The following is a 144179-nucleotide window of genomic DNA, read 5'->3' as shown; positions in this document are numbered from 1 at the left end:
GGTACCACTAAATTAATTTTTTATTTTATTTTCTAAGTGTAATATTATTTATTTTTAATGGACATTTAGGTCAAAAGACAATTCGGGATGTCGATTGACCATAATGCCCCTATTCGGGTTACATTCTCGATTTTTCAGTAACACCGGGTTTTGTCTGTTTTTCGATTTCTCACTTTTCTTTGTACTAATTATTTAATTTTTCTTTGATCTTCCTAATGATATTTATTCTTCAATAAGGGTCTATTTAAGTCCTAAAAATGTTTTCCAGGGTTTCCCGCAGTCCAGGGCTAGTCAACGGCCCACGCCGTGACTTCCCGGTGCGGCCACCCATCGTTAGGGTTTTCGGCTCGCTTAACTTGGTTACATTTCTTTGCTATTATTTTTCCTTTGTTTTTCTTATATTTTCTTTTCTTGTATTTCATTATTTTATGTCTCCTCACACATAACGAAGCGTAGTTCTAGGCATCCTAGCTGTCCGGACAGCACTGGTCACCGGAACAATAGAACGCACTACCGAACTTAGGGGTGTTACATAAATACTTTAAATATAAATTTAATTTATACTATGCATCCAAGAACCTAGATTTGATTTCAAGCCATGCTAGGGACTTTGCAATCTCATTGCAAATCAAACCTATTTAATTAATTATTAATTAAACTCTTTAATTAATCAATTAAATCACATTTTACTTGGTGATTATCTTATGTATGTGTGTGTGACTCACTAGGCTCATCACTAATTGGCAATGAGATATGATATTAACTCTTAATATCATCAGAACTCTTTCTTACCATAAATGATTTCTCTAAATCATCTTAGGCATCTCATAGACCATGGTTGACACCTAGCATAGTATGCCATGGCCACCCAATCAGTAATAAGGAATACCTTAAATAAACCTATAATCATATGTTACCATGCACTAGAATCTCTCTATTACAAAATCCCAATTCGAGCTAGAGTCATGGTTAATGTCAAACCCCATTTGCTATGAACATTATGTTCTCTTTTAATTTCAATTCTTAATTAATTAGATTTTCTTGTAAAAAGCTCTTTTCTGACTAATTCTGTCTGTCCTGGCCAGGAACTTGAAACATCAAGAACAATTAAATGAACATAGGATTTTATCCTTATTTACTTGGGGTAACAGATTCTATCTTGATTAACACCTATCTCCATATATAACTAGTCGGAGCTAACACATGCCCATATACCCATACACAGTACAAATATGAAAGCAGTATCAAACTCAAACCGCCTATATACAAGATAACTGTGTTATCTCAGGTCTAAAGATTATATGCACTGATATGATATATGACAATGCATTGACAAGAGTAAACTCCATGTACTTGTCATATGCGTCACTAGTTTGGCCTACATATCATGTATAAGTGCCTATCATGTTTATTATATGGCATGAGACTCACCATTCCATCTTTTTTATATCTCATATAAATACCTTGGGAATAAGCCTGAATACAATCTTTCTGGATAAGTCATGTCCTCTGTGAAGTATCCTTGATTGTGAGCCAATTTATGATACTTTGTGCTAAAAATACTGTCACTCATATTCTTAACAACTTAAGAATAGAATTTTTAACAAAATATCAATGGACCTTTTCTATTACACATAAATATATTATGTAAACGAAAAAGTGAAATTACCTTTTATTAATAAAATATGTACAAGATACATATTAAATGATATGCTCTAGGGCATAATACTAACAATCTCCCATTAGCACTAGAGCCATTCATTACAATATCTTATACCCATCTTCTCAAGATGTTGGTCTAACTGAGCTTATGACAATGGCTTTGTGAATGGATCAGCTAGATTTTCAGCTGATGCTATTTTCTACATGGCTACATCGCCTCACCCAATTATCTCTCTGATAATGTGATAGCACCTTTCTATGTGTTTGGATTTCTGGTGAGACCAGGATTCCTTAGCTTGTATGACCGCTCCATTGTTATCACAGTAGAGAGGAACTGCCGACTCAATGGAAGGATCTACTGTAAGTTTTGACACGAACTTCTTTATCCAAATAGCCTTTTTTGCAGCATCTGATGCAACAATATACTCAGCCTCTGTAGTGGAATCAGCAGTCTTACTCTGTTTGGATCTCTTCCAACTGACTACATCTCCATTACAAATGAACACAATCCCAGATGTAGACTTTCTATCATCGATATCTAATTGGAAATTAGAATCAGTATAACCATCCAATTGTAAGTCACCACCTCCATAAATCAAGAATAAATCCTTAGTTCTTCTCAAGTACTTAAGGATATTCTTGACAGCTATCCAGTGTTCCAAACCTGGATTGGATTGAAATCTGTTAGTCAAACTAATAACATATGCGATATCTGGCCTAGTACACATCATTGCATACATCTAATTTCTAATAGCCGAAGAATATGGAATCCTGACCATTTTATCTTTTTCTTCAAGTGTCTTTGGAGATATCTCTTTAGAAAGGTGGATACCATGTATTACTGGTAACAATCCTCTCTTGGAATCAAGCATGTTAAACCTCTTTAACACCTTTTCCAAGTATAGACTTTGGGATAAAACAATTATTCTTTTCGCTTAATCTCTATAGATGCGAGTTCCAAAAATATAGGTTGCCTTCCCTAAGTCTTTCAAGGAGAATGTATTTGATAACCATACCTTGACAGTTGTCAACATACCTATGTCATTACCTATTAACAGAATGTTATCCACATATAAGACAAGGAAAGTGATAGCACTATCACTAACCTTCTTATTTACACATGGTTCATCCACATTTTTTATAAAACCAAATGACTTAATGGCTTCATCAAAACGGATGTTCCAACTCCTCGAAGCTTGTTTCAACCCATAAATGGATCGCTTTAGCTTGCATACCTTGGAACTATCTTGGGATTCAAAACCCCTAAGTTGTTCCATGAAAATGTTTTCTTCAATGTATCCATTGAGAAAAGTTGTTTTGACATCCATCTGCCAAATCTCATAATCATAGTATGCAGCTATTGCTAAGCATGGCAACAGGCAAGAAAGTCTTATCATAGTCGATTCCTTGCCTTTAGTGAAGCCCTTTCACTACTAGCCGTGCTTTATAGGTCTCTACCTTTCCATCAGAACCAATTTTCTTCTTGAAAACCCATTTATTCCCTATAGATATAATACCTACAGGTGGATCAACAAGGTCCCAAACTTGATTCTTATACATGGAATCAATTTCAGATTTCAAAGCTTCAATCTATTTTGAAGAGTCTATATCTGATATAGCCTCTTCATAGGTAAGTGGATCATCTCCATGATCTATTTCTTCATGAGTAAACAACTCTTGTTCATCTTCATGAAGAAGACCATACCTTACTAGTGGGTGAGATATCCTAGTTGATCTATGAGGAATTATTGTAGATGTTTCATCAATAGGTGTAGGTTAAATAGATGGATCTATATCCATTTGATCTATTGGTTGGTCAGAATTCTCCAATTCTAATTTTATTTACCTTCCTTTGCCTCCTTCTTGAATAAACTGTTGTTCAAGAAATATGGCATCTCTGCTTACCATAACCTTTTGTGATATAGGCAAATAAAAATAATATCCAAAACTCTCTTTTGGATATCTAACAAATCGACCTTTTTCTAATCTGGTTTCCAATTTATCAGTGTTCAGCTTTTTGATATAAGCTGGACAACCCCAAATCTTAACATGCATAAGACTTGGTTTTCTTCCATGCCATATCTGATAAGGTGTGGAAGAAACTGATTTTGATGGAATCCTATTCAGAATATGCAAAGCTGATTCTAATGCAAATCCCCAAAAGGAGATTGGCATATCAGTATATCTCATCATACTATGTACCATATCTAATAAGGTACGATTTCTCCTTTCAGATACACCATTCAGCTGTGGCGTTCCTGGAGGAGTCAGCTGGAAAACAATGCCATGCTCTTCTTTCAAGTATTCATCAAATTCAGTACTTAAGTATTCACCTCCATGATCTGATCTAAGAGTTTTAATACTTTTTCCTATTTGATTTTCTACTTCAGATTTAAATTTTTTGAACTTTTCAAAGGATTCATGTTTGTATTTCATCAAATACAAATACCCAAACCTTGATTTATCATCAGTAAAGATAATAAAGTAATGAAAACTGCCTCTAACCATTTCCTTAAATGGACCACATACATCACTATGTGTCAGCTATAAAATATTTTTAGCTCTTAGTCCTTGTCCAACAAAGGATGATCTAGTCATTTTTCCTTGAAAGCAGGATTCACAAGTTGGAGTAGGTTCAAAACCCAATAAGGATAAAATCCCCATTTTCTCCAGTTTTGCAATCCTATCTTCTGCAACATGGCCTAATCTTAAGTGCAAAATATATTTTAAACTTGAGTTGATTTTCATCATGGCATTACATTCATTTAGATTGCTTGCATTCAATTTGTGTTTATTATTATTATCCAAATAATAAAGACTATCATGCATATAACCCCAGCCAACATATTTATTTCTAAAATAAATATTGCAAACTTTATTTGTGAACTTAAATTCATAACCATTTCTAGTCAAACTAGATATAAAAATGATGTTCTTAAAAGAATCAGGCACATAAAAAATATTATTCAAACACAAAACATGTCCACACATGTAAAAAGATTTACATCCTATGGCTAAAGCTTCAACAGTTGAGCCATCGCCAATCCGGAGTCTAACATCTCTAGCATGCAAGCTACTATTGTTTGCTAGTTCCTGCATATCATAAGAAATGTGAGAACTGGCACCAGTATCTAAAACCCAAGTTGTAAATAAACTATGAGTATCATCAGAATCTAAATCATCAGAATCTAAATAACAAGACACAGATATACCTTCTGAAGGTCTATCCTTTTTGTCCTTCAGAGAAGCAAGCTACTCTAAGCAGTTCTTTTTCCAGTGCCCATCCTTCTGGAAGTGGAAACACTTTCCTTTGCCTTCATCGGCTTTGGTCTTCCCTTTCTGTTTGGCTATTTTCTTGGAAGGTCTTGGAACTTGAGGTTTCTTATTCTTATTGCCCTTCTTCTTTTTGGACTTTCCAACATAAGAAGAAGATGCAATCAAAGCCACCTCTTTTCCTTTTTTGCTCGGCATATTCTTTTGGGCAATAACCAGCATGTTAAGTAAACCAGCCAAGGTGTATTCCTGCTTAGTCATATGGAAATTTGTCACAAAATTCCTAAATGACTCAGGTTAGGGACTGATGGATCAAATCCATCTGCAGTTGGAAATCCATGTGAAAGTCATGATGTTCCAGCTGCTCAGTAAGCTGAATTATCTTGTGGACATGATCTCTTACATTTTGTCTCTCAGACATCCTCATGCGGAATAGTTGTCTAGATATCTCATACCTAGCATTCCTGCTGTGTTCACTATACAACTCTTGCAGGTGAAGGAGGATATCACTTGCATTTTGCAAGTTCTTATGCTGCTTCTGTAACTCATTACTCATGGAAGCAAGCATGTAACATTTGGCTCTTATATCATGCTCCTTCCATTTGTCCAAAGTATCATGTTCCTCTTAAGTGGCCTTTGGAGGTAAGGGACTAGGAACCTTTGAGTCTAGAACATATCCAATATGTTCTAGGTTCAGGACAAGTTTTAAATTTCTTAGCCAATCAGAAAAATTAGGTCCCATCAACCTATTGTGATCAAGTATGCTCGCAAGTATATTGGATGGTGGTAGTTGTTGTGTGCTCATTATTATCAGAAGAATAATTGAAGAAAATAACTAGATTAATTAGTAAATGTATCAAGTAATTAACCAAAATGATTATAGTCTTTTAATCAAATTGGTCCTCCCACTAACTTGGCGAATCCTACACTTCCAAAGTAGGAAACGAAAATCTTAGTTGGATGGATTTCTAGTGGGTGATTGAATTCTTATAGTCTTATTGATCATCCTCAGGCACATCTATTATTGGAATTACAATAAACTATAAGTGAGCAACTCCTTACCCATCACATCTCATGTGAGGTTCAATCATTTATCTAGCCCCTAATGCTCAAAATCTCAGGCACATCCATTATTGATTTATCTTGCATTAGTTAAGTTGATCCATTAAGCCAGTAAACATGCAAATAATTTAAATGTCTTCAGGCACATCCATTATTGGCCATCAACTTATTTACATATTTAAACATCTCATGCTTAACAATTATTCTTAAGAAAATCTCTTAAACTAAATGCATCACATGCAAGTATTTAAAATTTCTTAAAATAATTACCTCAATGGAGGGCCCATGATATAATTACTTTAATTATACCATTTCCAACTTAATTATTTGTTTGGAAGATTTAGTGGTCGGCTTAATTACTATTATGGTCTCACTTTGCACATTATCCATTTGGCATGCATATATCATATACTTGCATACATTCCCATACATCTCAAGCATACATGGATAAACAAATAATATGGTATGATCATGGACTTTCTAAGGGATTCAATTCTGAGCCACCAAGAATTGAATCAGGGCATTCTTAAGTGTATTTCATTCATTCATTTTATAAGAGTTGCTGAAGGAGTACACAATCAACACTTGATCATGATTTCCTCCCACTGGTCCCACCAATGCTCTTGACCTCCTTGATCTTCTTGCAATCCAATTACATTGTAATCCTTGGCATACCAAGGCGAATTTACAACAATATAGACTTTAAAGTCCTCAAATAAATGAAATTACAACCAAATTATTACAACACATATAATACATGCCACCAAAATAAAATTAATTATTTTACAACCCAAAGAAAATAAAAGAAATAAATCCAATCACATTGGTCTTTTATTGTCCATGATCATCCATCATGCATATTTAAATTTAACAATTAAATAAAACGTACATACTAAAATTAAATTGAATATCACATATTCAACCAAAAAATTCAGATTTGCATCTCATTCAAACAAATTTGAATTTAGAAACCCTTTCCAAATTTAATACCTTGAAAACATTTTTCAAACATTAATTGTGTGATTAAAATTCTTAATTAAACAATTTAATTAGGTATGAGCCTAATTATTGGCCTTAAGATATACAATAATTGCATAAAGAAGCCCAAAAACCAAGCCCAAAACCAAATCACACCCTTGGGGTGTGTCTCATATTCAAGCTGCCACACATATGGCACAATCTCATTACTGCCGCCACCTTTGATGCATCCAAACAGCTTTAGATCAATCAAAATTTGATCAAATCACACAATTAAATCTCATATTCAATCCTGATGGCAAATATAGTGGCTCTGATACCAATTGAAGGAGCGAAAGCATGTTGATTAGTTTATTGGAGCATTTGAAGGAACGGAAGAGTGAAAAACACAAGTTTATACCATTGAAGTCAAAAATTTTCACCCAGGGTCACATGCATCATGCAAGATTTATTTTTATCTATTTGATTTCAATGATAAACAACATATTAAAACTCTTTTAATATGTTTTTGGATCTGTATTTGCCATTTAAGATTTTAAAATTAATCAGATTAATTTTAGAACCCTAGATTAAATCAAGAACGATTACACTAACCCCTTGATGTACTGCTGCGTGTCTGCGCCTTTGAGATTCGTCTTCAGGACACTAGATGTTGTCCCTTTAGCTTGTCCACACCAAAAACACCTATGACAGCCCTTGAACAGCTTCTAAAGCCTTTTCTATTAATTAGAAATTCAAGTTCTGCCTTTTAAGAGATTAGAGATGTAAACAGGACACTAGAAACAATTTCTAGTGTTCTTAATTCAAGAGATTGATGGCTAATCTCTTTGAATTGAGGAGAGATGAAGAAGAATAGATGAAAAGCCTCAAAGTGGCGTGACAAAGGAGAGGAGTGGCTGCTGGTTATTTTTTTTCTTTTCATAACCACACTTAAATAGCTAGGTTAACACATTAAACCCTTGCCACATGTCACCCTTTGATTAGCTTTAGGTTTAAGTGACCCAATCACATTGTGCCAAGTGTCAAACCTATATTTAATCTTGATTTTAATCATCTTACATGATTAAAAAAAAACATTTGGCAAGCTTATGTGTAATCCCATGTGTCACCATCTCATGGTGCCACGTGTCACACTGTGAAATGACCAAAATGCCCCTGTGTCTTAATTTTGATTTCTTAACCCAAAATAATTATTTTTCTTCTTCTAATTAATTTATATCAAATATAAATTAATTAATTAATCTCTATTAATTAATTTCTCATTAATTAAATTCATATTTAAATACTTTAAATATAAATTTAATTTATACTACACATCTAATAATTTAGATTTGGTTTCAAGTCATGCTAGGGACTTTGCAATTTAATTGCAAACCAAACCTATTTAATTAATCAATTAAACTCTTTAATTAATTAATTAAATCATATTTAAATAGGTGATAACTTGTGTGTGTGTGTGACTTACTAGGCTCATCACTAATTGGCAATGAGACATGATATCAACTCTTAATATCATCAGAACTCTTTCTTACCATAAATGATTTCTCTAAATCATTTTATGAACCTCATAGACCATGGTTAGCACCTAGCATAGCATGCCATGGCCACCCAATTAGTAATAAGGTTTACCTTAAATGAACCTATAATCATATGTTACCATGCACTAGAATCTCTCTGTTACAAAATCCCAACTCAATTTGAGTCATGGTTTATGTCAAACTCCATTTGCTATGAATATTATGTTCTCTTTTAATTCCAGTTCTTGATTAAAAGATTTTCTCATCGAAACTCTTTTACGAATAAATCTATCTGTCTGGCAGAACTTGAAACATCAAGAACAATTAACTGAACATAGGATTTTATCTCTATTTACTTAGAGGAACAGAGTCCATCTTGATCAACACCTACCTCCATATATAACTAGTAGGAGCCAACATATGCCCATATACCAATACATAGTACAAGTATGAAAGCAGTTATCAAACTCAAACTACCTATATACAAGATAAGCGTGCTATCTCGGGTCTAAAGATTATATGCAATGATATGATTTATGACAAAACATTGACAAGAGTAAACTCCATGTGCTTGTCATAAGTGTCACGGTTCGCCTACTTATCATTTATAAGTGCCTATCATGTTTGTTATATGGCATGAGACTCACCATTCCATCTTATTTATATCTCATATAAATAACTTGGGAACAAACATGAATACAATCTTTCTGGATAAGTCATGTCCTTATTATGAAGTATCCTCGATTGTGAACCTATTTATGATACTTTGTGCTAGAAATATTGTCACTCATATTCTTAACAACTTAAGAATAATATTTCTGACAAAATATCAATGGACCTTTTCTATTACACATAAATATATTATGTAAACGGAAAAGTGGAAATGCCTTTTATTAATAAAAATATGTACAAGATACATACTAAATGATATGCTCTAGGGCATACTACTAACAATCTCCCACTAGCACTAGAGCCATTCATTACAATATCTTAGACCTATCTTCTCAAGATGTCAGTCTAACTGAGTCTGTGACATAGGCTTCGTGAATGGATCAGCTGGATTTTCAGCTGATACTATTTTTTGCATGGCTACATCGCCTCGCCCAACTATTTCTCTGATAATGTGGTAGCGCCTTTTTATGTGTTTGGATTTCTAGTGAGACCTTAGTTCCTTAGCCTGCATGACTGCTCCATTATTGTCACAGTGTAGTGGAACTGCTGACTCAATGGAAGGAACTACTATAAGTTCTGTCACGAACTTCTTTATCCAAGCGACCGTTTGCGACATCGATGCGACAATATACTCAGCCTCTATAGTGAAATCTGCAGTCGTGCTCTGTTTGGAACTCTTCCAACTGACTACACCTCCATTACAAATGAACACATATCCAAAGGTAGACTTTCTATCATCGATATCTGATTGGAAATTAGAATCAGTATAACCATCCAATTGCAAGTCTCCACCTCCATAAATCAAGAATAAATCCTTAGTTCTTCTCAAGTACTTAAGGATATTCTTGACAGCTATCCAGTGTTCCAAACATGGATTGGATTGATACCTGCTAGTCAAACTAACAGCATATGCGATATCTGGCCTAGTACACAACATTGCATACATTAAACTTCCAATAGCCGAAGCATATGGAATCCTGGCCATCTTATCTCTTTCTTCAGGTGTCTTTGGAGACATCTCTTTAGAAAGATGGATACCATGTCTCACTGGTAACAATCCTCTCTTGGAATCAAGCATGTTAAACCTCTTTAACACCTTTTCCAAGTATAGACTTTGAGATAAACCAATTATTCTTTTTGCTCTATCTCTATAGATGCAAATCCCAAGAATATAGGTTGCTTCCCCTAAGTCTTTCATGGAGAATGTATTTGACAACCATACCTTTATAGTCGTCAACATACCTGTGTCATTACCTATCAACAATATGTCATCCACATATAAGATAAGGAAAGTGATAGCACTGTCACTAACCTTCTTATATACATATGGCTCATCCTTATTTTTGATAAAACCAAAGGATTTAATGGCTTCATCAAAACGAATGTTCCAACTCCTCGAAGCTTGTTTCAACCCATAAATGGATCGCTTTAGCTTGCATACCTTGGAACCATCTTGGGATTCAAAACCCCTAGGTTGTTCCATGAAAATGTTTTCTTCAATGTATCCATTGAGAAAAGCTGTTTTGACATCCATCTGCCAAATCTCATAATCATAGTATGCAGCTATTGCTAATAAAATCCTAATTGATTTAATCATGGCAACAGGCGAGAAAGTCTCCTCATAGTCGATTCCTTGCCTTTGGCGAAACCCTTTCGCTATTAGCCTTGCCTTATAGGTCTCTACTTTTCCATCAGAACCAATTTTCTTCTTGAAAACCCATTTGTTCCCTATAGGTATAACACCTTCAGGTGGGTCAACAAGATCCCAAAATTGATTCTTATACATGGAATCAATCTCGGATTTCATAGCACCAATCCATTTTGAAGAGTCTATATCTGATATAGCTTCTTCATAAGTAAGTGGATCATCTCCATGATCTACTTCTTCATGAGTAGACAACTCTTGTTCTTCTTCATGAAGAAAACCATATCTCACTGGTGGGTGAGATACCCTGGTTGTTCTACGAGGAACAGCTGTAGATGTTTCATCAACGGATATAGGTTGACTAGATGGATCTATATCCATCTGATTTGTTGGTTGGTCAGAATTCTCCAATTCTAACTCTATTTGCCTTCCTTTGCCTCCTTCTTGAACAAACTGTTGTTCAAGAAATGTGGCATCTCTACTTATCACAACCTTTTGTGAAGTAGGTAAATAAAAATAATATCCAAAACTATCTTTTGGATATCCAAAAAATCAACCTTTTTCTGATATGGTCTCCAATTTATCAGTGTTCAGCTTTTTGATATAAGCTGGACAACCCCAAATCTTAACATGCTTAAGACTTGGTTTTCTTCCATGCCATATCTCATAAGGTGTGAAAGAAACTGATTTTGATGGAATCCTATTCAGAATATACAAAGCTAATTCTAATGCAAATCCTCAAAAGAAGATTGGCATATCAGTATAGCTCATCATACTACGTACCATATCCAATAGGGTACGATTTCTCCTTTCAGATACACCATTCAGTTGTGGCGTTCCTGGAGGAGTCAGCTAAGAAACAATGCCATGCTCTCTCAAGTATTCATCAAATTCAGTGCTCAAATATTCACCTCCACGATTTGATCGAAGAGCTTTAATACTCTTTCCTGTTTGATTTTCTACTTCAGATTTAAATTCTTTCATGTTTGTATTTCATCAAATACAAATACCCAAACCTTGATTTATCATCAGTAAAGGTAATGAAATAATAAAAACCCCCTCTAGCCATTTCTTTAAATGGACCACATACATCACTATGTATTAGCTCCAAAATATTTTCAGCTCTTAGCCCTTATCCAACAAAGGGTGATCTAGTCATTTTGCTCTGAAGGCAAGATTCACAAGTTGGAGTAGGCTCAGAGCCCAATGAGGATAAAATCCCCATTTTCTCCAGTTTTACAATCCTATCTTCTGCAACATAACATAACCTTAAGTGCCAAATATATTTTGAACTTGAGTTGGTTTTCACCATGGCATTACATTCTTTTAGATCACTTGCATTCAATTTGTGTTTGTCATTATTATGCAAATAATAAAGACCATCATTCATATAACCCGAACCAACATATTTATTTCCAAAATAAATATTGCAAACATCATCTGTGAACTGAAATTTATGGCCATTTCTAGTCAAACTAGATATAGAAATGATGTTCTTAAAAGCATCAGGTACATATAAAATATTATACAAACACAAAACATGTCCAAACATGTAAAAGGATTTAGATCCTATGGCTAAAGCTTCAACAGTTGAACCATTGCCAATTCGGACTCTAATATCTTGAGAACGCAAGCTGCTACTGTTTGCTAGTTCCTGCATATCATTAGAAATGTGAGAACTGGCACCAGTATCTAAAACCCAAGCTGTAGATGAACTATGAGTATCATCAGAATCTAAATAACAAAATATGGACATACCTTCCGAAGGAGTATCCTTCTTTTCCTTCAGAAAGCAAGATACTCTGGGCAGTTCCTTTTCTAGTGCCCATCCTTTTGGCAGTGGAAACACTTTCCTTTGCCTCCATCAGCTTTAGTCTTCCTTTTCTATTTAGCTATTTTCTTGGAAGGACCAGGAATCTGAGGTTTCTTTTTCTTATTGCCCTTCTTCTTGTTGGACTTTCCAGCAGAAGAAAATGCAACCAAAGCTACCTCTTTTCCTTTATTGCCTGGCATATTCTTTTGGGCAATAACCAGCATGTTGAATAAACCAGCTAAGGCGCATTCCTGTTTAGTCATATGGAAATTTGTCTCAAAATTCCCAAAAGACTTAGTAAGGGACTGAAGGATCAAATCTGTCTGTAGTTGGAAATCCATGTTGAAGTCAAGATGTTCCAACTGCTCAATCAGCCGAATCATCTTATGGACATGATCCCCAACATTCTGTCCCTCAGACATCCTCATACGGAATAGCTGTCTAGATATCTCATACCTAGCATTCTCTTTGTGCTCACCATACAACTCTTGTAGGTGAAGGAGGATCTCACTCGCACTCTGCATGTTCTCATGTTGCTTCTGTAACTCATTACTCATGGAAGCAAGCATGTAACACTTAGCTCTCATATCATGCTCCTTCCACTTGTCCAAAGTTTCATGTTCCTCTTGTGTGGCCTCTGGAGGTAAGGGACCAGGAACATTTAAATCTAGAACATATCCTATAAGTTCAAGGTTCAGGACAAGTTTCAAATTTCTTAGCCAATCAGACAGATTCGGTCCTGTCAACCTATTGTGATCAAGTATGCTTGCAAGGATATTGGATGGTGGTGGTTGTTTTGTGCTCATTTTTATCAGAAAATTAACTGCAGAAAATAACCAGATTAATTAGTAAATGTATCATATAATTAACCAAAATGATTATGGTCTTTTAATCAAATTGGTCCTCCCACTAACTTAGCGAATCCTACACTTTCAAAGTAGAAAACGGAAATCCTAGTTGGATGGATTTCTAGTGGGTGATTAAATTCTTATAATTCTATTGATCATCCTCAGGTACATCCATTATTGGAATTACAATAAACTATAAGTGAGCAACTCCTTGCCCATCACATCTTATGTGAGGTTCAATCCTTTACCTAGCCCCTAATGCTCAAAATCTTAGGTACATCCATTATTGACTTATATTGCATTAGTTAAGTTGATCCCATTGAGCCAGTAATTATGCAAATAATTTTAATGTCCTCAGGTACATCCAATATTGGCCACCAAACCATTTACATATTTACAACATCTCATGCTTAACAATTATTCTTAAGAAAATCTCTTAAATTAATTGCATCTCATGCAACTATTTAAAATTTCTTAAAATAATTGCCCCAATGGAGGGCCTATGTTATAATTACTTTAATTATAGCATTTCCAACTTAATCATTTGTTTGGAAGATTTTATGGTCATTCTAATTACTATTAAGGTCTCACTTTGCACATTATCCATTTAGCATGCATATATCATATAATTGCATACATTCCCATACATCTCATGCATTCATGGATAAGCAGTAAATATGGTATGATCATGGACTTTCTAAGGGATTCAATTCTTAGCCACCAAGAATTGAATCAGGGCATTCCTAGGTGCATTTCATTCATTCATTTTACAAGAGTTGCTGAAGGAGTACATAATCAACACTTGATCTTGAATTCCTCCCATTGGTCCCACCAATGCTCTTGACCTCCTTGAACTTCTTGCAATCCAATATTACATAGTAATCCTTGGCATACCAAGGCGAATTTACAAGAACTTAAATAAATGAAATTACAACCCAAAAATTATTACAAACTTAATAATACATGCCCAAAATAAATTAAAATTAATTAATTAATTTACAATCCCAAAGAAACATAAAAGAAATAAATCCAATCACATTGGTCTTTTATAGTCCATGATCATCCATCATGCATATCACTATTTAACAATTAAATAAAACATACATACTTAAATTAAATTGAATATCTCATATTCAACTTAAAAATCCATATTTGAATATGATTCAAATAAATTTAAAAATTCAGATTTGAATCTCATTTAAACAAATTAAAAAATTCAGATTTGAATCACATTCAAACAACTTTAAAAATTCAGATTTGAAACACTTTCAAACATTTTTAAAATTCTGATTTGAATCATAATTTAATTGTGGGATTAAAATTCTAATTAAACAATTTAATTAGACATAGGATGAGCTTTTAGATCATACAACAATTGTAAATTAAAAAGCAAACCTTGCGCTACCTTGAAGAACCATTGTTGCCGCCACCAATGGTGCTTCACCTTGTGTGCCGCCACACATCCATTGCAACCAGCAATGGATCAATCATCTCATGATCAAATCACACAATTAAATCATATAATCAACAATCTAAATGACAAATATAGTGGCTCTGATACCAATTGAAGGAACGGAAGCGTAAAAACACAAGTTTATACCATTGAATTCAAAAATTTTCACCTAGGGTCACATGCATCATGCAAGATTTATTTTTATCTATTTGATTTCAATGATAAACAACATATTAAAACTCTTTTAACATGTTTTTGGATCTGTATTTTCCATTTAAGATTTTAAAATTAATCAGATTAATTTTAGAACCCTAGATTAAATCAAGAACGATTACACTAACCTCTTGATGCACTGCAGCGTGTCTGCGCCTTTGAGATTGATCTCCAGGACACTAGATGTTGCCCCTCTAGCTTGTCCACACCAAGAATACCTATGGAAGCCCTTGAACAGCTTCTAAAGCCTTTTCTATTAATTAGAAATTCAAGTTCTGCCTTTTAAGAGATTAGAGATGTAAACAGGACACTAGAAACAATTTATAGTGCTCTTAATTCAAGAGATTGATGGCTAATCTCTTTGAATTGATGAGAGATGAAGAAGAATAGATGAAAAGCCTCAAAGTGGCGTGACAAAGGAGAGGAGTGGCTGCTGGTTATTTTTTCTTTTCATAACCACACTTAAATAGCTAGGTTAACACATTAAACCCTTGCCACATGCCACCGTTGATTAGCTCTAGGTTTAAGTGACCCAATCACATTGTGCCAAGTGTCAAACCTATATTTAATCTTGATTTTAATCATCTTACATGATTAAAAAACATTTTGCAAGCATATGTGTAATCCCATGTGTCACCATCTCATGGTGCCACGTGTCACACTGTGAAATGACAAAAATGCCCCTGTGTCTTAATTTTGAGTTCTTAACCCAAAATAATTATTTTTCTTCTTCTAATTAATTTATATCAAATATTAATTAATTAATTAATCTCTATTAGTTAATTTCTCATTAATTAAATTCATATTTAAACACATTAAATATAAATTTAATTTATACTACACATCTAATAATCTAGATTTGGTTTCAAGTCATGCTAGGGACTTTGCAATTTAATTGCAAACCAAACCTATTTAATTAATCAATTAAACTCTTTAATTAATTAATTAAATCATATTTAAATAGGTGATAACTTGTGTATGTGTGTGACTGTTAGTAGTATGCCCTAGAGCATATCACTTAGTATGTATCTTGTACATATTTTTATTAATAAAAGGCATTTTCACTTTTCCATTTACATAATATATTTATGTGTAGTAGAAAAGGTCCATTGATATTTTGTTAGAAATATTATTCTTAAGTTGTTAAGAATATGAGTGACAATATTTCTAGCACGAAGTATCATAAATAGGTTCACAATCGAGGATACTTCATAATAAGGACATGACTTATCCATAAAGATTGTATTCATGTTTGTTCCCAAGTTATTTATATGAGATATAAATAAGATGGAATGGTGAGTCTCATGCCATATAACAAACATGATAGGCACTTATAAATGATAAGTAGGCCGAACCAGTGACACTTATGACAAGCACATGGAGTTTACTCTTGTCAATGTTTTGTCATAAATCATATCAGTGCATATAATCTTTAGACCTGAGATAGCACAGTTATCTTGTATATAGGTAGTTTGAGTTTGATACTGCTTTCATACTTGTACTGTGTATGGGTATATGGGCATTTGCTGGCTCCTACTAGTTATATATGGAGGTAGGTGTTGATCAAGATGGAATCTGTTCCTCTAAGTAAATAGAGATAAAATCCTATGTTCATTTAATTGTTCTTGATGTTTCAAGTTCCTGGCCAGGACAGATAGATTTATTCAGAAAAGAGTTTCTGATGAGAAAATCTTTTTAATCAAGAACTAGAATTAAAAGAGAACATAATATTCATAGCAAATGGAGTTTGACATAAACCATGACTCCAGCTTGAGTTGGGATTTTGTAACAGAGAGATTCTAGTGCATGGTAACATATGATTATAGGTTCATTTAAGGTAAACCTTCTTACTAATTGGGTGGCCATGGCATGCTATGCTAGGTGTTAACCATGGTCAATGAGGTTCATAAAATGATTTAGAGAATTCATTTATGGTAAGAAAGAGTTCTGATGATATTAAGAGTTGATATCATGTCTCATTGCCAATTAGTGATGAGCCTAGTAAGTCACACACATACACAAGTTATCCCCTATTTAAATATGATTTAATTAATTAATTAAAGAGTTTAATTGATTAATTAAATAGGTTTGGTTTGCAATTAAATTGCAAAGTCCCTAACATGACTTGAAACCAAATCTAGATTATTGGATGTATAATATAAGTTAAATTTATATTTAAAGTGTTTAAATATGAATTTAATTAATGAGAAATTAATTAAGTAATTTATATTTGATATAAATTAATTAGAAGAAGAAAAATAATTATTTTGGGTTGAAAACTCAAAATTAAGACACAGGGGCATTTTGGTCATTTTGCAGTGTGACACGTGGCACCATGAGATGGTGACACATGGGATTACACATAAGCTTGCCAAATGTTTTTTAATCATGTAAGATGATTAAAATCAAGATTAAATATAGGTTTGACACTTGGCACAATGTGATTGGGTCACTTAAACCTAGAGCTAATCAAAGGGTGACATGTGGCAAGGGTTTAATGTGTTAACCTAGCTATTTAAGTGTTGTTATGAGAAAATAAAATACAACCAGCAGCCACACTCCTTTGTCACGCCACTTTGAGGGTTTTCATCTCTTCTTCTTCATCTCTTATCAATTCAAAGAGATTAGCCATCAATCTTTTGAATTAAGAACACTAGAAATTGTTTCTAGTGTCCTGTTTACATCTCTAATCTCTTAAAAGGCAGAACTTGAATTTCTAATTAATAGAAAAGGCTTTAGAAGCTGTTCAAGGGCTGCCATAGGTGTTCTTGGCGTGGACAAGCTAGAGGGACAACATCAGGTGTCCTGAAGACGAATCTCAAAGGCGCAGACACGCTGCAGTGCATCAAGAGGTTAGTGTAATCGTTCTTGATTTAATCTAGGGTTCTAAAATTAATCTGATTAATTTTAAAAAATTAAATGGCAAATACAGATCCAAAAAAATATTAAAAGAGTTTTAATATGTTGTTTATCATTGAAATCAAATAGATAAAAATAAATCTTGCATGATGCATGTGACCCTAGGTGAAAATTTTTGAATTCAATAGTATAAACTTGTGTTTTTCATGATTCCGTTCCTTCAATTGGTATCAAAGCCGCTATATTTGCCATTTAGATTGATGTTTATATGATTTAATGGTGTGTTTGATCATGAGATCAAGAGTTTATTGCTGGTTGCAAAGTCAAAGTGGCGGCACAAATGATGAACACCATGGTGCGCATGGTTGATGCATCACAATGGTGTGCAAAGGTAAATGGATGGTGAATGTGCAATTGTTGTATGATTTAAGATCCATTTTATGTCTAATTAAATTGTTTAATTAGAATTTTTATCACACAATTAAATTATGATTCAAATCAGAATTTTAAAAATTGTTTGAATGTGATTCAAATCTGAATTTTAAAAGTTGTTTGAATGTGATTCAAATCTGAATTTTTAAAATTGTTTGAATCATATTTAAATCTGATTTTTTAAAACTGATTGAATAAAATTCAGATCTGATTTTTTTAAAAATATTTGAATGTGATTCAAATCTGATTTTTTAAAAAATGTTTGAATGTGATTCAAATCTGAATTTTTAAAGTTGTTTGAATGTGATTCAAATCTGAATTTTTAAATTTATTTGAATCATATTCAAATCTGAATTTTTAAGTTGAATATGAGATATTCAATTTAATTTAAGTATGTATGTTTTATTTAATTGTTAAATAGTGATATGCATGATGGATGATTATGGACTATAAAAGACCAATGTGATTGGATTTATTTCTTTTATGTTTCTTTGGGATTGTAAATTAATTAATTTATTTTAATTTATTTTGGGCATGTATTATTAAGTTTGTAATAATTTTTGGGTTTTAATTTCATTTATTTAAGTTCTTGTAAATTCGCCTTGGTATGCCAAGGATTACCATGTAATATTGGATTGCAAGAAGTTCAAGGAGGTCAAGAGCATTGGTGGGACCAGTGGGAGGAATTCAAGATCAAGTGTTGATTATGTTGTTAGTAGTATGCCCTAGAGCATATCATTTAGTATGTATCTTGTACATAATTTTATTAATAAAAGGCATTTCCACTTTTCCGTTTACATAATATATTTATGTGTAATAGAAAAGGTCCATTGATATTTTGTTAGAAATATTATTCTTAAGTTGTTAAGAATATGAGTGACAAGATTTCTAGCACAAAGTATCATAAATAGGTTCACAATCGAGGATACTTCATAATAAGGACATGACTTATCCAGAAAGATTGTATTCATGTTTGTTCCCAAGTTATTTATATGAGATATAAATAAGATGGAATGGTGAGTCTCATGCCATATAACAAACATGATAGGCACTTATACATGATAAGTAGGCCGAACCAGTGACACTTATGACAAGCACATGGAGTTTACTCTTGTCAATGTTTTGTCATAAATCATATCAGTGCATATAATCTTTAGACCTGAGATAGCACAGTTATCTTGTATATAGGTAGTTTGAGTTTGATACCGCTTTCATACTTGTACTATGTATGGGTATATGGGCATGTGTTGGCTCCTACTAGTTATATATGGAGGTAGGTGTTGATCAAGATGGAATCTGTTCTGCTAAGTAAATATAGATAAAATCCTATGTTCATTTAATTGTTCTTGATGTTTCAAGTTCTGGCCAGACAGATAGATTTATTCAGAAAAGAGTTTCTGATGAGAAAATCTTTTTAATCAAGAACTGGAATTAAAAGAGAACATAATATTCATAGCAAATGGAGTTTGACATAAACCATGACTCCAGCTTGAGTTGGGATTTTGTAAGAGAGATTCTAGTGCATGGTAACATATGATTATAGGTTCATTTAAGGTAAATCTTATTACTAATTGGGTGGCCATGGCATGCTATGCTAGGTGTTAACCATGGTCTATGAGGTTCATAAAATGATTTAGAGAAATCATTTATGGTAAGAAAGAGTTCTGATGATATTAAGAGTTGATATCATGTCTCATTGCCAATTAGTGATGAGCCTAGTAAGTCACACACATACACAAGTTATCACCTATTTAAATATGATTTAATTAATTAATTAAAGAGTTTAATTGATTAATTAAATAGATTTGGTTTGCAATTAAATTGCAAAGTCCCTAGCATGACTTGAAACCAAATCTAGATTATTGGATGTGTAGTATAAATTAAATTTATATTTAAAGTGTTTAAATATGAATTTAATTGATGAGAAATTAATTAATAGAGATTAATTAATTAATTTATATTTGATATAAATTAATTAGAAGAAGAAAATAATTATTTTGGGTTAAGAACTCAAAATTAAGACACAGGGCATTTTGGTCATTTCACGATTGTGACACGTGGCACCATGAGATGGTGACACATGGCATAACACATAAGCTTGCAAATATTTTTAATCATGTAAGATGATTAAAATCAAGATTAAATATAGGTTTGACACTTGGCACAATGTGATTGGGTCACTTAAACCTAGAGCTAATCAAAAGGTGACATGTGGCTAGGGTTTAATGTGTTAACCTAGCTATTTAAGTGGGGTTATGAAAAGAAAACACAACCAGCAGCCTCTCCTCTCATATGTCACGCCACTTTGAGCCTCTCCAGCTATTTCTCTTCATCTCTCATCAATTCAAAGAGATTAGCCATCAATCTCTTGAATTAAGAACACTAGAAATTGTTTCTAGTGTCCTGTTTGCATCTCTAATCTCTTAAAAGGCAGAACTTGAATTTCTAATTAATAGAAAAGGCTTTAGAAGCTGTTCAAGGGCTGCCATAGGTGTTCTTGGTGTGGACAAGCTAGAGGGACAACATCCGTGTCCTCAAGACGAATCTCAAAGGCGCAGACACGCTGCAAAGACATCAAGAGGTTAGTGTAATCGTTCTTGATTTAATCTAGGTTCTAAAATTAATCTGATTAATTTTAAAATCTTAAATGGCAAATACAGATCCAAAAACATATTAAAAGAGTTTTAATATGTTGTTTATCATTGAAATCAAATAGATAAAAATAAATCTTGCATGGTGCATGTGACCCTAGGTGAAAATTTTTGAATTCAATAGTATAATATTGTGTTTTTCACGCTTCCGTTCCTTCAATTGGTATCAGAGCCACTATATTTGCCATTTAGATTGTTGATTATATAATTTAATTGTGTGTTTGATCATGAGATCAAGAGATTCATTGCTGGTTGGATCATGAGATGTGGCGTCACACATGGTGAAGCCACCAATGGTGGCGGCAACAATGGTTCCATGGGTGATTCAAGGTTTGGCTTTTAATTCTGCAATTGTTGTATGATCTAAGGCCTATTCTTTGACTAATTAAAGTGTTTAATTAGTTGTTTTAATCACACAATTAAATTATGATTCAAATCTGATTTTTTAAAAAATGTTTGAATGTGATTCAAATCTGAATTTTAAAAGTTGTTTGAATGTGATTCAAATCTGAATTTTTAAAGTTGTTTGAATCATATTTAAATCTGATTTTTTAAAATTGATTCAATAAAATTCAGATCTGATTTTTTAAAAAATATTTGAATGTGATTCAAATCTGATTTTTTAAAAAATATTTGAATGTGATTCAAATCTGAATTTTTGAAGTTGTTTGAATGTGATTCAAATCTGAATTTTTAAATTTGTTTGAATGAGATTCAAATCTGAATTTTTAAATTTATTTGAATCATATTCAAATCTGGATTTTTAAGTTGAATATGAGATATTCAATTTAATATAAGTATGTATGTTTTATTTAATTGTTAAATAGTGATATGCATGATGGATGATCATGGACTATAAAAGACCAATGTGATTGGATTTATTTCTTTTATGTTTCTTTGGGATTGTAAATTAATTAATATATTTTAATTTATTTTAGGCATGTATTATTAAGTTTGTAATATTTTTGGGTTGTAATTTCATTTATTTAAGTTCTTGTAAATTAAACTTGGTATGCCAAGGATTACTATGTAATATTGGATTGCAAGAAGTTCAAGGAGGTCAAGAGCATTGGTGGGACCAGTGGGAGGAATTCAATATCAAGTGTTGATTATGTACTCCTTCAGCAACTCTTGTAAAATGAATGAATGAAATGCACCTAGGAATGCCCTGATTCAATTCTTGGTGGCTCAATTGAATCCCTTAGAAAGTCCATGATCATACCATATTTACTACCTATCCATGAATGCATGAGATGTATGGGAATGTATGCAATTATATGATATATGCATGCTAAATGGATAATGTGCAAAGTGAGACCTTAATAGTAATTAGGATGGCTATAAAATCTTCCAAACAAATGATTAAGTTGGAAATGCTATAATTAAAGTAATTATAACATAAGCCCTCCATTGGGGCAATTATTTTAAGAAATTTTAAATAGTTGCATGAGATGCAATTAATTTAAGAGATTTTCTTAAGAATAATTGTTAAGCATGAGATGTTGTAAATATGTAAATGGTTTGGTGGCCAATATTGGATGTACTGAGGACATTAAAATTATTTGCATAATTATCGCTCAATGGGATCAACTTAACTAATGCAAGATAAGTCAATATTGGATGTACCTGAGATTTTGAGCATTAGGGGCTAGTAAAAGGATTGAACCTCACATGAGATGTGATGGGCAAGGAGTTGCTCACTTATAGTTTATTGTAATTCCAATAATGGATGTACCTGAGGATGATCAATAGAATTATAAGAATTCAATCACCCACTAGAAATCCATCCAACTAGGATTTCCGTTTTCTACTTTGGAAGTGTAGGATTCGCTAAGTTAGTGGGAGGACCAATTTGATTAAAAGACCATAATCATTTTGGTTAATTACATGATACATTTACTAATTAATCTGGTTATTTTCTGCAGTTAATTTTCTGATAAAAATGAGCACAAAACAACCACCACCATCCAATATCCTTGCAAGCATACTTGATCACAACAGGTTGACAGGACCTAATATGTCTGATTGGCTAAGAAATTTGAAACTTGTCCTGAACTTTGAACATATAGGATATGTTCTATATTCAAATGTTCCTGGTCCCTTACCTCCAGAGGCCACACAAGAGGAACATGATACTTTGGACAAGTGGAAGGAGTATGATATGAGAGCTAAGTGTTACATGCTTGCTTCCATGAGTAATGAGTTACAGAAGCAACATGAGAACATGCAGAGTGCTAGTGAGATCCTCCTTCACCTACAAGAGTTGTATGGTGAGCACAGCAGGAATGCTAGGTATGAGATATCTAAACAGTTATTCCGTATGAGGATGTCGAGGGATGAATGTTGGGGATCATGTCCACAAGATGATTCGGTGATTGAGCAGCTTGGAACATCTTGACTTCAACATGGATTTCCAACTACAAACGGATTTGATCCTTGATCCCTTCACGAGTCTTTTGGGAATTTTGTGACAAATTTCCATATGACTAAACAGAATGCACCTTAGCTGAATTACTCAACATGCTGGTTATTGCCCAAAAGAATATGCTGTGCAATAAAGAAAAAGAGGTAGCTTTGTTGCATCTTCTTCTCACTGGAAAGTCCAACAAGAAGAAAGGCAATAAGAAAAAGAAACCTCGATTCTGGTCCTTCCAAGAAAATAGCTAAAGAAAAGTAAGACTAAAGTCGATGGAGGCAAAGGAAAGTGTTTCCACCGCCAACAGAGTGTTTCCATTGCCAGTAAGAAAGTGTTTCCACTGGCCAGAGTGTAGCAATCTAAATGAAAGCAATGCCATGGTGAAAAACAACTCAAGTTCAAAATATACTTGGCACTTAAGGTTAGGTCATGTTGCAGAAGATAGGATTGCAAAATTGGAGAAAATGGGGATTCTATCCTCATTGGGCTCTGAGCCTACTCCAACTTGTGAATCTTGCCTTGGGCAAAATGACTAGATCACCCTTTGTTGGACAAGGGCTAAGAGTCAAAAATATTTTGGAGCTAATACATAGTGATGTATGTGGTCCATTTAAAGAAATGGCTAGTGGGGGCTTTCATTATTTTATTACCTTTACTGATGATAAATCAAGGTTTGGGTATTTGTATTTGATGAAATACAAACATGAATCCTTTGAAAAGTTTAAGGAATTTAAATCTGAAGTAGTAAATCAAACAGGAAAAAATATTAAAGCTCTTCGATCGATCGTGGAGGTGAATATTTGAGTAATCGAATTTGATGAATACTTGAGAGAGCATGGCATTGTTTCTCACCGACTCTCCAGAACGCCACAACCGAATGGTGTATCTAAAAGGAGAAATCGTACCCTATTGGATATGGTACGTAGTATGATGAGCTATACTGATATGCCAATCTCCTTTTGGGGATTTGCATTAGAATCAGCTTTGTATATTCTGAATAGGATTCCATCAAAATCAGTTTCTTCCACACCTTATGAGATATGGCATGAAAGAAAACCAAGTCTTAAGCATGTTAGGATTTGGGGTTGTCCAAATTTATATCAAAAAGTCAACACCGATAAATTGGAGACCAGATCGTAAAAGGTCGATTTGTTGGATATCCAAAAGATAGTTTTGGATATTATTTTTATTTGCCTACTTCACAAAAGGTTGTGATAAGTAGAGATGCCACATTTCTTGAACAACGTTTGTTCAAGAAGGAGGCAAAGGAAGGCAAATAGAGTTAGAATTGGAGAATTCGACCAACCAATGCAGATCGATGGATATAGATCCATCTAGTCAACCTATACCCATTGATGAAACATCTACATCTGTTCCTCGTAGAACAACCATGGTATCTCACCCACCGGTGAGATATGGTTTTCTTCATGAAGAAGAACAAGAGTTGTCTACTCATGAAGAAGTAGATCATGGAGATGATCCACTTACCTATGAAGAAGCTATATCAGATATAGACTCTTCAAAATGGATTGATGCTATGAAATCCGAGATTGATTCCATGTATAAGAATCAAGTTTGGGATCTTGTTGACCCACCTAAAGGTATTGTACCTATAGGGAACAAATGGGTTTTTAAGAAGAAAATTGGTTCTGATGGAAAGGTAGAGACCTATAAGGCAAGGCTAGTAGCGAAAGGGTTTCGCCAAAGGCAAGGAATAGACTATGAGGAGACTTTCTCGCCTGTTGCCATGCTTAAATCAATTAGGATTTTATTAGCAATAGATGCATACTATGATTATGAGATTTGGCAGATGGATGTCAAAACAGCTTTTCTTAATGGATACATTGAAGAAAACATTTTCATGGAACAACCTAAGGGATTTGAATCCCAAGATGGTTCCAAGGTATGCAAGCTAAAGCGATCCATTTATGGGTTGAAACAAGCTTCGAGGAGTTGGAACATCCGTTTTGATGAAGCCATTAAATCTTTTGGTTTTATCAAAAATGAGGATGAGCCATGTGTATATAAGAAGGTTAGTGATAGTGCTATCACTTTCCTTGTCTTATATGTGGATGACATACTGTTGATGGGTAATGATACAGGTATGTTGACGACTATAAAGGTATGGTTGTCAAATACATTCTCCATGAAAGACTTAGGGGAGGCAACCTATATTCTTGGGATTCGCATCTATAGAGATAGAGCGAAAAGAATAATTGGTTTATCCCAAAGTCTATACTTGGAAAAGGTGTTAAAGAGGTTTAACATGCTTGATTCCAAGAGAGGATTGTTACCAGTGAGACATGGTATCCACCTTTCTAAAGAGATGTCTCCAAAGACACCTGAAGAAAGAGATAAGATGGCCAGGATTCCATATGCTTCGGCTATTGGAAGTTTAATGTATGCAATGTTGTGTACTAGGCCGGATATCGCATATGCTGTTAGTTTGACTAGCAGGTATCAATCCAATCCAGGTTTGGAACACTGGATAGCTGTCAAGAATATCCTTAAGTACTTGAGAAGAACTAAGGATTTATTCTTGATTTATGGAGGTGGAGACTTGCAATTGGATGGTTATACTGATTCTGATTTCCAATCAGATATCGATGATAGAAAGTCTACCTCTAGATATGTGTTCATTTGTAATGGAGGTGCGATCGGTTGGAAGAGTTCCAAACAGAGCACGATCGCAGATTCCACTCATCGAGGTGAGTATATTCTCGCATCGATGTCGCAAAGGAAGTCGCTTGGATAAAGAAGTTCGTGATGTAACTTATAGTAGTTCCTTCCATTGAGTCGCAGTTCCACTACATCGTGACAATAATGGAGCAATCATACAAAGCTAAGGAACTAAGGTCTCACCAAAATCCAAACACATAGAAAGGCACTACCACATTATCGACATATAGTTGGGCAAAGGCGATATAGCCATGCAGAAATAACATCACCTGAAAAATTCAGTGATCCATTCACTAAGCCTTTGTCACAAGCTCGCTTAGACCGACATCTTGAGAAGATGGGTCTAAGGTATTGTAATGAATGGCTCTAGTGCTAGTGGGAGATTGTTAGTAGTATGCCCTAGAGCATATCATTTAGTATGTATCTTGTACATAATTTTATTAATAAAAGGCATTTCCACTTTTCCGTTTACATAATATATTTATGTGTAATAGAAAAGGTCCATTGATATTTTGTTAGAAATATTATTCTTAAGTTGTTAAGAATATGAGTGACAATATTTCTAGCACAAAGTATCATAAATAGGTTCACAATCGAGGATACTTCATAATAAGGACATGACTTATCCGTAAAGATTGTATTCATGTTTGTTCCCAAGTTATTTATATGAGATATAAATAAGATGGAATGGTGAGTCTCATGCCATATAACAAACATGATAGGCACTTATACATGATAAGTAGGCGAACAAAGTTGACACTTATGACAAGCACATGGAGTTTACTCTTGTCAATGTTTTGTCATAAATCATATCGATGCATATAATCTTTAGACACGAGATAGCACAGTTATCTTGTATATAGGTAGTTTGAGTTTGATCTCGCTTTCATACTTGTACTATGTATGGGTATATGGGCATGTGTTGGCTCCTCGCTAGTTATATATGGAGGTAGGTGTTGATCAAGATGGAATCTGTTCTCTAAGTAAATAGAGATAAAATCCTATGTTCATTTAATTGTTCTTGATGTTTCAAGTTCTGGCCAGACAGATAGATTTATTCGTAAAAGAGTTTCGATGAGAAAAATCTTTTAATCAAGAACTGGAATTAAAAGAGAACATAATATTCATAGCAAATGGAGTTTGACATAAACCATGACTCACTTGAGTTGGGATTTTGTAATGCAGAGATTCTAGTGCATGGTAACATATGATTATAGGTTCATTTAAGGTAAATCTTATTACTAATTGGGTGGCCATGGCATGCTATGCTAGGTGTTAACCATGGTCTATGAGGTTCATAAAATGATTTAGAGAAATCATTTATGGTAAGAAAGAGTTCGATGATATTAAGAGTTGATATCATGTCTCATTGCCAATTAGTGATGAGCCTAGTAAGTCACACACATACACAAGTTATCACCTATTTAAATATGATTTAATTAATTAATTAAAGAGTTTAATTGATTAATTAAATAGATTTGGTTTGCAATTAAATTGCAAAGTCCCTAGCATGACTTGAAACCAAATCTAGATTATTGGATGTGTAGTATAAATTAAATTTATATTTAAAGTGTTTAAATATGAATTTAATTGATGAGAAATTAATTAATAGAGATTAATTAATTAATTTATATTTGATATAAATTAATTAGAAGAAGAAAATAATTATTTTGGGTTAAGAACTCAAAATTAAGACACAGGGCATTTTGGTCATTCCATTGTGACACGTGGCACCATGAGATGGTGACACATGGCATAACACATAAGCTTGCCAAATATTTTTAATCATGTAAGATGATTAAAATCAAGATTAAATATAGGTTTGACACTTGGCACAATGTGATTGGGTCACTTAAACCTAGAGCTAATCAAAAGGTGACATGTGGCTAGGGTTTAATGTGTTAACCTAGCTATTTAAGTGGGGTTATGAAAAGAAAACACAACCAGCAGCCTCTCCTCTCATATGTCACGCCACTTTGAGCCTCTCCAGCTATTTCTCTTCATCTCTCATCAATTCAAAGAGATTAGCCATCAATCTCTTGAATTAAGAACACTAGAAATTGTTTCTAGTGTCCTGTTTGCATCTCTAATCTCTTAAAAGGCAGAACTTGAATTTCTAATTAATAGAAAAGGCTTTAGAAGCTGTTCAAGGGCTGCCATAGGTGTTCTTGGTGTGGACAAGCTAGAGGGACAACATCTGGTGTCCTGAAGACGAATCTCAAAGGCGCATTGCGGCAAAGACATCAAGAGGTTAGTGTAATCGTTCTTGATTTAATCTAGGGTTCTAAAATTAATCTGATTAATTTTAAAATCTTAAATGGCAAATACAGATCCAAAAACATATTAAAAGAGTTTTAATATGTTGTTTATCATTGAAATCAAATAGATAAAAATAAATCTTGCATGGTGCATGTGACCCTAGGTGAAAATTTTTGAATTCAATGGTATAATATTGTGTTTTTCACGCTTCCGTTCCTTCATATGTACTCCTTCGGCAAGTCTTGTAAAATGAATGAATGAATGAAATGCACTTAGGAATGCCCTGATTCAATTCTTGGTGGCTCAGAATTGAATCCCTTAGAAAGTCCATGATCATACCATATTTACTGCTTATCCATGAATGCATGAGATATATGGGAATGTATGCAATTATATGATATATGCATGCTAAATGGATAATGTGCAAAGTGAGACCTTAATAGTAATTAGAATGACCATAAAATCTTCCAAACAAATGATTAAGTTGGAAATGCTATAATTAAAGTAATTATAACATAGGCCCTCCATTGGGGCAATTATTTTAAGAAATTTTAAATAGTTGCATAAGATGCAATTTATTTAAGAGATTTTCTTAAGAATAATTGTTAAGCACGAGATGTTGTAAATATGTAAATGGTTTAGTGGCCAATATTAGATGTACCTGAGGACATTAAAATTATTTGCATAATTGCTCGCTCAATTGGATCAACTTAACTAATGCAAGATAAGTCAATAATGGATGTACCTGAGATTTTGAGCATTAGGGACTAGGTAAATGATTGAACCTCACATGAGATGTGATGGGCAAAGAGTTGCTCACTTATAGTTTATCGTAATTCCAATAATGGATGTACCTGAGGATGATCAATAGAATTATAAGAATTCAATCACCCACTAGAAATCCATCCAACTAGGATTTTTGTTTTCTACTTTGGAAGTGTAGGATGCGCTAAGTTAGTGGGAGGACCAATTTGATTAAAAGACCATAATCATATTTGGTTAATTACATGATACATTTACTAATTAATCTGGTTATTTCTGCAATTAATTTTCTGATAACAATGAGCACAGAACAACCACCACCATCCAATATCCTTGCAAGCATACTTGATCACAATAGGTTGACAGGACCTAATCTATCTGATTGGCTAAGAAATTTGAAACTTGTCCTGAACCTTGAACATATAGGATATGTTCTAGATTCAAATGTTCCTGGTCCCTTACCTCCAGAGGCCACACAAGAGGAACATGAAACTTTGGACAAGTGGAAGGAGCATGATATGAGAGCTAAGTGTTACATGCTTGTTTCCATGAGTAATGAGTTACAGAAGCAACATGAGAACATGCAGAGTGCGAGTGAGATCCTCCTTCACCTACAAGAGTTGTATTGTGAGCACAGCAGGAATGCTAGGTATGAGATATCTAGACAGCTATTCCGTATGAGGATGTCTGAGGGACAGAATATTAGGGATCATGTCCACAAGATGATTCGGCTAATTGAGCAGTTGGAACATCTTAACTTCAATATGGATTTCCAACTACAGACAGATTTAATCCTTCAGTCCCTTCCTGAGTCTTTTGGGAATTTTGTGACAAATTTCCATATGACTAAATAGGAATGCACCTTAGCTGGTTTACTCAACATGCTGGTTATTACCCAAAAGAATATGCCAGGCAATAAAGGAAAAGAGGTAGCTTTGGTTGCATCTTCTTCTGCTGGAAAGTCCAACAAGAAGAAGGGCAATAAGAAAAAGAAACCTCAGATTCCTGGTCCTTCTAAGAAAATAGCTAAACAGAAAAGGAAGACTAAAGCTGATGAAGGCAAAGGAAAGTGTTTCCACTGCCAACAAGAAAGTGTTTCCATTGCCAATAGGAAAGTGTTTCCATTGCCAGTAAGAAAGTGTTTCCACTGGCCAGAGTATAGCAATCTAAATGAATGCGCCGTGGTGAAAACCAACTCAAGTTCAAAATATATTTGGCACTTAAGGTTATGTCATGTTGCAGAAGATAGGATTACAAAATTGGAGAAAATGGGGATTCTATCCTTATTGGACTCTGAGCCTACTCCAACTTGTGAATCTTGCCTTCAAGGCAAAATGACTAGATCACCCTTTGTTGGACAGGGGTTAAGAGCTGAAAATATTTTGGAGCTAATACATAGTGATGTATGTGGCCCATTTAAAGAAATGGCTAGAGGGGGTTTTCATTATTTTATTACCTTTACTGATGATAAATCAAGGTTTGGGTATTTGTATTTGATGAAATACAAACATGAATCTTTTGAAAGTTCAAAGAATTTAAATCTGAAGTAGAAAATTAAACAGGAAAGAATATTAAAGCTCTTCGATCAGATCGTGGAGGTGAATATTTGAGTACTGCATTTGATGAATACTTGAGAGAGCATGGCATTGTTTCTCAGCTGACTCCTCCAGAACGCATACGGTGAATGGTGTATCTGAAAGGAGAAATCGTATCCTATTGGATATGGTACGTAGTATGATGAGCTATACTGATATGCCAATCTCCTTTTGGGGATTTGCATTAGAATCAGCTTTGTATATTCTGAATAGGATTCCATCAAAATCAGTTTCTTCCACACCTTATGAGATATGGCATGGAAGAAAACCAAGTCTTAAGCATGTTAAGATTTGGGGTTGTCCAGCTTATATCAAAAAGCTGAACACTGATAAATTGGAGACCAGATCAGAAAAAGGTCGATTTGTTGGATATCCAAAAGATAGTTTTGGATATTATTTTTATTTGCCTACTTCACAAAATGTTGTGATAAGTAGAGATGCCACATTTCTTGAACAACAGTTTGTTCAAGAAGGAGGCAAAGGAAGGCAAATATAGTTAGAATTGGAGAATTTTGACCAACCAACAGATCAGATGGATATAGATCCATCTAGTCAACCAATACCCGTTGATGAAACATCTACAGCTGTTTCTCGTAGAACAACCAGGGTATCTCACCCACCAGTGAGATATGGTTTTCTTCATGAAGAAGAACAAGAGTTGTCTACTCATGAAGAAGTAGATCATGGAGATGATCCACTTACCTATGAAGAAGCTATATTAGGTATAGACTCTTCAAAATGGATTGATGCTATGAAATCCGAGATTGATTCCATGTATAAGAATCAAGTTTGGGATCTTGTTGACCCACCTGAAGGTATTATACCTATAGGGAACAAATGGGTTTTCAAGAAGAAAATTGGTTCTGATGGAAAGGTAGAGACCTATAAGGCAAGGCTAGTAGCGAAAGGGTTTCGCCAAAGGCAAGGAATCGACTATGAGGAGACTTTCTCGCCTGTTGCCATGCTTAAATCAATTAGGATTTTATTAACAATAGCTGCATACTATGATTATGAGATTTGGCAAATGGATGTCAAAACAGCTTTTCTCAATGGCTACATTGAGGAAAACATTTTCATGGAACAACCTAGGGGATTTGAATCCCAAAATGGTTCCAAGGTATGCAAGCTAAAGCAATCCATTTATGGGTTGAAACAAGCTTCGAGGAGTTGGAACATCCGTTTTGATGAAGCCATTAAATCCTTTGGTTTTATCAAAAATGAGGATGAACCATGTGTATATAAGAAGGTTAGTGACGGTGCTATCACTTTCCTTGTCTTATATATGGATGACATACTTTTGACGGGTAATAACATAGGTATGTTGACGACTATAATGGTATGGTTGTCAAATACATTCTCCATGAAAGACTTAGGGGAGGCAACCTATATTCTTGGGATTCGCATCTATAGAGATAGAGCGAAAAGAATAATTGGTTTATCCCAAAGTCTATACTTGGAAAAAGGTGTTAAAGAGGTTTAACATGCTTGATTCCAAGAGAGGATTGTTACCAGTGAGACATGGTATCCATCTTTCTAATGAGATGTCTCCAAAGACACCTGAAGAAAGAGATAAGATGGCTAGGATTCCATATGCTTCGGCTATTGGAAGTTTAATGTATGCAATGTTGTGTACTAGGCCGGATATCGCATATGCTGTTAGTTTGACTAGCAGGTATCAATCCAATCCAGGTTTGGAACATCGATAGTATCAAGAATATCCTTAAGTACTTGAGAAGAACTAAGGATTTATTCTTGATTTATAGAGTGGAGACTTGCAATTGGATGGTTATCACGATTCGATTTCCAATCGGATATCGATGATAGAAAGTCTACCTCTGAGTATGTGTTCATTTGTACTGGAGGTGCTGTCATTTGGAAGAGTTCCAAATAGAGCACGACTACTGATTCCACTCCAGAGGTCGAGTATATTCTGCATCGAGATCGCAAAGGAAGTTGTTTGGATAAAGAAGTTCGTGACAGAACTTACGATAGTTCCTTCCATTGAGTCAGCGGTTCCACTACCTTTGTGACAACAATGGAGCGATCATCTGAGCTAAGGAACTAAGGTCTCACCCAAAATCCAAACACATAGAAAGCGCTACCACATTATCGTGAGAAATAGTTGGGCGAGGCGATGTAGCCATGCAGAAAATAGCATCGGTGAAAATCCGGTGATCCATTCACTAAGCCTATGTCACAGACTCAGTTAGACCGACATCTTGAGAAGATAGGTCTAAGATATTGTAATTAATGGCTCTAGTGCTAGTGGGAGATTGTTAGTAGTATGCCCTAGAGCATATCATTTAGTATGTATCTTGTACATATTTTTATTAATAAAAGGCATTTTCACTTTTCCATTTACATAATATATTTATGTGTAATAGAAAAGGTCCATTGATATTTTGTTAGAAATATTATTCTTAAGTTGTTAAGAATATGAGTGACAATATTTCTAGCACGAAGTATCATAAATAGGTTCACAATCGAGGATACTTCATAATAAGGACATGACTTATCCAGAAAGATTGTATTCATATTTGTTCCCAAGTTATTTATATGAGATATAAATAAGATGGAATGGTGAGTCTCATGCCATATAACAAACATGATAGGCACTTATAAATGATAAGTAGGTCGAACGGTGACACTTATGACAAGCACATGGAGTTTACTCTTGTCAATGTTTTGTCATAAATCATATCAGTGCATATAATCTTTAGACCTGAGATAGCACAGTTATCTTGTATATAGGTAGTTTGAGTTTGATACTGCTTTCATACTTGTATTGTGTATGGGTATATGGGCATGTGATGGCTCCTACTAGTTATATATGGAGGTAGGTGTTGATCAAGATGGAATCTGTTCCTCTAAGTAAATAGAGATAAAATCCTATGTTCATTTAATTGTTCTTGATGTTTTAAGTTCCTGGCCAGGACAGACAGATTTATTCGAGAAAGAGTTTCGATGAGAAAATCTTTTTATCAAGAACTAGAATTAAAAGAGAACATAATATTCATAGCAAATGGAGTTTGACATAAACCATGACTCCAGCTTGAGTTGGGATTTTGTAACAGAGAGATTCTAGTGCATGGTAACATATGATTATAGGGTCATTTAAGGTAAACCTTATTACTAATTGGGTGGCCATGGCATGCTATGCTAGGTGTTAACCATGGTCTATGAGGTTCATAAAATGATTTAGAGAAATCATTTATGGTAAGAAAGAGTTCTGATGATATTAAGAGTTGATATCATCTCTCATTGCCAATTAGTGATGAGCCTAGTAAGTCACACACATACACAAGTTATCACCTATTTAAATATGATTTAATTAATTAATTAAAGAGTTTAATTGATTAATTAAATAGGTTTGGTTTGCAATTAAATTGCAAAGTCCCTAGCATGACTTGAAACCAAATCTAGATTATTGGATGTATAATATAAGTTAAATTTATATTTAAAGTGTTTAAATATGAATTTAATTAATGAGAAATTAATTAATTAATTTATATTTGATATAAATTAATTAGAAGAAAAAAAATAATTATTTTGGATTGAGAACTCAAAATTAAGACACAGGGGCATTTTGGTCATTTTGCAGTGTGACACGTGGCACCATGAGATGGTGACACATGGGATTACACATAAGCTTGCCAAATGTTTTTTAATCATGTAAGATGATTAAAATCGAGATTAAATATAGGTTTGACACTTGGCACAATGTGATTGGGCCACTTAAACCTAGAGCTAATCAAAGGGTGACATGTGGCAAGGGTTTAATGTGTTAACCTAGCTATTTAAGTGTTGTTATGAGAAAATAAAATACAACCAGCAGCCACACTCCTTTGTCACGCCACTTTGAGGGTTTTCATCTCTTCTTCTTCATCTCTTATCAATTCAAAGAGATTAGCCATCAATCTCTTGTATTAAGAACACTAGAAATTGTTTATAGTGTCCTGTTTACATCTCTAATCTCTTAAAAGGCAGAACTTGAATTTCTAATTAATATAATAGGCTTTAGAAGCTGTTCAAGGGCTGCCATAGGTGTTCTTGGCGTGGACAAGCTAGAGGTACAACATCTGGTGTCCTGAAGACGAATCTCAAAGGCGCAGACACGCTGCAGTGCATCAAGAGGTTAGTGTAATCGTTCTTGATTTAATCTAGGGTTCTAAAATTAATCTGATTAATTTTAAAATATTAAATGGCAAATACAGATCCAAAAACATATTAAAAGAGTTTTAATATGTTGTTTATCATTGAAATCAAATAGATAAAAATAAATCTTGCATGATGCATGTGACCCTAGGTGAAAATTTTTGAATTCAATGGTATAAACTTGTGTTTTTCATGCTTCCGTTCCTTCAATTGGTATCAGAGCCACTATATTTGCCATTTAGATTGATGTTTATATGATTTAATGGTGTGTTTGATCATGAGATCAAGAGTTTATTGCTGGTTGCAAAGTCAAAGTGGCGGCACAAATGATGAACACCATGGTGCGCATGGTTGATGCATCACAATGGTGTGCAAAGGTAAATAGATGGTGAATGTGCAATTGTTGTATGATTTAAGATCCATTTTATGTCTAATTAAATTGTTTAATTAGAATTTTTATCACACAATTAAATTATGATTCAAATCAGAATTTTAAAAATTGTTTGAATGTGATTCAAATCTGAATTTTAAAAGTTGTTTGAATGTGATTCAAATCTGAATTTTTAAAGTTGTTTGAATCATATTTAAATCTGATTTTTTAAAATTGATTGAATAAAATTCAGATCTGATTTTTTTAAAAATATTTGAATGTGATTCAAATCTGATTTTTTAAAAATTGTTTGAATGTGATTCAAATCTGAATTTTTAAAGTTGTTTGAATGTGATTCAAATCTGAATTTTTAAATTTGTTTGAATGAGATTCAAATCTGAATTTTTAAATTTATTTGAATCATATTCAAATCTGAATTTTTAAGTTGAATATGAGATATTCAATTTAATTTAAGTATGTATGTTTTATTTAATTGTTAAATAGTGATATGCATGATGGATGATCATGGACTATAAAAGACCAATGTGATTGGATTTATTTCTTTTATGTTTCTTTGGGATTGTAAATTAATTAATTTATTTTAATTTATTTTGGGCATGTATTATTAAGTTTGTAATAATTTTTGGGTTTTAATTTCATTTATTTAAGTTCTTGTAAATTCGCATTGGTATGCCAAGGATTACCATGTAATATTGGATTGCAAGAAGTTCAAGGAGGTCAAGAGCATTGGTGGGACCAGTGGGAGGAATTCAAGATCAAGTGTTGATTATGTACTCCTTCGGCAACTCTTGTAAAATAAATGAATGAATGAAATGCACCTAGGAATGCCCTAATTCAATTCTTGGTGGCTCAGAATTGAATCCCTTAGAAAGTCCATGATCATACCATATTTACTGCTTATCCATGAATGCATGAGATATATGGGAATGTATGCAATTATATGATATATGCATGCTAAATGGATAATGTGCAAAGTGAGACCTTAATAGTAATTAGAATGACCATAAAATCTTTCAAACAAATGATTAAGTTGGAAATGCTATAATTAAAGTAATTATAACATAGGCCCTCCATTGGGGCAATTATTTTAAGAAATTTTAAATAGTTGCATAAGATGCAATTTATTTAAGAGATTTTCTTAAGAATAATTGTTAAGCATGAGATGTTGTAAATATGTAAATGGTTTAGTGGCCAATATTGGATGTACCTGAGGACATTAAAATTATTTGCATAATTATTGGCTCAATGGGATCAACTTAACTAATGCAAGATAAGTCAATAATGGATGTACCTGAGATTTTGAGCATTAGGGGCTAGGTAAAGGATTGAACCTCACATGAGATGTGATGGGCAAAGAGTTGCTCACTTATAGTTTATTGTAATTCCAATAATGGATGTACCTGAGGATGATCAATAGAATTATAAGAATTCAATCACCCACTAGAAATCCATCCAACTAGGATTTCCGTTTTCTACTTTGGAAGTGTAGGATGCGCTAAGTTAGTGGGAGGACCAATTTGATTAAAAGACCATAATCATATTTGGTTAGTTACATGATACATTTACTAATTAATCTGGTTATTTCTGCAATTAATTTTCTGATAATAATGAGCACAGAACAACCACCACCATCCAATATCCTTGCAAGCATACTTGATCACAATAGGTTGACAGGACCTAATCTGTTTGATTGGCTAAGAAATTTGAAACTTGTCCTGAACCTTGAACATATAGGATATGTTCTAGATTCAAATGTTCCTGGTCCCTTACCTCCAGAGGCCACACAAGAGGAACATGAAACTTTGGACAAGTGGAAGGAGCATGATATGAGAGCTAAGTGTTACATGCTTGCTTCCATGAGTAATGAGTTACAGAAGCAAAATGAGAACATGCAGAGTGCGAGTGAGATCCTCCTTCACCTACAAGAGTTGTATGGTGAGCACAGCAGGAATGCTAGGTATGAGATATCTAGACAGCTATTCCGTATGAGGATGTCTGAGGGATAGAATATTGGGGATCATGTCCACAAGATGATTCGGCTAATTGAGCAGTTGGAACATCTTGACTTCAACATGGATTTCCAACTACAGACGGATTTAATCCTTCAGTCCCTTCCTGAGTCTTTTGGGAATTTTGTGACAAATTTCCTTATGACTAAACAGGAATGCACCTTAGCTGGTTTACTCAACATGCTGGTTATTGCCCAAAAGAATATGCCAGGCAATAAAGGAAAAGAGGTAGCTTTGGTTGCATCTTCTTCTGCTGGAAAGTCCAACAAGAAGAAGGGCAATAAGAAAAAGAAACCTCAGATTCCTGGTCCTTCTAAGAAAATAGCTAAACAGAAAAGGAAGACTAAAGCTGATGAAGGCAAAGGAAAGTGTTTCCACTGCCAACAAGAAAGTGTTTCCATTGCCAATAGGAGAGTGTTTCCATTGCCAGTAAGAAAGTGTTTCCACTGGCCAGAGTATAGCAATCTAAATGAATGCAATGCCGTGGTGAAAACCAATTCAAGTTCAAAATATATTTGGCACTTAAAGTTATGTCATGTTGCAGAAGATAGGATTACAAAATTGGAGAAAATGGGGATTCTATCCTTATTGGACTCTGAGCCTTCTCCAACTTGTGAATCTTGCCTTCAGGGCAAAATGACTAGATCACCCTCTGTTGGACAGGGGCTAAGAGCTGAAAATATTTTGGAGCTAATACATAGTGATAATACATAGTGATGTATGTGGCCCATTTAAAGAAATGGCTAGAGGGGGTTTTCATTATTTTATTACCTTTACTGATGATAAATCAAGGTTTGGGTATTTGTATTTGATGAAATACAAACATGAATCTTTTAAAAAGTTCAAAGAATTTAAATCTGAAGTAGAAAATTAAACAGGAAAGAATATTAAAGCTCTTCGATCAGATTGTTGAGGTGAATATTTGAGTACTGCATTTGATGAATACTTGAGAGAGCATGGCATTGTTTCTCAGCTGACTCCTCCAGGAACGCCACAGCTGAATGGTGTATCTGAAAGGAGAAATCGTATCCTATTGGATATGGTACGTAGTATGATGAGCTATACTGATATGCCAATCTCCTTTTGGGGATTTGCATTAGAATCAGCTTTGTATATTCTGAATAGGATTCCATCAAAATCAGTTTCTTCCACACCTTATGAGATATGGCATGGAAGAAAACCAAGTCTTAAGCATCTTAAGATTTGGGGTTGTCCAGCTTATATCAAAAAGCTGAACACTGATAAATTGGAGACGGATCGAGAAAAGGTCGATTTGTTGGATATCCAAAAGATAGTTTTGGATATTATTTTTATTTGCCTACTTCACAAAAGGTTGTGATAAGTAGAGATGCCACATTTCTTGAACAACAGTTTGTTCAAGAAGGAGGCAAAGGAAGGCAAATAGAGTTCGAATTGGAGAAGTCGACCAACCAATGCATCGGATGGATATAGATCCATCTAGTCAACCAATACCCGTTGATGAAACATCTACAATTTGTTCCTCGTAGAACAACCAGGGTATCTCACCCACCCGTGAGATATGGTTTTCTTCATGAAGAAGAACAAGAGTTGTCTACTCATGAAGAAGTAGATCATGGAGATGATCCACTTACCTATGAAGAAGCTATGTCAGATATAGACTCTTCAAAATGGATTGATGCTATGAAATCCGAGATTGATTCCATGTATAAGAATCAAATTTTGGATCTTGTTGACCCACCTGAAGGTATTATACCTATAGGGAACAAATGGGTTTTCAAGAAGAAAATTGGTTCTGATGGAAAGGTAGAGACCTATAAGGCAAGGCTAGTAGCGAAAGGGTTTCGCCAAAGGCAAGGAATCGACTATGAGGAGACTTTCTCGCCTGTTGCCATGCTTAAATCAATTAGGATTTTATTAGCAATAGCTGCATACTATGATTATGAGATTTGGCAAATGGATGTCAAAACAGCTTTTCTCAATGGATACATTGAGGAAAACATTTTCATGGAACAACCTAGGGGATTTGAATCCCAAAATGGTTCCAAGGTATGCAAGCTAAAGCGATCCATTTATGGGTTGAAACAAGCTTCGAGGAGTTGGAACATCCGTTTTGATGAAGCCATTAAATCCTTTGGTTTTATCAAAAATGAGGATGAACCATGTGTATATAAGAAGGTTAGTGACGGTGCTATCACTTTCCTTGTCTTATATGTGGATGACATACTTTTGACGGGTAATGACATAGGTATGTTGACGACTATAAAGGTATGGTTGTCAAATACATTCTCCATGAAAGACTTAGGGGAGGCAACCTATATTCTTGGGATTCGCATCTATAGAGATAGAGCGAAAAGAATAATTGGTTTATCCCAAAGTCTATACTTGGAAAAAGGTGTTAAAGAGGTTTAACATGCTTGATTCCAAGAGAGGATTGTTACCAGTGAGACATGGTATCCATCTTTCTAAAGAGATGTCTCCAAAGATACCTGAAGAAAGAGATAAGATGGCTAGGATTCCATATGCTTCGGCTATTGGAAGTTTAATGTATGCAATGTTGTGTACTAGGCCGGATATCGCATATGCTGTTAGTTTGACTAGCAGGTATCAATCCAATCCAGGTTTGGAACACTGGATAGCTGTCAAGAATATCCTCAAGTACTTGAGAAGAACTAAGGATTTATTCTTGATTTATCGAGGTGGAGACTTGCAATTGGATGGTTATACTGATTCTGATTTCCAATCAGATATCGATGATAGAAAGTCTACCTCTGGATATGTGTTCATTTGTAATGGAGGTGCAGTCAATTGGAAGAGTTCCAAGCGAGCGACTACTGATTCCACTACTGGTCGAGTATATTGCTGCATCAGATGCTGCAAAGGAAGTTGTTTGGATAAAGAAGTTCGTGACAGAACTTACAGTAGTTCCTTCCATTGAGTCATCGGCTCCACTACACTGTGACAACAATGGAGCAGTCATACAGGCTAAGGAACTAAGGTCTCACCCAAAATCCAAACACATAGAAAGGCGCTACCACATTATCAGAGAAATAGTTGGGCGAGGCGATGTAGCCATGCAGAAAATAGCATCAGCTGAAAATCCAGCTGATCCATTCACTAAGCCTATGTCACAGACTCAGTTAGACCGACATCTTGAGAAGATAGGTCTAAGATATTGTAATTAATGGCTCTAGTGCTAGTGGGAGATTGTTAGTAGTATGCCCTAGAGCATATCATTTAGTATGTATCTTGTACATATTTTTATTAATAAAAGGCATTTTCACTTTTCTATTTACATAATATATTTATGTGTAATAGAAAAGGTCCATTGATATTTTGTTAGAAATATTATTCTTAAGTTGTTAAGAATATGAGTGACAATATTTCTAGCACGAAGTATCATAAATAGGTTCACAATCGAGGATACTTCATAATAAGGACATGACTTATCCAGAAAGATTGTATTCATGTTTGTTCCCAAGTTATTTATATGAGATATAAATAAGATGGAATGGTGAGTCTCATGCCATATAACAAACATGATAGGCACTTATAAATGATAAGTAGGCCGAACCAGTGACACTTACGACAAGCACATGGAGTTTACTCTTGTCAATGTTTTGTCATAAATCATATCAGTGCATATAATCTTTAGACCTGAGATAGCACAGTTATCTTGTATATAGGTAGTTTGAGTTTGATACTGCTTTCATACTTGTACTATGTATGGGTATATGGGCATGTGTTGGCTCCTACTAGTTATATATGGAGGTAGGTGTTGATCAAGATGGAATCTGTTCCTCTAAGTAAATAGAGATAAAATCCTATGTTCATTTAATTGTTCTTGATGTTTCAAGTTCTGGCGGAGACAGATAGATTTATTCAGAAAAGAGTTTCTGATGAGAAAATCTTTTTAATCAAGAACTAGAATTAAAAGAGAATATAATATTCATAGCAAATGGAGTTTGACATAAACCATGACTCCAGCTTGAGTTGGGATTTTGTAACAGAGAGATTCTAGTGCATGGTAACATATGATTATAGGTTCATTTAAGGTAAAGCTTATTACTAATTAGGTGGCCATGGCATGCTATGCTAGGTGTTAACCATGGTCTATGAGGTTCATAAAATGATTTAGAGAAATCATTTATGGTAAGAAAGAGTTCTGATGATATTAAGAGTTGATATCATGTCTCATTGCCAATTAGTGATGAGCCCAGTAAGTCACACACATACACAAGTTATCACCTATTTAAATATGATTTAATTAATTAATTAAAGAGTTTAATTGATTAATTAAATAGGTTTGGTTTGCAATTAAATTGCAAAGTCCCTAGCATGACTTGAAACCAAATCTAGATTATTGGATGTATAATATAAGTTAAATTTATATTTAAAGTGTTTAAATATGAATTTAATTAATGAGAAATTAATTAATAGAGATTAATTAATTAATTTATATTTGATATAAATTAATTAGAAGAAGAAAAATAATTATTTTGGGTTGAGAACTCAAAATTAAGACACAGGGGCATTTTGGTCATTTTGCAGTGTGACACGTGGCACCATGAGATGGTGACACATGGGATTACACATAAGCTTGCCAAATGTTTTTTAATCATGTAAGATGATTAAAATCAATATTAAATATAGGTCTGACACTTGGCACAATGTGATTGGGTCACTTAAACCTAGAGCTACTCAAAGGGTGACATGTGGCAAGGGTTTAATGTGTTAACCTAGCTATTTAAGTGTTGTTATGAGAAAATAAAGTACAACCAGCAGCCACACTCCTTTGTCACGCCACTTTGAGGGTTTTCATCTCTTCTTCTTCATCTCTTATCAATTCAAAGAGATTAGCCATCAATCTCTTGAATTAAGAACACTAGAAATTGTTTCTAGTGTCCTGTTTACATCTCTAATCTCTTAAAAGGAAGAACTTGAATTTCTAATTAATAGAAAAGGCTTTAGAAGCTGTTTAAGGGCTGCCATAGGTGTTGTTGGTGTGGACAAGCTAGAGGGACAATATCTGGTGTCCTGAAGATGAATCTCAAAGGCAGACATTTGCGATTGCATCAAGAGGTTAGTGTAATCGTTCTTGATTTAATCTAGGGTTCTAAAATTAATCTGATTAATTTTAAAATATTAAATGGCAAATACAGATCCAAAAACATATTAAAAGAGCTTTAATATGTTGTTTATCATTGAAATCAAATAGATAAAAATAAATCTTGCATGATGCATGTGACCCTAGGTGAAAATTTTTGAATTCAATGATATAAACTTGTGTTTTTCACACTTCCGTTCCTTCAGTGACTTACTAGGCTCATCACTAATTGGCAATGAGACATGATATCAACTCTTAATATCATCAGAACTCTTTCTTACCATAAATGATTTCTCTAAATCATTTTATGAACCTCATAGACCATGGTTAACACCTAGCATAGCATGCCATGGCCACCCAATTAGCAATAAGGTTTACCTTAAATGAACCTATAATCATATGTTACCATGCACTAGAATCTCTCTGTTACAAAATCCCAACTCAAGCTGGAGTCATGGTTTATGTCAAACTCCATTTGCTATGAATATTATGTTCTCTTTTATTTCCGGTTCTTGATTAAAAAGATTTTCTCATCAGAAACTCTTTTCTGAATAAATCTATCTGTCCTGGCCAGGAACTTGAAACATTAAGAACAATTAAATGAACATAGGATTTTATCTCTATTTACTTAGAGGAACAGATTCCATCTTGATCAACACCTACCTCCATATATAACTAGTAGGAGCCAACACATGCCCATATACCCATACATAGTACAAGTATGAAAGCAGTATCAAACTCAAACTACCTATATACAAGATAAATGTGCTATCTCAGGTCTAAAGATTTTATGCACTGATATGATTTATGACAAAACATTGACAAGAGTAAACTCCATGTGCTTGTCATAAGAGTCACTGGTTCGGCCTACTTATCATTTATAAGTGCCTATCATGTTTGTTATATGGCATGAGACTCACCATTCCATCTTATTTATATCTCATATAAATAACTTGGGAACAAACATGAATACAATCTTTCTGGATAAGTCATGTCCTTATTATGAAGTATCCTCGATTGTGAACCTATTTATGATACTTTGTGCTAGAAATATTATCACTCATATTCTTAACAACTTAAGAATAATATTTCTAACAAAATATCAATGGACATTTTCTATTACACATAAATACATTATGTAAATGGAAAAGTAGAAATGCCTTTTATTAATAAAAATATGTACAAGATACATACTAAATGATATGCTCTAGGGCATACTACTAATAGCACGGACATTGAGCAGTTTGTATTTAAAAGCACTGCATTGCTATCACATTTTGAGTTTGTAACTATTTTGTATTTCACTTTGAGACTTATGAAAATGTAACTTCTGCAGTATTTATTCTATTACTATTTCCAATGAATGTTTACATGGAATTTTAACTATTCTCATGCAATTTTCTGCAACAGAATTGATAAGACGAAGAGCTATAATTTGTTTCAAAACCCCTTGTAGCATAACTAATGGGTTATCGGTAGGTATAGTTTGGTAATTCATTAGGTATGCTACAGGAACATGTCATGCCTTACCAGGGATAAGGTGTGACAAGGCACTTATACATGATAAGTAGGCTGAACTAGTGACACTTATGACAAGCACATAGAGTTTACTCTTGTCAATGTTTTGTCATAAATAATATCAGTGCATATAATCTTTAGACCTGAGATAGCACAGTTATCTTGTATTTAGGTAGTTTGAGTTTGATACTGCTTTCATACTTGTACTGTGTATGGGTATATGGGCATGTGTTGGCTCCTACTAGTTATATATGGAGGTAGGTGTTGATCAAGATGGAATCTGTTCCTCTAAGTAAATAGAGATAAAATCCTATGTTCATTTAATTGTTCTTGATGTTTCAAGTTCCTGGACAGGACATATAGATTTAATCAGAAAAGAGTTTCTGATGAGAAAATCTTTTTAATCAAGAACTGGAATTAAAAGAGAACATAATATTCATAGCAAATGGAGTTTGACATAAACCATGACTCCAGCTTGAGTTGGGATTTCGTAACAGAGAGATTCTAGTGCATGGTAACATATGATTATAGGTTCATTTAAGGTAAACCTTATTACTAATTGAGTGTCCATGGCATGCTATGCTAGGTGTTAACCATGGTCTATGAGGTGCATAAAATGATTTAGAGAAATCATTTATGGTAAGAAAGAGTTCTGATGATATTAAGAGTTGATATCATGTCTCATTGCTAATTAGTGATGAGCCCAGTAAGTCGCACACATACACAAGTAATCACCTAATTAAATATGATTTAATTAATTAATTAAAGAGTTTAATTGATTAATTAAATAGGTTTGTTTTGCAATTAGATTGCAAAGTCCCTAGCATGACTTGAAACCAAATCTAGATTATTGGATATATAATATAAGTTAAATTTATATTTAAAGTGTTTAAATATGAATTTAATTAATGAGAAATTAATTAATAGAGATTAATTAATTAATTTATATTTGATATAAATTAATTAGAAGAAGAGAAATAATTATTTTGGGTTAAGAACTCAAAATTAAGACACAAGGGCATTTTGGTCATTTCGCAGTGTGACATGTGACACCATGAGATGGTGACACATGGCATTACACATAAGCTTGCCAAATGTCTTTTAATCATCTAAGATGATTAAAATTAAGATTAAATATAGGTTTGACAATTGGCACAATGTGATTGGGTCAATTAAACCTAGAACCAATCAGGGGGTGACATGTGGCAAGGGTTTAATGTGTTGACCTAGCTATATAAGTGTTGTTATGAATTAGAAATAAAACAACCAGCAGCCACACCTCCTTGGTCACGCCATTTTGAGGCTCTCCATCTATTCTTCTTCATCTCTCATCAATTCAAAGAGATTAGCCATCAATCTCTTGAATTAAGAACACTAGAAATTGTTTCTAGTGTCCTGTTTACATCTCTAATCTCTTAAAAGGCAGAACTTGAATTTATAATCAATAGAATGTGACACCCCTTACCCGTGTACAGTATACCCGAGTAAGTAATGCCACACGGTGTACCGGCACATTCTAATATACCTTAATTAATTTATACCATGCTTGTGACTATAATTTATGAAATATAATGTATTTTAGCCATTTATCAAAAGTATTATTTATTTGAGGTTCCGAAGATTTTAAAGAAAATCCGGCGGAGTACCGGCTAAAAATGGAGAAAACAGTTCTTCGGAACCTGTTAAAAACACTTCCAATATTTGTATTCCATCATTTCAAACTCCAATATCCAAAATCTCAACAATATTTCTCAATTTCAGTTCTCAACAAACTTTTCATTTCTCAAACATCCATCACATGTGATAATCAAATATAAATCACAAATAAACATTTACTTTTCCATTCACAAATACAATTTTCATAATTTACATAAACATCAATATACATTACACAAGTTTAATTTCATATGAGAAAATCCAAATTTAGTTACAAAATGTCAAAATGACACCTAGTGTCCTACCAATGCACTGCAGAAGTTGAGGTGACACGGACATCGGCGAAGCTGCAGGATAGACTCACCCGATCTGCGGTCTCACGGGCTCACGATCTGTATCTCCAGTACCTACGCGTGGCAAAAGCAACGCGCTAAGCAATAATGCTTAGTGGTGCAATAATAAAATAAAAGAAAATAGCAAGAAAACAAATATGTAGTGAATGTGTATGATTCATTTGTTTAGTATGGGTATATACATTAATTCATTAACTTTGTTCACTTTCATTCATTTGGTTGCCCAAGTAACCTACACTAGACGACTGGACTGGATAAACGGGTAAACTGGCACTGGGTACCTAGTACCTCGGGCCGTCACACCATCGGTCACATATGCATCTCGGTGTACCTTGAGCGGCTAATAAGTCAGTAATAACATCGAGCACAAGGCCAAGTCTCAATACAAAGTCGAATGGCTAAAAGCCATAAAATCACGAGAATGGCATCTTGCCATGTGCGATCTTAATCGAACCCTATTGGCATGCCAAACTATCCAAACCAATCATGTTAGGTATACTAGGGCATTTGAAACTCTTAAGTTCTTCAATTTGTGCATTTCAAGTTTTGATGTCATTATTCACCTCATTGGTCAACAAAAATGTTGACTTTTGGATAGAAAATAGGTGTATTGGTTTTAACACCCCAAACATACCATATTTTGTATTTAAAACTTGTTGGAATTGATTGCCATTTCCATTTCTCAACTTAATTCTAAGAGGGCAGAAATTTCAGTTTTTGAGACCCAACTTTACTATTCCATTGGGCCCTATTGCAGTGGGAATTTGAAGAAATGACAAACATGAAAGTTGTTCCTTATTTTGTCTATTTGAATTTCTTTTTTTGAATCACTCCATTTGGAGTTTTTTAGCTCTAGATATGGTCCAAAAACCACAGCTGGCCGGATTACCAATCTGCAGAATTGACCATATCTACAGTAACATAAACAGTAACTAGAGTCACTTGGTTGGATGGGTTCTGGCCATAATTTGGGGTAGGTTCCTTCATGAAAGTTGTTTGTCTATGTCTTAACTTGTTACTGTAAAACTTTCAGGTCAATTGACCAAATCTACAGTGAGTTATGGCCAAATGATCAGTTACTGTTCATTTGGTCATTCTGCAGAATCAGTTGCAGGGTATCCGGATTGGGGCCAAGTTTTGGTCCTCTTGCTTTGGTCTTTTGGGCATGGTTTCTTCAGTAAAAATGTGTCATTATAAGCCTAGTTTCACGTCCGATTGGCCAAACACCAATTGGACCAACACAGCCCAAGTTATGGCAGTCCAAGTGGACTAAATTTTCAGTCCCTCTGCTGCTGTCCTAGGGCAGCCTACATCTTCACTTTGCAATCCTATTTTTCAGTCCAAATTGTGCTCAACTTACCTAAAATAGTCACTAATTGACCATTAAAATGTTCTCTAACAATTTCTTAAGCCAAGTCAATCTTTCACTTCTCAAAACCCTAATGTCCAATTCAAATTACACATAAACCTTAATTAGCATACTAGTTCAACATTCATGCATATTCATAACTTAAACATCATTTCTAGCCACTCTAAGTTCATTAAAACAATCAAAATAATTCCTTCACAAGGGCTGCCAAAAATTCATAGTATGTATACACATAATTCTTGTTCATTTTAGTTACAATTCTTACTCAATTCAAGTTACAAATCATAAAAATAAAGAGTTTTAAGTATTTAATGCACTAACCTTGAATAGGGCAGATTTTTCCCAATTCAAAACTTCACTTTCTTTCCTCTTGTTGGCTGCCAAAAGCTTGTTTAAGGTGTGGGGTAAAATTTTAATGAAGAGAGGTTAGGGTTTAGTGGTGGAAACAAAGGAGAAAGGAAGCTTTTGATTGCACATCAATGGAGGGAGGAAAGGAGGAGGTTTCGGCTGCATGAGGAAGAGGGTGATGGCTGCTGAAATTTTTGGTTATTTGGTCTTCATTTAGTCTCTTTATTAGTTAGTCAAATGATGGCTTAATTGTGATTGGTCATAGTTTTCTTAATGACATCACCATGATGTCATAAATGAGCTTTTTCCTCACTTTCTTTTCTTTCCTCCACTACTCATTTTCAATTTAATTTCTAGTAATGTTTATTCATATTTTATGTCATATTAATTATTTACTCAACTGGACAAGTCGGCCAAAAATCACCTCTGAAGGCGAAATGACCAAAATGCCCTCCGTTTGGCTGAACGGGTCAAAATTGTCTGTACCGATTGAAAAATTTTTCTAGGTATTTTCTTGGCATTCTAATGCCATAGGAACCTCAGTAACCCTTCTCTGGAGTCCCAAAATTTATTTTATAATTTTTCCCTCGGGTCTAGGGCTCCTAGTTGCGAGAACCGCAACTTCCCTCCGGTTACCCATCGCTTGGGCACCAGCTCGTTTGACTTGGTTGTATTTTATTTCTAAAATTTTTACTAAGTATTTCTTATTAATATTTGAGTTAATTATGGTCCCTCACTTAAGTTTAATTATTTTTTTCCGGACGTTCTAGCTTTCCGGACCGACACCGGTCACCGGAACAGTAGAATGTACGGAGTGGTTACCGGGAGGGTGTTACATAGAAAAAGCTTTAGAAGCTGTTCAAGGGCTGCCATAGGTGTTCTTGGTGTGGACAAGCTAGATGGACAACATTTGGTGTCCTAAAGACGAATCTCAAAGGCACAGGCACGCTGCAGTGCATTAAGAGGTTAGTGTAATCGTTCTTGATTTAATCTAGGGTTCTAAAATTAATCTGATTAATTTAAAAATCTTAAATGGCAAATACAGATCCAAAAACATATTAAAAGAGTTTTAATATGTTGTTTATCATTGAAATCAAATAGATAAAAATAAATCTTGCATGATGCATGTGACCCTAGGTGAAAATTTTTGAATTCAATGGTATAAACTTGTGTTTTTCACGATTCCGTTCCTTCAAAGTCATGTCCTGTGTGAAGTATCCTCGATTGTGAAGCAATTTATGATACTTTGCGCTAGAAATACTGTCACTCATAATCTTAACAACTTAAGAATAAAATTTCTAACAAAATATTAATGGACCTTTTCTATTACACATAACTATATTATGTAAACGGAAAAGTGAAATTGCCTTTTATTAGTAAAATATATATAAGATACATACCAAATGATATGCTCTAGGGCATATTACTAACACCCAGTGCCAGTTTAGCCATTTATCCAGTCTAGTCGACTAGTATAGGTTACTTGGGCAACTGAAATAAGACTTAATAAATTATAACCAAATAATGAACACATAATGTACTAAAAGTTATACTATTATAAATAATTATCATAAATTCATTCCGCTTGAAAAGAATAATATAATATCTACATATTTATTTGTTTAGTTTATTTTTATTTCATTTTTGGCACCACTAAGCTGTATTGCTTAGCGTGTCACTGTTTGCCACGCGTAGGTACTTGAGACACTGACGAAGAGCCCAGTAGACCTCAGACTGGGTGAGACTACAAATTTACATTGAGTCCAAAATCACCTCCATTACAATGCATCTTTAGTAGGACCCTTAGGTTTCTTTCATAATTTGTATTTTGCATTTTGTAATAGACATTAGTTTTTGTTTTGTACATTATAAACTCATGTAATTATATGTCACATTAATTATCTATAAATTTTGTTAATTAATAAAATTTGAGTATTTCTCCATGAAATTGAGTTTAATTATGATATGCATGAAATTGAGTTTTGAAATATTGAGAATTGTTGAGACTTTGTTGATGGCTTTTGCAATTAAGAATATGATGAATATATTGGGAGTGTTTTTAACAGGTTTCGAAGAACTGTTTTTTCAATTTATAGCCGGCACTCAGCCAAATTTTTTGTAAAATTTGTGAAAATCTCGATGTAGACACCATATTTTGATCAATCGTCAAATGCAAGGTTCTTTTAAAATTGAAACTTCATTATAATATCCATTCTCGATCGATGACCCAATCACAGGTAGCTTTTTTGAACTCACCAATGGTTTATCTTCGGAATAAATCAATCTCACATTTAAGTTAGATTGCTTTTCGATCTCTTGGCCTTTATCCGATGTGTCCGAATCGATATTGGACCTCCAGACCATTCAATCTTGCATGCTTTTGTTTTCTGATCCATCTATGTTCAAATACCTCAAAATTCCAAACCTACACATGATATTGTGATCAGGTATCTTACTCGAATTGTCTAAACATTCCTCAAGTAGAGCTAAGGTTTTATTCGATCCCTAAATAATGATTCCGACCTTAAAAAGCTCAAGTCATTTTCAAATCTTTACAATTCTATCAAATCACTCTTCGAATGTTTTAAAGTTTCATTTGATATTCAGTCACGGCTCCGTCCGATCTCATGTTCACATGTAATGTTTTTTTCGATCTCTTGGAGTGGCTTGATGTTTTATGATTAATAATTGATCTCGGGTTTAATGTTCAACTGCATTCACTTGATTAAGTACTCAGGCAATTTGGTTTGGAAGCTTTCCAATCTCATCAAGAAATTTAACATGAAAAAGACTTAGATTCATTTCAAAATAAAAATATATAAGTCATTCAGCAGGAGGGTCTCCCTTAACCTGCTCTTCGAGTACATTATCAATTTCATCATTCTCTCTCTCTCTCTCTTTCTCAAGCTCCTCCTCGCTCTCCTCTTCACCTCTGGGGATGAGATCCACCATCCAGGAGATGTCTTCCTCAGGATAGCGCCTTATAAGCTTGGCCAGAAGATCACCGTGAGGATTCACATAAGCACCAGCTTCTCTCACCATGGCCTCTTCTTCTTTCAATTTGATCTCTTCGGTAAGGCGAGTGACATCGATAGATCGGCAGGCTCGAGCATCTTCAAGTTCCCACTCCAGTTCAACTATCTTATCCTCGTAAGACTTCGTCTGATCTTCAATTTGGGCGATATGGTCATGAGCAGACAAAAGTTGGGCTCTGGCTGAAGCTACTTCCTAGACTACCTTCAGAATTTCCTGTCTTAAGAGATGGGCCTTTTCTCTAATTATATGTTGGTTCACAATGCTCTCTACATTCAAGCTCATCGTTTGAGCTAGGAGATCGTTAATGCTATCCAGAACCAGTCTATTTTGATCCTCCTGAAAGCAGATGGTGGCATCCAGGACGTTGGCCAAGTTAGGATTCCCCCAAACTGAGCAATTCTTTTCCAAGGAGTGGATGAGGACCTGAGCACCATGAGAGAGGGTCAGGAAGACCCTCCTTCCGCACTTGAAGAAACTAGCAGAGGTAGTGGTTCAACTTATCAAGGAAGGGAAGGAGCGATCTCTACCTCTGGGGTTGGCTGTTCTAGAGGTCGGAACGAAGAGCCCAGCACTTCTACCGAGTCCCACCTTGACATCTGGGAGGCAGCAGCAGCTTTCATTTCTGAGACTTTTTAGGCAATCTTCTTTTTTCGCTTATGGCTCTCCATCGTGCTCTCACCTCTCGCCATACCTGCACAGAGAACAAGTTAGTGAGATCACCAAAATTAGGAGACTAAAGATTTAGGTTATACAGAACCCGAGTCTAAGGTCAGAGAGCTACAGCTCATAATCCTCATGGCGATCATTTGCATTAGCCATCACTTCAGTTTGGCCATAACCGCATCCAAACATGAATACTTATGAGTAGCCACCTGATCCTTCAATTCCTTTACCATGGCATCTTCATCTTTATTTAGGGCGATCTTCTTTGGAACTAAAGGAAACAGATACTGCCAACTGCGCAGGATACCATCAAAGCCATTCGAGTCCTTACTCCTCAATATGAAGAACCAATTTTTCCAATTATTCAACGAAGAGGGGAGATCGGTGAAAAGCCCGCAGTTCGGCTTGGCTTGGAAAAACTAGTATTCATCGTCCTTTCACCGAGCAAGCCTATGCAACTCAGCAAAAACCTTTGCTGTAGGCTCGAGCTTTTTAGCTCGGCATAAACCTCTGAAAACCACTAAAGTCCGCCAGGAGTTCAGGTGTACTTGGGCTACGCAGACATTATGAAACTTCAGAACGGCTCTAAAGAATTCGTTCAAGGGAAACTGAAGCTCGATCTTCAATTGTTCTTCATATACCATGATTAGGTCATTTTCTTCAAAGAAATGATCAGCTCAGAGATTGCCGTGACATCTGATAAGCTTGAAGAAGTCAGTTTAAAGGTTGTACTCTTTGCTAATGGACTGGAGATCAGTTTCCTTGAGAACCGATGGCAAATCATCCACAAATAAGTTCTCTTTCCCTGAAGAAGATGCTTGTTTTGATTTAGTTGCCCGACCATAGGATGGGACAATGGTTGTAGAATGTTCGTGTCGCTCACTCAGTCTGGCCACCTCACCTTTATCCGATGTCCATGAGATATGAACGAAAGGAGGACTAGCAGCTCTCTGACCATTGGTACTGCTCATTTCAGAGAACAAAACTGAAATCAATCAGAAAAAGATCAAAACTCTTACCGGAGTATAAATCAGCACTGAAAAACTCTAGAAAATAAGGGAAAGTGTTAAAGCCGCTAGAAGAAGGTTTGAAAATGACATAAGGGAACAAATGGCTAACCTCGTCCCTATTTATACCTGCCCGAGCATTAAATGCTCACGAAGCCCCAAGGGACGCATTGGTTAGCAGGACCGAGCCATTTCAATGACACGTCAAAAGAAGATTATAAAAACATAGTAAAAGGTCAGACAAATGAGATTGGTTAATAATGATCATCAGATCAAATAGGGTTTCGAACCAATAGATCGGCAAAATGGCAATTCGTCTAGGGATCAAATCGGGCACATTTATCAGAGATCGAAATAATAACCAATGCAATAATAAAAACAGAATATGCATATCTAAATTTTAATAAAATATTTCATTTCATTTCCAAAAGGTCAGATTACATCATTTGGGCGATCTCTCAAGATCAGATTATATCATTTGGGTAATCTCTCAAAGATCAGATTATATCATTTGGGCAATTTCTCAAAATCAGCACGACATTTTACCTAACTTAGACTACTTTCGAACCCAAAATATCCCACAATAGGCCTATGTCAAAGCCTAGTTTTATGGCTGAATCAAAAAATGTGTTTGATCAGAAAGCCAACAATAAATATGGGATAGATGTGCAGCTCAGATGGGGTGACTATGACACTCATGATATTGAGCAGAGTCATTGCAGATGTCATCGACCAAAATCAAGCTGCAGTCAGGACGCCTGACATGGTTGGGAGCCAAATGAACTTTAAGAGGCAGTTACCGACATAAAGATTGAAATTAGCAGTGTTAGTAGTATGCCCTAGAGCATATCATTTAGAATGTATCTTGTACATGTTTTTATTAATAAAAGGCATTTTTACTTTTCCATTTACATAATATATTTATATGTAATAGAAAATGTCCATTGATATTTTGTTAGAAGTTCTATTCTTAAGTTGTTAAGAATATGAGTGACAGTATTTCTAGTACAAAGTATCATAAATAAGTTCACAATCGAGGATGCTTCACAATAAAGATTTGACTTATCTAGAAAGATTGTATTCATATTTGTTCCCAAGTTATTTATATGAGATATAAATGAAGGAACGGAAGCATGAAAAAACACAAGTTTATACCATTGAATTCAAAAATTTTCACCTAGGGTCACATGCATCATGCAAGATTTATTTTTATCTATTTGATTTCAATGATAAACAACATATTAAAACTCTTTTAATATGTTTTTGGATTTATATTTGCCATTTAAGATTTTAAAATTAATCAGATTAATTTTAGAACCCTAGATTAAATCAAGAACGATTACACTAACCTCTTGATGCACTGCAGCGTGTCTGCGCCTTTGAGATTCATCTTCAGGACACCAGATGTTGTCCCTCTAGCTTGTCCACACCAAGAACACCTATGGCAGCCCTTGAATAGCTTCTAAAGCTTTTTCTATTAATTAGAAAATCAAGTTCTGCCTTTTAAGAGATTAAAGATGTAAACAGGACACTAGAAACAATTTCTAGTGTTCTTAATTCAAGAGATTGATGGCTAATCTCTTTGAATTGATAAGAGATGAAGAAGAAGAGATGAAAACCCTCAAAGTGGCGTGACAAAGGAGTGTGGCTGCTGGTTGTATTTTATTTTCTCATAACAACACTTAAATAGCTAGGTTAACACATTAAACCCTTGCCACATGTCAACCTTTAATTAGCTCCAGGTTTAAGTGACCCAATCACATTGTGCCAAGTGTCAAACCTATATTTAATCTTGATTTTAATCATCTTACATGATTAAAAAACATTTGGCAAGCTTATGTGTAATCCCATGTGTCACCATCTCATGATGCCACGTGTCACACTGTGAAATGACCAAAATGCCCCTGTGTCTTAATTTTGAGTTCTTAACCCAAAATAATTATTTTCTTCTTCTAATTAATTTATATCAAATATAAATTAATTAATTAATCTCTATTAATTAATTTCTCATTAATTAAATTCATATTTAAACACTTTAAATATAAATTTAATTTATACTACACATCCAATAATCTTGATTTGGTTTCAAGTCATGCTAGGGACTTTGCAATTTAATTGCAAACCAAAAAAATTTAATTAATCAATTAAACTCTTTAATTAATTAATTAAATCATATTTAAATAGGTGATAACTTGTGTATGTGTGTGACTTACTAGGCTCATCATTAATTGGCAATGAGACATGATATCAACTCTTAATATCATCAGAACTCTTTCTTACCATAAATGATTTCTCTAAATCATTTTATGAACCTCATAGACCATGGTTAACGCCTAGCATAGCATGCCATGGCCACCCAATTAGTAATAAGGTTTACCTTAAATGAACCTATAATCATACGTTACCATGCACTAGAATCTCTCTATTACAAAATCCTAACTCAAGCTAGAGTCATGGTTTATGTCAAACTCCATTTGCTATGAATATTATGTTCTCTTTTAATTCCAGTTCTTGATTAAAAAGATTTTCTCATCAGAAACTATTTTCTGAATAAATCTATCTGTCCTGGCCAGGAACTTGAAACATCAAGAACAATTAAATGAACATAGGATTTTATCTCTATTTACTTAGAGGAACAGATTCCATCTTGATCAACACCTACCTCCATATATAACTAGTAGGAGCCAACAGATGCCCATATACCCATACACAGTACAAGTATGAAAGCAGCATCAAACTCAAACTACCTATATACAAGATAACTATGCTATCTCAGGTCTAAAGATTATATGCACTGATATGATTTATGACAAAACATTGACAAGAGTAAACTCCATGTGCTTGTCATAAGTGTTACTGGTTCGGCCTACTTACCATGTATAAGTGCCTATCATCTTTGTTATATGGCATGAGACTCACCATTCCATCTTATTTATATCTCATATAAATAACTTGGGAACAAACATAAATACAATCTTTCTGGATAAGTCATGTCCTTATTATGAAGTATCCTTGATTGTGAACCTATTTATGATACTTTGTGCTAGAAATATTGTCACTCATATTCTTAACAACTTAAGAATAATATTTCTAACAAAATATCAATGGACCTTTTCTATTACACATAAATATATTATGTAAACGGAAAAGTGGTAATGCCTTTTATTAATAAAATATGTACAAGATACATACTGAATGATATGCTCTAGGGCATACTACTAACAATCTCCCACTAGCACTAGAGCCATTCATTACAATACCTTAGACCCATCTTCTCAAGATGTCAGTCTAACTGAGCTTGTGACAAAGGCTTAGTGCATGGATCAGCTGAATTTTTTCAGCTGATGTTATTTTCTGCATGGCTATATCGCCTTTGCCCAACTATATGTCTGATAATGTGGTAGTGCCTTTCTATGTGTTTGGATTTTGGGTGAGACCTTAGTTCTTTAGCTCAGTATGATCGCTCCATTGTTGTCACAAGGTAGTGGAACCGCTGACTCAATGGAAGGAACTACTGTAAGTTCTCACACAAACTTCTTTATCCAAACGACTTCCTTTGCAAAGATCTCGATGCATCAATATACTCGCCTCAGTAGTGGAATATGCAATGTGCTCTGCTTGGAACTCTTCCAACCGATCGCACCTCCATTACAAATGAACACATATCCAGAGGTAGACTTTCTATCATCGATATCCGATTGGAAATCGTAATCGTGATAACCATCCAATTGCAAGTCTCCACCTCCATAAATCAAGAATAAATCCTTAGTTCTTCTCAAGTACTTAAGGATATTCTTGACAGCTATCCAGTGTTCCAAACCTGGATTGGATTGATACCTGCTAGTCAAACTAACAGCATATGCGATATCCGGCCTAGTACACAACATTGCATACATTAAACTTCCAATAGCCGAAGCATATGGAATCCTGGCCATCTTATCTCTTTCTTCAGATGTCTTTGGAGACATCTCTTTAGAAAGATGGATACCATGTCTCACTGGTAACAATCCTCTCTTGGAATCAAGCATGTTAAACCTCTTTAACACCTTTTCCAAGTATAGACTTTGGGATAAACCAATTATTCTTTTCGCTCTATCTCTACAGATGCGAATCCCAAGAATATAGGTTGCCTCCCCTAAGTCTTTCATGGAGAATGTATTTGACAACCATACCTTTATAGTCGTCAACATACCTGTGTCATTACCCATCAATAGTATGTCATCCACATATAAGACAAGGAAAGTGATAGCACTGTCACTAACCTTCTTATATACACATGGCTCATCCTCATTTTTGATAAAACCAAAGGATTTAATGGCTTCATCAAAACGGATGTTCCAACTCCTCGAAGCTTGTTTCAACCCATAAATGGATCGCTTTTGCTTGCATACCTTGGAACCATCTTGGGATTCAAATCTCCTAGGTTGTTCCATGAAAATGTTTTCTTCAATGTATCCATTGAAAAAAAAAACTGTTTTGACATCCATCTGCCAAATCTCATAATCATAGTATGCAGCTATTGCTAGTAAAATCCTAATTGATTTAAGCATGGCAACAGGCGAGAAAATCTCCTCATAGTCGATTCCTTGCCTTTGGCGAAACCCTTTCGCTACTAGCCTTGCCTTATAGGTCTCTACCTTTCCATCAGAACCAATTTTCTTCTTGAAAACCCATTTGTTCCTTATAGGTACAATACCTTCAAGTGGGTCAACAAGTTCCCAAACTTGATTCTTATACATGGAATCAATCTCAGATTTCATAGCATCAATCCATTTTGAAGAGTCTATATCTGATATAGCTTCTTCATAGGTAAGTGGATCATCTCCATGATCTACTTCTTCATGAGTAGACAACTCTTGTTCTTCTTCATGAAGAAAACCATATCTCACTGGCGGGTGAGATACCCTGGTTGTTCTACGAGGAACATCTGTAGATGTTTCATCAACGGGTATAGGTTGACTAGATGGATCTATATCCATCTGATCTATTGGTTGGTCAGAATTCTCCAATTCTAACTCTATTTGCCTTCCTTTGCCTCCTTCTTGAACAAACTGTTGTTCAAGAAATGTGGCATCTCTACTTATCACAACCTTTTGTGAAGTAGGCAAATAAAAATAATATCCAAAACTATCTTTTGGATATCCAACAAATCGACCCTTTTCTCGATCCGGTCTCCAATTTATCGTTGTTCACTTTTGATATAAGCTGGACAACCCCAAATCTTAACATGCTTAAGACTTGGTTTTCTTCCATGCCATATCTCATAAGGTTTGGAAGAAACTGATTTTGATGGAATCCTATTCAGAATATACAAAGCTGATTCTAATGCAAATCCCCAAAAGGAGATTGGCATATCAGTATAGCTCATCATACTACGTACCATATCCAATAGGGTACGATTTCTCCTTTCAGATAAACCATTCAGTTGTGGTGTTCCTGGAGGAGTCAACTGAGAAACAATGCCATGCTCTCTCAAGTATTCATCAAATTCAGTACTTAAATATTCACCTCCACGATCTGATCGAAGAGCTTTAATACTCTTTCTTGTTTGATTTTCTACTTCAGATTTAAATTCTTTGAACTTTTCAAAAGATTCATGTTTGTATTTCATCAAATACAAATACCCAAACCTTGATTTATCATCAGTAAAGGTAATAAAATAATGAAAGCCCCCTCTAGCCATTTCTTTAAATGGACCACATACATCACTATGTATTAGCTCCAAAATATTTTCAACTCTTAGCCCCTGTCCAACAAAGGGTGATCTAGTCATTTTGCCCTGAAGGCAAGATTCACAAGTTGGAGTAGGCTCAAAGTCCAATAAGGATAGAATCCCCATTTTCTCCAATTTTGTAATCCTATCTTCTGTAACATGACATAACCTTAAGTGCCAAATATATTTTGAACTTGAGTTGGTTTTCACCATGGCATTGCTTTCATTTAGATTGCTATACTCTGGCCAGTGGAAACACTTTCTTACTGGCAATGGAAACACTTTCTTACTGGCAATGGAAACACTTTCCTGTTGGCAGTGGAAACACTTTCCTTTGCCTTCATCAGCTTTAGTCTTCCTTTTCTGTTTAGCTATTTTCTTAGAAGGACCAGGAATCTGAGGTTTCTTTTTCTTATTGCCCTTCTTCTTGTTGGACTTTCCAGCAGAAGAAGATGCAACCAAAGCTACCTCTTTTCCTTTATTGCCTGGCATATTCTTTTGGGCAATAACCAGCATGTTGAGTAAACCAGCTAAGGTGCATTCCTGTTGAGTCATATGGAAATTTGTCACAAAATTCCCAAAAGACTCAGGAAGGGACTGAAGGATCAAATCCGTCTGTTGTTGGAAATCCATGTTGAAGTCAAGATATTCCAACTGCTCAATCAGCCGAATCATCTTGTGGACATGATCCCCAACATTCTGTCCCTCAGACATCCTCATGCGGAACAGCTGCCTAGATATCTCATACCTAGCATTCCTACTGTGCTCACCATACAACTCTTGTAGGTGAAGGAGGATCTCACTTGCACTCTGCAAGTTTTCATGCTGCTTCTGTAACTCATTACTCATGGAAGCAAACATGTAACACTTAGCTCTCATATCATGCTCCTTCCACTTGTCCAAAGTTTCATGTTCCTCTTAAGTGGCCTCTGGAGGTAAGGGACCAGGAACATTTGAATCTAGAACATATCCTATATGTTCAAGGTTCAAGACAAGTTTCAAATTTCTTAGCCAATCAGACAGATTAGGTCTTGTCAACCTGTTGCGATCAAGTATGCTTGCAAGGATATTGGATGGTGGTGGTTATTCTGTGCTCATTATTATCAGAAAATTAATTGCAGAAATAACCAGATTAATTAGTAAATGTATCATGTAATTAACCAAATATGATTATGGTCTTTTAATCAAATTGGTCCTCCCACTAACTTAGCGAATCCTACACTTCCAAAGTAGAAAATGGAAATCCTAGTTGGATGGATTTCTAGTGGGTGATTGAATTCTTATAATTCTATTGATCATCCTCAGGTACATCCATTATTGGAATTACAATAAACTATAAGTGAGCAACTCCTTGCCCATCACATCTCATGTGAGGTTCAATCCTTTACCTAGCCCCTAATGCTCAAAATCTCAGGTACATCCATTATTGACTTATCTTGCATTAGTTAAGTTGATCCCATTGAGTCAGTAATTATGCAAATAATTTTAATGTCCTTAGGTACGTCCAATATTGGCCACTAAACCATTTACATATTTACAACATCTCATGCTTTAACAATTATTCTTAAGAAAATCTCTTAAATTAATTGCATCTCATGCAACTATTTAAAATTTCTTAAAATAATTGCCCCAATGGAGGGCCTATGTTATAATTACTTTAATTATAGCATTTCCAACTTAATCATTTGTTTGGAAGATTTTATGGTCATTCTAATTACTATTAAGGTCTCATTTTGCATATTATCCATTTAGCATGCATATATCATATAATTGCATACATTCCCATACATCTCATGCATTCATGGATAAGCAGTAAATGTGGTATGATCATGGACTTTCTAAGGGATTCAATTCTGAGCCACCAAGAATTGAATCAGGGCATTCCTAGGTGCATTTCATTCATTCATTTTACAAGAGTTGCTAAAGGAGTACATAATCAACACTTGATCTTGAATTCCTCCCACTGGTCCCACCAATGCTCTTGACCTCCTTGAACTTCTTGCAATCCAATATTACATGGTAATCCTTGGCATACCAAGGCGAATTTACAAGAACTTAAATAAATGAAATTACAACCCAAAAATTATTACAAACTTAATAATACATGCCCAAAATAAATTAAAATAAATTAATCAATTTACAATACCAAAGAAACATAAAAGAAATAAATCCAATCATATTGGTCTTTTATAGTCCATGATCATCCATCATGCATATCACTATTTAACAATTAAATAAAACATACATACTTAAATTAAATTGAATATCTCATATTCAACTTAAAAATCCAGATTTGAATATGATTCAAATAAATTTAAAAATTCAGATTTGAATCTCATTCAAAAAAATTTAAAAATTCAGATTTGAATCACATTCAAACAACTTTAAAAATTCAGATTTGAATCACATTCAAACTTTTTTTAAAAAATTAGATTTGAATCACATTCAAATATTTTTTAAAAAATCAGATCTGAATTTTATTCAAACAATTTTAAAAAATCAGATTTAAATATGATTCAAACAATTTTAAAAATTCAGATTTGAATCACATTCAAACAACTTTTAAAATTTAGATTTGAATCACATTCAAACAATTTTTAAAATTCTGATTTGAATCATAATTTAATTGTGTGATAAAAATTATAATTAAACAATTTAATTAGACATAAAATGGATCTTAAATCATACAACAATTGCACATTCACCATCCATTTACCTTTGCACACCATTGTGATACATCAACCATGCGCACCATGGTGTTCAACATTTGTGCCGCCACTTTGACTTTGCAACCAGCAATAAACTTTTGATCTCATGATCAAACACACAATTAAATCATATAATCATCAATCTAAATGGCAAATATAGTGGCTCTGATACCAATTGAAGGAACGGAAGCGTGAAAAAACACAAGTTTATACCATTGAATTCAAAAATTTTCACCTAGGGTCACATGCATCATGCAAGATTTATTTTTATCTATTTGATTTCAATGATAAACAACATATTAAAACTCTTTTAATATGTTTTTGGATCTATATTTTCCATTTAAGATTTTAAAATTAATCAGATTAATTTTAGAACCCTAGATTAAATCAAGAACGATTACACTAACCTCTTGATGCAATCGCAAATGTCTGCGCTTTGAGATTCGTCTTGTGACACCAGATGTTGTCCCTCTAGCTTGTCCACACCAAGAACACCTATGGCAGCCCTTGAATAGCTTCTAAAGCTTTTTCTATTAATTAGAAAATCAAGTTCTGCCTTTTAAGAGATTAAAGATGTAAACAGGACACTAGAAACAATTTCTAGTGTTCTTAATTCAAGAGATTGATGGCTAATCTCTTTGAAGTGATAAGAGATGAAGAAGAAGAGATGAAAACCCTCAAAGTGGCATGACAAAGGAGTGTGGCTGCTGGTTGTATTTTATTTTCTCCTAACAACACTTAAATAGCTAGGTTAACACATTAAACCCTTGCCACATGTCATCCTTTAATTAGCTCTAGGTTTAAGTGACCCAATCACATTGTGCCAAGTGTCAAACCTATATTTAATCTTGATTTTAATCATCTTACATGATTAAAAAACATTTGGCAAGCTTATGTGTAATCCCATGTGTCACCATCTCATGATGCCACGTGTCACACTGTGAAATGACCAAAATGCCCCTATGTCTTAATTTTGAGTTCTTAACCCAAAATAATTATTTTCTTCTTCTAATTAATTTATATCAAATATAAATTAATTAATTAATCTCTATTAATTAATTTCTCATTAATTAAATTCATATTTGAATACTTTAAATATAAATTTAATTTATACTACACATCCAATAATCTTGATTTGGTTTCAAGTCATGCTAGGGACTTTGCAATTTAATTGCAAACCAAACCAATTTAATTAATCAATTAAACTCTTTAATTAATTAATTAAATCATATTTAAATAGGTGATAACTTGTGTATGTGTGTGACTTACTAGGCTCATCACTAATTGGCAATGAGACATGATATCAACTCTTAATATCATCAGAACTCTTTCTTACCATAAATGATTTCTCTAAATCATTTTATGAACCTCATAGACCATGGTTAACGCCTAGCATAGCATGCCATGGCCACCCAATTAGTAATAAGGTTTACCTTAAATGAACCTATAATCATATGTTACCATGCACTAGAATCTCTCTGTTACAAAATCCCAACTCAAGCTAGAGTCATGGTTTATGTCAAACTCCATTTGCTATGAATATTATGTTCTCTTTTAATTCCAGTTCTTGATTAAAAAGATTTTCTCATCAGAAACTCTTTTCTGAATAAATCTATCTATCCTGGCCAGGAACTTGAAACATCAAGAACAATTAAATGAACATAGGATTTTATCTCTATTTACTTAGAGGAACAGATTCCATCTTGATCAACACCTACCTCCATATATAACTAGTAGGAGCTAACAGATGCCCATATACCCATACACAGTACAAGTATGAAAGCAGTATCAAACTCAAACTACTTATATACAAGATAACTATGCTATCTCAGGTCTAAAGATTATATGCACTGATATGATTTATGACAAAACATTGACAAGAGTAAACTCCATATGCTTGTCATAAGTGTCACTGGTTCGGCCTACTTATCATGTATAAGTGCCTATCATCTTTGTTATATGGCATGAGACTCACCATTCCATCTTATTTATATCTCATATAAATAACTTGGGAACAAACATAAATACAATCTTTCTGGATAAGTCATGTCCTTATTATGAAGTATCCTTGATTGTGAACCTATTTATGATACTTTGTGCTAGAAATATTGTCACTCATATTCTTAACAACTTAAGAATAATATTTCTAACAAAATATCAATGGACCTTTTCTATTACACATAAATATATTATGTAAACGGAAAAGTGGTAATGCCTTTTATTAATAAAATATGTACAAGATACATACTGAATGATATGCTCTAGGACATACTACTAACAATAAATAAGATGGAATGGTGAGTCTCATGCCATCTGACAAACATGATAGGCACTTATACATGATAAGTAGGTCGAACCAGCTACACATATGACAAGCACATGGAGTTTACTCTTGTCAATGTTTTGTCATAAATCATATCAGTGCATATAATCTTTAGACCTGAGATAGCACAGTTATCTTGTATTTAGGTAGTTTGAGTTTGATACTGCTTTCATACTTGTACTATGTATGGGTATATGGGCATGTGTTGGCTCCTGCTAGTTATATATGGAGGTAGGTGTTGATCAAGATGGAATCTGTTCCTCTAAGTAAATAGAGATAAAATCCTATGTTCATTTAATTGTTCTTGATGTTTCAAGTTCCTGGCCAGGACAGATAGATTTATTCAGAAAAGAGTTTCTAATGAGAAAATCTTTTTAATCAAGAACTGGAATTAAAAGAGAACATAATATAAACTTGCATGATGCTTGTGACCGTAGGTGAAAATTTTTGAATTCAATGATATAAACTTGTGTTTTTCATGCTTCTGCTCCTTCAATTGGTATCAGAGCCACTATATTTTCCATTTAGATTTTTGATTTTATGATTTAATCGTGTGATTTGATCATAAGATGATTAATTCATTGCTGTTTGCAAGGTCAAGGTAGCGGTATGGAGGTGAACTCCATTGATGCGCATGGTTTGGTGCCTCCATAATTAGGCCCATGACTAATTAAAGTGTTTAATTAGGATTTTTAATCACACAATTAAATTTTGATTTTGATCTGAATTTAAAAAATTGTTTGAATGTGATTTAGATCTAAATTTTAAAAATTGTTTGAATGTGATTCAAATATGAATTTTTAAAGTTGCTTGAATGTGATTCAAATATGAATTTTTAAAGTTGTTTGTATGTGATTCAAATCTGAATTTTTAAAGTTGTTTGAATGTGATTCAAATCTAAATTTTTAAAGGTGTTTTAAATCATATTCAAATCTGAGTTTTTAAAGTTATTAGAATGTGATTCAAATCTGAATTTTAAAGGTTGTTTGAATGTGATTCAAATCTGAATTTTTAAATTTGTTTCAATGTGATTCAAATATGAATTTTTAAATTTGTTTGAATCATTGTAACACCCCAAAGTTCGGTAGTGCGTTCTGCTGTTCCGGTGACCAGTGCTGTCCGGACAGCTAGGATGCCTAGAACTACACTTTGACACGAGGGAGGAGACATAAAATAATGAAATACAAGAAAAGAAAATACAAGAAAAACAAAGGAAAAATAATAGCAAAGAAATGTGATCAAGTTAAGCGAGCCGGGAAACCTAGCGATGGGTGACCGCACCGGGAAGTCACGGCGTGGACCGTTGACTAGCCCTGGACTGCGGGGAACCCTGGAAAATATTTTTAGGACTTAAATAGAACCTTATTGAAGTATAAATCTCATTAGAAAGATTAAAGAAAAATTAAATAATTAGTACAAAGAAAAGTGAGAAATCGAAAAACAGACAAAATACGGTGTTACCGAAAAATCGGGAATGTAACCCGAACAGGGGCATTATGGTCATTTGACATCCTGAAGTGTCTTTTGACCTAAATGTCCATTAAAAATAAATAATATTACACTTAGAAAATAAAATGAAAAATTAAATTGGTGGTACCTAAAGTAAATAGTAGAAATTAAAGGTTAAATGTGGAATAAGTGGGAATTTAGCTTATTATATGATTAAGTGACTAAGTGGACCACTAAGGGAATTAATTAAACACATAGTGGGACATGTGTACACTTAATATGCAGCTGGATACTTCATCTTCTCCATTTCCATAAAACTAGCCGTGAATGAAAGTGAGAGGAAACACCATTAACATTTTCTCCAAGCTCACCTAATCCCTCATTTCAACCCCAAATCACCTAGGGTTCTTCATTAAACTTTGTCTACACATCACAAGGAAGATATTGATACCAATTTTGAGAAGTTTGGTGAAGGTTTAGCAAGTTACAATTAAAGGTAAGTTTGCATTTTTGAGAAATTCTTTGTTAAAGTTTATGTTCATGTTATGGGTGTTAGTTTGGTGAAGGAAAATTTTGAGTTTGAAGGGTTATTGTTGTTGTCAATTTGGACAGCCATGAGTCACGTTTTTGATGAGGTATTTGTGCATATAATTGATGAGAAATAATGTTAATCATGGTGATTGAGTAACTTAGTGAATTATTGCATGTTTATATGGTGAATTATGCACTTTGATGGGAATTGGTATATGGGACGGCAATGTGATGTTGAAGAATGGTTTGTGGCAGCTTGTGGACACTTGAGTAATGGTATATATTGAAGGAAGTGTGGGCAGAATATTGACCTAGAAGGATTGATGATATGTATGTAAATTAACATTGTAAAGTGTATGTAAAGTTTGTAATGTTTAGGTGTGTTTGTAATGTACTTAGAAATTGTAATTGTGAATGATATTTGGTGTGTTGAAGGTGATTGGAATCTGCCCAAAATAATGCTAATGTAATGTAGAAAATGCTTTTGGTAATGTGCCAAAACAGTTTGGTAGGTAAGTAAACAAATGGCAAAGGTAAGTGTGTGTTTGAAGTTGGGGTGTGAAATGCATATTGAGGGCAGTGTATATTTTAGCCTATAACCTTGAATGTGTAACCTCAATTGGTATGAGACCAATTTGAGGTGAAACTAGGCACAAAATGTGCCAACTTTCATTGAGAAACCATGCCAAAATTCTGCTTGCAAGGTGACCTAAAAAAATGACCAATTCGGATTAGGTGCAATTAGGACCTGAAAAATGACCAATTGGGCAGCAGTGAGTGTTTAGGCCATAACTCACTGAAACCAGGTCCAATTGACCTGAAATTTTGACCAAGAATAGTTAAGACCCATACCTACAAGTCTTATGAAGACACCAAAGCCCAGAAATGACCATAAGCAAGTCAAACAACTTGCACAAGTTCGGGTCCAAAAACTGGCCGAACCAGAATTGACCAATTTGACCTAAAATTGACCTAAAATGGTACCACTTGACCAGCAATAGTGTAATGATCATAACTTGGTCTACTTAACTCGGATTGACCTGAAATTTTGCACCGCGTGCAATAAGACCTAGATCTACAAGTTTGTAGTTTCGACCGAGACCCGAAAACCGAGGGAACTAGATCGTCCAGTTAGGTCAAACTAGTGTTCCGGAATCCGGCAATTTGCATTAAAATGCACTAAACAAGGAAATGACTTTGGTAAAACGTACCAAACCTAAAACCCTATCGAATGTGACATATTAACGACACTAAAACCTAATTTACCTAAAACGCAATGAGGGTCGGTATATTAGGTGATTAAGTGAATAATTGAGTTCAGTGCATTATTTACCAAACACCATCGATAGAGACAGTTTAATTTAGTACTAAAACACTTCAAATTGTGTTTCTCGCTAACAAGGACTCAAAGAAAAGGGAAGGAAACACCGAGTCCGATCGTGAGACGATCATCGAGGTTTGTGCACAACTAGTTTTTAACTGATTTTGTTTTGAATATTTCATATGATTAAATGATATATTTTTCTTATGAATTATGTTTAACAAGCATTGGATTTAATTCCATGATTATTGAAAATTGTTATTGTATGTATGAATTTGGCTTTGTGAAATGGTATTTCCATAAATATTAAGCATTGTTATGGATTAAGTAAATTATGTTTTGGAAAATTGTGATAGAATATGTTTCGAATTGTGATGGTAATATTCATGGAAAAAAATGAAAACTTTATTATTTGAATTGTGATGAGCATAAAAATTATTGGATATTGGAATTGACTTTGAATCGAATTATATTGTGATTTATGCTCGCTAAAAGGATTGTGATATTGTTTTATATCTCACTATAGATGCTTGACTAGGTTATTACCCGTCTCTCTCATTTGTTGAGAAGACAATGGAGTGAGTTGTGTTTTGATTACCATGGTACGTGCACAGGCTTAGATTCTCCTCTGATTTGAGGTTAGATCTAAGTTTATTTTATCGTTATGGCCCTTACGGAAGATTCATTATTGTGATGGTATCATGCACGATGATTCGACCTCCCCGACCATAGGGAGTTAGAATCAGATTCGACCTCCCCGACCATAGGGAGTTAGAATCACATCGAATATGGCCCTTTCGGATTAGTCTTGCATAGTTAGTGAGATAAAGATTGATTTTTGAGATACAACATGGTTTTTGAGATGCATAATGACTTTTGAGATACAGTATGATTTTTGAGATACAATGATTTTGAGATACAGAATGGCTTTTGAATGGTAAGGAATGGTGATTTCAATTATGGTTTGTGTGTAATTGATTTTGTTGGAATTACTTAAATAGATAGTCAAGATTTGATAAATTGAATTTTGTGCTCCAAGTTATTTATACAAATGATTTACATTATTGGCAATGAATATTTTGAGTTGTGAAATTTGATCAGTATTCAGATTCTCAAATTATTTACTGTAAAATTTATCAATGTATATTGTACTATGTTTTAAATTATAGTTGTGCACCACTGAGTTCACCACTCAGCGATAGCTTTGTATGCTGTCGCAGGTAAGCAGAGCATAGAGCAGTGATTAAGTTGCTTTGAGGATACATTCATATCAGCTCCAGGTATATCATAGATATACCCATGTACATAGGTTTTGATGTAAGCATGTAATAATATGTATGTAAATTATTTGAGCAGTTGTATAAAAACTCTTGTAAAACATTTTGGTATGTAATTAAATGTAAATTATTGTAAATGTAAATTTGAGATTTCATTTACTTAAATAGTTTTGTATTATATTTCCTTTATCTCAGTCTTCGAAAAATCACTATGGATTGAGTTGAGAAATATGTTGTGTTGAGAAATATATTGGAGTTGAGATTTGCAAATACATATTGAAGTGCTTTTTACAGGTTTTCTGAAGAACTGTTTTATCCAAAATACAGATGGCACTCTGCCAAAATTTTTACAGAAACTCCAATTAAGTCAAATGTGTCAGTTTTATCACTTCAGTTCAAAAAGGTTTTTAACACCTGTAAATAGTGCTCACCACTGTAAAAGAAGTAAGAAAAGTTTTGAAAATCCCTTGTAGTGTATTTAATGGGTTATCAGTAGACGGAGTTGGTAATTCATTAGGTATACTACGGGATCATGTTATGCCTTACAGAGGGGTAGGGTGTGACATGTTTTAGTGGTATCAGAGCAATGGTTTTAAAGTGAATTTCGAATTGTGAATTTGAAATCTTTTGTCAGAACTATAATCGCTCAAATGTTTGATACATATAGTACATTTACATCATAAATGTGAACTAATGGAGAGGAATCTCCTTGTGTTGGTTGTACAGATAGAAAATTCGTGAGAAAAGATATGGAAGAGAAGAATGAGACAATAGAACGATTGTGATGGCAGGAGAACAAGTTGAGGCCCCACCCACAAAATGTCGAAGGCCCGACTGTATCAGCTTTACTGTACAAATTATCGCACAAATGGCCCAAAGAAATGGCCACTTTCTTCCAACAAATGGTCGATAATCACCCCAAGCCCAAGCATGCACCCAACCCCACAAGGGCAGTGTGAAATGGAAAAGAGGGAGAAACCTATGGGTCAGAGCTCGAACAGTAATTTGAGAAAGAGAAAAGAATTTGAGGAACCCCGAGCTCAAGGATATGATAGAGGTGGATCAGTAAGACAGAGACCATCAAGGTCCAGTCGTCGAACAACTAGAAGTTCCTACCCTTCCCGCCAATGTGAAACTTGTAGAAGATATCATGGTGGGATATGCTATAAGGCGTCTGGAGCCTGCTACAATTGTGGAAAACTTGGACACTTTGCTAAAGATTGTACTAAACCACCTCGATCTGCTCTCCGGATTTCACAGGCCGTCAGTCAGAGTCAAGATAGAAATAGAGTTGGTACTCCTCACCACTATAACACAGTGAATCAACCCGAATATAGTAGCGCACCAGTCCGAGTGTCCACTATACGCCAAGGAGAAAGAGCAGAAACTTCAGATGTAGCTGCTGGTAAGTTCTTAATTTTTGTTTAAAGAAACAATTAGATGTTATTGATCCCAGCACTACTTAGTTGTGTGTTAGTGTCAGAACTATATGTTCTGTTGTTATTCCTTTACAGGAGAATAAATTTGATGCGTTAGTGACTAGTCTTTCAGGATCAAAACTACAATAACAAGTATGATTGACACTAATTTTGGAAGAATTGTTAACTAAAAGAATTGGGATATTGTAATCAGAATCGGTTTAGGATATTAGTGGATTCGAGAAAGATAAGATGTTAGGAAACCTAGTCCATGAGGTTATAACGTAGTGACTATATAATGCTCTCAATGTTTGTATTGTAAGTCGCAGACACGATCGACACGGATTATTGTGTAGAGCTACGTGCTTCCTCGTGGTACAATAAATTAAGAATATTTGTAAGTAATCTATAAATTGATATAGTTGCACCTGAATAGAGTGCTAGTACTGGAAATAAATGTGAAAATTTTAGTCAGAAATTTAAGACTTCAGAACTAGCCTATCAAACGACTACACTTGTAAGGTAGCTAGAGTCAGTGACTCGGTTAGATTAATGTGAATTACCTGTACCCCAATAATTGCTATAAGCTTAGAGATATCAGTACAACGTATCATCCTCAGACAGATGGACAATTGAAACAAGTGATTCAGGTAAATTTTAAAACTCATTGAGTTCCTGTAAATAATGAAATGAAATGATAATAATAACCTGTAAAATGGAATAAACCCTCGAGAATATACTGAGAACTTCTGTCCTTGAATCCGAGGGAGATGAGATAGATAACTCCCACTAACAGAATTTGTATACATTAATAAGTGTCAAGCTAGCATACAAGTGGCACCCTATGAAAACATTATAAGGGAATAGATAACTATGGATTTTGTGATGAGACTTCCGAGGACACAGAATAGTCATGATGCAGTATGGGTTATAATTGATAGACTAACCAAGTCTACTCACTTTTTGCCATTCTAAATGGACTATAGTTGGAGAGATTGGCCAGATTTTTACATATATGAAATTGTAAAATTGCATGGAGTGCCAGTATCGATTATATCTTATAGAGATCCTTTGTTCACTTCTAGATTCTGGGGTAGTCTTCAGAGAGCCCTAGGAACTAGATTGAACTTCAGCACAGCATTCCACCCACAGACAGATGGCCAACCTGAAAGAGTTATTCAGATATTGGAGGGTATGCTACGGGCTTGTGTGATTGAATTTGAAGGTAGTTGGGATACACACTTGCCTTTGATTGAGTTTGCTTATAACAACAGCTACCAATCAAGCATTGGGATGCCTCCATGTGAAGCTTTGTATGGCAGAAAGTGCAGAACTCCCCTATGTTGGGATGAAGTAGAGGAAAGAAAGGTGATTGGGCCAGAAATTGTTCAGCAGACATAGGAAAAGATCAAATTGATCAGAGATAGACTCAAGGCTGCGTCAGACCGTCAGAAGTCTTATGTTGATCTGAAGAGAAGAGATATTGGATATGCAGTGGGTGATAAAGTATTCCTCAAAGTTTTTCCTTGGAAGAGGAATGTAAGATTTGGCAAAAAGGGGAAACTGAGTCCTCGTTTCATCGGATCATATGAGGTTTTGGAAAGAGTGGGTCCTTTGGCATATCGGTTGGCATTACCTCCAGAGTTAGCAAGGATACACAATGTCTTCCATGTGTCCATGTTAAGGAGGTACAGATCAGACCCATCTCATGTACTATCAGTTGAAGAGATTGAAGTAAATCCAGACCTCTCATATGAGGAAGAACCCATAAAAATTCTGGCTTATGAGGTGAAGCAGCTGAGGAACAAACAGATACCCCTGGTTAAAGTGCTGTGGAACCATCATTCAGGCCAGGAAGCAACTTGGGAACGTGAAGAGGATATGAGGAGACAGCACCCACAGCTGTTCAGAGACTAATGCTGTAAAATTTCGAGGCGAAATTTATTTAAGGGGGAGAATTGTAACACCCCAAAGTTCGGTAGTGCGTCATTGCTCCGGTGACTGATCTTTGTCCTGGACAGCTAGGATGCCTAGAACTACACTTTGACACGAGGGAGGAGACATAAAATAATGAAATACAAGAAAAGAAAATATAAGAAAAACAAAGGAAAAATAATAGCAAAGAAATGTGATCAAGTTAAGCGGCGGAAACCTAGCGATGGGTGATCAGACTGGAAGTCACGGCGTGGACCGTTGACTAGCCCTGGACTGCGGGGAACCCTGGAAAATATTTTTAGGACTTAAATAGAACCTTATTGAAGTATAAATCTCATTAGAAAGATTAAAGAAAAATTAAATAATTAGTACAAAGAAAAGTGAGAAATCGAAAAACAGACAAAATACGGTGTTACCGAAAAATCGGGAATGTAACCCGAACAGGGGCATTATGGTCATTTGACATCCTGAAGTGTCTTTTGACCTAAATGTCCATTAAAAATAAATAATATTACACTTAGAAAATAAAATGAAAAATTAAATTGGTGGTACCTAAAGTAAATAGTAGAAATTAAAGGTTAAATGTGGAATAAGTGGGAATTTAGCTTATTATATGATTAAGTGACTAAGTGGACCACTAAGGGAATTAATTAAACACATAGTGGGACATGTGTACACTTAATATGCAGCTGGATACTTCATCTTCTCCATTTCCATAAAACTAGCCGTGAATGAAAGTGAGAGGAAACACCATTAACATTTTCTCCAAGCTCACCTAATCCCTCATTTCAACCCCAAATCACCTAGGGTTCTTCATTAAACTTTGTCTACACATCACAAGGAAAATATTGATACCAATTTTGAGAAGTTTGGTGAAGGTTTAGCAAGTTACAATTAAAGGTAAGTTTGCATTTTTGAGAAATTCTTTGTTAAAGTTTATGTTCATGTTATGGGTGTTAGTTTGGTGAAGGAAAATTTTGAGTTTGAAGGGTTATTGTTGTTGTCAATTTGGACAGCCATGAGTCACGTTTTTGATGAGGTATTTGTGCATATAATTGATGAGAAATAATGTTAATCATGGTGATTGAGTAACTTAGTGAATTATTGCATGTTTATATGGTGAATTATGCACTTTGATGGGAATTGGTATATGGGACGGCAATGTGATGTTGAAGAATGGTTTGTGGCAGCTTGTGGACACTTGAGTAATGGTATATATTGAAGGAAGTGTGGGCAGAATATTGACCTAGAAGGATTGATGATATGCATGTAAATTAACATTGTAAAGTGTATGTAAAGTTTGTAATGTTTAGGTGTGTTTGTAATGTACTTAGAAATTGTAATTGTGAATGATATTTGGTGTGTTGAAGGTGATTGGAATCTGCCCAAAATAATGCTAATGTAATGTAGAAAATGCTTTTGGTAATGTGCCAAAACAGTTTGGTAGGTAAGTAAACAAATGGCAAAGGTAAGTGTGTGTTTGAAGTTGGGGTGTGAAATGCATATTGAGGGCAGTGTATATTTTAGCCTATAACCTTGAATGTGTAATCTCAATTGGTATGAGACCAATTTGAGGTGAAACTAGGCACAAAATGTGCCAACTTTCATTGAGAAACCATGCCAAAATTCTGCTTGCAAGGTGACCTAAAAAAAATGACCAATTCGGATTAGGTGCAATTAGGACCTGAAAAATGACCAATTGGGCAGCAGTGAGTGTCTGAAACCAGGTCCAATTGACCTGAAATTTTGACCAAGAATAGTTAAGACCCATACCTACAAGTCTTATGAAGACACCAAAGCCCAGAAATGACCATAAGCAAGTCAAACAACTTGCACAAGTTCGGGTCCAAAAACTGGCCGAACCAGAATTGACCAATTTGACCTAAAATTGACCTAAAATGGTACCACTTGACCAGCAATAGTGTAATGATCATAACTTGGTCTACTTAACTCGGATTGACCTGAAATTTTGCACCGCGTGCAATAAGACCTAGATCTACAAGTTTGTAGTTTCGACCGAGACCCGAAAACCGAGGAAACTAGATCGTCCAGTTAGGTCAAACCAGTGTTCCGGAATCCGGCAATTTACATTAAAATGCACTAAACAAGGAAATGACTTTGGTAAAACGTACCAAACCTAAAACCCTATCAAATGTGACATATTGACGACACTAAAACCTAATTTACCTAAAACGCAATGAGGGTCGGTATATTAGGTGATTAAGTGAATAATTGAGTTCAGTGCATTATTTACCAAACACCATCGATAGAGACAGTTTAATTTAGTACTGAAATACTTCAAATTGTGTTTCTCAGTTAACAAGGACTCAAAGAAAAGGGAAGGAAACACCGAGTCGGATCGTGGAGACAACATCGAGGTTTGTGCACAACTAGTTTTTAACGATTTTGTTTTGAATATTTCATATGATTAAATGATATATTTTTCTTATGAATTATGTTTAACAAGCATTGGATTTAATTCCATGATTATTGAAAATTGTTATTGTATGTATGAATTTGGCTTTGTGAAATGGTATTTCCATAAATATTAAGCATTGTTATGGATTAAGTAAATTATGTTTTGGAAAATTGTGATAGAATATGTTTTGAATTGTGATGGTAATATTCATGGAAAAAATGAAAACTTTATTATTTGAATTGTGATGAGCATAAAAATTATTGGATATTGGAATTGACTTTGAATCGAATTATATTGTGATTTATGCTCGCTAAAAGGATTGTGATATTGTTTTATATCTCACTATAGATGCTTGACTAGGTTATTACCCGTCTCTCTCATTTGTTGAGAAGACAATGGAGTGAGTTGTGTTTTGATTACCATGGTACGTGCACAGGCTTAGATTCTCCTCTGATTTGAGGTTAGATCTAAGTTTATTTTATCGTTATGGCCCTTACGGAAGATTCATTATTGTGATGGTACTGTGCACGATGATTCGACCTCCCCGACCATAGGGAGTTAGAATCAGATTCGACCTCCCCGACCATAGGGAGTTAGAATCACATCGAATATGGCCCTTTGGATTAGTCTTGCATAGTTAGTGAGATAAAGATTGATTTTGAGATACAACATGGTTTTGAGATGCATAATGACTTTTGAGATACTGATGATTTTTGAGATACAAAATGATTTTGAGATCTGTAATGGCTTTTGAATGGTAAGGAATGGTGATTTCAATTATGGTTTGTGTGTAATTGATTTTGTTGGAATTACTTAAATAGATAGTCAAGATTTGATAAATTGAATTTTGTGCTCCAAGTTATTTATACAAATGATTTACATTATTGGCAATGAATATTTTGAGTTGTGAAATTTGATCAAGATTCGATTCTCAAATTATTTCTTGTAAAATTTGTCAATGTATATTGTACTATGTTTTAAATTATAGTTGTGCACCATCGAGTTCACCACTCAATGATAGCTTTGTATCTTTGTCAGTAAGCGAGCATAGAGCGATGATTAAGTTGCTTTGAGGATACATTCAGATCACCTCGGGTATATCATAGATATACCCATGTACATAGGTTTTGATGTAAGCATGTAATAATATGTATGTAAATTATTTGAGCAGTTGTATAAAAACTCTTGTAAAACATTTTGGTATGTAATTAAATGTAAATTATTGTAAATGTAAATTTGAGATTTCATTTACTTAAATAGTTTTGTATTATATTTCCTTTATCTCAGTCTTCGAAAAATCACTATGGATTGAGTTGAGAAATATGTTGTGTTGAGAAATATATTGGAGTTGAGATTTGCAAATACATATTGAAGTGCTTTTTACAGGTTTTCTGAAGAACTGTTTTATCCAAAATACAGATGGCACTCTGCCAAAATTTTTACAGAAACTCCAATTAAGTCAAATGTGTCAGTTTTATCACTTGATTCAAAAGGTTTTTAACACCTGTAAATAGTGCTCACCACTGTAAAAGAAGTAAGAAAAGTTTTGAAAATCCCTTGTAGTGTATTTAATGGGTTATCAGTAGACGGAGTTGGTAATTCATTAGGTATACTACGGGATCATGTTATGCCTTACAGAGGGGTAGAGTGTGACAATCATATTCAAATTTGGATTTTTAAGTTTAATATGAGATATTCAATTTAATTTAAGTATGTATGTTTTATTTAATTGTTAAATAGTGATATGCATGATGGATGATCATGGACTATAAAAGACCAATGTGATTGGATTTATTTCTTTTATATTTCTTTGGGATTGTAAATTAATTAATTTATTTTAATTTATTTCAGGCATGTATTGTTAAGGTTATAATAATTTTTGGGTTGTAATTTCATTCATTTAGTTCTTGTAAATTCGCCTTGGTATGCCAAGGATTACTATGTAATTGGATTGCAAGAAGATCAAGGAGGCCAAAAGCATTAGTGGGGCAAGTGGGAGGAATTCAAGATCAAGTGTTGATTATGTACTCCTTCAGTAACTGTTGTAAAATGAATGAATGAAATGCACCTAGGAATGCCCTGATTCAATTCTTGGTGGCTCAGAATTGAATCCCTTAGAAAAGTCTATGATCATACCATATTTAGTTATTATCCATAAATGCATGAGATGTATGGGAATGTATACAATTATATGATATATGCATGCTAATTGGATAATGTGCAAAGTGAGACCATAATAGTAATTAAGACAACCACAAAATCTTCCAAACAAATGATTAAGTTGGATATGCTATAATTAAAGTAATTATAACATGGGCCCTCCATTGAGGCAATTATTTTAAGAAATTTTAAATAGTTACATATGATGCAATTAATTTAAGAGATTTTCTTAAGAATAATTGTTAAGCATGAGTGTTATAAATATGTAAATGGTTTGGTAGCCAATATTGGATGTACTTGAGGACATTAAAATTATTTGCATAATTACTGGCTCAATGGGATCAACTTAACTAATGCAAGATAAGTAAAAAATGGATGTATCTAAGATTTTGAGGACTAGGGGCTAGGTGAAGGATTGAACCTCACATGAGATGTGATGGGCAAGGAGTTGCTCACTTATAGTGTATTGTAATTCTAATAATGGATGTACCTGAGGATGATCAATAGAATTATAAGAATTCAATCACCCACTAGAAATCCATCCAACTAGGATTTCCGTTTTCTACTTTGGAAGTGTAAGATTTGCTAAGTTAGTGGGAGGACTAATTTGATTAAAAGACCATAATCATTTTGGTTAATTACTTGATACATTTACTAATTAATCTGGTTATTTTATGTAGTTAATTTTTTGATAATAATGAGCATAGAACAACCACCACCATCTAATATCCTTGCAAGCATACTTGATCGCAATAGGTTGACAGGACCTAATCTCTCTGATTGGCTAAGAAATTTGAAACTTTTCCTGAACCTTGAACATATAGGATATGTTCTAGATTCAAATGTTCCTGGTCCCTTACCTCCAGAGGCCACTCAAGAGGAATATGAAACTTTGGATAAGTGGACGGAGCATGATATGAGAGCTAAGTGTTACATGCTTGCTTCCATGAGTAATGAGTTACAGAAGCAGCATGAGAACATGCAGAGTGCGAGTGAGATCCTCCTTCACCTACAAGAGTTGTATGGTGAGCACAATAGGAATGCTAGGTATGAGATATCTAGGTAGCTGTTCCGCATGAGGATGTCTGAGGGACAGAATGTTGGGGATCATGTCCACAAGATGATTTGGCTGATTGAGCAGTTGGAACATCTTGACTTCAACATGGATTTCCAACTACAGACGGATTTGATCCTTCAGTCCCTTCCTGAGTCTTTTGGGAATTTTGTGACAAATTTCCATATGACTCAACAGGAATGCACCTTAGCTGGTTTACTCAACATGCTGGTTATTGCCCAAAATAATATGCCGAGCAATAAAGGAAAAGAGGTAGCTTTGATTATATCTTCTTCTACTAGAAAGTCCAACAAGAAGAAGGGTAATAAGAAAAAGAAACCTCAGATTCCTGGTCCTTCTAAGAAAATAGCTAAACAGAAAGGGAAGACTAAAGCTGATGGAGGCAAAGGAAAGTGTTTCCACTGCCAGAAGGATGGGCACTGGAAAAGGAACTGCCCAGAGTATCTTGCTTCTCTGAAGGACAAGAAGGATAGACCTTTGGAAGGTATGTCAATATCTTGTTATTTAGATTCTGATGATACTCATAGTTCATCTACAGCTTGGATTTTAGATACTGGTGCCAGTTCTCACATTTCTAATGATATGCAGGAACTAGCAAATAGTAGCAGCTTGCGTTCTCAAGATGTTAGAGTCCGGATTGGCAATGGCTCAACTATTGAAGCTTTAGCCATAGGATCTAAATCTTTTTACATATTTGTACATGTTTTGTGGTTGGATAAAATTTTATATGTACCTGATGCTTTTAAGAACATCATTTCTATATCTAGTTTGACTAGAAATGGCTATGAATTTCAGTTAACAGATGATGTTTGCAATATTTATTTTGGAAATAAATATGTTGGTTCGGGTTATATGAATGATGGTCTTTATTATTTAGATAATAGTGACAAACACAAAATGAATGCAAGCGATCTAAATGAATGCAATGCCATAGTGAAAATCAACTCAAGTTCAAAATATATTTGACACTTAAGGTTATGTCATGTTGCAGAATATAGGATTGCAAAACTAGAGAAAATGGGGATTCCATCCTCATTGGGCTCTGAGCCTACTCCAACTTGTGAATCTTGCCTTCAGGGAAAAATGACTAGATCACCCTTTGTTGGACAAGGCTAAGAGTGAAGGAACGGAAGCGTGAAAAACACAAGATTATACCATTGAATTCAAAAATTTTCACCTAGGGTCACATGCACCATGCAAGATTTATTTTTATCTATTTGATTTCAATGATAAACAACATATTAAAACTCTTTTAATATGTTTTTGGATCTGTATTTGCCATTTAAGATTTTAAAATTAATCAGATTAATTTTAGAACCCTAGATTAAATCAAGAACGATTACACTAACCTCTTGATGTGTCGCAGCTGTCCGCCTTTGAGATTCGTCTTCAGGACACCAGATGTTGTCCCTCTAGCTTGTCCACACCAAGAACACCTATGGCAGCCCTTGAACAGCTTCTAAAGCCTTTTCTATTAATTAGAAATTCAAGTTCTGCATTTTAAGAGATTAGAGATGTAAACAGGACACTAGAAACAATTTCTAGTGTTCTTAATTCAAGAGATTGATGGCTAATCTCTTTGAATTGATGAGAGATGAAGAGAAATAGCTGGAGAGGCTCAAAGTGGCGTGACAATTGAGAGGAGAGGCTGCTGGTTATGTTTTCTTTTCATAACCACACTTAAATAGCTAGGTTAACACATTAAACCCTAGCCACATGTCACCTTTTGATTAGCTCTAGGTTTAAGTGACCCAATCACATTGTGCCAAGTGTCAAACCTATATTTAATCTTGATTTTAATCATCTTACATGATTAAAAAAACATTTGGCAAGCTTATGTGTTATGCCATGTGTCACCATCTCATGGTGCCACGTGTCACACTGTGAAATGACCAAAATGCCCCTGTGTCTTAATTTTGAGTTCTTAACCCAAAATAATTATTTTCTTCTTCTAATTAATTTATATCAAATATAAATTAATTAATTAATCTCTATTAATTAATTTCTCATCAATTAAATTCATATTTAAACACTTTAAACATAAATTTAATTTATACTACACATCCAATAATCTAGATTTGGTTTCAAGTCATGCTAGGGACTTTGCAATTTAATTGCAAACCAAATCTATTTAATTAATCAATTAAACTCTTTAATTAATTAATTAAATCATATTTAAATAGGTGATAACTTGTGTATGTGTGTGACTTACTAGGCTCATCACTAATTGGCAATGAGACATGATATAAACTCTTAATATCATCAGAACTCTTTCTTACCATAAATGATTTCTCTAAATCATTTTATGAACCTCATAAACCATGATTAACACCTAGCATAGCATGCCATGGCCACCCAATTAGTAATAAGATTTACCTTAAATGAACCTATAATCATATGTTACCATGCACTAGAATCTCTCTACAAAAAATCCCAACTCAAGTCGAGTCATGGTTTATATCAAACTCCATTTGCTATGAATATTATGTTCTCTTTTAATTCCAGTTCTTGATTAAAAGATTTTCTCATCGTAAACTCTTTCTCAATAAATCTATCGTCTCTGCCAGAACTTGAAACATCAAGAACAATTAAATGAACATAGGATTTTAACTCTATTTACTTAGAGGAACAGATTCCATCTTGATCAACACCTACCTCCATATATCACTAGCAGGAGCCAACACATGCCCATATACCCATACATAGTACAAGTATGAAAGCAGTATCAAACTCAAACTACCTATATACAAGATAACTGTGCTATCTCAGGTCTAAAGATTATATGCACTGATATGATTTATGACAAAACATTGACAAGAGTAAACTCCATGTGCTTGTCATAAGTGTCACCGGTTCGCCTACTTATCATTTATAAGTGCCTATCAAGTTTGTTATATGGCATGAGACTCACCATTCCATCTTATTTATATCTCATATAAATAACTTGGGAACAAACATGAATACAATCTTTCTGGATAAGTCATGTCCTTATTATGAAGTATCCTCGATTGTGAACCTATTTATGATACTTTGTGCTAGAAATATTGTCACTCATATTCTTAACAACTTAAGAATAATATTTCTAACAAAATATCAATGGACCATTTCTATTACACATAAATATATTATGTAAACGGAAAAGTGGAAATGCCTTTTATTATTAAAAATATGTACAAGATACATACTAAATGATATGCTCTAGGGCATACTACTAACAATCTCCCACTAGCACTAGAGCCATTCATTACAATATGTTAGACCTATCTTCTCAAGATGCCGGTCTAACTGAGTCTGTGACATAGGCTTAGTGAATGGATCAGCTGGATTTTTCAGCTGATGTTATTTTTCTGCATGGCTATATCGCCTTGCCCAACTATATCTCTGATAATGTGGTAGTGCCTTTCTATGTGTTTGGATTTTGGGTGAGACCTTAGTTCCTTAGCTCAGATGATCGCTGCTCCATTGTTGTCACAGGTAGTGGAACCGCCGACTCAATGGAAGGAACTCATGTAAGTTCTCACACGAACTTCTTTATCCAAAAGCTTCCTTTGCAAAGATCTCGATGCAGCAATATACTCAGCTTCTGTAGTGGAATCTGTAGTCGTGCTCTATTTGGAACTCTTCCAACTGACTGCACCTCCATTACAAATGAACACATATCCAGAGGTAGACTTTCTATCATCGATATCTGATTGGAAATTAGAATCAGTATAACCATCCAATTGCAAGTCTCCACCTCCATAAATCAAGAATAAATCCTTAGTTCTTCTCAAGTACTTAAGGATATTCTTGTGACTATCCATGTTCCAAACTCGAATGGATTGATACCGCTAGTCAAACTAATAAAGATATGCGATATCCGGCCTAGTACACAACATTGCATACATTAAACTTCCAATAGCCGAAGCATATGGAATCCTGGCCATCTTATCTCTTTCTTCAGGTGTCTTTGGAGACATCTCTTTAGAAAGGTGGATACCATGTCTCACTGGTAACAATCCTCTCTTGGAATCAAGCATGTTAAACCTCTTTAACACCTTTTCCAAGTATAGACTTTGGGATAAACCAATTATATTTTCGCTCTATCTCTATAGATGCGAATCCCAATAATATAGGTTGCCTCCCCTAAGTCTTTCATGGAGAATGTATTTGACAACGATACCTTTATAGTCGTCAACATACCTGTATCATTACCCATCAACAGTATGTCATCCACATATAAGACAAGGAAAGTGATAGCACTGTCACTAACCTTCTTATATACACATGGCTCATCCTCATTTTTGATAAAACCAAAAGATTTAATGGCTTCATCAAAACGGATGTTCCAACTCCTCGAAGCTTGTTTCAACCCATAAATGGATCGCTTTTGCTTGCATACCTTGGAACCATCTTGGGATTCAAATCCCCTAGGTTGTTCCATGAAAATGTTTTCTTCAATGTATCCATTGAGAAAAGCTGTTTTGAAATCCATCTACCAAATCTCATAATCATAGTATGCAGCTATTGCTAATAAAATCCTAATTGATTTAAGCATGGCAACAGGCGAGAAAGTCTCCTCATAGTCTATTCCTTGCCTTTGGCGAACCCTTTCGCTACTAGCCTTGCCTTATAGATCTCTACCTTTCCATCAAAACCAATTTTCTTCTTGAAAACCCATTTGTTCCCTATAGGTACAATACCTTCAGGTGGGTCAACAAGATCCCAAACTTGATTCTTATACATGGAATCAATCTCAGATTTCATAGCATCAATCCATTTTCAAGAGTCTATATCTGATATAGTTTCTTCATAGGTAAGTGGATCATCTCCATGATCTACTTCTTCATGAGTAGACAACTCTTGTTCTTCTTCATGAAGAAAACCATATCTCACTGGTGGGTGAGATATCCTGGTTGTTCTACGAGGAACAGCTGTAGATGTTTCATCAATGGGTATAGGTTGACTAGATGGATCTATATCCATCCGATGCTGGTTGGTCAGAATTCTCCAATTCTAACTCTATTTGCCTTCCTTTGCCTCCTTCTTGAACAAACTGTTATTCAAGAAATGTGGCATCTCTACTTATCACAACCTTTTGTGAAGTAGGCAAATAAAAATAATATCCAAAACTATCTTTTGGATATCCAACAAATCGACCTTTTTCTGAGCTGGTCTCCAATTTATCAGTGTTTAGCTTTTTGATATAAGCTGGACAACCCCAAATCTTAACATGCTTAAGACTTGGTTTTCTTCCATGCCATATCTCATAAGGTGTGGAAGAAACTGATTTTGATGGAATCCTATTCAGATTATATAAAGCTGATTCTAATGCAAATCCCCAAAAGGAGATTGGCATATCAGTATAGCTCATCATACTACGTACCATATCCAATAGGGTACGATTTCTCCTTTCAGATACAACATTCAGCTGTGGCATTCCTGGAGGAGTCAGCTGAGAAACAATGCCATGCTCTCTCAAGTATTCATCAAATTCAGTACTCAAATATTCACCTCCATGATCTGATCGAAGAGCTTTAATATTTTTTCCTGTTTGATTTTCTACTTCAGATTTAAATTCTTTGAACTTTTCGAAGGATTCATGTTTGTATTTCATCAAATACAAATACCCAAACCTTGATTTATCATCAGTAAAGGTAATAAAATAATGAAAGCCCCCTCTAGCCATTTCTTTAAACGGACCACATACATCACTATGTATTAGTTCCAAAATATTTTCAGCTCTTAGCCCTTGTCCAACAAAGGGTGATCTAGTCATTTTGCCTTGAAGGCAAGATTCACAAGTTGGAGTAGGCTCAGAGCCCAATGAGGATAGAATCCCCATTTTCTCCAATTTTGCAATCCTATCTTCTGCAATATGACATAACCTTAAGTGCCAAATATATTTTGAACTTGAGTTGGTTTTCACCATGGCATTGTATTCTTTTAGATCATTTGCATTCAATTTGTGTTTGTCATTATTATCCAAATAATAAAGACCATCATTCATATAACCCGAACCAACATATTTATTTCCAAAATAAATATTGCAAACATCATTTGTGAACTGAAATTCATAGCCATTTCTAGTCAAACTAGATATAGAAATGATGTTCTTAAAAGCATCAGGTACATATAAAATATTATCCAAACACAAAACATGTCCAAACATGTAAAAAGATTTAGATCCTATGGCTAAAGCTTCAACAGCTTGAGCCATTGCCAATCCGACTCTAATATCTTGAGAACGCAAGTCGCCATCGCTTGCTAGTTCCCGCATATCATTAGAAATGTGAGAACCGCACCAGATCTAAAACCCAAGTCGTAGATGAACTATAAGTATCATCGAATCTAAATAAAAAGATATGGACATACATTTCTAAGGTGTATCCTTAATGTCCATCAGAGAAGCAAGATACTCAGGCGATTCCTTTTCCAAAGGCCCATCCTTTTGGCAAGTGGAAACACTTTCCTTTGCCTTTCATCGCCTTTAGTCTTCCCTTTTGTTTAGCTATTTTCTTGGAAGGACCAGAATCGAGGTTTCTTTTTATTATTGCCCTTCTTCTTGTTGGACTTTCCAGCAGAAGAAGATGCAACCAAAGCTACCTCTTTTCCTTTATTGCCTTGCATATTCTTTTGGGCAATAACCAGCATGTTGAGTAATTCAGCTAAGGTGCATTCCTGTTTAGTCATATGAAAATTTGTCACAAAATTCCCAAAAGACTCGTGAAGGGATCAAGGATCAAATCCGTTAGTAGTTGGAAATCCATGTGGAAGTCAAGATGTTCCAACCGCTCAATCACCGAATCATCTTGTAGACATGATCTCCAACATTTTGTCCCTCATACATCCTCATGCGGAATAGTTGCCTAGATATCTCATATCTAGCATTTCTGCTGTGCTCACCATACAACTCTTGTAGGTGAAGGAGGATCTCTCTTGCACTCTGTATGTTTCCATGTCGCTCAGAACTCATTACTCATGGAAGCAAGCATGTAACACTTAGCTCTCATATTATGCTCCTTCCACTTGTCCAAAGTTTCATGTTCCTCTTGTGTGGCCTCCGGAGGTAAGGGACCAGAACATTTGAGTCTAGAACATATCCTATATGTTCAAGGTTCAGACAAGTTTCAAATTTTTAGCCAATCATAGAGATTAGGTCCTGTCAACCTATTGCGATTAAGTATTCTTGCAAGAATATATGGTGGTGGTTGTTTTGTGCTCATTTTTATCGTAAAATTAATTGCAGAAAATAACCAGATTAATTAGTAAATGTATCATGTAATTAACCAAAATGATTATGGTCTTTTAATCAAATTGGTCCTCCCACTAACTTAGCGAATCCTACACTTCCAAAGTAGAAAACGGAAATCCTAGTTGGATGGATTTCTAGTGGGTGATTGAATTCTTATAATTCTATTGATCATCCTCAGGTACATCCATTATTGGAATTACAATAAACTATAAGTGAGCAACTCCTTGCCCATCACATCTCATGTGAGGTTCAATCCTTTTGCTAGCCCCTAATACTAAAAATCTCAGGTACATCCAATATTGACTTATCTTGCATTAGTTAAGTTGATCCCATTGAGCCAGTAATTATGCAAATAATTTTAATGTCCTCAGGTACATCCAATATTGGCCACCAAACCATTTACATATTTACAACATCTCATGCTTAACAATTATTCTTAAGAAAATCTCTTAAATTAATTACATCTCATGCAACTATTTAAAATTTCTTAAAATAATTGCCCCAATGGAGGGCTTATGTTATAATTACTTTAATTATAGCATTTCCAAGTTAATCATTTGTTTGGAAGATTTTATAGCCATCCTAATTACTATTAAGGTCTCACTTTGCACATTATCCATTTAGCATGCATATATCATATAATTGCATACATTCCCATACATCTCATGCATTCATGGATAAGCGAGAAATATGGTATGATCATGGACTTTCTAAGGGATTCAATTCGAGCCACCAAGAATTGAATCAGGCATTCCTAGGTGCATTTCATTCATTCATTTTACAAGAGTTGCTGAAGGAGTACATAATCAACACTTGATATTGAATTCCTCCCACTGGTCCCACCAATGCTCTTGACCTCCTTGAACTTCTTGCAATCCAATATTACATAGTAATCCTTGGCATACCAAGGCGAATTTACAAGAACTTAAATAAATGAAATTACAACCCAAAAATATTACAAACTTAATAATACATGCCCAAAATAAATTAAAATAAATTAATTAATTTACAATCCCAAAGAAACATAAAAGAAATAAATCCAATCACATTGGTCTTTTATAGTCCATGATCATCCATCATGCATATCACTATTTAACAATTAAATAAAACATACATTCTTAAATTAAATTGAATATCTCATATTCAACTTAAAAATCCAGATTTGAATATGATTCAAATAAATTTAAAAATTCAGATTTGAATCTCATTCAAACAAATTTAAAAATTCAGATTTGAATCACATTCAAACAACTTCAAAAATTCAGATTTGAATCACATTCAAATATTTTTTTAAAAATCAGATTTGAATCATAATTTAATTGTGTGATTAAAACAACTAATTAAACACTTTAATTAGTCAAAGAATAGGCCTTAGATCATACAACAATTGCAGAATTAAAAGCCAAACCTTGAATCACCCATGGAACCATTGTTGCCACCACCAATGGTGGCTTCTCCATGTGTGACGCCACATCTCATGATCCAACCAGCAATGAATCAATCATCTTATGATCAAATCACACAATTAAATCATATAATCAACAATCTAAATGGCAAATATAGTGGCTCTGATACCAATTGAAGGAACGGAAGCGTGAAAAACACAAGATTATACCATTGAATTCAAAAATTTTCACCTAGGTCACATGCACCATGCAAGATTTATTTTTATCTATTTGATTTCAATGATAAACAACATATTAAAACTCTTTTAATATGTTTTTGGATCTGTATTTGCCATTTAAGATTTTAAAATTAATCAGATTAATTTTAGAACCCTAGATTAAATCAAGAACGATTACACTAACCTCTTGATGTGCCGCGTGTTCGCGCTTTGAGATTCATCTTCAGGACACCAGATGTTGTCCCTCTAGCTTGTCCACACCAAGAACACCTATGGCAGCCCTTGAACAGCTTCTAAAGCCTTTTCTATTAATTAGAAATTCAAGTTCTGCATTTTAAGAGATTAGAGATGTAAACAGGACACTAGAAACAATTTCTAGTGTTCTTAATTCAAGAGATTGATGGCTAATCTCTTTGAATTGATGAGAGATGAAGAGAAATAGCTGGAGAGGCTCAAAGTGGCATGACAATTGAGAGGAGAGGCTGCTGGTTATGTTTTCTTTTCATAACCACACTTAAATAGCTAGGTTAACACATTAAACCCTAGCCACATGTCACCTTTTGATTAGCTCTAGGTTTAAGTGACCCAATCACATTGTGGCAAGTGTCAAACCTATATTTAATCTTGATTTTAATCATCTTACATGATTAAAAAAACATTTGGCAAGCTTATGTGTTACGTGTCACCATCTCATGGTGCCACGTGTCACACTGTGAAATGACCAAAATGCCCCTGTGTCTTAATTTTGAGTTCTTAACCCAAAATAATTATTTTCTTCTTCTAATTAATTTATATCAAATATAAATTAATTAATTAATCTCTATTAATTAATTTCTCATCAATTAAATTCATATTTAAACACTTTAAACATAAATTTAATTTATACTACACATCCAATAATCTAGATTTGGTTTCAAGTCATGCTAGGGACTTTGCAATTTAATTGCAAACCAAATCTATTTAATTAATCAATTAAACACTTTAATTAACTAATTAAATCATATTTAAATAGGTGATAACTTGTGTATGTGTGTGACTTACTAGGCTCATCACTAATTGGCAATGAGACATGATATCAACTCTTAATATCATCAGAACTCTTTCTTACCATAAATGATTTCTCTAAATCATTTTATGAACCTCATAGACCATGGTTAACACCTAGCATAGCATGCCATGGCCACCCAATTAGTAATAAGATTTACCTTAAATGAACCTATAATCATATGTTACCATGCACTAGAATCTCTCTGTTACAAAATCCCAACTCAAGCTGGAGTCATGGTTTATATCAAACTCCATTTGCTATGAATATTATGTTCTCTTTTAATTCCAGTTCTTGATTAAAAAGATTTTCTCATCAGAAACTCTTTCGAATAAATCTATCTGTCTCCGCCAGAACTTGAAACATCAAGAACAATTAAATGAACATAGGATTTAAACTCTAATAACTTAGAGGAACATATTCCATCTTGATCAACACCTACATCCAAATATAACTAGAAGGAGCCAACACATGCACATATACAAAAACATAGTACAATTATGTAAGCAGTATCAAGCTCAAACTAACTAAATCAAAGATAACTGTGCTATCTCAGGTCTAAAGATTATATGCACTGATATGATTTATGACAAAACATTGACAAGAGTAAACTCCATGTGCTTGTCATAAGTGTCACTGGTTCGGCCTACTTATCATTTATAAGTGCCTATCAAGTTTGTTATATGGCATGAGACTCACCATTCCATCTTATTTATATCTCATATAAATAACTTGGGAACAAACATGAATACAATCTTTCTGGATAAGTCATGTCCTTATTATGAAGTATCCTCGATTGTGAACCTATTTATGATACTTTGTGCTAGAAATATTGTCACTCATATTCTTAACAACTTAAGAATAATATTTCTAACAAAATATCAATGGACCTTTTCTATTACACATAAATATATTATGTAAACAGAAAAGTGGAAATGCCTTTTATTATTAAAAATATGTACAAGATACATACTAAATGATATGCTCTAGGGCATACTACTAACAAAGAGCTGCAAATATTTTGGAGCTAATACATAGTAATGTATGTGGTCCATTTAAAAAAATGGCTAGAGGGGGCTTTCATTATTTTATTACCTTTACTGATGATAAATCAAGGTTTGGGTATTTGTATTTGATGAAATACAAACATGAATCCTTTGAAAAGTTCAAAGAATTTAAATTTGAAGTAGAAAATCAAACAGGAAAGAGTATTAAAGCTCTTCGATCAGATCATGGAGGTGAATATTTGAGTACTAAATTTGATGAATACTTGAGAGAGCACGGCATTGTTTCCCAGCTGACTCCTCCAGGAACGCCACAACTAAATGGTGTATGTGAAAGGAGAAATCGTACCTTATTGGATATGGTACGTAGTATGATGAGCTATACTGATATGCCAATCTCCTTTTGGGGATTTGCATTAGAATCAGATTTGTATATTCTGAATAGGATTCCATCAAAATCAGTTTCTTCCATACCTTATGAGATATGGCATGGAAGAAAATCAAGCCTTATGCATGTTAAGATTTGGGGTTGTCCAGCTTATTTCAAAAAGCTGAACACTGATAAATTGGAAATCAAATCAGAAAAAGGTCGATTTGTTGGATATCCAAAAGATAGTTTTGGATATTATTTTTATTTGCCTACTTCACAAAAGGTTGTGATAAGTAGAGATGCCACATTTCTTGAACAATAGTTTGTTCAAGAAGGTGGCAAAGGAAGGCAAATAGAGTTGGAATTGGAGAATTCTGACCAACCAACAGATCAGATGGATATAGATCCATCTAGTCAACCTACACCCATTAATGAAACATCTGCAGCTATTCCTCATAGAACAATCAGGGTATCTCACCCACCAGTGCGATATGGTTTCCTTCATGAAGAAGAACAAGAGTTGTCTACTCATGAAGAATTAGATCATGGAGATGATCCACTTACCTTTGAAGAAGCTATATCAGATATAAACTCTTCAAAATGGATTGATGCTATGAAATCTGAAATTGATTCCATGTATAAGAATCAAGTTTGGGATCTTGTTGACCCACCTGAAGGTATTGTACCTATAGGGAACAAATGGGTTTTCAAGAAGAAAATTGGTTCTAATGGAAAGGTAGAGACCTATAAGGCAAGGCTAGTAGCAAAAGGGTTTCGCCAAAGGTAAGGAATCGACTATGAGGAGACTTTCTCGCTTGTTGCCATGCTTAAATCAATTAGGATTCTATTAGCAATAACTGCATACTATGATTATGAGATTTGGCAAATGGATGTCAAAATAGCTTTTCTCAATGGATACATTGAAGAAAACATTTTCATGGAACAACCTAGGGGTTTTGAATCCCAAGATGGTTCTAAGGTATGCAAGCTAAAGCGATCCATTTATGAGTTGAAACAAGCTTCGAGGAGTTGGAACATCCATTTTGATGAAGCCATTAAATCCTTTGGTTTTATCAAAAATGAGGATGAGCCATGTGTATATAAGAAGGTTAGTGACAATGCTATCACTTTCCTTGTCTTATATGTGGATGACATACTGTTGATGGGTAGTGACACAGGTATGTTGACAACAGTAAAGATATGGTTATCAAATACATTCTCCATGAAAGACTTAGGGGAGGCAACCTATATTCTTGGGATTCGCATCTATAGAGATAGAGCGAAAAGAATAATTGGTTTATCCCAAAGTCTATACTTGGAAAAGGTGTTAAAGAGGTTTGACATGCTTGATTCCAAGAGAGGATTGTTACTAGTGAGACATGGTATCCATCCTTCTAAAGAGATGTCTCCAAAGACACCCGAAGAAAGAGATAAAATAGCCAGGATTCCATATGCTTTGGCTATTGGAAGTTTAATGTATGCAATGTTGTGTACTAGGCCGGATATCGCATATGCTGTTAGTTTGACTAGTAGGTATCAATCAAATCTAGGTTTGGAACACTGGATAGCTGTCAACAATATCCTTAAGTACTTGAGAAGAACTAAGGATTTATTCTTGATCTATAGAGGTGGAGACTTGCAATTGGATGGTTATACTGATTCTGATTTCCAATCAGATATCGATGATAGAAAGTCTATATCTGGATATGTGTTCATTTGTAATGGAGGTGCAGTCAGTTGGAAGAGTTCCAAACAGAGCACGACTACAGATTCCACTATAAAGGCTTAGTATATTGCTACATCAGATGCTGCAAAGGAAGCTGTTTGGATAAAGAAGTTCGTGACAGAACTTGCAGTAGTTCCTTCCATTAAGTCAGCAGTTCCACTACACTGTGACAACAATGGAGCAGTCATACAAGTTAAGGAACCAAGGTCTCACCAAAAATCCAAACACATAGAAAGGCGCTACCACATTATCAAAGAAATAGTTGGGCTAGGTGATGTAGCCATGCAGAAAATAGTATCAGCTGAAAATCCAGCTGATCCATTCACTAAGCCTATGTCACAGACTTAGCTAGACCGACATCTTGAGAAGATAGGTCTAAGATATTGTAATTAATGGCTCTAGTGCTAGTGGGAGATTGTTAGTAGTATGCCCTAGAGCATATCATTTAGTATGTATCTTGTACATGTTTTTATTAATAAAAGGCTTTTCCACTTTTCCGTTTACATAATATATTTATGTGTAATAGAAAAGGTCCATTGATATTTTGTTAGAAATATTATTCTTAAGTTGTTAAGAATATAAGTGACATTATTTCTAGCACAAAGTATCATAAATAAGTTCACAATCGAGGATACTTCAAAATAAGGACATGACTTATCCAAAAAGATTGTATTCATGTTTGTTCCCAAGTTATTTATATGAGATACAAATAAGATGGAATGGTGAGTCTCATGCCATATGGCAAACATGATAGGTACTTATAAATGATAAGTAGGCCGAACCAGTGACACTTATGCCAAGCACATGGAGTTTACTCTTGTCAATGTTTTGTCTCAAATCATATCAGTGCATATAATCTTTAAACCTTAGATAGCACAGTTATCTTGTATATAGATAGTTTGAGTTTGATACTGCTTTCATACTTGTACTGTGTATGGGTATATGGGCATATGTTGGCTCCTACTAGTTATATATAGAGGTAGGTGTTGATTAAGATGGAATCTGTTCCTCTAAGTAAATAGAGATAAAATCCTATGTTCATTTAATTGTTCTTGATGTTTCAAGTTCCTGGCCAGGACAGATATATTTAATCAGAAAAGAGTTTCTAATGGGAAAATCTTTTTAATCAAGAACTGGAATTAAAAGAGAACATAATATTCATAGCAAATGGAGTTGGACATAAACCATGACTCCAGCTTGAGTTGAGATTTTGTAACAGAGAGATTATAGTGCATGGTAACATATGATTATAGGTTCATTTAAGGTAAACCTTATTACTAATTGGGTGTCCATGGCATGCTATGCTAGGTGTTAACCATGGTCTATGAGGTGCATAAAATGATTTAGAGAAATCATTTATGGTAAGAAAGAGTTCTGATGATATTAAGAGTTGATATCATGTCTCATTGCCAATTAGTGATGAGCTTAGTAAGTCACACACCTACACAAGTAGTCACCTAATTAAATATGATTTAATTAATTAATTAAAGATTTTAATTGATTAATTAAATAGGTTTGGTTTGCAATTAGATTGCAAAGTCCCTAGCATGACTTGAAACCAAATCTAGATTATTGGATGTATAGTATAAGTTAAATTTATATTTAAAGTGTTTAAATATGAATTTAATTAATGAGAAATTAATTAATAGAGATTAATTAATTAATTTATATTTGATATAAATTAATTAGAAGAAGAGAAATAATTATTTTGGGTTAAGAACTTAAAATTAAGACACAGGGGTATTTTGGTCATTTCGCAGTGTGACACATGGCACCATGAGATGGTGACACATGGCATTACACATAAGCTTGCCAAATGTCTTTTAATCATGTAAGATGATTAAAATTAAGATTAAATATAGGTTTGACACTTGGCACAATGTGATTGGGTCACTTAAACCTAGAGCTAATCAAAGGGTGACATGTGGCAAGGGTTTAATTTGTTAACCTAGCTATATAAGTGTTGTTATGAGAAAATAAAATACAACCAGTAGCCACACTCCTTTGTCATGCCATTTTGAAGCTCTCCCTCTCTTCCTCTTCATCTCTCATTAATTCAAAGAGATTAGCTATCAATCTCTTGAATTAAAAATACTAGAAATTATTTCTAGTGTCCTATTTACATCTCTAATCTCTTAAAAGGCAGAACTTGAATTTCTAATTAATAGAAAAAGCTTTAGAAGTTGTTCAAGGGCTTCCATAGGTGTTCTTGGTGTGGACAAGCTAGAGTGATAACATTTGGTGTCCTGAAGATGAATCTCAAAGGCGCAAATATGCTGCAGTGCATCAAGAGGTTAGTGTAATCATTCTTGATTTAATCTAGGGTTCTAAAATTAATATGATTAATTTTAAAATCTTAAATGGCAAATACAGATCCAAAAACATATTAAAGGCGTTTTAATATGTTGTTTATCTTTGAAATCAAATAGTTAAGAATAAATCTTGCATGATGCATGTGACCCTAGGTGAAAATTTTTGAATTCAATGGTATAAACTTGTGTTTTTCATGCTTCTGTTCCTTCATGATGGTGTGGACTGACCTCTCCTAGGGGTGAGCTGTGGCCTAGGCCCCTGGGACTAACCCTGACCTTGTGGTTGACCTGAACTCTGTGCAGGTGGACCTTTGAACTTCTTTCCTAGTGGAGGAGATGAGCTAGACTGACTCGGGCCCCTCTTATACTGTCTCTCCCTTGTGGTCTGCTCACTTATTCTTACCTTTTCAACTTTTATTGCAGCTTCCACTAACTTAGTGAAGTTTGTGATTCCCAAGGTAGTGATCATGATCTTTATATTATCATTTAATCCCTCTTTAAATCTCTTACACCTTTCGGCCTCATTAGGGACTATCTCCTTTCCATAGTGGCTCAGTCTAACAAATTCCTTTTCATACTCTACCACTGTCAGCTGTCTCTACCTTAGGTCAATGAATTCTCTTCTTTTCTTTTCTAGGTATACACTACCCACATATTTGTCCTCGAATTCTAAGAGGAAGAAGTCCCAAGTTATTACCTCTAACTGCACTTCATTAGACACTGTATCCCACCATTGGTAAGCATCATCTTGCAACAGAGATACAAAAGCTTCTAAATTTGGCTCTGGAGTGCAGTGGAGTTGTTTTAAAACTCTCCATGTTCTATTCAACTAGTTTTCGGCTGCAACAGAATCATCTTCTCACTTTCCAAAGAAATCCACTGCTCTAAATTTTCTTAATCTTTCCAGATGTAATTTCTGCTGTGGAGGTAGTGGTGGTGGTGGCATTACCCCAGCCATTTATTTGAAAAGCTCGGCCATTTGTTGAAACATGGCCTGTGGAGGCTGAGCAGGCTCTGCTGGAGTTGGTGGAGCAGGTTCTCTCCTACCCCCAATCTCAGCTGCTACAGGTGGAGCATGACTCTCCACTTCCTCCTCCACCACCCTCTGTGATGTGGGGTCCATATCCTAGTCAAAATAAGAAAGACAAACAGATCTGCATTAGTGCCACCTCGACTCTTACAAATGCAATACATGGTATGGACTCTATTTAGACCCAGAAATGCCTAAACCGTGCTTTGATACCACTAAATGTGACACCCCTTACCCATCTATAGTATAACCGAGTAAGATATGTCATACAGTGTACCGGAACACCCTATTTTATTTTAATCCTTTTATCCTTTCTTATTAATTTTTATCATAGTTATGAAGTACAATTGGTGAAGTATAATTTATTTAAGTCATTCATGGAAAACATCAATTTATTTGAAGTTTCGCAAATTTTATAGAAAATCTGATAGAGTACCAGCTAAAAATGGAGAAAACAGTTCTTTGGAACTTGTGAAAAACTCTTTCAAAATTTTCAATCAATCCCAAACTCCATTTCATCAACAAAATCTCAATATTTCTCAATCATTCATTTCATATGATATTCATGTAAAAGTTATCGATAAATATTCACTTTTTCATTCATAAACATAATTTCCACTATTTACATCAATACCAAAATACATTACATAAGTCTTAATTACACATGAGACAATAAAAGTTAATTACAAAATAGATAAAATGAAACCTAGTGTCCTATCAATGCACTGATGTCAGTAAGGTGACTTGGACACTATGTAGAGCTGCAGAAGGTCTCACCCAGTCTGTGGTCTACTGGGCTCTCCGTCGATCTCTCCAGAACATACGCGTGGCAAAAGCAATGTGTTAAGCAATAATGCTTAGTAGTGCTAATAATAAAATAAAAAGAAATAACAGAAAATAAATATGCAGTGCATGTTCTGATGTCTTATGCAGACAATTTTTCGATCATTATTGGTAATCTTACTTATTTTGTACTTGTTATATTCATAATTTCATTAAATTTTATCCACTTCTATTTTTAGTTGCCCAAGTAACCTATACTGCATGATTGGACTGGATAAACGAGTAAATTGCACTGGGTATCAAGTACCTCGGGCCGTCACACGATCGGTCACATATGTATCTCCTAGTGTGCAACACAACAGCTAATAAGCTGTAATAAACATTAGGCATAAGGCCAACTATCATCACAATGTCAGAATGGCTAAAAGTCATAAAATCACAGAATGGCATAATGCCATATGCAGTACTGCTAACTAAACCCTATTGGCATGTCAACCTATCCAAACCAATCTTGCTAGGTGTACTAGGGCATGTTACACTTTTAAATTTCACAATTCTTGAAATTGAAGTTTAAGTGTTACTATTCATTTCATTATTCAACTAAAATGTTGACTTTTGCATCCATAATAGGTACATTGGTTCTAATATTCCCAACATACCACATTTTGCATTCTAAAATTGTTAGTATTGGTTGCCAATACCATTTCTAAGCTTAGTGTTGGTTATTCACAATTTTCAGATTTCAAGCAGTAAGTTTACTATTCCATTAGTCATTTGTAAAGTAGGAATTTGGCAAATTTGTCATCATGAAAGTTGTTCCTTATTGTGACTAGTTACATTTCATTTTTTAAATCACCCCGTTTGGAGTGTTGTAATCTAAGTTATGGCCTAAACACCATAACTGGCCAGATTGGATAGAATCCAAAATTCTGGGCAAAACTGGTTCTGCTAGATTTGGTAACCTAAGTTTGGTTGGCAATTTGACTAGATTATGGTCAGAATTTGAATTTTTGTTCTTCATGAAAGTTGTAGGTATATATCTCAGCTTTCAGCTGGTAAAATTTAAGGTCAATTGGACCTTTCTACTCTAAGTTATGACCAAATGAATAAACGCTATTTATTTGGTCATTTTGCCCAGGCAGAATGCAAGTCACCCGGATTAGGGCAATTTTTAGGCTAAATTGGTTTAGTTTTCTGGGCAGGGTTTCTTCACCAAAGTGGTGCCATTATGTGTCTAGTTTCATGTTCAATTGGACTTGCACCAATTGAATCTCTACAACTCCATTTATAGCTGCCCAAACCTACTGGACTCACATCCAGACTTGTAAGGTAGCCAAGGCAGCTCACCCAAATTCAAATACCAAGCCACAACTCACTTTATTTCTTCATCATACACTGCCAAATGGTCACTAATTGACCATTTAAACTTTCATTCAGCATAACATGAGCAAACCCTAGGTTTCTCCCAAACCATAACTCAACAATTTCAATTTGTTCCATTTTCATATTTTCTAGTTTAGATTAATGTTGTAACAAAGAATATAAGAGAAAAATAAACAAAAGTGGAACTAACCTTCACTTAGTCACTTTCCAAGACTTAAAAACTTCACTTTCGTCCTTTCAAATTGCTGCCCAAGGCTTGCTTTAGTGGTAGGGATAATTTTTAATGAAGGCAAGTTAGGGTTTTGAGGTGGTTTAAGGTGGGAATTGAAGCTTTGATAAGCTTTCAATGGTGGTTTGGGTGGGGAAGGTGTTTCGGCTGGTTTGGGTGAAGGAGATGAATCTAATTGCTTTTGTTTATTTTTGTCTCAATTATCCCTTTTTAATAGGTTAGCTTAATTGTGATTGGTGGGGAAAGGGTTGATGACATCATGTGATGTCAAAATTGTCATTTAATCTCATTTTCTTTCCTTTTCTTCTCTACTCATTTTCAATTTAATTTTTAGCAATATTTATTCATATTTTGTATCATAATAATTATTTACTTAACTGGACAAGTTGGCCAAAAATCACCTCTGAAGGCGAAATGACCAAAATGTCCTCCGTTTGGCTTAACATACTAAAATTATCTGTACCGATTGAAAAATTTTTCTAAGCATTTTCTTGGCATTCTAATACCATAGGAACCTCAATGACCCTTCTTTAGAGTCCCAAAAATTATTTTATGAATTTTCCCCCTAGTCTAGGGCTCCTAGTTGCGAGAACAACAACTACCTACTGGGTTACGCATCGCTTGGGCGTTGGCTCATTTAACTTGGTTGTATTTTATTTCTAAAATTTTTTCTAAATTTTTCTTATTAATATTTGAGTTAATTATAGTTCTTCAGTTTAGTTTAAATATTTTTTTTCTGGACATTTTAGCTGTCCAGACCGACACTGGTCATCGGAACAGTAGAATGTACGGAGTTGCTACAGGGAGGGTGTTACACCTGGAGTGAGCCCAAATGATAAGACAGTGGATTGGGAATCAAGACAAAGTTTGGACCTCGGGCAGGCAGCCCAAAAGGGATGGAGTCTAAAACCAAAGAGTTTGGATAAAGCAATCACACGTAAGATCGGCAAGGAGTTCGGCTCAACATTCGCCATCCAGTTATAAAATTCCATAGTCCAGGAAAAGCCTTTCACAGGGGTTTCCGTGCCTTCAGTAATTCTTTCCAATATGAAAGGGATCGGGATAGAACCCTTACCCGAAACCCTAGTTTAAAATTCTAATAAAACACCATTCTTATAAATATGGGAGATTAGGAGAGAGATCACACCTGAGTTGTAACACCCCTCACTCGGCTACACTACAGTGTAGACGAGTAAGGTGTGCTACATTTGGTGCCGGACCATCCTATTTTATCTTACTTTATTCCTTTAAAAATTTTATTCTCCTGCTTGAAATTTCAATAATATTTTCATAATAAAATCTCATCAGTTATTTTCATAATCATCTCTTCATGCATTCAATTCTTGCAACTCATTTGCATACATATCCATTCATACTCAATTTATGTATCAAAATTCTCAAACTTTATAATTTACATGATTTACAAGCTAATTTCATAAATTCACAATTTACATGATGTACAAATTAATTACAATGCCATAATTTACATTACAATTAAGAACTAATTATAAATACATAAAATAACTTTTGTGAGCCTTATCTACATGCATTGCTGAGAAGGTGACAACTTGAACATTTTTGACACTTTTGCAGATCCGGACTCCAAAATTCCAGTCTAATATCCACTAGGCTTTATCTTCAGTAAATGCGCGAAGGAAACAAATCCATCGCGCTAAGCATTTCTGCTTAGTGGTGCAATAATATAATAAGAAAATAATATATACAAATAAGAAAGAATGAAGTACAATTCTAAAGTATAATTTAGATCCTTGGGTATCAATTAAATTTGGTATGATATTTCTAATATCAACTATCTTATTCTATTTTGTCCCTCTTTGGAAGTGCTGAGTTTATACAGTAATAATATTCGATATACAGATTAATTCTAGGAGTATTATATTTTTGGTTCCTACAATTCTGAAAATTTCATTTGTACTACTTGATTCAGTTATGTTTCCATTACTAATCTTTTTCGTCATTTCATTCAATACTTTGTAATGTTTTTAATTACTAATGTTCTTAAAAAATTTTAATAATTTACACTATCCAGGTAACCTATGACAGGCTGACTAAACTGGATAACGGGTCATTGGCACTGGACACCGCGGTGCCTCGGGCTGTCATATCATGGGACGTAGAACGTCAACCATGTATGCAGTCAGTATGGCTAAAAAGCCAGAATAACATATAATCGGGCATAAAAGCCATGAGTGTGGGCATAAAGCCATGAGTGTGGGTATAAAGCCATGAGTGCGGGTATAAAGCCTTACGCAGTACTGCTAAAACAATACCCTATTGGCATGCCAATCTATCTAATCTAACACATGTGTCTAGGCAATACATGGGCACATAGTACCATTAAATGTTAATATATTGTTTTTTTTTATGACTTCATTATTTCATGACAAATTCCAATTATAATTTTTAACATTTCAATTCTATTCCTAACAGAAGCGTAAATTCTTAAAATACATTTCTACATAAATTTTACCTTCATCATAATTCATATATTTATTCATGATATCATTTGTGTTGTTCACATTTCACAACAATGGTTCTCATATACCATTGTACTCAAAATACTTTTCCTTTCTACAATAATGAGAACTAATGTCTCATTTATACATTAACATAATTCATTTATTCATTACACTATTGATATATAAATTATCAAGTAATCCATGAACATTTCATGGATATCAACCTCACTATCTATTTATCATTTAGCTAATTTATTACACTAATTTACAGGTACCTAGGTTCAAGCATTTTCATTCATATGTACTTAGATTCAAGTATTTTCATTTGTATTCAGAAAAGAAACCTAAGTCTCAAATATTATTTGCACATCCTTTATACCTTTAATATTTCATTTATAGTCATTTATAAATCACATTTCAAATTAAATTAACAATATCCCCTATGTTCTACTTGTGATGAGAATACAACCCTCATCTGCACATTTACATAATTTAAACATTCATTAAATCATTTAAGTGGGGTACCTTTCACTCCATTAATTTTGGTTGTTACTATTCACTTAGCCATTCATACACAAAAGTTGACTTTTTAATTCATAATAGATTTGTTAAGCCTAAGTTCACCAAGATACCACATTTTGCATTTTATTTTTTTTTTGGCATTGATTTCTAATACCATTTCAAAGCTTATTTTATGTTATTCAAAATTTTCATATTTCATACCTTAACTTTACTATTCCATTGGTCATTGTTACAATGGAAATTTGATAAAATTCTCTTCAGTAAAGTTGTTCCTTTATGTGGCTTCTTCAATTTCTTTTTCAAATCACTCCATTTGGAGTTTTGTAGCTCAAGTTATGTCAATTTACCATAACTGGCCGGATTAGTCCTTAAACAGATTTTCTGGGCAAATTTGGTTCTGCTAGATTTGGTGTCCTAACTTAGACTAGCAATTTGAATTGGTTAGGTTCAGAATTTGAGTTTGTGTTCTTCATGAAAGTTGCTCTAAATTGTCTAATCTTTCCATTGATATAAAATTTAGGTCATTTGGATATTTCTACACTGAGTTATAGCCAAATTAACAAACACTATTCATTTGGTCAATTTCCAGGACTAGCAGGTTGGTTACTTGGATTTGGTCAATTTTTAGGATATTCTAAGTTTATTTTATGGGCAAGTTTTCTCCATCAAAGTTGTGCCATTATGTGTCTAGTTTCATGTCCAATTGACCTTGCACCAATTGAACCTACAGCACTCAAGTTACAGCTGCCCAAACTTGCTAGACTCATATCCAGCCCTGCAAGTCCTATGAGGCAGCATACCCAACCTCAAATTCAAAGCCATAATTCACTTCAATTCCTCATCAAACACAGCCAAGTGGTCACTAATTGACCATTAGGACTTCCATTCACCAACACATGAGCAAAACCCTTACTTCATGCCTCAAACCCTAATTCTCAAATATCCATTCATGCACATACATCAATTCAACATACTTAATGATGTTATAAGTCTCATATTCACATTCAAAGCCACCCATAAACAATTTTAACTCATTCAAACTCATCAAACACTTCAATCATCAAGGCTTCCAAAAATTGAAGTTGGTCCATACATGATTATTTTCTTTCAATTCCTTAAATTTCCAACTCAATTCATGCTCCTAACATGAAATCTAAAGAGAAAGTAAAGAGAAATAGCACTAACCTCTTTGAAAGCTAACCCCAAGCTTGATAAACTTCTTGGTTTCCCTTCCTTTTTGCTGCCTAGGGGTTGTTCAGGGTGCTGGGATTAATTTATGTGAAGACAACTAGTAGGTTTAGGGTGAGATAAGGAAGGAAATAAAGCTCAAAAGTTCATCAATGGTGGAAGGCTCATTGAAGTGTCTGGGCAAGATGAAGAAGAAGAAGGAAAATATGATTTTTTTTCTTTGATTTTTATCTCTTTTAATTGTTTTAAGAAAGCTTATTGCATTGTGATTAGTGGAGGCATGTTAAATGACATCATCTTATGTCATAATTCTAATTTTTATTCATTTTCTTTTCTTTTCTTTCCTACTCATTTTCAATTTAATTTTTAGCAATATTTATTCATATTTTATGTCATATAATTCACTTACTTAAATGGAAAAGTTAGTTAAAAATCGTTTCTGAAGGCAAAATGACTAAAATGCCCTTCTTTTGGCTTAAGGAGCCAAAATCATCTGTATCGATTGATAAAATTCTCCTAACCTTTTCTTGGCATTCTAATGCTACCTAGGGCTCCGTAACTCTTCTCTAGCATCCCATAAATTATTTCATGGGACTCCCCTCTAGTTTAGGATTACTAGCTGTCTTCACCGCTACTTCCCATTTGGGTCACCCATCATCGGGGCACCGGCTCATTTAACTTTGTTGTATTTTATTTCTAAAATTTTTCCATAATTTCTTACACTTATTTGAATTATTTATGACTCCTCACTCTAGTCTAAATATAGTTGCAGACATTCTAGCTATCCAAACTGACACCGATCACCAGAATAGTAGAATGTACGGACTTGCTAAAGTGAGGGTGTTACACGAGTTCTCAGTGAGCTTTAACAAAATATATTAAGAGATCAGAAGAAAGTTCTTACCCTAGTTCTCAGCTTAAATTTTCAACAAAATACATTGAGAGATCGGGAGAGAGTTCTTACTCGAGCTCTCAGCCTAAAACTTGTAATAAAATATATTAAGAGATCGGGAGAGAGTTTTTACCCGAGTTCTCAACTTAATTTTTTAATGAGATACACTAAGAGATCGGGGGAGAGTTCTTATCCGACTTCTTAGCTTGCACTTTAAAAAAATATCATGAGATCAGTTGAGAGTTCTTTCTTGAAATCTCAATTAAAATTCTAATAAAATGTTTCAGAGCAGTTGAGAGTCCTTCCCCTTTTAATCCTAATACTTTTATTACAAAACTCTCTATATGTTCTAAACAACGGGTCTGCGGGAGAGTTCTTCGAAAGTATCCCAAATATTATGTTGAGACCCGATGGAGGGTCCTCCTTAAGACACTCATACTTATGACGCAAAATTCTCCCTAAAACTATCACAACTTCAATATTCATATTAATCCTCAAAATACCCATTATACAATACCTATTCACTAAAGGATCATCTCATGTACTCGTGTTCTTGAGCAACCCATAATAGTGAAATATTAAACATTCCTTTTATCCATTCCAAAGGATTAACATCATCATTCTACACCCTCAAATTATCAATTTCAATTTATAAAGAGTACATCATTAAATCTGTTTACCCTCATTGTGAGGTGGGGTGCCTAACACCTTCCCCACCTATATATGGACTCTGAACCTAGAATCTCTATTTTCAAAGTGATTCTTAATTTATTTTTATAGAAGATTTTATTTAATTTCCCTTAAATTAAAGTGGCGACTCCTCACTATTTTCACTTCGGTAAGAATCGTCTGGCGACCATAAAGTCCTTGTGACAGCTTGGCGACTCCACTGGGAAAAATAGCGAAATAAGCTTAGTTTAGAAGTCCAAAGTACAAATTTAATTCTGTGTTCTTATGAGTCGGTAATTATAGGGGTTAACTTATAGAATAAGAGATTTTAATATTTTGATTATTATTCTCTCTAACTGTTTTATTTGTTTTAATTGTTCCATTTAGTGCAGTAATCTTCGCCTAAATTCCCTTAAGTAAGGAAGAGGTATAAATGTCCCTTCACACACTAATCACCTACGCGATGTCGTCACACACTTTAGCCCTATACCTGGGCTCTCTCACCCTGTAGGGAGTAGGAGGGGGGTCATGTAGCGGTACCCGTGGGTTTTTACCCCGTTAGTATCCGTGAAGACCTCTGCTCAAATTGGAACTTATTTCACCTATTGTGATAACCGTGGATTTTTTTTTCCTGTCATTATCATAATGGTGAAATGGGGCTCTACTGTAGTAGGGACAATTTGGGGACCTATGGCTTTAGAAAAATTAAACCTTGAGCTAAACCGTCACATTATTCAGAGCCTATGATAAGCCATCCTTAAAGGTAAGACCATCCAATTAGATAGTACCTACCCGGTGTCACGGTCACCCTATTTTAGGACAAAAGCGACACATTTGCTTTCATCCTACTCTGGTTATATTTTTAAATTTTTCTTAAATAACATGAAGGTAATTTTGAATCATACTGCTAGGATGATCTAAACACCTTCCTACTTTGATAGGTGTATAGATATGGTCACGCAAATAGCATAATTCAAAATTACCTGAATTTATGCTATTAACTTTTTCCTTTACAGGTATTAAAAAATTGGTGTTTGCCAAGGGTAGGGAAAACTTTAAAATGGCATCATTGAGTCAGTCAGCCAAAAAGGTTTCAAAATAGAAACAAGGTGCTCAATAAAGATTCAAATCAGTCCATGGCTTAGAATCCCTATAGAATGGTGAGCGAGAAGCAGAAGCCTGTTTGTTGCCTCCATTAGATCCTAATAAAATTGAGATCAGAACAGCTAGTTTTGATGACTTATGGAATAATTGGAAGTCATTGCCCAATCATGCCCAGACATAGTTTGAGGGAAAATATAGGAAGATTGCCTCCCTGATACGGGTCAAAGCACAGGCTCCGGCACTAAAGTAAAGGAACGGAAGCGTGAAAAACACAAGATTATACCATTGAATTCAAAAATTTTCACCTAGGGTCACATGCACCATGCAAGATTTATTTTTATCTATTTGATTTCAATGATAAACAACATATTAAAACTCTTTTAATATGTTTTTGGATCTGTATTTGCCATTTAAGATTTTAAAATTAATCAGATTAATTTTAGAACCCTAGATTAAATCAAGAACGATTACACTAACCTCATGATGCCTCGCAATGTTCGCGCTTTGAGATTCGTCTTCAGGACACCAAATGTTGTCCCTCTAGCTTGTCCACACCAAGAACACCTATGGCAGCCCTTGAACAGCTTCTAAAGCCTTTTCTATTAATTAGAAATTCAAGTTCTGCATTTTAAGAGATTAGAGATGTAAACAGGACACTAGAAACAATTTCTAGTGTTCTTAATTCAAGAGATTGATGGTTAATCTCTTTGAATTGATGAGAGATGAAGAGAAATAGCTAGAGAGAGTGGCGTGACAAATGAGAGGAGAGGCTGTTGGTTATTTTTCTTTTCATAACCACACTTAAATAGCTAGGTTAACACATTAAACCCTAGCCACATGTTACCTTTTGATTAGCTCTAGGTTTAAGTGACCCAATCACATTGTGCCAAGTGTCAAACCTATATTTAATCTTGATTTTAATCATCTTACATGATTAAAAAAAAACATTTGGCAAGCTTATGTGTAATCCCATGTGTCACCATCTCATGGTGCCACGTGTCACACTGTGAAATGACCAAAATGCCCCTGTGTCTTAATTTTGAGTTCTTAACCCAAAATAATTATTTTCTTCTTCTAATTAATTTATATCAAATATAAATTAATTAATTAATCTCTATTAATTAATTTCTCATCAATTAAATTCATATTTAAACACTTTAAATATAAATTTAATTTATACTACACATCCAATAATCTAGATTTGGTTTCAAGTCATGCTAGGGACTTTGCAATTTAATTGCAAACCAAACCTATTTAATTAATCAATTAAACTCTTTAATTAATTAATTAAATCATATTTAAATAGGTGATAACTTGTGTATGTGTGTGACTCACTAGGCTCATCACTAATTGGCAATGAGACATGATATTAACTCTTAATATCATCAGAACTCTTTCTTACCATAAATGATTTCTCTAAATCATTTTGTGAACCTCATAGACCATGGTTAACACTTAGCATAGCATGCCATGGCCACCCAATTAGTAATAAGATTTACCTTAAATGAACCTATAATCATATGTTACCATGCACTAGAATCTCTCTGTTACAAAATCCCAACTCAAGCTGGAGTCATGGTTTATGTCAAACTCCATTTGCTATGAATATTATGTTCTCTTTTAATTCCAGTTCTTGATTAAAAAGATTTTCTCATCGAAACTCTTTTACGAATAAATCTATCTGTCACCGGTCAGAACTTGAAACATCAAGAACAATTAAATGAACATAGGATTTTATCTCTATTTACTTAGAGGAACAGATTCCATCTTGATCAACACCTACCTCCATATATAACTAGCAGGAGCCAACACATGCCCATATACCCATACACAGTACAAGTATGAAAGCAGTATCAAACTCAAACTACCTATATACAAGATAACTGTGCTATCTCAGTCTAAAGATTATATGCACTTGATATGATTTATGACAAAACATTGACAAGAGTAAACTCCATGTGCTTGTCATAAGTGTCACCGGTTCGACCTACTTATCATTTATAAGTGCCTATCATGGTTTTTTATGGCATGAGACTCACCATTCCATCTTATTTATATCTCATATAAATAACACCGGGAACAAACATGAATACAATCTTTCTGGATAAGTCATGTCCTTATTATGAAGTATCCTCGATTGTGAACCTATTTATGATACTTTGTGCTAGAAATATTGTCACTCATATTCTTAACAACTTAAGAATAATATTTCTAACAAAATATCAATGGACCTTTTCTATTACACATAAATATATTATGTAAACGGAAAAGTGGAAATGCCTTTTATTAATAAAAATATGTACAAGATACATACTAAATGATATGCTCTAGGGCATACTACTAACAATCTCCCACTAGCACTAGAGCCATTCATTACAATACCTTAGACCTATCTTCTCAAGATGTCGGTCTAACTGAGTCTGTGACATAGGCTTAGTGAATGGATCAGCTGGATTTTTTCAGCTGATGTTATTTTTCTGCATGGCTATATCGCCTTTGCCCAACTATATGTCTGATAATGTGGTAGTGCCTTTCTATGTGTTTGGATTTTGGGTGAGACCTTGGTTCCTTAGCTCAGATGGATCGCTCCATTGTTGTCACGGCAGTAGTGGAACCGCCGACTCAATGGAAGGAACTCTGTAAGTTCTCACACGAACTTCTTTATCCAAATAGCTTCCTTTGCAAAGATTCGATGCAAAGAATATACTCACTTCGTAGTGGAATCTGCACGTGCTCGCTTGGAACTCTTCCAACCGATCGCACCTCCATTACAAATGAACACATATCCAGAGGTAGACTTTCTATCATCGATATCTGATTGGAAATCAGAATCAGTATAACCATCCAATGGCAAGTCTCCACCTCCAAAAATCAAGAATAAATACTTAGTTCATCTTAAGCACTTAAGAATATTCTTGATAGCTATCGATGTTCTAAACTCGATTGGATTGATACCGCTAGTCAAACTAACAAAGATATGCGATATCCGCCTAGTACACAACATTGCATACATTAAACTTCCAATAGCCGAAGCATATGGAATCCTAGCCATCTTATCTCTTTCTTCAGGTGTCTTTGGAGACATCTCTTTAGAAAGATGGATACCATGTCTCACTGGTAACAATCCTCTCTTGGAATCAAGCATGTTAAACCTCTTTAACACCTTTTCCAAGTATAGACTTTGGGATAAACCTATTATTCTTTTCGCTCTATCTCTATAGATGCGAATCCCAAGAATATAGGTTGCCTCCCCTAAGTCTTTCATGGAGAATGTATTTGACAACCATACCTTTATAGTTGTCAACATACCTGTGTCATTACCCATCTGCAGTATGTCATCCACATATAAGACAAGGAAAGTGATAGCTATGTCACTAACCTTCTTATATACACATGGCTCATCCTCATTTTTGATAAAACCGAAGGATTTAATGGCTTCATCAAAACGGATGTTCCAACTCCTCGAAGCTTGTTTCAACCCATAAATGGATCGCTTTAGCTTGCATACCTTGGAACCATCTTGGGATTCAAATCCCCTAGGTTGTTCCATGAAAATGTTTTCTTCAATGTATCCATTGAGAAAAGCTGTTTTGACATCCATCTGCCAAATCTCATAATCATAGTATGTAGCTATTGCTAATAAAATCCTAATTGATTTAAGGATGGCAACAGGCGAGAAAGTCTCCTCATAGTCTATTCCTTGCCTTTGGCAAAACACTTTCGCTACTAGCCTTGCCTTATAGGTCTCTACCTTTCCATCATAACCAATTTTCTTCTTGAAAACCCATTTGTTCCCTATAGGTACAATACCTTCAGGTGGGTCAACAAGATCCCAATCTTGATTCTTATACATGGAATCAATCTCGGATTTCATAGCATCAATCAATTCTAACTCTATTTGCCTTCCTTTGCCTCCTTCTTGAACAAACTGTTGTTCAAGAAATGTGGCATCTCTACTTATCACAACCTTTTGTGAAGTAGGCAAATAAAAATAATATCCAAAACTATCTTTTGGATATCCAACAAATCGACCTTTTTCTGATCTAGTCTCCAATTTATCAGTGTTCAGCTTTTTGATATAAGCTGGACAACCCCAAATCTTAACATGCTTAAGACTTGGTTTTCTTCCATGCCATATCTCATAAGGTGTGGAAGAAACTGATTTTGATGGAATCCTATTCAGAATATACAAAGCTGATTCCAATGCAAATCCCCAAAAGAAGATTGGCATATCAGTATAGCTCATCATACTACGTACCATATCCAATAGGGTACGATTTCTCCTTTCAGATACACCATTCAGTTGTGGCGTTCCTGGAGGAGTCAGCTGAGAAACAATGCCATGCTCTCTCAAGTATTCATCAAATTCAGTACTCAAATATTCACCTCCACGATCTGATCGAAGAGCTTTAATACTTTTTCCTGTTTGATTTTCTACTTCAGATTTAAATTCCTTAAACTTTTCAAAGGATTCATGTTTGTATTTCATCAAATATAAATACCCAAACCTTGATTTATCATCAGTAAAGGTAATAAAATAATGAAAGCCCCCACTAGCCATTTCTTTAAACGGACCACATACATCACTATGTATTAATTCCAAAATATTTTCAGCTCTTAGCCCTTGTCCAACAAAGGGTGATCTAGTCATTTTGCCCTAAAGGCAAGATTCACAAGTTGGAGTAGGCTCAGAGCCTAATGAGGATAGAATCCCCATTTTCTCCAATTTTGTAATCCTATCTTCTGCAAGATGACATAACCTTAAGTGCCAAATATATTTTGAACTTGAGTTGGTTTTCACCATGGCATTGCATTCATTTAGATTGCTACACTCTGGCTAGTGGAAACACTTTCTTACTGGCAATGGAAACACTTTCCTGTTAGCAGTGGAAACACTTTCCTTTGCCTTTGTCAGCTTTGGTCTTCCTTTTCTGTTTAGCTATTTTCTTAGAAGGACCAGGAATCTGAGGTTTCTTTTTCTTATTGCCCTTCTTCTTGTTGGACTTTCCAGCAGAAGAAGATGCAATCAAAGATACCTCTTTTCCTTTATTGCCCGGCATATTCTTTTGGGCAATAACCAACATGTTGAGTAAACCAGCTAAGGTGCATTCCTGTTTAGTCATATGAAAATTTGTCACAAAATTCCCAAAAGACTCAGGAAGGGACTGAAGGATCAAATCCGTCTGTAGCTGGAAATCCATGTTGAAGTCAAGATGTTCCAACTGCTCAATCATCCGAATCATCTTGTGGACATGATCCCCAACATTCTGTCCCTTAGACATCCTCATACGGAATAGCTGTCTAGATATCTCATACCTAGCATTCCTGCTGTGCTCACCATACAACTCTTGTAGGTGAAGGAGGATCTCACTCGCACTCTGCATGTTCTCATGTTGCTTCTGTAACTCATTACTCATGGAAGCAAGCATGTAACACTTAGCTCTCATATCATACTCCTTCCACTTGTCCAAAGTTTCATGTTCCTCTTGTGTGGCCTCTGGAGGTAAGGGAACAGGGACATTTGAATCTAGAACATATCCTATATGATCAAGGTTCAGGACAAGTTTCAAATTTCTTAGCCAATCAGACAGATTAGGTCCTGTCAACCTATTGTGATCAAGTATGCTTGCAAGGATATTGGATGGTGGTGGTTGTTTTGTGCTCATTTTTATCAGAAAATTAATTGCAGAAAATAACCAGATTAATTAGTAAATGTATCATGTAATTAACCAAAATGATTATGGTCTTTTAATCAAATTGGTCCTCCCACTAACTTAGTGAATCCTACACTTCCAAAGTAGAAAACGGAAATCCTAGTTGGATGGATTTCTAGTGGGTGATTGAATTCTTATAATTCTATTGATCATCCTCAGGTACATCCATTATTGGAATTACAATAAACTATAAGTGAGCAACTCCTTGCCCATCACATCTCATGTGAGGTTCAATCCTTTACCTAGCCCCTAATGCTCAAAATCTCAGGTACATCCATTATTGACTTATCTTGCATTAGTTAAGTTGATCCCATTGAGCCAGTAATTATGCAAATAATTTTAATGTCCTCAGGTACATCCATTATTGGCCACTAAACCATTTACATATTTACAACATCTCATGCTTAACAATTATTCTTAAGAAAATCTCTTAAATAAATTGCATCTTATGCAACTATTTAAAATTTCTTAAAAGAATTGCCCCAATGGAGGGCCTATGTTATAATTACTTTAATTATAGCATTTCCAACTTAATCATTTGTTTGGAAGATTTTATGGTCATTCTATTTACTATTGAGGTCTCACTTTGCACATTATCCATTCAGCATGCATATATCATATAATTGCATACATTCCCATACATCTCATGCATTCATGGATAAGCAGTAAATATGGTATGATCATGGACTTTCTAAGGGATTCAATTCTGAGCCACCAAGAATTGAATCGGGGCATTCCTAGGTGCATTTCATTCATTTATTTTACAAGAGTTGCTGAAGGAGTACATAATCAACACTTGATATTGAATTCCTCCCACTGGTCCCACCAATGCTATTGACCTCCTTGAACTTCTTGCAATCCAATATTACATAGTAATCCTTGGCATACCAAGGCAAATTTACAAGAACTTAAATAAATGAAATTACAACCCAAAAATATTACAAACTTAATAATACATGCCCAAAATAAATTAAAATAAATTAATTAATTTACAATCCCAAAGAAACATAAAAGAAATAAATCCAATCACATTGGTCTTTTATAGTCCATGATCATCCATCATGCATATCACTATTTAACAATTAAATAAAACATACATACTTAAATTAAATTGAATATCTCATATTCAACTTAAAAATCCAGATTTGAATATGATTCAAATAAATTTAAAAATTCAGATTTGAATCTCATTCAAACAAATTTAAAAATTCAGATTTGAATCACATTCAAGCAACTTCAAAAATTCAGATTTGAATCACATTCAAACATTTTTTAAAAAATCAGATTTGAATCACATTCAAATATTTTTTAAAAAATCAGATCTGAAATTTATTGAATCAATTTTAAAAAATCAGATTTAAATATGATTCAAACAACTTTAAAAATTCAGATTTGAATCACATTCAAACAACTTTTAAAATTCAGATTTGAATCAGATTCAAACAATTTTTAAAATTCTGATTTGAATCATAATTTAATTGTGTGATTAAAACTACTAATTAAACACTTTAATTAGTCAAAGAATAGGCCTTAGATCATACAACAATTGCAGAATTAAAAGCCAAACCTTGAACCACCCATGGAACCAATGTTGCTGCCACCAATGGTGGCTTCACCATGTGTGCCACCACACCTCTTGATCCAACCAGCAATGAATCAATCATCTCATGATCAAATCACACAATTAAATCATATAATCAACAATCTAAATGGCAAATATAGTGGCTCTGATACTAATTGAAGGAACGGAAGCGTGAAAAACACAAGATTATACCATTGAATTCAAAAATTTTCACCTAGGGTCACATGCACCATGCAAGATTTATTTTTATCTATTTGATTTCAATGATAAACAACATATTAAAACTCTTTTAATATGTTTTTGGATCTGTATTTGCCATTTAAGATTTTAAAATTAATCAGATTAATTTTAGAACCCTAGATTAAATCAAGAACGATTACACTAACCTCTTGATGCACTGCAGCGTGTCTGCGCCTTTGAGATTCGTCTTCAGGACACCAAATGTTGTCCCTCTAGCTTGTCCACACCAAGAACACCTATGGCAGCCCTTGAACAGCTTCTAAAGCCTTTTCTATTAATTAGAAATTCAAGTTCTGCCTTTTAAGAGATTAGAGATGTAAACAGGACACTAGAAACAATTTCTAGTGTTCTTAATTCAAGAGATTGATGGTTAATCTCTTTGAATTGATGAGAGATGAAGAGAAATAGCTGGAGAGGCTCAAAGTGGCGTGACAAATGAGAGGAGAGGCTGCTGGTTATTTTTCTTTTCATAACCACACTTAAATAGCTAGGTTAACACATTAAACCCTAGCCACATGTTACCTTTTGATTAGCTCTAGGTTTAAGTGACCCAATCACATTGTGCCAAGTGTCAAACCTATATTTAATCTTGATTTTAATCATCTTACATGATTAAAAAAAACATTTGGCAAGCTTATGTGTAATCCCATGTGTCACCATCTCATGATGCCACGTGTCACTGTAATGAAATGACCAAAATGCCCCTGTGTCTTAATTTTGAGTTCTTAACACAAAATAATTATTTTCTTCTTCTAATTAATTTATATCAAATATAAATTAATTAATTAATCTCTATTAATTAATTTCTCATCAATTAAATTCATATTTAAACACTTTAAATATAAATTTAATTTATACTACACATCCAATAATCTAGATTTGGTTTCAAGTCATGCTAGGGACTTTGCAATTTAATTGCAAAACAAACCTATTTAATTAATCAATTAAACTCTTTAATTAATTAATTAAATCATATTTAAATAGGTGATAACTTGTGTATGTGTGTGACTCACTAGGCTCATCACTAATTGGCAATGAGACATGATATCAACTCTTAATATCATCGAAACTCTTTCTTACCATAAATGATTTCTCTAAATCATTTTATGAACCTCATAGACCATGGTTAACACCTAGCATAGCATGCCATGGCCACCCAATTAGTAATAAGATTTACCTTAAATGAACCTATAATCATATGTTACCATGCACTAGAATCTCTCATTTACAAAATCCCAACTCAAGCCGAGTCATGGTTTATGTCAAACTCCATTTGCTATGAATATTATGTTCTCTTTTAATTCCAGTTCTTGATTAAAAGATTTTCTCATCAGAAACTCTTTTCTGAATAAATCTATCTGTCCTGGCCAGGAACTTGAAACATCAAGAACAATTAAATGAACATAGGATTTTATCTCTATTTACTTAGAGGAGCAGATTCCATCTTGATCAACACCTACCTCCATATATAACTAGCAGGAGCCAACACATGCCCATATACCCATACACAGTACAAGTATGAAAGCAGTATCAAACTCAAACTACCTATATACAAGATAACTGTGCTATCTCAGGTCTAAAGATTATATGCACTGATATGATTTATGACAAAACATTGACAAGAGTAAACTCCATGTGCTTGTCATAAGTGTCACTGGTTCGGCCTACTTATCATTTATAAGTGCCTATCATGTTTTTTATATAGCATGAGACTCACCATTCCATCTTATTTATATCTCATATAAATAACCTGGGAACAAACATGAATATAATCTTTCTGGATAAGTCATGTCCTTATTATGAAGTATCCTTGATTGTGAACCTATTTATGATACTTTGTGCTAGAAATATTGTCACTCATATTCTTAACAACTTAAGAATAATATTTCTAACAAAATATCAATGGACCTTTTCTATTACACATAAATATATTATGTAAACGGAAAAGTGGAAATGCCTTTTATTAATAAAAATATGTACAAGATACATACTAAATGATATGCTCTAGGGCATACTACTAACATAAAGGCCATGTTGTCTACTTGGAATCGCAATTATAGGGTATTTTCTTTCAATGATGTCGACACGACACCTACCGTAGAAGAATATCAGACACTGTTGGAAAATCCCTTATGTAGCTCAGAATCGTATTTATCTCCACCTTAATCACAGACAAACATGAAATGGTTTGCGCACATAATAGGAGTCCCAACAAAGGAAGCTAAAGCAAAATAAACCGTTAAGGGAAACTCACTTGGGTGGCCTTGGATCTACATTAAGATGCAATTGGACCAGCACATTCAAAGTGAGAAATGGGATAAGGCTTTATCAGTTTTAGCTCTGGGAATTGTTACCCATAATGTCACGGAATTATTTTGGGCAGTGGAGAAATAGAATGTCAATCCAATATCTGCTATTCTTGCAGAGACCTTCTTGACCTTAATGTATTGCCGTCATCATGGCAAGGGAATCATTAAGTGCTGCATCCCACTACTGTATCTTTGGATCCTCAATCATATTTGTCCACTAGAAACTAAGGGTTTGACCTGGTACTCTGACCAACCCATTATTGAAAAGTTGGTTAAGTTAGTAATTAGACGAAGGGATGAACGATAATGGCAAGCGCAAATTCTAAATTTTAGTAGTCACAATTATTATTGGAGGAAGTTATGGACTGCGGGCCAACCCATCTTGATCAGCACGGGAGGTCATCATTTTGTACCATTGATAGGGCTAACCGGATGCGCAAGCTACGTCCCAGCTATGATAATGATGTAATTCGGCTTGACTCAATTTGTTTCTGATACTGAAGGATTTTGTCAAACTCATTTCTATCATGAACCATGCAGAGAAGATGAATTGAAGGCTTTGTGAAAATCCTGGGAAGAGGTGACCTTGATGAAATGGTCACCTAAAGGGCCAAGTACAATTGAGGAATATTTCTTATGGAGAAACGGGAGAGATAAGGAATATCAAATCTCCAAATTAGCAGGGTACGAGGAAAATATATCTTGCTAAGAAGTCTGTTTAGAAAGAGGTGATATCAGATCGAGTAGCCCTTTTCGAAATTTGACTATTGAGAACTAACAATTGAAAAAGCGCATAAAAAGATTAGAAAGTCAAGAGCAAGCATTGGAAAGGGAAGTAAAGAGACTTAGAGAAGAGATGATTACTGCAGAAACGGAACATGAGAGGCGAAAAACCCAGTGGGAGAAAGAGAAGGCTTCGCTCTAAAGAACAGTAAAGCAGAAGGAGATGCAAAATGGCAAATTACGAGAAAAACTGGAATATCATGAGATATTTGTAACGATCGGGCTCCAACCACTAGAGGAATTGTCCGCTTTGGCCATAAGCCTCACGGTTTTGTCCCATAGGTGGAATGGAGAACTTCCCAAGAGGTCACCCATCTTAGGATTTCTCTCAAGTGAGCACGCTTAACCCTGGAGTTCTTCCAAATCTCCAGGCCATTCCACCAAAAGGCGCCTCTAGTGATTAGTTCCCTATCTTATATATCATTACTTTTTGAACGCAAGACCATCTCCGTGCTTTGCCAATGTGGGATTTGCCTAAGGGACCTTTCTCCCTCCCTTTCGAGACTCAGCTTCCTCACTGAGGTTTGCCCCACTATCGCCCAAGAGGACACGCGAGCGGCTCTAATTTTGCATAGCCTGATATATTTCACTATTCCAGTGATCGGTGTCGGTCCAGACAATTAAGGGGATTAGAACCACATCTAAGACAACTAGATAAGCCCTAAACACAAATAATTAGTAATTGTTAAATAGTTAAGTATAAATAAGAAAAACATAACACAAGAAGTTAAATGAGCCGAGAGTCAAAGTGATTGGTGACCTTCTCGGGAAGGATTGCGAAGTCGATTTAAACTCAAATTTTGAACCATAATATGTGATGTTGTAGTCCTTAGGACTATTACGAACACAGTGGAAAAGAGAAAATCATGAAAAAGAATTGTTAAGCCAGTCAAATAATTAGGTCAGGGATCCAGAAGAAATATTGAATAATTTGCAAACCGGGTCGAACCGGCGAGGGACAATTTGGTCAATTTACCTGAGAGCTGACTCCTGACCTAACTGTCAAATAAAATCGGAGAAAAGAAAATTTCAGAATCAGAAATTAAATTAAAGAACTAATAAATAAATAAATAAATAAAGGAAAAAAGGAAAAGTAAAAAGTGATGACATCATGCATGACCTCATGCATGATGTAATAGTTATTATAATTAAAATTTAATTAATTTAAATTTGTGGTCTTCCTAAAGATATAAAAAAAGAAAGAAAAGAAAAGAAAAAAAAAATCAAAAGTCTTCATCTTCCTCAAGTTGTTGTCCACCATTCTCTCTCCCTCTCCCTCACCAAAACACCATGGAAGCTTGCACTCAAGCTTTTGAACCCATCAATTAAACCCTAAATTCCCTAAATTTCTCCATTAGAACTTGATAACCTAACTTGAGAAGAAGCTTGAACAAGAAAGAAAGAAGAAAAGAAGAAGGGAATTGAAGATTGAAAATCAAAGTTTGAGGTTAGAGAGCAAACTTCTATTTCTTAGTTTAATCTCTATGTTTTTGGTTCAAGTAGCTTAGAAATTAACTTAAAAATAAAAAGAACATAATTGTAGGAGGACTAGAGGAAAAATTCGGCCAGTTAGGGTTGTGATGATAATGTATGAATTTGATTGAATAAATAGTGGCCGAATTTTCCAGTGTTTTCAATAGCTGTGGTTTCAAACCATTTACAATGCTTTTCAATCAATAAGTATCCATCAAATATCATTCAAATAATTTTTCATAATTTAAAACAATAATATACAAATAGTCATAATTTATTTCAATTGAAAAATTCAAAAGAAATAATTGTTGTGCACAAACCTTTGATAACTGTCTCTTGGCCCTGACTCAGTGTTTCCTTCCCCTTCCCTGAGTCTTTGCTAACTCAAACACACAATTTGAAGTGTCTCAGTACTCATTTAAATCATCTCTAATAATAAGGCTTAATACTTAATTTATTGAATTCGATTATTTCCTTAGTCAACCTAAGATGTTGACCCTCGATGCAGTCTAGGTGAATTAGGTTTTAATGTTACCAATGTGTCATATTTAATAGCCTTTTAGTGTTGGTACATGTTACCCAATTTATTTTCATGTATATTGCATTTTATTGTAACTTGTCGGATTCCGGTATACTAATTTGACCTAGCTGGATGACCTAGTTTCCTCGGTTTTCGGTCAAAACTACAAACTTGTAGGTCTATATCTTATTACACGCGGGGCAAAATTTCAAGTCATTCTGAGTTGCGTAGACCAAGTTATGGTCAATTTACCAATGCTGGACAGAATGTACCAAAATGGTAGGTTTAGGTCATTTTTAGGTCACTTTTGGTTCAACCAGTTTTTTGACCTGAAATTGTGCAAGCTATTTGGCTTGGTTCTGACCATTCTGGGCTTTGGTGTCTTCATAAGAATTGTAGATATATGTCTAAACTATTCATGGTAAAAATTTCAGGTCAATTGGACCTGTTTTGAGTGAGTTATGGCCAAAATACCAACTGCTGCCCAATTGGTCAATTTTCAGGTTTTCAAAGCACTAATCCGGATTTGGTTATTTTTCAAGTCACCTTCTAGGCAGAATTTTAGTAAGCTTCCTTCATGAAAGTTGGCACATTTGGTGCCTAGTTTCACCTCCAATTGGTCCCATACCAATTGGAGTCGCACACATAAGGTTCTAACCCAAAACATACACTGCCCTATTACAACTTGTTCACCCTTTACCAATTTACACATCCTATGCTTACCAAGTTATTTCCTTCATGCCAATTCTGGTTTGTACCATACCATTAACACATTTTACTTCACATTGTTGGTCATTTTGGCAGCTTCTAACCACACTCAATGTGCACTCTATAACACAGAATTTTTCAAGTCCAATTACAAATAATTTAACCACATGACATAGCTCATTTACATGTCCAAATTCAAACCTTTATACACATATACATGCTGCCATAACAAGCACCATAATTCAACAATATAATTCCATAAACCAAACCATGAAACAACACATTTTGATCTACACTTCAAAGTTGCCGATTTGTACATCTCTTTCAATTAGCTTTCAAGCTTTCAAAATCATACCTTACATATGGAATCCAAGTACCATACAATCAAACCTATAAATCATCATTCAAACCACTATTGACATGCAAATATAAACTGTTCTTATTGAAGTTTCATGGCTGCCAAAATGTACCTCTCCATTATCTCATCAAACTTCAAAAATCCTTCCACAAATCAACTACCCACAACACCCATTCAAAGTTTAATGAAACAAAAATTAAAAATACATACTTATCACTTTTGAAATTCTTCAAAACCTCACCAAAACTCAATTTTCTTGTTGCACTACCCAAGTTGTGTAGAACAAATTTAGTGAAGGAAAATGCAAGGATCATGGCTTGAAGATGAAAGAGTGAAGTTTGCATGGAGCTTGGAAGCTTCAGCCATGGAGGTTTTCTTTCAAGGGAATTTCGGTTGGTTTTAGCAAGGTGAGGAAGATGAAGTTTCTGTCCAAAAGATGCTTAGTGGTCCACTTAAGTGGAGTTAGTGGAGCATCATCACCCATTTTAATGTTTATTTATTCTAAATTTCCCAAATTATCACATTTAACTCCTATCTTTTGCTATTTAAATTAGGTACCACCAATTTAATTTTTTATGATATTTTCCAATTATAATATCATTTATTTTTAATGGACATTTAGGTCAAAAGAAAACTCATGGTGTAAATGACCACAATGCCCCTATTCGGGTTGCATTCCCGATTTTTCGGTAACACCGAGTTTTGTCATTTTCTCGATTTCTCATTTTTCTTTGTACTAATTAATTAATTTTTCTTTGATATTTCTAATGATATTTATACTTCAATAGACGTTTATTTAAGTCCTAAAAATATTTTCCAGGGTTCCCCAATGTCCAGGGCTAGCCAACTGTTCACGCACGCAACTTCCCGGTGCGGTCACCCATCGCTATAGTTTTCATCTCGTTTAACTTGGTTACATTTCATTGCTATTATTTTATTCTTTGTTTTTCTTGTATTTTCTTTTCTTGTATTTCATTATTTTATGTCTCCTCACCAATATTTAAGTGTAGTTATAGGCATCCTAGCTATCCGGACAACACTAGTCACAGGAACAGTAGAATGCACTACCGAGCATAGGTGTGTTACAATTCTCCCCCCTTAAAATAATTTTCGTCTCGAAATTTTACCTGGCATCAATCTCTAAACAGCTGTGGGTACTGTCTCCTCATATCCTCTTCACGTTCCCAAGTAGCTTCCTGGCCTAAATGATGGTTCCACAGCACTTTAACCATGTGTATCTATTTATTCCTCAGCTGCTTCACCTCATATGCCAGAATTTCTATGGGTTCTTCCTCATATCAGAGGTATGGATTTACCTCAATCTCTTCAACTGATAGTACATGAGATGGGTCAGATATGTACCTGCTTAACATGGACACATGGAAGACACTGTATATCCTTTCTAGCTCTGGAGGTAATGCTAGCCGATATGCCAAAGGACCCACTCTCTCCAGAACCTTATATGGTATGATGAAACGAGGACTCAGTTTCCCCTTTCTGCCAAATCTCATAATCCTCTTCCAAGGAGAAACTTTAAGGAATACCTTATCACCCACTGCATATTCAATATCTCTTCTCTTCATATCAACATAGGACTTTTGACGGTCTGATACAGCCTTGAGTCGATCTCTAATCAATCTGATCTTTTTCTCTATCTGCTGAATAATTTCTTGCCCAATCATCTTTTTTTCACCTACTTTATCCTAACATAGGGGAGTTCTGCACTTTCTACCATACAAAGCTTCATATGGAGGCATTCCAACGCTTGATTGGTAGCTGTTGTTATAAGCAAACTCAATCAAAAGCAAGTGTGCATCCCAACTACCTTCAAACTCAATCACACAAGCTTGTAGCATATCCTCCAATATCTGAATTACCCTTTCAGACTGGCTATCTATCTGTGGGTGGAATGCTGTGCTAAAGTTCAATCTAGTTCCTAGGGCTCTCTGAAGACTACCCCATAATCTAAAAGTGAACCTAGGATCTCTGTCAGATACAATCGATACTAGCACTCCATGCAATTTTACAATTTCATATATGTATAATCTGGCCAATCTTTCCAGGTTATACTCCATCTGAACTGGCAAAAAGTGAGCAGACTTGGTCAGTCTGTCAACTATAACCCATACTGCATCATGACTATTATGTGTCCTCAGAAGTCCCGTAACAAAATCCATGGTTATCCGTTCCCATTTCCACTCTGGTACTAGTAATGGATGTAACAAACCAGTTGGAACTTGATGTTCTACCTTTACTTGCTGACAAGTTAGGCATTTGGAAATAAATTCAGCTATATCCTTCTTTATACCCATCCACCAGTAATGCTCTTTCAGCCCTCTGTACATTTTAGTTCCACCAAGATGCATAGCAAAAGAAGACTCATGTGCTTCCTTCATAATGATCTGTCTCAAGTCAGCATTATTAGGAACGCACATTCTGCCCTGATGTAGCAATAAACCATCATCTCTCACAGAAAATTCAGGTTTCTTACCCTGCTAGACTTCTTTTAGTAGCTTCTGATATTTTTCATCATTCTGAGCAGCCATTCTGATCTGATCAATCAACACTGGCTATACATGCAATGCAACTACTGTCTGTCCTACATCATCAATCTCCAAACTAGCATGTTGTGCTTTCAACTCATGTACCATGGACAAAGGATAAACTCTGAGACTTGCCATAGTCTTATGACTTAAGGCATCAGCCACTACATTTGCTTTCCCTGGTTGATAGACTATTAAGCAATCATAGTCTTTAATCAGTTCTAACCATCTCCTCTGCCTCAAATTCAACTCCTTCTGGGTGCCCAAGTACTTCAAGCTCTTGTAATCTGTGTAAATGTAGCATTTCTCTCCATACAAATAGTGTCTCCAGATCTTCAGAGCAAGAACAATAGTTTCTAGCTCCAAATCATGTGTTGGGTAGTTCCTCTCATGCGGTTTCAGCTTGCGTGATGCATAAGCAATGACATTTCGATCTTGCATCAATACACAGCCTAACCCATTGTGAGAAGCATCACTATAAACTGTGTATTCTTTACCCGGTGTAGGTAAAGTAAGGACTGGAGCTTCAGTCAGACACCTCTTTAACTCATCAAAACTCTACTGGCATTTATCAGTCCACTGAAATTTTACATCTTTCCGAAGCAGCTTGGTCAGTGGAGAAGCTAACATAGAAAATCCTTTCACAAACCGATGGTAATATCCAGCTAAATCCAGAAAACTGTGAATTTTTGTGATATTCCTGGGTGGCTTCCAATTAAGGATAGCTTCTATCTTGTTGGAATCTACCTTGATCCCTTCAGCTGACACAACATGTCCTAAAAAGGAGATTTCTTTCAGCCAAAATTCACATTTCGACAATTTGGCGTATAGCTGTTTCTCCCTTAAAGTCTGCAGTACAATCTGCAGATGTCTGTCATGCTCCTCTGCATTCCTTGAATATATCAAAATGTCATCAATAAACACCACCACAAACTGGTCAAGATATGGTCTGAAGATAGTGTTCATCAGATCCATAAAAGCAACTGGAGCATTAGTTAACCCGAATGGCATTACTAGAAACTCATAGTGGCCATATCGAGTTCTGAAAGCAGCTTTTGGAATACTTTGCTCTTGCACTTTCAACTGATAATAACTAGATCGCAAATCAATTTTGGAGAATACAGCTGCACCCTTCAACTGATCAAACAGATCATCAATGTGAGGCAATGGATATCTGTTCTTTATTGTCACCTTATTCAATTGCCGGTAGTCAATACATAAGTGGAGAGTACCATCTTTCTTCTTAACAAACAATACTGGTGCTCCCCAAGGTGACACACTAGGGCAGATGAAGCCCTTTTCAAGTAGTTCTTACAATTGTACCTCCAACTCCTTCAACACTACTGGTGCCATTCTGTATGGTGTTATGGAGATTGGATCCATACCAGGCATAAAATTAATTTCAAACTGCACTTCTCTTTCCAGTGGTAATCCTGGCAATTCATTAGGAAACACATCTGGAAAGTCACATACTGTAAGGATGTCCCTCAATGCTGGACTCCCCACTTGGGTGTCTACCACATGTGCCAAGTATCCTTCACACCCCTTTCTGATCATTTTTCTGGCTAGTGCAACTGAAATGACGTTTGATGGCAATAGCTGCCTCTCCCTATGTATTACCACATCACTGTACTGAGGGAGATCAAAAGTGACTGTCTTCAGTCTACAGTGAATCATGGCGTGATGCCTGGCTAACCAATCCATGACCAAGATGATATCATAATCTCTGAAGGGCATTTCAATGAGATCAGACAGAAAAGTATGTCCTTGGATCACCAAAGGACAATCCCTATACATTATATTAACCCTGACCTCTTGTCCTAGCGGACTTGTTACTAGCACCTCAAAGTCCATTTTTGCACATGGAACAGCAATGCAATCAATGATGCTAGTACTCATATAAGAATGGGTAAACCCGGATCAAATAATACAAACACATCTTGATTAAAAGTTGAGAAGGTACCAGCTACAACATCAGATGTCTCGGCCTCTTCTCTCTGTCTCATTGCGTAGACTCTGACTAGAGCACTGCCTTGCTCTGATTAATTCACAGTGCCTTGGCTGCTTGCTGGACTACCCCTACCCCTGCCTCTACCTCTGCTAGTTGGTTGTGAACCTTTGGTGGCAGGACTCTGAATTGACCCTTCAGCAGTAGTAAGAGTTGGTCCAACTCTGCGAGTACTGGTGCAGTCTTTGGCAAAGTGCCCTGTGCCTCCATAGTTATAACATGCTCCTATGGCCTTATAGCATACCCCACCATGATTTCTTCCACAAGTTTCACATTGGCGGGGAGGGTAGGAACTTCTGGTACTCTGCTGACTAGATGGAGGAGGTTTCTATCCCGAATATCTTTCCCTACCGAACTTTTTGCCACCTCTATTGTGTCTCGCAAAGTTCTTCCTCTTTCCAGTAGGACCACTGGAACTCTGTTCTACTGACTTTCCCTCTTTCTCTTTTTCTGTCTTCTCTGACTTCTTTTTCTCTAGGGCTGCTTTTAACTCAATTCTTTCTAATTCTAGTGCTTGAGAAATAAGCTTAGGGAAGTTGCTATGTTTGAATCCTACCACTTGTAATCTGATACTGGGGTTCAAGACGGTTTCGAACCTCTTACATCTCTCCCTACTGGTAGAAAGTAGACTTACTGCATAATGGCTCAGGCGGGAAAATTCCCTTTCATATTCAGCCACTGATCTACTCCCCTGTTTCAGACTTAGGAACTCTTGCAGCTTCTGGTCCACATAAGCATCAGGGACATATTTTTGTTTGAACTCCCTTAGAAAATCATTCCATGTTAGCACTGAAGGTTCTACCAGACTATGGGGAATGGTTTTCCACCAGTCATATGCATCCCCCTGTAGCAGAGACACTGAATATTCAAATCTGAGCTCCTCTGTACAATGTAGGTTCTTGAACACCCTATCCATTCTTTCTAACCACTGTTCTGCCTCTAGAGGATCTACTGTCCCCTTAAACTCGGTAGCCCCATATTTCATCATCTTATAATACTGCCTAGCAGAAGACTATGGCTGTACTACTGGTGTCTATCGTGGGACTTGAGTAGGCACATTACTAGCAATTTGTTGGAACATTGCAGCCATCTGCTGAGCAAACTGAGCAGGGAACTGCGATACTAAGGGGGCTGGTGAAGTTGATCCATCGACATTGTGCAGGGCTGGGGCATCCCCTTGTACCTCAGCCTCTATAGATTGATCGACTGAACGATCACCCTCTTCCATAATCAATTTGAGGATCTTAGACCTCCTGAACAAATAACACAAGGAGATTTTCTCCCATTAGTGCATATTTATAATGTAATGTACTGTATGTATCAAGCAATGACATTGAGTAGTTGTACTATGAAGAAAGAATATTCAAATTATAGGTGAAAATAGAATTTAAAACCTGGCTCTGATACCACTAAAACATGTTACACCCTACCCCTCCGTAAGGCATAACATGATCCCGTAGTATACCTAACAAATTACCAACTTCGTCTACTGATAACCCATTAAATACACTACAAGGGATTTTAAAACTTTTCTTACTTCTTTTTACAGTGGTGAGCACTATTTACAGGTGTTAAAAATTTTTTTTGAACTGAAGTGAAACAGCTAACACATTTGAAGTATTAATAATTTTTGTAAAAATTTTGGCAGAGTGCCATCTGTATTTTGAATAAAATAGTTCTACAAAAACCTATAAAAAAGCACTTCCTATATTTTGTTCAATCCTCAAACTCCAATATTCAATCAACACAATAAGTTTCTCAATAATTGTCAACTCAAACTCACAATAATTTTCCAGTGTTTTCAAAAGCTGAGATAAAAGAATATATCACAATATTTACAAGCCAAAATAATTTACAAATTTAGTTTACAACTTTGAGGTATAATTTTAATGTACAATTTTAATTTACAACTGCTCAAAACCAAGAACAATATATACATACAGTGAACATACATTACAATACAAAATGCAAAGTATGGTATACTCAATATACCCGATGAACTCTCAATGAAGAACTAGCAGCCTAGTCTGCACGCATCGATCGATCTACCTGTGATAGCAATGGAAAGCTATCGCTGAGCCAATGTCTCAATGGTGCACAACATTAACAAAATACAACTTCAAATCATAAATCATAAGTCGTACAAAGAGTGGATACTTAAAGCCATAGTTAAATTCAAAGATAGTGAATATCATAAAGAATTTAAACACCATTTCACAATATCACAATAAATATCAATAAATCACACACACAGCTTAATCATGTTCCAAAGTCCAATTCATCCCAAGAGCCGATGGCTAATGAGGAATAACATAGCTAGCTAGCAATAATATGAGTACTCATTCTATTTGCCCTCAACAAGCACACACCTCAACACTTCAGCCAGAGAGGGAATTCAAAGTCAATTCGTCCCACTAGACAAGCTAGTGAGGAATTCAATCAATACACATGATAGCTGTGGTTTCAAACCATTTACAATGCCTTTCAATCAATAAGTATCCATCAAATATCATTCAAATAATTTTTCACAATTTAAAACAATAATATACAAATAGTCATAATTTATTTCAATTGAAAAATTCAAAAGAAATAACTGTTGTGCACAAACCTCTAATAACTGTCTCTTGGCCCTGACTCAGTGTTTCCTTCCCCTTCCCTGAGTCTTTGCTAACTGAAACACATAATTTGAAGTGTCTCAGTGCTCATTTAAACCGTCTCTAACAATAAGGCTTAATACTTAATTTATTGAATTCTATTATTTCTTTAATCAACCTAAGATGTTGACCCTCGATGTAGTCTAGGTGAATTAGGTTTTAATGTTACCAATGTGTCATATTTAATAGCCTTTTAGTGTTGATACATGTTACCCAATTAATTTTCATGTATATTGCATTTTATTGCAATTTGTCGGATTCTGGTATACTAATTTGACCTAGTTCCCTCGATTTTTGGGTTTCAGTCAAAACTAAAAACTTATAGGCCTATGTCTTATTGCACTCGGGGCAAAATTTCAGGTCATTCTGAGTTGTGTAGACCAAGTTATGGTCAATTTACCAATGCTGGATAGAATGTACCAAAATGGTAGGTTTAGGTCATTTTTAGGTCACTTTTGGTTCGGCTAGTTTTTGGACCTAAAATTGTGAAAGCTATTTGGCTTGGTTCTGGCCATTTCTGGGCTTTGGTGTCTTCATAAGATTTGTAGATATATATCTAAACTATTCATGGTAAAAATTTCAGGTCAATTGGACCAGTTCTGAGTGAGTTATGGCCAAAATACCAACTGCTGCCCAATTGGTCAATTTTCAGGTTTTCAAAGTACTAATCTGGATTTGGTCATTTTTCAAGTCACCTTCTTGGCAGAATTTTGGTAAGCTTCTGCAAATTTTGTGCCTATTTTCACCTCCAATTGGTCTCATACCAATTAGAGTCACACACATAAGGTTCTAAGCCAAAACATACACTGCCCTATTACAATTTGTTCACCCTTTACCAATTTACACATCCTATGCTTACCAAGTTATTTCCTTCATGCCAATTATGGTTTGTGCCATACCATTAACACATTTTACTTCACATTGTTGGTCATTTTGGCAGCTTGTAACCACACTCAATATGAACTCTATAACAGAATTTTTCAAGTCCAATTACAAATAATTTAACCACATGACATAGCTCATTTACATGTCCAAATTCAAACCTTTATACACATATACATGCTGCCATAACAAGCACCATAATTCAACAATATAATTCCACAAACCAAACCATGAAACAACACATTTTGATCTACACTTCAAAGTTGCCGATTTGTACATCTCTTTCAATTATCTTTCAAGCTTCCAAAATCATATCTTACACATGGAATCCAAGTACCATACAATCAAACCTATAAATCATCATTCAAACCACTATTTACATGCAAATATAAACTGTTCTTATTGAAGTTTCATGGCTGTCAAAATGTACCTCTCCATTAACTCATCAAACTTCAAAAATCCTTCCACAAATCAACTAACCACATCACCCATTCAAAGTTTAATGAAACAAAAATTAAAAATACATACTTATCACTCTTGAAATTCTTCAAAACCTCACCAAAACTCAATTTTCTTGTTGCCTATCTACTGCCCAAGTTGTGTAGAACAAATTTAGTGAAGGAAAATGCAAGGATCATGGCTTGAAGATGAAGGAGTGAAGCTTGCATGGAGATTGGAAGCTTCGGCCATGGAGGTTTTCTTTCAAGGGAATTTTGGCTGGTTTTGGCAAGGTGAGGAAGATGAAGTTTCTATCCAAAAGATGCTTAGTGGTCCACTTAAGTGGAGTTAGTGGAGCACCATCACCCATTTTAATGTTTATTTATTCTAAAGTTCCTAAATTATCACATTTAACTCCCATCTTTTGCTATTTAAATTAGGTACCACCAATTTAATTTTTCATGACATTTTTCAAGTGTAATATCATTTATTTTTAATGGACATTTAGGTCAAAAGACAACTCGGGGTGTCAAATGACCACAATGCGCCTATTCGGGTTGCATTCTCGATTTTTTGGTAACACCGAGTTTTGTTGTTTTCTCGATTTCTCATTTTTCTTTATACTAATTAATTAATTTTTCTTTCATATTTCTAATGATATTTGTACTTCAATAGACGTTTATTTAAGTCCTAAAAATATTTTCTAGGGTTCCCCGCAGTCTAGGGCTAATCAACGGTCCACGCCGCAACTTCCTAGTGTGGTCACCCATCGCTATGGTTTTCGGCTCGTTTAACTTGGTTACATTTCATTGCTATTATTTTTTTCTTTGTTTTTCTTGTATTTTCTTTTCATGTATTTAATTATTTTATGTCTCTTCGCCAATATTTAAGTGTAGTTCTAGGCATCCTAGCTGTCCGGACAACACTAGTCACAAGAATAGTAGAACACACTATCGAGCATAGGGGTATTACAGAAATGGTCATTTGTGACCAATTGGAGTATGTTAGAAATGTTGGAACCAAATGCAAATTTGGATTGCTTAGGGTCTTGCTGCAGGCAGCAGGACCAAGGTCCCTTTCAGGGACCAAAACTGAAAATTTACAGATCCAATTGGTTTGAGGCCAATTGGGAATGAAACTAGACACAAAATGACACATTTTTTATTTAGGAATCATGCCCAAAAAGTGACCAAAACCTAGTGAACAAATTGACCAAATCCGGAATTGGCAATCTGACCTGTACCAAAAATGACCAAATGAACAGTATTTGTTCATTTGGCCATAACTTGGGCTAGGCAAGTCTAAATGACCTGAAATTTTACCAGTGGAAATATGAGATATAGACCTAAAACTTTCATGAAGAATATAAACCCAAATTATGCCCTTAACTAAGTCATTTAGTTACCCAAAGTTGGTGACCTAAACCTGCTAGAACCAGAATTTGCCTAAAAATCTGGGTTAAGTCCAATTCGGTAGCCATAATTCAAATAGCTATAACTTGAGCTACAAAACTCCAATTGGAGTGATTCAAAAAGGAGAACAAATTTAAGACAATAGGGAACATTTTCTATGAAGAAAATTTTACCAAATTCTAACAGTAAAATGACCAATGGAACAGTGTAACATAAGACACCCAAAACTAAAAATTTGCAAATTTGCCTAAAAGACTTAGAATTTGAGTAAACAACCAAAACCAACAAATTTAGTAACCAAAATGTGGTATGTGGGAATTCCCATACCTATTAAGCCTTAGAAAGTTAACAAATTGACTTGAATAGTGTCATGAATAGTAACCCCGAAACACAAATTTTAAAGAACGTCAAGTTTAGCACATTAGAGCTAGGTAAAAGTGAATTTAAATTTATTTTTAGATTTATGCTAAGTTATGATACTGAAGCACTGTGAAACTGTGTGTTTCAGTGGAAAAGAATACTCAGAAAGAGCTTGAGGTGTTGAGTCAAGGCCAAAAGATAACTCATATAAGGTTTGTGCACAACATAGAATTTCTGTAAATTTTCTTCTGCATATTGTTTTGAATAAATTGAAATATTGAATTGTGACGTCATTGTGATGAAATATTTATTATGCCTTTTATTTAAATCGTTGAAAGTCATTTGTGTATATTTGAGATGGCATAAATGTTTAGTAAATTGTTAAGATAAGTTTTGAAACCACAGTGTCATGACCATATATTTGAACACCTCACTAGCATGACTAGTGGGGGAAATCAGTTTTGAATTTTGAGTCCTTCTCTGGCTAAAGTGTTGAGGTGTGTGCTAGTAGAAGAAGAAAAAGAATGGGTTCCCATATATTTGAGCTAGCCAGCCTTATGATGTGACTTCTCCTTAGCCTCTGGCTATTGAGATGATATTTGTTTCGAATGGCATGATATAACTGTGTGTTTTTATGTAAATGGTTTTGAGACTTTTGAAATAAAATTGTTTGAACTAAAATCTTGTAAATCATGTTTTGTATTGATATTGCATGTTTAGTTTAATTTTTGAATAAATATGTTTTAAATTCTGCATAAAGATTACTTTAGTATGTTTTTCACCACTGAGTCCTAATACTCGTGATATTTATTATTCTTTGTCATGAGATATAGAGGCTAGAGGAGCAGCAAAGTGAGCTACTAAGGATTGAGGAGCTACCTACTTTGAAGTTATCGGGTATATTTTATACCTTTAATGTAAAAACTGAAGGAGCGGAAGCGTGAAAAACACAAGTTTATACCATTGAATTCAAAAATTTTCACCTAGGGTCACATGCATCATGCAAGATTTATTTTTATCTATATGATAAACAACATATTAAAACACTTTTAATATGTTTGTTAGATCTGTATTTTCCATTTAAGATTTTAAAATTAATTAGATTAATTTTAGAACCCTAGATTAGATCAAGAACAAATACACTAACCTCTTGATGCACTGCAGTGTATTTGTGCCTTTCGGATGAATCTTTAGGACACCAGATGTTGTCCCTCTAGCTTGTCCACACCAAGAACACCTATGGCAGCCCTTGAACAGCTTTTAAAGCTTTTTCCATTATTTAGAAAATCAAGTTCTGCCTCTTGATGCACTGCTTTTTCCATTGTTGTCACGGTGTAGTGGAACTGCTGACTCAATGGAAGGAACTACTGCAAGTTCTGTCATGAACTTCTTTATCCAAACAACTTCCTTGTAGCATCTGATGCAGCAATATACTCAGCCTCGGTAGTGGAATCTACAGTCACGCTCTGTTTGGAACTCTTTCAACTGACTGCTCCTCCATTACAAATGAACACATACCTAGAGGTAGACTTTCTATAGTCGATATCTGATTGGAAATCAAAATCAGTATAATCATCCACTTGCAAGTTTCCACCTCCATAAATCAAGAATAAATCCTTAGTTCTTCTCAAGTACTTAAGGATATTCTTATGACTATCGATGTTCCAAACCTGGATTGGATTGATACCTGCTAGTCAAACTAACAGCATATGCGATATCTGGCCTAGTACACAACATTGCATACATTAAACTTCCAATAACTGAAGCATATGGAATCCTGACCATTTTATCTCTTTCTTCAGGTGTCTTTGGAGACATCTCTTTAGAAAGGTGGATACCATGTCTCACTGGTAACAATCCTCTCTTGGAATTCAGTATGTTAAACCTCTTTAACACCTTTTCCAAGTATAGACTTTGGGATAAACCAATTATTCTTTTCGCTCTATCTCTATATATGCGAATCCCAAGAATATAGGTTGCCTCCCCTAAGTCTTCTATGGAGAATGTATTTGACAACCATACCTTTACAGTTGTCAACATATCTATGTCATTACCCATCAACAGTATATCATCCACTTATAAAACAAGGGAAGTGATAGCATTGTCACTAACCTTCTTATATACACATGCCTCATCCTCATTTCTTATAAAACCAAATGATTTAATGGCTTCATCAAAATGGATGTGTTAGTAGTATGCCCTAGAGCATATCATTTAGTATGTATCTTATACATATTTTTACTAATAAAAGGCATTTCCACTTTTCCGTTTACGTAATATATTTATGTGTAATAGAAAAGTTGCATTGATATTTTGTTAGAAATATTATTCTTAAGTTGTTAAGAATATGAGTGACAATATTTCTAGCACAAAGTATCATAAGTAGGTTCACAATCGAGGATACTTCATAATAAGGACATGACTAATCCAGAAAGATTGTATTCATGTATGTTCCCAAGTTATTTATATGAGATATAAATAAGATGGAATGGTGAGTCTCATGCCATATAACAAACATGATAGGCACTTATAAATGATAAGTAGGCCGAACCAGTGACACTTATGACAAGCACATGGAGTTTACTCTTATCAATGTTTTGTCATAAATCATATCAGTGCATATAATCTTTAGATTTGAGATAGCACAGTTATCTTATATATAGGTAGATTGAGTTTGATACTACTTTCATACTTGTACTATGTATGGGTATATGGGCATGTGTTGGCTCCTACTAGTTATATATGGAGGTAGGTGTTGATCAAGATGGAATCTGTTCCTCTAAGTAAATAGAGATAAAATCCTATGTTCATTTAATTGTTCTTGATGTTTCAAGTTCCTGGCCAGGACATATAGATTTATTCAGAAAAGAGTTTCTGATGAGAAAATCTTTTTAATCAAGAACAGGAATTAAAAGAGAACATAATATTCATAGCAAATGGAGTTTGACAAAAACCATGACTCCAGCTTGAGTTGGAATTTTGTAACAGAGAGATTCTAGTGCATGGTAACATATGATTGTAGGTTCATTTAAGGTAAACCTTATTACTAATTGGGTGGCCATGGCATGCTATGCTAGGTGTTAACCATCGTCTATGAGGTTCATAAAATGATTTAGAGAAATCATTTATGGTAAGAAAGAGTTCTGATGATTTTAAGAGTTGATATCATGTCTCATTGCCAATTAGTGATGAGCCTAGTAAGTTACACACATACACAAGTTATCACCTATTTAAATATGATTTAATTAATTAATTAAAAGAGTTTAATTGATTAGTTAAATAGGTTTGGTTTGCAATTAAATTGTAAAGTCCCTAACATGACTTAAAACCAAATCTAGATTATTGGATTTGTAGTATAAATTAAATATATATTTAAAGTGTTTAAATATGAATTTAATTAATGAGAAATTAATTAATAGATTTTAATTAATTAATTTATATTTGATATAAATTAATTAGAAGAAGAAAAATAATTATTTTGGGTTAAAAACTCAAAATTAAGACACAGGGGCATTTTGGTCATTTCATAGTGTGACACGTGGCACCATGAGATGGTGACACATGGGATTACACATAAGCTTGCCAAATGTTTTTTAATCATATAAGATAATTAAAATCAAGATTAAATATAGGTTTGACACTTGGCACAATGTGATTGGGTCACTTAAACCTAGAGCTAATCAAAGGGTGACATGTGGCAAGGGTTTAATGTGTTAACTATTAGTAGTATGCCCTCGAGCATATCATTTAGTATGTATCTTGTACATATTTTTATTAATAAAAGGCATTTCCACATTTTCGTTTACATAAGATATTTATGTGTAATAGAAATGGTCCATTGATATTTTGTTAGAAATATTATTCTTAAGTTGTTAAGAATATGAGTGACAATATTTCTAGCACAAAGTATCATAAGTAGGTTCACAATCGAGAATACTTCATAATAAGGACATGACTTACCCAGAAAGATTGTATTCATGTATGTTCCCAAGTTATTTATATGAGATATAAATAAGATGAAATGGTGAGTCTCATGCCATATAACAAACATGATAGGCACTTATAAATGATAAGTAGGCCGAACCAGTGACACTTATGACAAGCACATGGAGTTTACTCTTATCAATGTTTTCTCATAAATCATATCAGTGCATATAATCTTTAGATCTGAGATAGCACAGTTATCTTATATATAGGTAGATTGAGTTTGATACTGCTTTCATACTTGTACTATGTATGGGTATATGGGCATGTGTTGGCTCCTACTAGTTATATATGGAGGTAGGTGTTGATCAAGATGGAATCTGTTCCTCTAAGTAAATACAGATAAAATCCTATGTTCATTTAACTGTTCTTGATGTTTCAAGTTCCTGGCCAGGACAGATAGATTTATTCAGAAAAGTGTTTCTGATGAGAAAATCTTTTTAATCAAGAACAGGAATTAAAAGAGAACATAATATTCATAGCAAATGGAGTTTGACAAAAACCATGACTCCAGCTTGAGTTGGGATTTTCTAACAGAGAGATTCTAGTGCATGGTAACATATGATTATAGGTTCATTTAAGGTAAAACTTATTACTAATTGGGTGGCCATGGCATGCTATGCTAGGTGTTAACCATCGTCTATGAGGTTCATGAAATGATTTAGAGAAATCATTTATGGTAAGAAAGAGTTCTGATGATATTAAGAGTTGATATCATGTCTCATTGCCAATTAGTGATGAGCCTAGTAAGTCACACACATACACAAGTTATCACCTATTTAAATATGATTTAATTAATTAATTAAAAGAGTTTAATTGATTAGTTAAATAGGTTTGGTTTGCAATTAAATTGCAAAGTCCCTAGCATGACTTAAAACCAAATCTAGATTATTGGATTTGTGGTATAAATTAAATTTATATTTAAAGTGTTTAAATATGAATTTAATTAATGAGAAATTAATTAATAGAGATTAATTAATTAATTTATATTTGATATAAATTAATTAGAAGAAGAAAAATAATTATTTTGGGTTAAGAACTCAAAATTAAGACACAGGGGCATTTTGGTCATTTCACAGTGTGACACGTGGCACATGAGATGGTGACACATGGGATTATACATAAGCTTGCCAAATGTTTTTAATCATGTAAGGTGATTAAAATCAAGATTAAATATCGTTTGACACTTGGCACAATGTGATTGGGTCACTTAAACCTAGAGCTAAATAAATGGTGACATGTGGTAAGGGTTTAATGTGTTATGTTAGTAGTATGCCCAAGAGCATATAATTTAGTATGTATCTTGTACATATTTTTATTAATAAAGGCATTTCTACTTTTCCGTTTACATAAGATATTTGTGTGTAATAGAAAAGGTCCATTGATATTTTGTTAGAAATATTATTCTTAAGTTGTTAAGAATATGAGTGACAATATTTCTAGCACAAAGTATCATAAATAGGTTCACAATCGAGGATACTTCATAATAAGGACATGACTTGTCGGAAAGATTGTATTCATGTTTGATCCCAAGTTATTTATATGAGATATAAGTAAGATGGAATGGTGAGTCTCATGCCATAAAACAAACATGATAGCCACTTATAAATGATAAGTAGGCGAACTAGTAACACTTATGACAAGCACATGGAGTTTACTCTTGTCAATGTTCTGTCATAAATCATATCGATGCCTATAATCTTTAGACACGAGATATACAGATTATCTTGTTTATAGGTAGTTTGAGTTTGATCTTGCTTTCATACTTGTACTATGTATGGGTATATAGGCATGTGTTGGCTCCTACTAGTTATATATTGAGGTAGGTATTGATCAAGATGGAATATGTTCCTCTTAGTAAATAGAGATAAAATCCTATGTTCATTTAATTGTTCTTGATGTTTCAAGTTCTGGCGGACAGAGAAATTTATTGAAAGAGTTTACGATGAGAAAATCTTTTAATCAAGAAGCTGGATTTAAAGAGAACATAATATTCATAGCAAATGGAGTTTGACATAAACCATGACTCCGGCTTAAGTTGGGATTTTATGTAGAGATTCTAGTGCATGGTAACATATGATTATAGGTTCATTTAAGGTAAACCTTATTACTAATTGGGTATCCATGTCATGCTATGCTAGGTGTTAACCATGGTCTATGAGGTTCATGAAATCATTTAGAGAAATCATTTATGGTAAGAAAGAGTTCTGATGATATTAAGAGTTGATATCATGTCTCTTTGCCAATTAGTGATGAGCCTAGTAAGTCACACACATACACAAGTTATCACCTATTTAAATATGATTTAATTAATTAATTAAAAGAGTTTAATTGATTAGTTAAATAGGTTTTGTTGCAATTAAATTGCAAAGTCCCTAGAATTACTTTAAACCAAATCTAGATTATTTGATTTATAGTATAAATTAAATTTATATTTAAAGTGTTTAAATATGAATTTAATTAATGAGAAATTAATTAATAGAGATTAATTAATTAATTTATATTTGATATAAATTAATTAGAAGAAGAAAAATAATTATTTTGGGTTAAGAACTCAAAATTAAGACACAAGGGCATTTTGGTCATTTCACCTTGTTACACGTGGCACCATGAGATTGTGACACATGGGATTATACATAAGCTTGCCAAATGTTTTTTAATCATGTAAGGTGATTAAAATCAAGATTAAATATACGTTTGACACTTGGCACAATGTGATTGGGTCACTTAAACCTAGAGCTAAATAAAGGGTGACATGTGGTAAGGGTTTAATGTGTTGACTGTTAGTAGTATGCCCAAGAGCATATCATTTAGTATGTATCTTGTACATATTTTTATTAATAAAAGGCATTTCCACTTTTCCGTTTACATAAGATATTTATGTGTAATAGAAAAGGTCCATTGATATTTTGTTAGAAATATTATTCTTAAGTTGTTAAGAATATGAGTGACAATATTTCTAGCACAAAGTATCATAAATAGGTTCACAATCGAGGATACTTCATAATAAGGACATGACTTGTCCAGAAAGATTGTATTCATGTTTGTTCCCAAGTTATTTATATGAGATATAAATAAGATGGAATGGTGAGTCTCATGCCATATAACAAACATGATAGGCACTTATAAATGATAAGTAGGCCGAACCAGTAACACTTATGACAAGCACATGGAGTTTACTCTTGCCAATGTTCTGTCATAAATCATATCAGTGCCTATAATCTTTAGACCTGAGATAGCATAGTTATCTTGTATATGGGTAGAATGAGTTTGATACTGCTTTCATACTTGTACTATGTATGGGTATATAGGCATGTGTTGGCTCCTACTAGTTATATATGGAGGTAGGTGTTGATTAAGATGGAATATGTTCCTCTAAGTAAATAGAGATAAAATCCTATGTTCATTTAATTGTTCTTGATGTTTCAAGTTCCTAGCCAGGACAGATATATTTATTCAGAAAAGAGTTTCTGATGAGAAAATCTTTTTAATCAAGAACTGGAATTAAAAGAGAACATAATATTCATAGCAAATGGAGTTTGACATAAACCATGACTCCAGCTTGAGTTGGGATTTTGTAACAGAGAGATTCTAGTGCATGGTAACATATGATTATAGGTTCATTTAAGGTAAACCTTATTACTAATTGGGTGGCCATGGCATGCTATGCTAGGTGTTAACCATCGTCTATGAGGTTCATAAAACGATTTAGAGAAATCATTTATGGTAAGAAAGAGTATTAAGTGTTGATATCATACCTCATTGCCAATTAGTGATGAGCCTAGTAAGCCACACACATACACAAGTTATCACCTATTTAAATATGATTTAATTAATTAATTAAAAGAGTTTAATTGATTAGTTAAATAGGTTTGGTTTGCAATTAAATTGCAAAGTCCCTAGCATGACTTGAAACCTAATCTAGATTATTGGATTTGTAGTATAAATTAAATTTATATTTAAAGTGTTTAAATATGAATTTAATTAATGAGAAATTAATTAATAGAGATTAATTAATTAATTTATATTTGATATAAATTAATTAGAAGAAGAAAAATAATTATTTTGGGTTAAGAACTCAAAATTAAGACACAGGGGCATTTTGGTCATTTCACAGTGTGACACGTGGCACATGAGATGGTGACACATGGGATTATACATAAGCTTGCCAAATGTTTTTTAATCATGTAAGGTGATTAAAATCAAGATTAAATATACGTTTGACACTTGGCACAATGTGATTGGGTCACTTAAACCTAGAGCTAAATAAATGGTGACATGTGGTAAGGGTTTAATGTGTTATTATTAGTAGTATGCCCAAGAGCATATCTTTTAGTATGTATCTTGTACATATTTTTATTAATAAAAGGCATTTCCACTTTTCCATTTACATAAGATATTTATGTGTAATAGAAAAGGTCCATTGATATTTTGTTAGAAATATTATTCTTAAGTTGTTAAGAATATGAGTGACAATATTTCTAGCACAAAGTATCATAAATAGGTTCACAATCGAGGATACTTCATAATAAGGACATGACTTGTCGGAAAGATTGTATTCATGTTTGTTCCCAAGTTATTTATATGAGATATAAATAAGATGGAATGGTGAGTCTCATGCCATATAACAAACATGATAGGCACTTATAAATGATAAGTAGGCCAGACAGTAACACTTATGACAAGCACATGGAGTTTACTCTTGCCAATGTTCTGTCATAAATCATATAAGTGCCTATAATCTTTAGACCTGAGATAGCACAGTTATCTTGTATATGGGTAGAATGAGTTTGATACTGCTTTCATACTTGTACTATGTATGGGTATATAGGCATGTGTTGGCTCCTACTAGTTATATATGGAGGTAGGTGTTGATTAAGATGGAATATGTTCCTCTAAGTAAATAGAGATAAAATCCTATGTTCATTTAATTGTTCTTGATGTTTCAAGTTCTGGCAGGAGACGGATATATTTATTCAGAAAGAGTTTACGATGAGAAAATCTTTTAATCAAGAACAGGAATTAAAAGAGAACATAATATTATAGCAAATGGAGTTTGACATAAACCATGACTCCGGCTTGAGTTGGGATTTTGTATGAGAGAGATTCTAGTGCATGGTAACATATGATTATAGGTTCATTTAAGGTAAACCTTATTACTAATTGGGTGTAAATGGCATGCTATGCTAGGTGTTAACCATCGTCTATGAGGTTCATAAAATGATTTAGAGAAATCATTTATGGTAAGAAAGAGTTCTGATGATTTTAAGAGTTGATATCATGTCTCATTGCCAATTAGTGATGAGCCTAGTAAGTTACACACATACACAAGTTATCACCTATTTAAATATGATTTAATTAATTAATTAAAAGAGTTTAATTGATTAGTTAAATAGGTTTGGTTGCAATTAAATTGTAAAGTCCCTAACATGACTTAAAACCAAATCTAGATTATTGGATTTGTAGTATAAATTAAATATATATTTAAAGTGTTTAAATATGAATTTAATTAATGAGAAATTAATTAATAGATTTTAATAAATTAATTTATATTTGATATAAATTAATTAGAAGAAGAAAAATAATTATTTTGGGTTAAAAACTCAAAATTAAGACACAGGGGCATTTTGGTCATTTCATAGTGTGACACGTGGCACCATGAGATGGTGACACATGGGATTACACATAAGCTTGCCAAATGTTTTTTAATCATGTAAGATAATTAAAATCAAGATTAAATATAGGTTTGACACTTGGCACAATGTGATTGGGTCACTTAAACCTAGAGCTAATCAAAGGGTGACATGTGGCAAGGGTTTAATGTGTTAACTATTAGTAGTATGCCCTCGAGCATATCATTTAGTATGTATCTTGTACATATTTTTATTAATAAAAGGCATTTCCACATTTTCGTTTACATAAGATATTTATGTGTAATAGAAATGGTCCATTGATATTTTGTTAGAAATATTATTCTTAAGTTGTTAAGAATATGAGTGACAATATTTCTAGCACAAAGTATCATAAGTAGGTTCACAATCGAGAATACTTCATAATAAGGACATGACTTATCGGAAAGATTGTATTCATGTATGTTCCCAAGTTATTTATATGAGATATAAATAAGATGAAATGGTGAGTCTCATGCCATATAACAAACATGATAGGCACTTATAAATGATAAGTAGGCCGAACCAGTGACACTTATGACAAGCACATGGAGTTTACTCTTATCATTGTTTTCTCATAAATCATATCAGTGCATATAATCTTTAGATCTGAGATATCACAGTTATCTTATATATAGGTAGATTGAGTTTGATCTGCTTTCATACTTGTACTATGTATGGGTATATGGGCATGTGTTGGCTCCTACTAGTTATATATGGAGGTAGGTGTTGATCAAGATGGAATATGTTCCTCTAAGTAAATCTGAGATAAAATCCTATGTTCATTTAAGCTGTTCTTGATGTTTCAAGTTCTGGCAGACAGATAGATTTATTGAGAAAAGTGTTTACGATGAGAAAATCTTTTAATCAAGAACGAGAATTAAAAGAGAACATAATATTCATAGCAAATGGAGTTTGACAAAAACCATGACTCGGCTTGAGTTGGGATTTTCTAAGAGAGATTCTAGTGCATGGTAACATATGATTATAGGTTCATTTAAGGTAAAACTTATTACTAATTGGGTGGCCATGGCATGCTATGCTAGGTGTTAACCATCGTCTATGAGGTTCATGAAATGATTTAGAGAAATCATTTATGGTAAGAAAGAGTTCTGATGATATTAAGAGTTGATATCATGTCTCATTGCCAATTAGTGATGAGCCTAGTAAGTCACACACATACACAAGTTATCACCTATTTAAATATGATTTAATTAATTAATTAAAAGAGTTTAATTGATTAGTTAAATAGGTTTGGTTTGCAATTAAATTGCAAAGTCCCTAGCATGACTTAAAACCAAATCTAGATTATTGGATTTGTGGTATAAATTAAATTTATATTTAAAGTGTTTAAATATGAATTTAATTAATGAGAAATTAATTAATAGAGATTAATTAATTAATTTATATTTGATATAAATTAATTAGAAGAAGAAAAATAATTATTTTGGGTTAAGAACTCAAAATTAAGACACAGGGGCATTTTGGTCATTTCACAGTGTGACACGTGGCACATGAGATGGTGACACATGGGATTATACATAAGCTAGCCAAATGTTTTTTAATCATGTAAGGTGATTAAAATCAAGATTAAATATACGTTTGACACTTGGCACAATGTGATTGGGTCACTTAAACCTAGAGCTAAATAAATGGTGACATGTGGTAAGGGTTTAATGTGTTGACTGTTAGTAGTATGCCCAAGAGCATATAATTTAGTATGTATCTTGTACATATTTTTATTAATAAAGGCATTTCTACTTTTCCGTTTACATAAGATATTTGTGTGTAATAGAAAAGGTCCATTGATATTTTGTTAGAAATATTATTCTTAAGTTGTTAAGAATATGAGTGACAATATTTCTAGCACAAAGTATCATAAATAGGTTCACAATTGAGGATACTTCATAATAAGGACATGGCTTGTCCAGAAAGATTGTATTCATGTTTGATCCCAAGTTATTTATATGAGATATAAGTAAGATGGAATGGTGAGTCTCATGCCATAAAACAAACATGATAGCCACTTATAAATGATAAGTAGGCCGAACTAGTAACACTTATGACAAGAACATGGAGTTTACTCTTTTCAATGTTCTGTCATAAATCATATCAGTGCCTATAATCTTTAGACATTAGATAGCACAGTTATATTGTTTATAGGTAGTTTGAGTTTGATCTTGCTTTCATACTTGTACTATGTATGGGTATATAGGCATGTGTTGGCTCCTACTAGTTATATATTGAGGTAGGTGTTGATCAAGATGGAATATGTTCCTCTTAGTAAATAGAGATAAAATCCTATGTTCATTTAATTGTTCTTGATGTTTCAAGTTCTGGCAGACAGAGAAATTTATTGAAAAGAGTTTATGATGAGAAAATATTTTTAATCAAGAACTGTATTTAAAAGAGAAAATAATATTCATAGAAAATGGAGTTTTACATAAACCATGACTCAATCTTAAGTTGGGATTTTGTAAGAAAGATTCTAGTGCATGGTAACATATGATTATAGGTTCATTTAAGGTAAACCTTATTACTAATTGGATAGCCATGGCATGCTATGCTAGGTGTTAACCATGGTCTATGAGGTTCATGAAATGATTTAGAGAAATCATTTATGGTAAGAAAGAGTTCTGATGATATTAAGAGTTGATATCATGTCTCTTTGCCAATTAGTGATGAGCCTAGTAAGTCACACACATACACAAGTTATCACCTATTTAAATATGATTTAATTAATTAATTAAAAGAGTTTAATTGATTAGTTAAATAGGTTTGGTTTGCAATTAAATTGCAAAGTCCCTAGCATGACTTAAAACCAAATCTAGATTATTGGATTTATAGTATAAATTAAATTTATATTTAAAGTGTTTAAATATGAATTTAATTAATGAGAAATTAATTAATAGAGATTAATTAATTAATTTATATTTGATATAAATTAATTAGAAGAAGAAAAATAATTATTTTGGGTTAAGAACTCAAAATTAAGACACAAGGGCATTTTGGTCATTTCACAGTGTGACACGTGGCACCATGAGATGGTGACACATGGGATTATACATAAGCTTGCCAAATGTTTTTTAATCATGTAAGGTGATTAAAATCAAGATTAAATATACGTTTGACACTTGGCACAATGTGATTGGGTCACTTAAACCTAGAGCTAAATAAAGGGTGACATGTGGTAAGGGTTTAATGTGTTGACTGTTAGTAGTATGCCCAAGAGCATATCATTTAGTATGTATCTTGTACATATTTTTATTAATAAAAGGCATTTCCACTTTTCCGTTTACATAAGATATTTATGTGTAATAGAAAAGGTCCATTGATATTTTGTTAGAAATATTATTCTTAAGTTGTTAAGAATATGAGTGACAATATTTCTAGCACAAAGTATCATAAATAGGTTCACAATCGAGGATACTTCATAATAAGGACATCACTTGTCGGAAAGATTGTATTCATGTTTGTTCCCAAGGTAGTGATATGAGATACAAAGAAGATGGACTGGTGCGTCTCCTGCCATCTAACACACATGATAGGCACTTATAACTGATACGTAGGCGACGGTAACACTTATGACAAGCACATGGAGTTTACTCTTGCCAATGTTACGTCATAAATCATATCGATGCCTATAATCTTTAGACCTGAGAGAGCATAGTTATCTTGTATATGGGTAGAATGAGTTTGATACTGCTTTCATACTTGTACTATGTATGGGTATATAGGCATGTGTTGGCTCCTACTAGTTATATATGGAGGTAGGTGTTGATCAAGATGGAATATGTTCCTCTAAGTAAATAGAGATAAAATCCTATGTTCATTTAATTGTTCTTGATGTTTCAAGTTCCTAGCAGACAGATATATTTATTGAGAAAAGAGTTTACGATGAGAAAATCATTTTAATCAAGAACTGGAATTAAAAGATAACATAATATTCATAGCAAATGGAGTTTGACATAAACCATGACTCGGCTTGAGTTGGGATTTTGTATGAGAGATTCTAGTGCATGGTAACATATGATTATAGGTTCATTTAAGGTAAACCTTATTACTAATTGGGTGGCCATGGCATGCTATGCTAGGTGTTAACCATCGTCATGAGGTTCATAAAATGATTTAGAGAAATCATTTATGGTAAGAAAGAGTTACGATGATATTAAGTGTTGATATCATACCTCATTGCCAATTAGTGATGAGCCTAGTAAGCCACACACATACACAAGTTATCACCTATTTAAATATGATTTAATTAATTAATTAAAAGAGTTTAATTGATTAGTTAAATAGGTTTGGTTGCAATTAAATTGCAAAGTCCTAGCATGACTTGAAACCTAATCTAGATTATTTGATTTCTAGTATAAATAAAATTTATATTTAAAGTGTTTAAATATTAATTTAATTAATGAGAAATTAATTAATATAGATTAATTAATTAATTTATATATGATATAAATTAATTAGAATAATAAAAATAATTATTTTGGGTTAAGAACTCAAAATTAAGACACGAGGGCATTTTGGTCATTTCACGATTGTGACACGTGGCACCATGAGATGGTGACACATGGGATTACACATAAGCTTGCCAAATGTTTTTTAATCATGTAAGATTATTAAAATCAAGATTAAATATAGGTTTGACACTTGGCACAATGTGATTGTGTCACTTAACCCTAGAGCTAATCAAATGGTGACATGTGGCAAGGGTTTAATGTGTTAACTATTAGTAGTATGCCCTAGAGCGTATCATTTAGTATGTATCTTGTACATATTTTTATTAATAAAAGGCATTTCCACTTTTCCGTTTACATAAGATATTTATGTGTAATAGAAAAGGTCCATTGATATTTTGTTAGAAATATTATTCTTAAGCTGTTAAGAATATGAGTGATAATATTTCTAGCACAATGTACCATAAATAGGTTCACAATCGAGGATACTTCATAATAAGGACATGACTTGTCCAGAAAGATTGTATTCATGTTTGTTCCCAAGTTATTTATATGAGATATAAGTAAAATGGAATGGTGTGTCTCATGCCATATAACAAACATGATAGGCACTTTTAAATGATAAGTAGGCCGAACCAGTAACACTTATGACAAGCACATGGAATTTACTCTTGTCAATGTTCTGTCATAAATGATATCAGTGCCTATAATCTTTAGACCTGAGATAGCACAGTTATCTTGTATATAGGTAGTTTGAGTTTGATACTGCTTTCATACTTGTACTATGTATGGGTATATAGGCATGTGTTGGCTCCTACTAGTTATATATGGAGGTAGGTGTTGATCAAGATGGAATATGTTCCTCTAAGTAAATAGAGATAAAATCCTATGTTCATTTAATTGTTCTTGATGTTTCAAGTTTCTGGCCAGGACAGATAGATTTATTCAGAAAAGAGTTTCTAATGAGAAAATCTTTTTAATCAAGAACTGGAATTAAAAGAGAACATAATATTCATAGCAAATGGAGTTTGACATAAACCATGACTCCAGCTTAAGTTGGGATTTTGTAACAGAGAGATTCTAGTGCATGGTAACATATGATTATAGGTTCATTTAAGGTAAACCTTATTACTAATTGGGTGGCCATGGCATGCTATGCTAGGTGTTAACCATCGTCTATGAGGTTCATAAAATGATTTAGAGAAATCATTTATGGTAAGAAAGAGTTCTGATGATATTAAGAGTTGATATCATGTCTCATTGCCAATTAGTGATGAGCCTAGTAAGTCACACACATACACAAGTTATCACCTATTTAAATATGATTTAATTAATTAATTAAAAGAGTTTAATTGATTAATTAAATAGGTTTGGTTTGCAATTAAATTACAAAGTCCCTAGCATGACTTGAAACTAAATCTAGATTATTGGATGTGTAGTATATTTTAAATTTATATTTAAATTGTTTAAATATGAATTTAATTAATGAGAAATTAATTAATAGAGATTAATTAATTAATTTATATTTGATATCAATTAATTAGAAGAAGAAAAATAATTATTTTGGGTTAAGAACTCAAAATTGAGACACAGGGGCATTTTGGTCATTTCACAGTGTGACACGTGGCACCATGAGATGGTGACACATGGGATTACACATAAGCTTGCCAAATGTTTTTTAATCATGTAAGATGATTAAAATCAAGATTAAACATAGGTTTGACACTTGGCACAATGTGATTGGGTCACTTAAACCTAGAGCTAATCAAAGGGTGACATGTGCCAAGGGTTTAATGTATTAACTGTTAGTAGTATGCCCTAGAGCATATCATTTAGTATGTATCTTGTACATATTTTTATTAATAAAAGGCATTTCCACTTTTTCGTTTACATAAGATATTTATGTGTAATAGAAAAGGTCCATTGATATTTTGTTAGAAATGTTATTCTTAAGTTGTTAAGAATATGAGTGACAATATTTCTAGCACAAAGTATCATAAATAGGTTCACAATCGAGGATACTTCATAATAAGGACATGACTTGTCCGGAAAGATTGTATTCATGTTTGTTCCTAAGTTATTTATATGAGATATAAATAAGATGGAATGGTGAGTCTCATGCCATATAACAAACATGATAGGCACTTATAAATGATAAGTAGGCCGAACCAGTGACACTTATGACAAGCACATGGAGTTTACTCTTGTCAATGTTCTGTCATAAATCATATCAGTGCCTATAATCATTAGACCTGAGATAGCACAGTTATCTTGTATATGGGTAGTTTGAGTTTGATACTGCTTTCGTACTTGTACTATGTATGGGTATATGGGCATGTGTCGGCTCCTACTAGTTATATATGGAGGTAGGTGTTGATCAAGATGGAATATGTTCCTCTAAGTAAATAGAGATAAAATCCTATGTTTATTTAATTGTTCTTGATGTTTCAAGTTCCTGGCCAGGACAGATAGATTTATTCAGAAAAGAGTTTCTGATGAGAAAATCTTTTTAATCAAGAACTGGAATTAAAAGAGAACATAATATTCATAGCAAATGAAGTTTGAAAAAAATCATGACTCCAGCTTGAGTTGGGATTTTTTAACAGAGAGATTCTAGTGCATGGTAACATATGATTAAAGGTTCATTTAAGGTAAACCTTATTACTAATTGGGTGGCCATGGCATGCTATGCTAGGTGTTAACCATCGTCTATGAGGTTCATAAAATGATTTAGAGAAATCATTTATGGTAAGAAAGAGTTCTGATGATATTAAGAGTTGATATCATGTCTCATTGCCAATTAGTGATGAGCCTAGTAAGTCACACACATATACAAGTTATCACCTTTTTAAATATGATTTAATTAATTAATTAAAAGAGTTTAATTGATTAGTTAAATGGGTTTGGTTTGCAATTAAATTGCAAAGTCCCTAGCATGACTTGAAACCAAATCTAGATTATTGGATGTGTAGTATAAATTAAATTTATATTTAAAGTGTTTAAATATGAATTTAATTAATGAGAAATTAATTAATAGAGATTAATTAATTAATTTATATTTGATATAAATTAATTAGAAGAAGAAAAATAATTATTTTGGGTTAAGAACTCACAATTGAGACACAGGGGCATTTTGGTCATTTCACAGTGTGACACGTGGCACCATGAGATGGTGACACATGGGATTACACAGAAGCTTGCCAAATGTTTTTTAATCATGTAAGATGATTAAAATCAAGATTAAACATAGGTTTGACACTTGGCACAATGTGATTGGGTCACTTAAACCTAGAGCTAATCAAAGGGTGACATGTGGCAAGGGTTTAATGTATTAACTGTTAGTAGTATGCCGTAGAGCATATCATTTAGTATGTATCTTGTCGCAAGGGATTTTCTTTGTGCACAGACGATCACTCACGAAGTGGGAAAAATGAGAGTCGCCACCGTAGTTTTGAGGGAAACTAAAGAAAACCATTTGGGAAAATAAATTAAAAATGAAACCACTTCAAAACAGAGATTCTAGGTTCGGGGTCCGTAAACGGGTGGGGAAGGTGTTAGGCACCCCACCTCGTCCCTTAATAAGGGTAAGTAGATTTAATTTTGCGTTCTTTATAAATTAGTTAAGAGGGGTCGGATGGAAATGTTAATCCTCTTTTTCCAAAGGAAATTTTGATCTTTCACTAAATTCGGATCACTCAGATACACAAGTAAATGAGACCACCTTAGTGAATTGACGTTACGAATTTTTTAGTTCTGAGATTATTTTATGCAGGTT

The sequence above is a fragment of the Hevea brasiliensis genome, chromosome 1, assembly GCF_030052815.1.
Source record: "Hevea brasiliensis isolate MT/VB/25A 57/8 chromosome 1, ASM3005281v1, whole genome shotgun sequence".
Taxonomy (NCBI): Eukaryota; Viridiplantae; Streptophyta; class Magnoliopsida; order Malpighiales; family Euphorbiaceae; genus Hevea; species Hevea brasiliensis.
Note: the sequence above shows the minus strand (reverse complement) of the source record.